At 45.1% G+C, this 144179-nt stretch overlaps 1 long non-coding RNA gene across 1 annotated transcript; it reads left to right on the forward strand.

Moving 5' to 3' along the window:
* Positions 1-15866: 15866 nt before the first annotated feature.
* LOC142469077 (uncharacterized) lies at positions 15867-74525 on the forward strand. The gene is made up of 3 exons (XR_012788955.1): positions 15867-16393; positions 72173-72291; positions 72812-74525. It is a non-coding gene; the product is annotated as an uncharacterized LOC142469077 (long non-coding RNA).
* The last annotated feature ends 69654 nt before the right edge of the window (positions 74526-144179 follow it).

Below are 144179 nucleotides of genomic sequence, written 5' to 3' on the forward strand. Positions count from 1 at the left end.
CAGGGATGCCTCCTTGCTTCACACTACGCATTTCGAAGCACTGTGTTTCTTCCTCGGGGGTATTTGTTGTGCGTGATTAAGAATATCCTTGGCCCCAAATATGGACTAATGAGGCTCATCAGGTAACACTAATCAGTTTGATTGTCTATGGCTTTCTAAAGTTTTTAGTTTATATGTTGTTGTTATATGTACATTTTTATCGTGCATCATTATATTATGTACTTTTTTGTCATGTATATGTTACCAATTATTTTTATATGTTATATAATTATTCTGTTTGGTGATAAGTGTAAATGGCCGTGAAGAGGTTAACTAAGAACACACTATATATAGTACCCTAGATAGCCCATGCACCAAAATGTCCTGAGGAAGAAACAGTGTTTTGAAAGCGTAGAGTGAAAGTCCATTTTTTATTGTAAAGTAGAAATTTTGCTTTGCTTTCCAATATTTATACTTATATTAAATAAACTTAATACACTGAGGCGTATGTGCTCTGTTTCTTTACAGACAATTTTAAGAAGGTGGATGGACCTTTATCACGTGACGCCGCGTTGCCATGGTCATGCGTGCTGAAGCCGGCAGAATCCCAGTAAGTAGAGGTTGCAGTGGCCTCACACGGTCCCCTAGCATTTAATTTTAATCCCTTGGGGAAGACGCAAGACCTCTGCAACCGCCCAGGCCCCCCCAAAAAAATCTCGCACCCGCGCCCACAGTTTGCACCGCTGCTCTAGAGTGTGGACTAAAGACTTTGTATTTAACACGCACACATTGTTGCAGGTACGAGACTATATTTTCGTGTGTTTGTATACATTTACATATTGTGACACTCGCACCCGTACTTGACATTTATATTGATCTATATACCATATGCTATGGGGTTTTGATTTGATCGCGTTGGCATTATTCTCTATATCAACGTGGGGGGATTTGGGGCACACACCAACTATGTAAAACCAGAGTGCTGGAATGTGTGCGATCAAAGTACCACACAACTACTGTATATAAAAAAATAAAGATAGGCACACCAAAAAGATATACAAAAAAGTGTCTTATTGACGTTTCGGCTACCCTCTCCCCTCTCTCCTCTTTCTCTCATCTCCTCTGTCTCTCTCCTCTCTCTCCTCTCACCCCTGTCTCATTTATCGCTCCTCTCTCTTAATCTATCTATCTATATCCACTTGAGCTGCTAAGGTATTAATATTTTAAAAAGTTAAAAGTTAGCCCTAAGACAATTTAGGATGAAATTGCCTATCCATTTCCTTTATTAGTATACAAAGCTCAGTAGGGGCTCTAAATGTGCCGCCATGATAGAGTTTATAAGACAGGAAATGACAATGGGAAGTTGTAAAAGCTTCAAAAATCCCCCAACAAATCTGCATATACTGTATAATTGATGCCATCACATGTTGATGCATAAGCGTCATTCCAGTACTATGCATAGCATTACTAACATTCATTTGTGAAATGACTTGCCACATGTACAACCTAGAATGTTTTCATGCAGCTTATTAATGTCATCTGCAAGACTTACTGTATACATTCATATTTGTGATGATGTAAAATGTTCTTTTAAATGTTTTTGCCACTTAATCAAAAGTCCAGGGAGGTCATGTATGAACATATGGTATTTGGTATAAATCTCGAGAGTTTCTGTGTACTAAAAAGGGCACCAGATGTATTAAAGAAAAACCAATACGCTGAAAGCGATCTTATTGTGTTCTTTGATAAATCTGATGGACCCACAGTAAGGCACCTTTATTTCAGAAAAGAAACATTGACATTACATGACCTCCAACTGCAAATGAGCAACATTAGTAGTGAAACAAATTAATAATAATTCAAGAATGTAAGCGACACCGTATGAACATACGGAAAAACACAAGCTTTTAATGAAATGTACCCAACCTTTACAGTAATGCAAAAATAACAAGGATCTATTAAATCCAATAATTATATGGATTTGTATTTGGCAAGATAATGCCAGAATCGGTGTAACATAGTGTAAACAATATTGATACTGTACATAACATTAGTGTATCTTGTGTATACTGTATGTTAAAAAGCATGACTACAAAAATGAAATGGTGATCGTTAAAATGCCGAACAGATAAGAAATTCATCATGATCTTAGACATTTGTTTTACGTGCAAGAAATATAAGAAATTAAATTCTACTTACTGTTCAACAAGGCCTACAACCATGAAAACAACACTGACAAAACAGGTTATCTGGTATTTTAACCAGTTTTCAGCAATTTGTTTGTTAGTGTGTTGATCCGTGAATTTTTTTTATATTATTTTCCATTTGTACACCATCCTTAGCAAACTGAAATCAAAAATAGTGGTTCTACATTAAATATGAACTGAAAGACATACAGCTCAACCCCCTTATAACGCTGTGCTTGGAGTCCAAAGAATCACATCACGTTATAAGCGGATCGCGTTAGAAATAATGTACAAATGTATGCATTGTATTATAAAGTATTTAAGATACCAATAATCGTGTTGTAAAGTATTCATAAATACGAAAATTGGGAGCCACGATCGCATTGCGGTATAAGTGGATTCGCGTTATAACGGGGTTGAGCTGTATGTTGTCCAAAGTATACAATATAACCATTTATGGAATGTGCCGCTAAAATTCACATAAACCCATTCATAGTGGTCTAGTGCTATTTACTCTATGTAGAAAAAAGCTGTATGGTGCTCTAGAACAGAGATCAAAAGGCTAATGCGAGCCTGAAATAAATAACTTCTTCACTGTGTAAATCCTTGGAGTATCACAGAATTGAACAGACCAATGATCACATATAGATCAACACCTAAGTCCACTATAAATCGATGTCCTGGATAGAGTTCCACTAAGATAAGTAACAACTCCCACTAGCTAGTGTCCAGTCAGATATATCGATGTGGAGCAGTGAAAAGGTGTATAAGAGTAAATTACTCACATCTGTGTGGTCTTCAGTGAAATTCCTCCTCTGGTGTGTGCCTCCGTTTTTCCATTGATTCCAGCAAGACTGGCGAGGGAAAGTTGGAGCACAACTGTGCACAGGGAAAAAGAAAAAACTGCAAGAGATTGTGTGTCCCAAAAAACAATATATTTAATGGATCAAGACATCAAAATACAAGCGAGCCCACGGGCCCCCACCAATGTGTTTCGAGCGGACAGCTCTTTATCAAGCACCTTTGCATACAATGCATACAATGTTTCATCATACAAATGTAACAGTGTTTCCCCCACCCGGTGGGAGATTTGGCCATTACTGGTCGTGTGGTGCATGATACCTGCTGGTAACACTGTGAGTATACAGTAGAGACTACGATTATTCTAACAAAAACCAGTGGCATTCACCATAAAGACCCAGGAATTGCCAGAATACATGCCTTAAACGTGCCTTAAACTAGCCCCAGCATTTCTGCATTGATTAATGGCCTATCAGATTAACAGTGGAGGTCCTAGCAGTCCCATTCAAACTGAATTGGACTGCCAGGGACCCCTGCTGTGTTAAACCTATGGGTCGTTAGTCAATGCAGAAATGCCTTAAACGTGCCTCAAACTAGCCCAGAACATACTCTGAATGTAACCCGGCTAGTTTAAAGCAAGCGTTAGGATAAATGTGGCCTCTACTGTACCATTGTTATTTTGTTCAGAAAATAAACCACTCCACTGGTTTTACACTAGGAGCGGGCGCTTTTTCTTTCTTTTTTTCCCCTTATGTTTCGTTTGAGGAGGTGGCTGTATCTATGGATTAAGTAGCCAAGTCTCCAGAACATCCTCCTACTGTCTCTGTATATTCTTCCTACCAACCAATTAGATTGTAAGCTCTTCAGAGCAGGGACTCCTTTTCCTAAATGTTACATTTATGTCTGAAGCACTTCTCCCCTTTATGTGTTATTTATATTATTTGTTATTTATGTAACCCATCGACCCCCACCCAATCGCAGATCAGGTGTTCTGTGGTCTGGCTACATGTCTTGGTGTGGTGCATACCTGATGGCAACAGGAGGTTCTGAGTCTCCCGCAATGACATGGGGGACAACAGGACAGGTTTCTGGGGTGTATACCTTCGTTCTTCTTCTAATGGTGCAGCGCCTCCATCTCTAGTAGGCCCCAGGGATACGGGGTGGAATCCCTACTGCAGAATCCCCTCCCAGGGATGAGAAATTCCAGTCTCACACAATAGGTATTTTTCTATAGCAGCAGCTCTTTATTTCTCTCTCTTAGCAGCAGCAGACAGGTACAATCAGTATACACAGCCAGCTAGCTGTTCTCCTTTAGAATGTCCCTGCCTCCACTCTGGACCTAGGGCCATCCAGAGTGGGGCTAGCTCTTCCCTTACCCCCTAAGCAGGGTAAGAGGTATTTGGTCCACCTCACTATCAGCTCTACTCATAGGCTGCTCACTCTTCTCTTCTCTCTAGCTAACTCTACACTTATGTGTCTCTAAATAGGAAGCGACACTGCTCTTTGTAGCTTCCAGTAGGCACCGCCCCTGTGTCTTTTGATTGGACACAGGGTCAGGTGACCTACCTTCACTGACTCAGTACAGTGTTAGAAGTAGGGAAAATCCGTGATTACTCCTGGCACCTGCCTTAACAGGGATTACGCACAGGAGGAGGAGGATAGAAATATAGCCCCTAAATCTTACCAGGGCTACATTTATATGATTGTCACGTATATTACTGCTGTGATGCGCTATGTACATTAATGGCACTATATAAATAAAGACATACATACACGCCCAGGATGGCAGCAGAATGTAATTAGAGACACTGAGCACCAGTGTATATAAAACACCTCAATGTACTGTAGCACTCTTTTTGAGCTGGGAAAAGAGGGGTTACACAAACAAAATATGTATAATACATACTGCTTTGCAAATAATCAAGAAAATCATCAATAATCAAAATTATTTGTACATGAGATTGCTTACACAGGGCCGGCTTTACTAAATGCGGGGGACCTGTGCAATATCCGTGTATTAGTACCCGCCCCCTGTAAGAGAGATCTAAGTGTTCTTAATAATTACTGTACGGTAGAGGGTTTTCGTAATTTTGTTACTCACCATAAGTAAGTTGTGTCCCTGGTTTTTATCTTGGTAGTAGAAATTACCATTTTACCTTGTAGAGTAACTTCACAATAGATGCTCAGTAATGCTGATTCTCCTTTTTTAACTACTCAACTGCCTGTCTGTTATTATCAAAGGCATATACCATTATCATGCTCTCACCAAAAAAATCTCGAGATTCCTCCTACAGTTAGTATTTAAAGAGAAATCTATTTTCAAATAAAAAAAAAATCAACTTATTGAAATCAAAATATTAATGAATTAGATAGCGGTTTATTTTAAACCCACCCAATTTAACATCCAGACATACTGGCAGAAACCAAAATAGCTGCATCAAAGAACAAACCTCAAAAAAAACCTTTTTTTTTTCTTCTAAAGAAGCCCGTGATGCATCTTCCTAATATTCTTATACTGTACCTCCTTCTGTCTCTACCACAAGGCTTATATTGACCAACTATAAAACTTCAATACCACCCGTCTGTTACCCCAACATAGCTTGTATTAACACTTTCCCTACTACAGCTCAACCCCGCTATAACGCTGTGCTTGGGGTCCAAAGAATCACATCGCGCTATAAGCGGATCGCGTTAGAAATAATATACAATTGTATGCATTGTACAATAAAGTATTTAAGATACCAATAATTGTGTTGTAAAGTATTCATAAATACGAAAATTGGGAGCCACGCTTGCATCGAGTTATAAGCGGATTCGCGTTGTAACGGATCGCGTTATAACGGGGTTGTGCTGCATTTGTATATCATTAGAATTTCTCTTACAAAATGTGCCCTTTTTGCGTTTCGCATAAAGCCGCAGCAGATGGATAGCCATCAAGGAGGGGTTTGCAGACACACACAGACTGCCATATGTGTTACTTGTGGCTGCACACGTTTGTTTTCCTTATATGCAATGGTCATTGTAGTTTTGGGCTGTCATGTAACCACAGTAGCTTAATGGTGTTGCTGCTACAGTACCTGTGCGGAAATTCATTTGGCTTTTATTTCCAGGATATTGATTCTGATTTGATCAAGATTGTGCCGTTAATGTTTTTCCCTAGTACTACGAAGGTATAGAGCGGTACTCCCAAGGTCAATATGAGTTCAAAGAAATATGAGAAAAAACCTTGGGGCAAACTAACCCATCAATGCCCCTATGTTTCAAATAGAGCCCGATAGTAGAATAATCCAGAAAAAAGATAGCGGCACACAAGTAATTCTGCAAAATTAATAATGTTTACTGCATAGTAATGGGCAGAACTAAACTAACGTTTCATGGACATAGCCCCTTCCTAACACGGGTGGCTTTTGTCTAAGGAAGGGGCTGTGTCCCTGAAAAGAATATACACACAAACCTTTAGGGTACTTAGATTCAAAAGTATAAATCCAATATTGTTCCCTTTTTAATAAAAGAAGGTCTCTATTCCCCTGTTTTGAATTACGTAACCCACGCTGTTGCGAAATGCATTGAGGTCACGAGAGTCCACTCAACGTGCTCATTGATTGGCTGAAGCAGGGAAACCAGAAAGCTCGGGCAGAGTAACGATCTCTGTTGCTGGTGCCGTCCGGACATATTAGCGGTAGCAAGATGAAGGTAGTCCGTGGAATCCGGAAGCGGAGCACAGCAACGGTGAAACAAAAAGGAGCTGCAATCTACTATGAAGATTAAAAACCTTTTATTGTGAGGAGGTGGGGGGGTCAGAACCAACTCTGACGCGTTTCGGGACGAATCCCTTTGTCAAAGAGTTGGTTCATGTTCGTTCACAGTGCCCGTTATGTATCCATAGCTCCGCCCCCAACCGTGACGTCATTCAGTGTATTTTTTTGGCGCAAAGGTTTCTTGCAGCGCTATTATTGGTTCCTATCCTCAGCCAATGTTATGCTGAGAAGGTGAATAAATTATAGGCAGCAATTGGATGGTTGCGGAGCAATAATGGAACTAAACTGGCAACTGTGTAAAACATATACAGTACAAGGGATTATAGTGCAACATAAAAACAACAATTACTAACAGTATCATTAAAATGTCACAATGAATAAAAATAGAGATACGAACAATACATATAACCTATTCATCAGAGGAAACAGATAATGTTAATGTGGTATATAGCAATGTCACAGATATTCAGCATAATCCATAGTTAGTATATAAAAAGCTGAATATAATGGGTTGTACAAAAAAGTGCAAAAAAGCCGATTCACAGTTATAGTGTATCAAAGTACTTATCATAGTGGGCAGAAACATAATGGTAATATAATGGGTAGAAAGATAATACTAAATATGCAATTATAGTGTCTCGTGAAATTTTTACATCAAGGTATCATTTTATAATAAATCTACTCATGACAAATATATGTGGTTAAGGAAAATAGTTCCGAACGAATTCATAAATAACCATAATATATAAAATATTAATTCATGTACTGTAAATCAGATATACAAAATTCTCACTTTTGAAGCAAAATAATGCAGACAAGAAAGAGATGAGGGAGGATGAAAAGGATGGGATGGGAAGGGGGGGGGAAGGAAGGATAGCGGTAGCAAGCGGTCATCTGGTCGCGATTTTTTGGTTAGTACCTATTTCCCTCAATGCAGTTCTACTGCCTAGTCTTTGCTTTACACTACATTTGGGTGTTTATCTGCTAGTCTGTTGGTGTTTGAGACGTTTTAGTTTCAATATATGTGTATTATGTTTGTTTAAATGTGTATGTGTTATGAAGTAGGAGTGTATACTGTACCTCACTGTGTTAGCGGTATTGATACCATGCTTTTGCTGTGTTTTATAATATATGGTCTAGTAAGACCTTGTATTAAAGTGTTTTATTGTCCAAGCGTTACTGATTGGATTAAATTCATATACTGTATTCTATTTTGAGTACATATATTAATCTCTTGTGCGCTTTGTGTGTATATTCTTGTCATTTTTGAGGTTTCCCTTTTGGGAAGCCTCACTTTTAGGAACGTTTTTGGGGAGGTGCTCCACACACACAGCTGCAAGGGGATTTATGGTTAAACGAAGATATCTGACAGGACGAACGTGGAACCCTTCCTGTATTTGGCTGTGTCCCTGAAACGTTACTTTAGTTCTGCCCATTACTATGCAGTAGACCTTAGCAATTTTGCATAATTACATGTGTGCCGCCATCTTTTTTCTACATTACATGTTTTTATTTTGGTGATTTTACAACCCCATTAGTGATTTCAGTACCTTTTTATTGTCACAAATATTGTATTTACATGATTGTTGTCACTACCTCGTTTTATTGCAATTTCACATTTACTGCTGCTGCTTCATGGAGTTGAAAGCAGGTTACAGGCCTACATGCAACAGTTCGGAGGTACACTCCATCCCACTATCAGCAGCCACTTGCCTTCTTGTTTAAATATTGTCCTTCATTTCCTTTGGATTGTAAGCTCTCACAAGCAGGTCCCTTATTACCTTCTGTATCTGTTTGAGCATGTTTATCCTTAATTGTAACTGTTTATGTTTTAATAATATACAAAACTCTGTACCGCGTTGCGGAAAATTTTGGCGCTCCACAAATAAACAATAATAACACTAATAATGAAGTAACTTTAGGTGAAGTCTGTTATACTGCTTCGGTTCTCTCTATTCAATCAAGTCATTCGTAGCCCCAGTGCTGGGAACATTAAGCAAAACCACACCACCTGGAGATAACTAAACTGCAGTTTCAAAGCGTCCTAATATATGGAGTGTAGCAGAGTCCCCCTCCTTACCTCTGGTGAGGGGGAACTGCCAGGTTGCCCGCCGGAGCTCTGCGCAGTATCAAGAGTGTGGGGGCAGCCATCTTGCGAGTTGCGCATGCGCAGTGCAGCTAGGCGTGCATGCACAATCAGGAGTGTGGTGGCCATTTTAGCTTTGGCTCTGCAAATGCAGAGTGGGACTACAAGTCCCAGGATCCTCTGGGGGGAGGGGAAATCACATGGGGCAGTCCTAGCCAATAGGGCTCGAGCAGCAGAAGGGACAGGATATCCTTCGCGGCCAGAGAGCCCGCAAATTTGTCAGATGGAGGGCAGCAAGACAGCAGGTAGTGTCCAGGGAGCAGTGTCTCCTGGACTAGGCCTAGTCTTTGCCCTTTAGTCCCCAGTTAGGCCCTGAGTCAACCTGATAAGTGTTGTAGGGACGGCCCCGGAGAGGGACGCTTCCCTTATACCAGATCAGAGTACTGCGTTGGTGACTGGACAGCCACCTTGCACCCTGTGGCATGGGACCAGGCCACAGGACCCCATAGACATACAGGTGAGACACTCTAGCTGAAGCTCACTCCATGAGGCGGACCAGGATCCTAAGGATTGAGGGGATTGGTGTCGGAGGCCCTGCGGCGTGGGACCTGACTGATCTTTGATCCGCCTGCAGCACCTGCATACAAGAGTGCCCAAGAAGGTATACACGTGCTCCAACGTTTCACACGGGGGTAGCACCACCTCACACTTTGGGTGGGTTTGCTCGTGCGGACATTGAGTCTAGGTGCCCAGGGCACCCTCAGTACTTTGGGGTAACCACCACGTGTTTGGGCATTTGGTGTACTCTGTGGGTACAGTTATTATTGTTATTGTATTTGTGTTCAGTAAACATTAGTTATATACCTGGTGTGTGCATTATTCAATACTGTAATTTGTTCCTGTGAGGGGTTATCCTGCCAACACTGGGATCCCTCATAGGTGGAGGTGATGCACACAAGGAGTAAGAGCTCACCCCGGGCTCCCAGAGGCAGATGCTTATGTGAGCAACTGGTATAGCAGCACACATAGTTGTCCGCGTAGTTCCCATAGGCATAGGGAAAGGGGGCTACAGGAGGAAAATACGTTTTGGCACAGGCATTTTCAAACACATCCCAACAGAAACAACTGAGGTTTTATTCATCGCTTTTATGGAAAACAAATACACAAATCCTGCTCTTCTTCTTGCAATTTATTTGTGAAATTCTATAATTTGATCCCAAATCTGATATTTGGGAGGACTGCTGGATTTGTTCATTACTTGCAATAATATTAGTATAGAACGCTTTCTTTTAAAGGGCCGGCAAAAGACCCTGCAGCCAGACTTGAAGGGTGGTACCATGGATCAGGCCCTACACTTTAGGGTTGCTAGCAGCCGGTATGGGGGCAGGAGTTATGGGCCCTGGGGCATATGGGCCTTGGGAGGGGTGGAGGATTAGGTTATAGGCCCATTGTAGCAGGGAGGCAAAGTGAGACGGGTCTACTTAGACCCAGAATGCTAGGACATTTGCAGAATGTAGGCCTGACTTCCTCTTTAGGCCTGGTACCTTAGAGCCCGAAACACCTGTCCCAGCAGCAGCTCTGGCAACACTGCTCAACTTCTGACAGACTGTACTTCACTATACCACAGACACAGACCCTCCAACTATACCGATTTGACGGGTAGAGCACTGTTTTTCTACTGGGTGTACCGACCTCCAAGTAGTATACCTGCTTTTATCAGGTTCCCAGCTATGCTGGGCCATTTACATTTTCTGCTGTTTATTTTTCTTCTCCCCTTGTTGTGATTGGCTGTGCCGCTCCTCCATGCCCCCTGCAGTAATACACAAGTCTCTGTCTCTGCACTTCACCTGTGCAGCACCCCACAGACAGAAGGTACAGTAGTGATCCCATTCAGGAGAGGAGATTACACAAGCGCTCCTCAAATTAAAACTAAGAAGCCAATGTGGACCTGACTTACTGCAATCCATGTTGCTTCCATAGTCAACTCTATCCTGTCTGCAGGCCATATCCCTAAGACCTGGAAAACGGCCAGAGTTCTCCCAATCTTCAAAAGTGGGGACAAAAACACTGACTCACTACAGGCCAATCTCCCTTCTCCCAATACTATCCAAAGTCATGGAAAAATGTGTCCACTCCCAATTAAGCGATTACTATACCAAGACAAATTTCCCTAGCCAATTCCAATCTGGCTTTCTCCCCCAAAAACTCCTTGGTAACTACCCTGCTAAAAGTTTGCAATGAAATCCAGTGTGGAGTGGAACGGGGACAACTCACTCGTGCAATATTCCTAGATTGTGCAAAGGCTTTTGATACTGTTGATCATGTTATCTTGCTTAACAAACTCCAGGGCTCTGGAATAGGGAAGCATGTTTTAAACTGGTTTCATTCCTACCTATTAGGTAGATCCCAACATGTGTCCATCTCAGGCTCTAACTCCAACCCCTTAGATATCACCTGTGGTGTCCCGCAAGGCTCTGTTCTGGTTCCCCTACTCTTCTCAGTGTTCATCAATGATCTTCCTACAACTTGTAAGGGAGTCTCAATACATATGTATGCAGATGATACAATCCTATATGCACAGAGCCCTAGCCTCTCCGACCTTGAACCCATACTTCAATTTGACTTTTTGAGACTTGAAAATTGGATTTCCCAAAACAAACTGTTTTTAAACACCGACAAAACTGTAACAATGGTATTTGGGACCAAGACTAAATTTCTAAAGCTTCCAATGACTGAGCTCCAGTTCAGAATCAACACTAAAACCACCCTAATTCCTGTAACTAGTTTTAAATACTTGGGCATATGGTTTCACTCCCATGTAACATTTGGGATGCACATTGATACCCTGACATCCAAATCCTATGCCAAACTAGTTGTACTTTACAAGAACAATCCTCCCTAAGTCTGCTGGTCAGAAAGCGTATCGCACAGCAGATGCTAATGCCAATTATCGACTATGGGTACATAGTATACGGCTCGGTAGCCCAACCCCACCTTAGCAAACTTTACACCTTCTACAATTCAATATGCTGTTTTGTTCTCCAATGCAACTACAACACACATCACTGCAAAATGCTCAAAGAACTAGATTGGTTATCCCTTGAGTCTAGGCGCATAGTTCATCTTTCCTGTCTTGCCTTCAAATACTTTCTGGGCAAGCTACCCATCTATCTGAACAAGCTCCTCAACCCCACCACATGCAGCACTTATCATCTGAGATCTGATTCCAAAAGACTGTTCATAGTCCCAAGGTTCAACAAAGTATCCGGCCGTTCCTCCTCTTACCGGGCACACCAAAACTGGAACAATCTACCGGAGACTCTCACAGCCATCCACCAGTCTAAGTTCTTTCAAAACTAAAGCGTTCTCACATTTTAATCTGGTCTTTAACTGGGTGGTCCTAGGCCTGGAGTGGAGTCAGGGACATCCTAAAGGAGGACAGCCTGCTGTGCAAATGTCTGCTGTGACTGTGAAGAGCCAAATAAAGAGCTTGCACTTTTATACAATCTCCTGCCTGAGAGTGGAGTGTATCAGGAGGAGGGGGAGACAATTCTTCTGTAGGTACTCCACCCCATACTGCTGGGGGCTGCAGGAGATGGAGGTGCTGCACCAGTGAAGAGAACGGAGGCACAACCCCAGAAACCTGTCCTGTTCTCCCAGATGTCATCGCGGGAGACTCAGGGCCCCCTGTTGCCAGCAGGTACGCACCACACAGAGACATGTAGCTTGAGCTTTAGACACCATAGGACACCCTATGTGAGATTGGGTGGGGGAAAAAGGGTTACATATATATATCTCCACAGTATATAAATATACTCAGTTTTAACGCAACTGATGCCACATGTAATTAACTTGATCTAAATAAATTACTCTTTCTACTGTTGGTATAGTTTTTTTTATTACAAGTCTTTACATTTGTTTTTACAGTAATCAGTTTATTTCATTTCTATACTACTTAATAAGCGTACAGGCTTTTCTAAACGTTAACATTGTTGTCTTATTCCCTTTTGACAATTAGTAAGGATGGAGCTGGTGTGATCAAGTTATTATTTTATAATGAAAATTGGCCACATTGTTATTGCTTTAGTGTTAAATGGCAGCCAATTTTTTTTTCTGGTCCAGAGATAATAAAAAATAAATTAAAAAAAAAAAAAAAGTTTTTTATGCTGCAACAGGAGAACATTTTCTAACCTTATAGAGAAGTGTAAAAAAAAAAAAAAGGACCAGATATAAAGTTGTAGCATAAAAAGATATTGTGTACTCTGAGGGAACAGCTTCTTTAATGTCCCATTATAAGTAGTGCGTGTTACTTAATTGGCGCGTGTGTACCTGCAGTATTTGCATCTATGAAATGTTGGAAGGTATAGGGATATGTAGCAAGATGACATACTGCAGTTGAACATGTCTTCTGGGATTAATATTGTTTGGTAATTTGCCCAACTTGCTTGAGAGATTTTGAGGATTCATATGGAGCGATAGGGAGGATTTACCTTTTTTTGGACTTCCACGTTCTAGTTATTTGATCTTCATCTCATTGTATTTGATATTTCCCACCAGTGTCTTCTCCAATCACCTTGGCATGCTCTGTCATTTCTGCTGACCTCTCTTCTATCAGGCCTGATTGATCTTCCTTGAAACCACAAAGTGGAGTGGGAAACGTCGGACAAATGTTTACTTTAATTACAAACAATTTCACTCTTGCTTCAACATTGCTTTATCTTTCATGTCAGATATGTCCTAGTATACCCCAAAACTTATGTAACATCTGTGACGTAAAGCCAGATTTCTTTTCACCAATAACAGACATACGAAAGAATCAACCATTTTCCGAACCGTTGCATTATCCTGCTATTCTGAAAAGTTTTTTTTTTCTTGTCCTTATTTGATTCCGATGGGAACATGCAAGTGGTAAATATTACTAAAAGTTACTAACTAAACTTAGATACTGCTCTTAGAGTAAGCGCTTTAGGAAAAGTATTCATTTCTTACTTTCTCTCTAATGCCTGTGGCTCGAATTTTTATACATACAGTATAGATGCAAGAGCATCACCTCACTATTTCCATGTTAAACATTTACCTGTCCCAATTGTGCAGTTATCCACAACTTGGTTGCGACTAGAACAATTATCTAGCAAACATGTAACCGACTATCATCATCTTGCTGAGGAAGTTTCGTCCCGTTCGTGTTTTCCGAGCTTCTTACATGTGACATTTCTTTTATTAGATACTGTATAAATAGCTAATGCAATCTACAAATTAAATTATAGCACAAAACTCATTTAGCCAAACCATTGTGATTTATGTCAGTCCTAAGGATAACATTTCTCTGTATGGTGAAAAGATCACAAGTGCATGATGAGTTAAGTTGTAATGAGATTCTCCGGAGAGCAGATTCTAGTTATTACTGGATATGTTTCATGTTTGCCACCCAGCATTTATGTAGCTTTATGGACCGATGTGACTCAACTGAGCCACTAGAGAGCAGTCACCACATAGTCTTATGGTAACTAAATGATGTATCCCAATGCCACTACATTCGCTCATCTGATATGAAAGGCAAGACTTTCAGTACAGGTAATGGGGGGGAGGACATCTTATTGCTTTATTTCTACATAAAGTCACACATATGCACGGTTCTTATACACAAATCATACTGTGACAATTAAGGGAACAGTGATAAAATAAAATGGTACATACACCAGATGCACATGTAAAAAGTCATGCAAGCAGTGGGGTGGAAAAATAGGCAGTCGGAGTAGACGTTCTTACATTAGGCATGTGTGTGACTAGCAAGGGTATTAAGGAAATGTGACTGGTGAACATGTAATGCATTGCTAGCATTAATATCTCAATGCTTTTGTAATGCTCCAGAAGATGTCATACATTAAAGCATTGGCTTGGGGATGCTTGGTGTAAACTGATCAGTAAAGCACAGTAGGGATAAGGGGAAGGAAAACATAGAAACTTAAACATTGATGACAGATAAGAACCACTTGTCCCACTTTGTCTGCCCATTTTCCTGACTGCGGTAAAACCTCAGACCCTGTTTGATCCTTGGCCTTCTTCTGTATTTAGAAGAACCTCATGTCTATCCCAAGCATTTCTTTTTATTCCCTTCAATTATTAGCCCCTTACCACCACTCTTGAGCCGCTATTCCATGAATCCACCACCTTTTCAGTGAAGAACGACTTCCTCACACTTCCCCTGAGCCGGCCACCCTCCAGCTTCAGAACAGTAACTCCTGCTCTAGCGCTGCTCTTCCTCTGAGCAGCTTCAGGCATAACGTAGAGATGCAAGTCATGTTCTGGAGCACAGATTAAAAGGACAGCCAAGAGAAGGTAAATATTTTTTCACCGTCACTTGTTGCATGGATTTGATCTGTTGTCAGCGTGCACCTGTTTCTTTGCTTGTCTGTGAAACTCTATTGTGATTTCATTAACAGCAGTGAAGAGACCAAAGATGCAGAGGTATTTTATTGATTTCTAAACTAATTGCATCATTTCTTTTTTTACCTGAAACCTTTGGTGCACTGTAGTGTACAGTGAATGTATATATAGTTGCCCTGTGTTCTGACCTCATTATACACTAGTCTGACGTTCTTTACCTCAGGGATTTTAGTCACAGGGTATAGGGAAGTACCAGTACTGGGAACGGACCTGAAGGGGTTTCATACCCCGAAACGTTCGTTGCCCCCCTTGCCCTGGACTTTCATTCCTCACCTCACCCCCCCCCCCCCCCTTTTACAATCCATCCCTCCCTTCCCTGTGTCTCTCCCTGTTTTAGTTTTTTCAGATCTCATTGTCTTTTACTGTGCATCTTTTTGCTTATAGACATCAGCAGTCATCATTCAGCTTGTATTGTGTATTTGTTCTTTTACATATGTAGCCCCGGTATCCCTCAGGGGATTGTCACATGCTGCAGCTTAGCCAATAGGGTGGCGGCAATTAGATAGATAGGAGTATAGCAGCTTCAGAGGCTGCAGTTCACATGTTGCTAGGCAACCAGTGAAACTGTGAGATGAAGACAGTTTTGAAGAGTGACAGTTGACGCTGGGAGCTGGGTAAGTGAGGGTGCAGGGGAGCAGTAGCCTCTTGCACTAGGCTAGTCACCCCCCATAGGCCCCAGATAACTATTATCTTTGCCCCAGCTTGTGGTTACTTCAGTGAAAGGCCTTAAGTAAGGAGATCTGCCCCTTTAGCTGTTTGATTAGCCCAAGGAACCACTCCTCGGCACGCAGCCTGATCACTGGGTCTGGGCTCAGACCCCCTCTAGATAGAGACTATCTTCACGGAGGACCCCGCCACGCAGTGACTGCGGCCTGCGGGCTGGAGACGGACCAGCCCCAAGGTATAGACTGTACGGTGTACGGTGATAATATCCACACCGGAATTCACCCCACGCGTAGGCGGACGGCACGTCGGATCAGGCGGATCCAATTCTGTTATCTTGCTGTACCCGGGTGCCGGAGCCCCGGGCAGGTACCTATAGTAGTGCACTAACACTCCACTGGATAGCGCTATCTCCAACACATTGTGTGGGCTTGGACATAAGGGACATCAGGGAATTGGTGCCCAGCACTCAGGTACTTTGGGGGACACCTATGTTGATGTGTGGGGTGGTGAACTTCTATATGTATATTTATATGCATATTACTGTGTGGTACAGAGAACCAAGGTATACTGTGTGCGTGCATTATTATTATTGTTCCTGTAAGAGGACCGTCCCACCCTGTTGGGACAAAAATACTCAATGCTACATCCAATTTGACAAAATACATAGTTTAATACTTCAATGTTAGTACTCTCATGATTAGGGATCATTTAGTTATAACGCTAAATTAAATAACTAAATTAGGCTTATTACGCTTTGGCCAAAGGGTTTAACTAAATGACCCTTATTCATAAGAATAATAACATTGAAGTATTTATGTATGTATTTTGTCACATTGGATGTAGCATTAAGTATTTTTGTCTTTTTTTGTTTACATAAGAGGTGGAGGCAGATACTGCACCGACACACTTTATTCGAGCAAATACCCAGTATGTACCTGGCAGATACCTGGAATGCGCCGCTCCTCACCTCTGACAAGCCCCGTTGCATTTGCCTTCCCAGCCTGGGTTCATGCCTGACTGACGGGCGGCTGATCTGTTAAATGATAATGATTAGGATTTAATAGGCTGCAATGCTTCGCGTGTCTACCAGATGGCATAAATTCATGAATTGTAATGCAGTATATATATATATATATATATATATATACTGTGCAGTATTGCAGCCAGCGGGAATAAAATGCTTCAATCCCTGCCTGGAAAATACCTCAATGCACTCGGGCAGAAAACAGTCACAAACCTCAATACACCCGGGTATACCCGAATTCGTGGGACTAGCCGAGCTCGAATAAAGTGTGTCGCCAGTGTAATGCTAAAAAAAAAAAAAAGTGAAGTTCGTAATGAATGCAAGTTATAGCTCAGGGGTGGGCAACCTATTTTTCAATGTAGCCACAGGTGTTGCGAATTAGAAGTGAAAATAGCCACACCATGTAAAAATTGAGGTATTATGTTGCGCATGCGAAAAATTTTAAACAACACACACTGTTTGAACAAGTTTATAAATTCTCCCACCGCAACCCCCCCTCCACCTCTCACCCTTCTCTTCATTCTCCTCTCACGCCACCACCACTATCCTCCTCATCATCACCTCACCCCCTCATCACCATCTCATTTAACCCCCATCATCATCACCATCTCCCCCCAGCACCCTATATCTCCCCCAGTCCCTTTCAGCAGTCCCCCTCATCATCAAGCACCCCCCCCCGTGCTATGTGTAGGGCACATAGGAGGGTGCATAACGCGCGGGGCATAGGGCAGGGGATCTGTGGCGGCAGGAGGGGGTAACTCCGCAGCAGCAGCGGGGGCAGGGTGGGTGCCGGTGTGGGCAGGCTTGGTGCAGATGTGGGGGAGAGGGAGTGGTCTTGGCAGCATGGGAGGGGATGCTGAGGGCAGCATGGGAGGGGATGATGAGGACAGCATGGGAGGTGATGATGAGGGCAGCGTGAGAGGGGACGATGAGGGCAGCGCGAGAGGGGACGATGAGGGCAGCGCGAGAGGGGACGATGAGGGCAGCGTGAGAGGGGACGATGAGGGCAGCGCAAGAGGGGACGATGAGGGCAGCGCAAGAGGGGATGGTCAGGGCAGTCTGGGGGGTGCTTATGCAGACTGTGGGGGTTTAAAGAGGCTGTGCTTGGGGCTGCTCTCCGGCTCATGGTGGAGCGGATCAGTACAGCCAAAGTCACTCTCAACCCCCTGACAGTGGCTGGGGCCGGCTGGCTTCTCCCTCCCTGCACAGCTGAGGAGCAGGCACCGGAATGAGGCTGGAGAGCTTCCTCTCTATGCTGCTGCAGCTTCTCCTGTCCCTGTGGCTGCCGGTGCAGTAAGAAGCAGAGGGGAAGGGGGGGGGGGAGGAGACAGAGCTTCCTCTACGTGCTGCTGCTCCTTCTCTGTCCCTGTGGCTGCCGGTGCAGTAAGAAGCAGGAAAGGGGGGGAGAGGCTCTATTCGCCACAGTTTCACTGCCAATTCGCCACAAGTGGCGAATGGCGCCAGGGTTGCCCACCCTGGTTATAGCTGCATAGTGAAATGAGGTTAAAAAGTCAGGACCTGATTTTAAAGACGTAGTCGTAAAAATAGCTTTTCCATAAAGTACTACTGTAGTAGTGCAGCACCATCCTGTTTCAGAAAAAAGACCCCAATTTAGAGCTTGGCGTAACAGTCGCAATCAATTTTTCTTAAATGACTATAATGAGGTCTTAGATTAGTGGATCTGGCTATGTGTAATTTTAACGTATTGCACAATCATACGTCTGTGTGTAAACATCGAGTCTGTACGCAATAATTATGTCTGCGTAACTTTACTGCTCCCGTATACGGCCTATAAAATGTTACTTTTGGGGACCTCCTTTCAGTCTGGAACAACTCTACATTGCAAAAGAAAGCTCTGCAACATCATGATAGAGGAAAGAAGCAAATGTAATGTATTGGAAATCAGAGCAGTCTAGGCAGAAAGAACAGAATCCATAAAACGCATACAGGGACTTATTCATGTGTTGTAGTACCTGTAAAGTTTTTTTTTAATAGAAAATAATTTGTTTGTTGTTTTGGGAGACGAAATAAATATTATGCAATGTATCATGTGTAGTGTATGTATGTACATCTTTATTTATATAGCGCCATTAATTTACATAGCGTTTCTCAGTAGTAATACACGTGACAATCATATTCATAACAAATACAAACAACACAATCAGAAGAAGGGCTTCAGACATAAAAGTAACAGTTAGGAAAAGGAGTTCCTGCCTGCCCCGAAGAGCTTACAATCTAATTGGAAAGTAGGAAGAACATAAAGAGACAGTAGGAAGGTGTTCCGGTAAGTGCGTCTGAAAGGGGCCAAGGTCGATGTATGAGGTCTATAGTATCAGTCACGGAGCTACTCATATGCTTCGTTAAGCAGGTAGGTTTTAAGATGGGTCCTAAAGGTGGATAGAGAGGGTGCTAGTCAGGTATTGTGGGGAAGAGCATTCCAGAGATGTACTGCACTGACACACTTTATTCGAGCAAATACCCAGTATGTACCTGGCAGATACCTGGAATGCGCCGCTCCTCACCTCTGACAAGCCCCGTTGCGTTTGCCTTCCCAGCCTGGGTTCATGCCTGGCTGACGGGCGGCTGATCTGTTAAATGATCATGATTAGGATTTAATAGGCTGCAATGCTTCGCGTGTCTACCAGATGGTATAAATTCATGAATTGTAATGCAGTATATATATATATATATATATATATATATATATATATATATATATATACTGTGCAGTATTGCAGCCAGCGGGAATAAAATGCTTCAATCCCTGCCTGGAAAATAACCCAATGCACTCGGGCAGAAAACAGTCACAAACCTCAATACACCCGGGTATACCCGAATTCGTGGGACTAGCCGAGCTCGAATAAAGTGTGTCGCCAGTGTAGTAGTAAAAGGTAAAGATGATAGAAATTATTTAAAACCACTGAAGGTTTATTATATCTGCTCATCATTAAAGTTCAAACTAGGCCCAACAATTAAGATAATTCATAAAATCCTATACTACATGTAGCCCTTTTACTGACGCTCCCAAAGAGACTACGGGAAACTGCACACACCTGTGGCTCCAGGAGATCTGAGCCTCCGCTAGCTGGGAGCCAGGGGTAATACTTATAGCGCAGCGCCTCCACTTACCCAGGACCCCCGTGATGTGAGGTTCCCCTGGGCAAGAAACATATTCACACATATGATTGATACCAGTTTTACTGTAATGCAACCATAACCTTATCACTTTATCATAGCAATAACACCTAACACATAACATATATCCTTATACTATAACGCTAGTGGCTCGGCCACTCTTATCAGGAGTAACGTCTCCGTCCCCTCACCGCGTGCCCCACACACCGTGTCCATGTATGGTACTATATTTGTATAGGCTCAGTCCTTTGGCCACTTCACTAGTGTCCCCAAAGAGCTACGCCTAAGGCGGGATCAGCGCCTGTTGACCGGTGTTGGTGCACTTGATGTAAATAATACCTTCCGGTCACGGCGGTGACCGGTAACAGCTTCGAAATGGATCAGATGCATCTGACTCGTGGCCTCCAGATATCACGGTGTCCAGCCGTCTGGTCCCAGATGACTGCAACCGCCGCAACTCTGTGCTTTGTCCCTAACCAGTACTCAATATGGGGTTGACGTTCCTATCACTATAGGGCTTCCCTGCAGCACTGCAACCTACGGTGACTTCAGGAATTCTCCTAGGGGCCTGTGGGGAAGAACTGTCCTATGCAGGCGGGACACTGATGGGACTCACTGTTAGCATCCCATGCTGCAGGAGCCTCCATTTTGATCACAGTCCTGTTAACTATACAGTCCCTTCTAGTCCCTACCTTAGGGACCTACCCACTACCCTAGTGGGATTGGGGCCTACCTGGGACCTGGGGATTACCTGACCTGGTGTAGGAGCCACTTGCTCCCTACACCCTTCCTCCCCCTTCCTGCTCCCAGCTCCAACTGCCGTTCTCCTTAGCCCGCGAAAATGTATCAATCTCCCCTCTCTGCAATCCGGGAGCCTTATTGGCTGCTATTAGGCACCTGGTGCCTGCCTTCCTATGCCTCATGGGAACTGTAGTCCCATGGAGGCTGCTATAACATTGGGGCCGCGTGCGCACGCGTACTGCGCGATCCCTGCGCATGCGCGCGCATCTGTAATGGCGGCCCCCGCTAGCCGGGTGCGCCGCAGAGCCTTGGAGTGCTCCCTGCTCTGGCCCCCACCTTCTCGGCATGCCGGCGGGTCCGTCGCTGCCTCCGACGGCACCCACGACCACTCAGCGCCCAGGGAAGGGGGTCTCTGGAGCAGAAAAGAGACCGGGGCTACATACATTTAAATTCAGAATCAAAATTTGCACAGTCATTGGCCAATCTGGAAGAAATTGGAGAGGCAGATGTTGAGGATGACGGTTCTGAAAAAAATGTAACTGTTCGTGCTCCAACAGAGAAAAAGGGTCTAAATTCTGTACCGAGTATATTCCCAGTATAACACATTATCACATAAAAGAAATGGGTATAAGCAGAGTATTGTAAAACCTTTCAACTGGTGCGTAGTTATAGAGCAAATTCAAATGTACTGAGAAACAAACATCTATTTTTGAATTAAAAATAACTGACAGGGAGGATAGATTGTTTCAGCGCATCCCAGAAGCGATCTTGGAAACTACAAAGATTTAAGTGGCTTATCCAATAAAGTGAGAGTTCCCATTCTGCCCTTCTACACGGAAACTCCCATTGACTTGAATGGGGACTTTCATATGGTTGTGCCGAATCAACACTATCATTGAGTTATTACCCCCGTAAGTGTCGGACGCTCTGACACCACCAATAAATGTAGGCCTAAAGGCACTAAGCTATGTTAAATGGGGGTACCTAATGTGAACACTGCAGATGTTATGTTCCCTGAGTTAACGTCCCATCCCCAAAGCTAGTTATATGCAAAAACAACGTCCGTACTCCGTATTCATTATAATAGGGTTAATGCCACGGTATTGTAAGATAGCGTTGCCTTATCGAAAAATAATGTAGCGTTGTGCCAGTCTTGGCGTTATTCCTATCGAGAGTGTGGAGAGCGTGTGGAAGGAAATAATGTTCCACTATCTAATTTGTGCCTAATTTTGATGTTCTACCCATCCAGATACTGCAGTCGCAGTGTTTACCTTAACGGACATGAGTGGATAGGTGATTAAATGAAAGTGCCTCATTTGCATCTCATTATCACTAGCATCCATTCTACTTCTCTCTATACTCGTTACAGGAGAAAACATTGCTCATCATTATATGACTGTCCTAAGTGGATACAGCATTACTTTTACCGTGCAGTTAAATTAGCTCAGTGCATCTAGGCCAACGAGTTTACAACAGCTAAGTAGATGTAGAAATTAATAAAAAGGAATTATGGAGAATATTGTGTGGATGGCAATTACAACCCTAAAAATAAATTAAGTAAAATCATCAAAAACTAGATTAATGGAACATAATAGTGAGTCAATTTTAAACGTGGCATAAATGTGTAATAGCAGATTATTGGTCTCTTACCTAAAACTCTGAACTCTTGGCATTATTAAATTACAATTCCTGTGAAATATAGCTATATTAACCTGTGCCAGCTGGACTTTCTTAAAATTGTAAAAGTGTAAATATTTGCATAGGATTTCACTCTTTGGGATATAACTGTTGATTTAATCATTAAGATGAGGGGGTAGGTTTATGGGTCAGTGACCCATAGCTCTGCATTTCCATATGTTTGAAATGTTATTTTCTTGTTGTGTTAACATTTTGGATTTACCTTAAAGGGGCATCAGTTTTAGTGCTAGGTAGAGATTCTGATATATTTGCAATGTTAGTTACAGTTTTCAAAGGTTCTATATATACGGTGCGTATGGATAAAATATGCTGTATCACGCATAGCCACTCACCCAATGGACACGTAGTCACAGTATCTCTCTTGTACTTAGCGCTTTGACGGTTATACTCAGGACCTGGCTGAACATACTAAAGGAGGTACACGTAGGAGGTTGGTAGTCCTTTCTGATACCATATTATGGTCAAGAGCGGTCTCTGCGAGTATCTGTATTTTACTTTTTAAAACCAGCTACGCTATCAAGTCATACTAGTTTCAATGGAGCTTGATTGTGGCACAATATCCAATGCATTCTGACTTTCAACAACTGTATAACAGAATAGAATGCTTTATATTACCGACATGTCAAAATGGTCCATCACATTTTAGAAAATGCACCTGAAAAACAAACAGACTGACAATTTCATGGAGGAACCCAGTGAGTATAGATTCTATTATAGAATCTATTACATGATTAGAGCATGCAAAATATGTTGCATCAATATTCCTTGGTTTGTTCAACTCCAGAAAATCTCACTGAATAATGGATTTGAAAAAACCTGATTGAGACATTGAAGAGCAGATTAGATCCAAACGATATTATTAAAGCCTATTCAGCAGTTAAGTTTAAAAAGTACAAATCTTCACTAACACTCTGGTTAAACTGAGAAAGGCTAAACAGAAGAGGTTAGGGAGTTTAACTACCGTACCCATAAACTATCTCAAATTTCAGCATAATATGTGGCAAAAACTATTATAGTACTATAACAGATTCTATCCATGCTGTGATATATGGACTGAAAGGATGATTCCATGACTGGGACTTTGTGTTAGAACTATATGAGCTGTGAAAGATTTTATTTTTATCCAGAGTTCAGGATTTTAAGTACCATTAGTCTACCTGCTAAAATAAATCAGTCCAAGGGATTGTAATGTACCCAGAACTGTGGGAGACATGCATTGTTAAGGGCAGGCAAAAGTTGACATGTATATAAACCCCACAAAACGTTTCTCAGAACGGAGGGGAAAAAATAGCAGAAAGCATCCAAGACATGCTGCTTAATTTAAGTTCAGCCTCTTCAAAGGCTTTGGTGGGTCGCCTGGGCTCCAGTTCTCAGGGAAGAAGGTCTCCCCTGAGAGTAGAGGCATGTCAATGCAGGACACACATTCATTTTCAGCTATTTATTATTTATTTATTTATAAAATATTTTACCAGGAAGTAATACATTGAGAGTTACCTCTCATTTTCAAGTATGTCCTGGGCACAGAGTAAAACAAATAATACATGGTTACAAGTACAGTTACATAAATGAACAGGGCATACATTATATACAAGACATTGCGTGCACAGTTAAAGAAAATATATATTATGAGCGTATGAAACATTTACAGAACTGGTTAAAATGTGAGACAGCCTTAGATTTGAAAGAACTTAAACTGGTGGTGGATGTGAGAGTCTCTGGTAGGTTGTTCCAGTTTTCGGGTGCACGGTAAGAGAAGGAGGAACGTCCGGATACTTTGTTGAGCCTTGGGACCATGAATAGTCTTTTGGAGTCTGATCTCAGGTGATAAGTGCTGCAAGTGGTAGGGGTGAGGAGCTTGTTCAGGTAGCTGGGTAGCTTGCCCATGAAGAATTTAAAGGCAAGACAGGAAAGGTGAACTGTGCGCCTAGACTCTAGTGATGACCAATCTAGTTCTTTGAGCATTTCGCAGTGATGTGTGTTGTAGTTGCATTGGAGAACAAAACGACAAATTGAATTGTAGAGGGTGTCAAGTTTGCTGAGGTGGGTTTGAGGTGCCGAGCCATATACTATGTCTCCATAGTCAATAATTGGCATTAGCATCTGCTGTGCGATACGCTTTCTGACCAGGAGACTTAGGGAGGATTTGTTCCTGTAAAGTACCCCTAGTTTGGCATAGGTCTTGGTTGTCAGGGTATCAATGTGCATCCTGAATGTTAAGTGGGAGTCAAACCATAAGCCCAGGTATTTAAAACTAGTGACAGGTGTTAGGGTGGTGTTAGCGTTGGTTCTAATCAGGAGCTCAGTCACTGGAAGCTTTACAAATTTAGTCTTGGTCCCAAATACCATTGTTACAGTCTTGTCAGTGTTTAAAAACAGTTTGTTTTGGGAAATCCAGTTTTCAAGTCTCAAAAAGTCAGACTGAAGTATGTGTTGAAGGTCAGAGAGGCAATGGCTGTGTGCATATAGGATTGTGTCATCTGCATACATGTGTATTGAGGCTTCCTTACAAGCTGCAACACATTACCTTTGTTTTTAAGACCTCTAGGGACTTATTTTTTTCCTATGGTACCAGAAACTGAGATTGAATTCCTATTCCCAATTTAGCAAATGCACAGAATCTGTCTGCTCGACAAACTGGCTTATGTTATGTAGCCAGGTCCCCTCTGGTTCCCAGGTCGTTCCGGTCCCCCTTCCTTACCTCTGCCAGGGTGGGGGCTGCTGCGGGGGTGAGTGTGTTGCCGGGGGCTCCCGGTGGCGTCGAAGGCAGGGCGCCGCCATCTTTGTTGTGCTCGCGCATGCGCAGAAGAGACACAGTGGTCATCTTGAGGTTGGCGATAGGCTCACATAGACGCAATGCAGCGGCCATTACAGTGAGGCAAAAGTGGCAGCAGAGGCGCTCCGTAGCGCAGGGCTATCACCAGCTCACACATGCGCAGTTAGCAGTTGCGGCGGCCATTATAAGATCGTGCATGCGCAGTACAGATCGCGCACGCAGCCCCAATACTAAAGAGGCCCATGGGGAATTACAACTCCCAGCAGCCCCAGGGGCTGGAGCACATGTGATGCCACAGCAGCCAATAGGGCTTACAGCTTCCCCTGAAGGGAAAGATACATTGTTGTGCGCTGAGTCAGTGAGTCAGTAGGAGCTGGGACACAGATAGGGGAGGGTGTGTAGGTGCAGGGAGCAAGTGGCCCCTGAATTGGGCCAGAAAAACCCATAGGCCCCAACTAGGCCCCTACTCATCCTAGTTTGTGGCTGCTTTAGGGAAGGCCCCTGCAGTTAGGGACTTTGCCCTTTAGCAGTTAGTTAAGTCAGGGACACAGCGGGTGAGCTGCGCGGCTCTGACAAGGTGACCAGTGTAACAAGTGCGGTCTGGGATCAGATCTACCTCACCACAGATAAGAGACTGTTTGTGTGGTGAGATAACCAGAGGGAGACCCTCCTATTTGAAAGAGGACGCCATCACTGCGACTTCGGCGTTGGACGCAGACGGGTCCTCTTCAGTTGTTCTGCTGTACCCGGGTGCAGGAGTCCCGGGCAGGTACAGTCACCAAGTGCACCAACATTACCGGTACCACATAGGCGCTGATCACGCCTAAGGGGTGGGTTGCGGGACTCTTGGGACTCTTGAGACAAATGAGTATAGGGTGTGGGTCTATGGCCCTAGGAGGTCAGAGTTATAGAGGGACACTGTCATATGGTTGATGCATATTGAGGTAGTGTGTTTATCTGCCCCTATAGTAAACTATTTATTTATATATATATATAGATATATTATATATATATATATATATAGATATATATATATATCTATATATATATACACACACACCTTTGGTGTATGTGGTTATTATATGTGGGTCCTGTGTTAGGGATCATTCTACCCTTAGAACCCTACACAGGTGGAGGCGTTGTATATATGAGTATCGTTCAGGGGGTACACCCCAGACTCTCACTGGCAGAGGTTCAGGCCTCCTGTGAGCCTGACAGGTAAAGCACCACACACCTGGTAATACATAGATTCCCCTCACATGCACTCTATCTGTGATGGGGGGGGGGGACTGTATTACAGTTATACTGTATATAGAATGACCTTACCAATTGTATTTTTTTAGGGCACGCACTCACCAGTATGCTTTATGTTCTATCAACTGGAAGGGCAATGTTATTTCTACATTTTCTTACAATAATTGGCCAAATCACAGGTTCTAATTGCAACAAAGTCAACTTTCCATCAAAAAACTAAATATTCACCAAATTAAAACAAGAAATATGGACATGTATTTAATGTTCTTAAACTGTTTGAAAACAGCCTCAAAATGTAGTTGTAGCCTCTTTGCCCCCACCCTGGTCTGCTACTACTATATATTTTGTGCGATGTGCTGCGTACTGTACGAGGCAACAGGAGGGCTGAGTACTTCCGCGATGATATGGGGATTATCAGGACAGATTTACTTTTGTTCATTGGCAGCGCCTCCAGTCAGCGAGGATCCTCTGTGATAGTACGATGGTCCATGCTGACACCTTTCCATATCCCAAGACAGTGAATCACACTTGCATTTATTGCATTGGCTTGTAACCCTGCCCCATAACAGGGCAGGTCTGATACTGTCAGGCGTCACATCTGCATATGTCACCCAGCCAGAACCTCCCCCAGGCTGACACGCTCTAGTTGTTGCTAGGCCCGTCCTTGGATACACTAAAGGTATCCAAGGCTGCAATAGCACACTAGGCCTTCTGGAGGAATTAACCCACCCACTGCCTCTACCTAACAGGACTAACACTGGTAGGTCCCAGGGAAATAGTAGCGGTCGGAGGCTATGCTACATAGAATATAAATGCAAAGATGTTGTTGCATGATCTCAATATCTATTCACCAGGCCAAAAACAACAAATAAGAATCTATGAGTATCTTCTAGTGAATTAGAGTATTGTGAAAATAAAGAATAATTCTAAGATGTGGGACAAGAAGACTGCTTCAAAAAGTTGTTTTGGACTCTGTTAAGGAGCTTGCAGCATACTTGTTTTCAGTGATACTTGATGAAAGAAATGTGTACTTTCCAATTAAACTGACACAGGGCTCAACATTATGTCCCCTAGGATCCCCATTTGACTACCTGGAAATCATTTGAGAGGGGTTTTCTTTCAAATACATAGCCTTGATGGTTAATGAGACACCCAAGTAGGGATTATATAAAATAAAAAAATTCAGATGTGATTTCTGACAGCATCAATTGCAACATTTGATTTAATGATTCAGTCTTTGAGTATTGGGTACACTGTGCTATTTTATTAGGGAATCTCATAACCCTCATTTTTGACCTTTAGTCTGTTTTGCATAGACGATGGTATGCAGCTAAAAAAAATAATCTCTTCACTTGGACTCTAAAAGCAATGGCTTTGCACCTTACATATCTGTTACTTATTTACTTATAAGCATAACCAAAGAAGAACATAAAGTGTTAATTACAAGTATAAAAATAGGTCATTTTCTCATATCATGACACGTATTGTATGTTTATAATGTTTTAAGGTTTAAATTAATAATCTAAGTCAGCATAATCAAAACTCAGTCTTCATTGGCCTCAACAAGCCAGGTTTTCAAGATTTCTCTAATGCATACTGTAGTTTTCCAATTAACATACAGTAGCTCTAATTACTACTAGAGCTTTACTTACAAAAATAAACACACTCCCACTTTCTTGATTCTAAATAAGATGTTTTAAACTTCCCCCACAATGCAGTTTTTTGTATTGGTGTTTGGTGGGAGACTTTGTGTGTGCAGGATGGAGAGAGAGAGTAAAACCCATAGAGATAACAATAGAAACAGATGAGGCATACAGTAATACAAATACAGTATTTGAAAAAGTGGTGACTTGGCACTAATATACAGAGGTGGACAACTGTTCTCTCCTGATAGCCCAGGAAAATCTTTGGATATCTCACAGAAAAGCTGCAACATTTCTGTGTTATTTCTGCAGCCAGACTATTGGTCCATGGATTAACACAGCATGGGGCCCTGCTATTTGAAAGCAGGGACCCCTGCTGTGTTAATATTACTCTGGCTGCAGAAAACACAGAGATGTTGCAGAGTTTCTGTGAGATAGCCACAAATCTTCCTAGTCAGGCAGGAGAATACAGTGGGCCACCTCTGTATCTTACCACAACATACATATGGTGACTTTAGTGCATAATACAAACTGATATACAGTGAATAATACAATGGGAAATGAATATTTAAATGTGGCCAGGTCTCCCTCTGGAGTTCCCTTTAGCTCCGGTAGCTGCGAAGGGCTGCGGGGACGCTCGGTAAGTGCCAGGGCGAGCGGGAGCATGGCGGGCGTTCAGGATGGCGAGCGGTTCGCAGGAGTTCCGCGGCAGCTCCCATAGTAGGGCGTCACCATCTTGTGCGTGCTGGCACATGCGCAGAATGGAGTGCGGTGGCCATTACAGATGCGCGCATACGCAGTGTAGTTGGAGAGTGGCGACCATGTTAGTTGTAGATCTGCAGGTTAACTACAATCCCCAGAAGCCCCAGCGGCTGCTAGTCAGATGGGGAGATATAGCCAATAGGGCTGCAGGATTCATGGAAGACTGTAGTTGATACATTTGGCACGCTGAGGAGCACGTCAGTCGGCGCTGGGACACGGTAGGGAGAGGGTGTATGTGCATGGTGTCTGTGGCCCCTGCACTAGGCCAGAGACCCCCTATTAGGCCCCAGTTAGAACCAACACCCCTGAAGGTTGTGGATGCTACAGGGACATGCCCCTTAGCTAGGGACACTGCCCCTTATCTGATTAAATGTCAGGGACACCGCAGAGGATGCCACGCAGCAGATGCGGCCTTTGGTCTGGGACCAGAACACCACTGCATAAAGAGACTGTTAAGGTGGGACCCTCCAGCTGGATACCACCCACCGTGGAGGCGGACAATGTCGCTGGATCAGTGGATCCCTGTTACCCTTCTTTTGGCGCTACCGGGTGTTGGAGCACCCGTCAGGTATTACACCCATCTACAAGTGCTCCAACTGTAACACTTATTGCGGGCAGCGCTGTCCCACAGGGCACCTCTGTACATTGGGGGACATTCTCACCGGGGTGTGGACTAGGCGGATGGACAGTGGAATAGGGTGTGTGGGTCAGGACGTGCGAGGCCCGAGTTCTGTGTGTATTGTGTTGACCATTGCATGTTAATAAACTTGTTATTATATACACGGTGTGATCTTATTGCATTGGGTCCTGTGAAGGGGTTATCTAGCGCAGTCAGGATCCCTCACAGGTGGAGGCGCTGTCACCAGATGATCCAGGTACACCCCAGGCTTCCAGCAACGGAGGTTCAGGCCTCCTGTGAGCCACAGGTGAAACACCACACACGTAGTAGTTGCCATGTCTCCCATAGGGTGGGGGAAACAGCACTACATAAACATATATTCTCAGACGAGGTAGTTTAATCAGGTTGCAGCCACAAGATCCTAAGAATCTCACAGGAATCCCAAATGAAGAATCACGAAGAACAGGAATGGACTTCTTGGGGCACAGTGGATTAAGAGGTTTTTTTTTTCCAAACATGTTTGTCTCTCTTAGTATTTTGATTTTTTTTCTTCTTTCCAGAAGTTTAATTAGACCCATAGTGGGTTTCCACAGTAGGATCACCACTTCTCTGGTCTTCCAACACACAAAATAGATCAAGGGAGAGTCTAATAATGTGTTAATGTAATATAATATAAAATGAACATGCATGAAATACGCTCACAAACATAAATTAATACCAGCTTTTAGGCATTTACTCAAATAAAAACGAGATTTTTATTTGTATTTGTTGTGAATAATTGTTTTTGTTTTTGCTCCAGATAAATGATGAAGTTAACCAAAAAATGTTGGCCTCATCCATTATAAATGAAGATGCTACATTGTGTAGTAATATTTAATGTCCATATAATTCAAATGTCTTGCACTTAGAGAATATATACAGAATCATGCCAAATTTGCCAAGACAGTTATCGCTAATGGCATAGCTTTTAAACCCCTATTAATAATTGCCAGAGAAGTTCTTCACTGTAAAACTATGTTTAAATGTAAGGGATTTACAGGAGATTAGGAAAAGATCATTAAGAAGGAATCCACCACTTTAATGTTTTCTTGGAGTCAATGGTGTTTTAGGTTCTACATTCTGCAAAAGATGGAAGTGAATGATCAGATTCCCAATCTTGAACTTCTATTGGTAAACAGAACCCAGTTGTTTGTAAACAGGGGATAAAGATTATCAAACCGTGTGTATCTACTAAAGATGTGTGAACTTGCGTAGACACTGTTTCACTCAAACTTTATCAAAAGTTCTAAAATTCGCAAAGTGTTCTCTCAAACTTTCTTGGAAAATCAAGTTCTGAACATTTTGCTGAAATGTGTCTAAGTAATAGCGTAATTGGTTCAAACGTGTCCAACTGCTAGTAAAATTGGCGAATTTCCCAAGTGAATCTATATTAAGACAGCATCCAGGCCCTAAAATAGGGAACTCTTGCAAAATACATCAGGTTAAGGAATTGAATTTGTCTTTTACTGGACAAACTACTTGCCAAGCTTTCAACCTGTCCAGATTTGGTTTTGGTGGAAAAAAAGGCAATTTTTTCCATGGATCTACATAAATAAATGTTGCCCTCTAGTTGAAGGAGAAGTTCTACAAGTCCATATTCTTTGACACATAGTAATCCATACTGTATAATGAACAGAATTTAGGCGTCTGAAATTCTTAGGGGATGATTCACTAAGGTCTGTTGTAATATAATGCACCCAATCCGGTTTTACCTGCCAAGTCAATAGTAGTTAACACAGGATAGGGCAAGTTATCCCGCAACAGACCTACAGTAAGTAAATCACCCCCTTAGAGCCAGGGAATGTGAGATTGAGCTCTGAGGTATAACCCAGGGCAGTAAGAAGTACAGCTGCTCAAAGCAGCAGGGGACTAGTCAGAGCCAGTTGCAAGCTTGTTGTACTCAGCGTTGTAATATAAGTGGGGTGGCTGAGATGTCGAAGAAGAACATACCGTACAGCACCTGGTTTTGCAGAAATGACACATATAAGGGAACAAAATTACAAATAAAATTCAAAACAATAATGTATAGTGTGTAAGCACTGTATTAGAAATGTACGAAATTGTAATTTCATCCTAAAAAATTGCCAAGCATTAAAAGATAATGTGCATGTTCACATGACCCCTTCATATAGTGCACATTTCACTAAATACTGCTACAAATTGGGACATTTCTGAGCCATGTGAACTTTTGCAAACAGTTTGCAAAAACATAATCTTTAAGAGAAATCCACTAAAAATGTCAAGAAGCAAATCTGAAGACATGGGCCCTATCTCGATTTATTACCTATGAATACCTAATACTATCACAACGTTCAAACCAATTGTGTGCTCAGGCTTTAAGGGTGCAATGTTCAACAAATCACGAGAAGTTCACTGTATTAAAGCAGCTCTGCATGATTGTAAATCTATGAATCCATGCCCCAAAAAGTTCAAATTCCAAATTTTAGTACCTGATATAAAGAAAGATGATTTGCCATAGGTCAAAAGATATTGAACATAGCTACACACCATTAGCCTACTGGTTCTCTTAAGGAACATAAAACTGTCCACTTTTTATTTTAAGTACTGCTAATATTAACTTTAATGTTGCTTTAGAACCTGTCAAATAGATAAGGTTATCCTTCACTGATACTGCATCTTGTATCATATGCCTGTCATTTCATCCAAACCATTCCCCCGCCGTGAAAGATACACCATCACTTTTGTAACACACCTTCCCTACCCCTAAGGGAAACTGCAGGCGTTATGCGCTACGGTGCTACCTTTTGGCTTACAGGGGGCTAAGCCTCTGCTAGTGGGGAGCCTGGGGTGAATGGGTGCAGCGTAAGTCGTCTAGGTCGGACACCGGCATGACCTTCTTGGAGATCAGGGTCTATAGTGCCAATTGAAGCCATCAAAGGAACGCAGATAAATCTTTCCCCTCATCCTGTTTGAGGGAGTGGAACTGGGCCATTAAGGCAACGGCATCACCCTTTGCGCTGTAAGCTTTAGTTAAGGCCAGGATCAGAGCTTGGGTATCGGCCTCCACATGACACTCACGGTACAACCAAACTATATTGGCGGCTGGGGGCCGCAGGCATTCCACAATCCGCTACCTCTTGACTGCCTCAGAGCAGGACCATTCTTGCAGCACTTGCACCTCATGGTCTGGGGTGAATGGGTGCAGTGCCTTCACCTGTGAGGATCCCAGCATTGGCGGGATAGCGCCTCACGGGAACTGTTATACCTATACTGTATACCACAGAAATCCCACTCACACAGGTTAGGTAATACGTACTTCTTTACTATGATCCCACTGTATGGAAAAAAGAATAATATGCAACACAGCAACAACAATAACACAGTAACAGTACAATAATATGGGTGCTTGCCTTTTCCCAATACTTAGGGTACCCTGGGCACCTGGAACCTTGTGTCCATCAGAGCCTCCCTTGTCCCAAGTGTATATGTGAGGGCAGCGCTACCCTCGTGGTGCACATCTACCTTCCTGGTAAGGGCCTGTAACCCGGGGATACTTCCAGTATAGGGGTGGACAGGTCCCACGCCGTGGGGTCCCTGAGACCAAGGCCCTCACGCCTCACGTCTGGGCCGCCACGCGGTGCTGCCTCCAGCCGGAGTAACTCACGCACAGTCTGATTCCTGTTCCACTGAGGTATCTTGCTACAGTGTAATCCCTATGCTGATGGCGATCCCTCACACACTTATCTACTGTGAGGGGACTGCCTGGGGCCTAGGGGGTAAAGTCTGGCCTAGTCCAGGAAGCTGACTGCTCACTGGACACTACTTCCTCCTCCCACGACTCCGTCAGGACTGCCTCCAGTCCCGCGGAAAAAATCCTGGACTCTAGGACCTCCCCTTCCAGCGGCGCAAACCACAACATGGCCGCCGCACTACACACTGTCCATCATAACAGGCGGTGCCAACCGCAATATGGCCACCGGAAGTTTTCCCGATCCTCCCGAGCCACGGAACCGTCTGCCTACGGAGGTACGGGGAAGTAGCCTGCTACACTCTCCCCCTGGTAAAGACCTCATCGTCCCCGCATGAGAAACATGTAGCCCACACATTTTATATAATTGTAAATACATTGCATATACCACATAACCATATTCACATATACACAGTTTAAATGGTATGAAGTATCTCTGTCAGCACTGACATAATCGAGGCGAACCTGTCCCTAGATGTCTGCTGAGACTCATAGTGGGGTTCCCCTATTGAGTCATACGCTATTCTAATTGGGGACCGAGTGACTCTTTGACTCCTCCTAAATTTGGAAGCAGGCCTGTTCGTTGACCCTGAGACAAAATCGTTTTCTTGGTTGGAGAGGTTTCCAGCAGCTTGAGGCCTTGGCCTTCTCAGACGGCAAATATTGTACTCAGGGTTTAGAGGCTGGGCAGCAGCACCAGACGGAGTAGGCAGGTGGTCGCTAGGACCGACGGTAGGCTCTTCTTCATCTTCCGCTGGCACATCCAAGGAAGACTCATCAATTTGTGGAATGGGCAGTAGATGGTTCCTATGCCAAACTTTTAACCATCCTTCTGGGTCCTTTAGTCGGTATGCAGGAATCCCAGGTAGCTGGGAATCCACCTTGAAAGGGCTATCTTACCATCGGTCAGCCAATTTCTGTTTCCCTGGCACTCCCAGATTTCTCAGAAGGACCTTGTCTCCTGGACGAAGCTCCCGGTAGCGTACCTTGCAGTCGTACTGCCTTTATTATTTTCATTCAGCTTAGCTGTGGTCCCTTAAGCTAACTTATATGCTCTTTGGAGATTGGCTTTCAGTCTTTTTATGTACTGGTAGTGAGCCACATTGGGCACTCCATCAGTAGAGATCCCCAGACGGATGTTCACCGGTAGCCTGGCTTCTCTAACGAACATCATAAAGTATTGGGAGAAACCGGTGGACTCATGTCGGTTGCAGTTGTAGGCATGCACTAGATGTTCTACATGCTTGCTCCAACTGACCTTTTCTGTAGCTCGTAGGGTCCCCAACATGTTGAGCAGAGTACGGTTGAACCATGCCGGTAAGGCATCATCTTCAAAGTGGTATTGAGTGGAACGGGACTTCTCGATATCAAGCAGCTTCAACAGCTCTTTTATAAGTTTGTTCTCGAAATCGCGCCCCTGGTCCAAATGCATTCGGTTGGGCAATCCATAGTAGACAAAATATCTTTCCCACAGTACATTACAGAAGGGAAAGGAGAAAACGGAGCACTAAATCCACTGCTTACTTGTAAAAAACACAGAGGTGCGTTCCCACGATAAAAAATAAAGTTTAATGGATCAAAAACAACAAACAAACAGTACACCTACGCGTTTCAGGCTTGTAGCCCTATATCAAGGTGAATTATTACCGTTACACCACAGTACATTATTACCGTTATAGCCTTTTGATCTTTAGTGGGGAAAGCCTGCGCATACCAAGTTTAGTGGTCAGTTACCACAAACACGTTCCCTACGCCTCTGGAATATGGCTCTATACATAGAAATTCCATGCACACTAGGTCCATGGCACCCAAACTCTTCAGATGATCCATTGGGGCTGCTCGTGTAGGCAGTGTTTTCCTCTGGATTCAAAGCAAGCATCTTCGACAATGATACTCCACAGACTCTGTCATTTTCGACCAGTAGAACCTGTCTCTTATGAGCCCGAACGTTTTATCCACACTCAAGTGTCCATGGTCATTATAGATAGAGAAGATTCTTCTCTGCCAGTGCTCAAAGTGGAACTAATTGCTTCTCTTGGGAAATAATTGGATATTGCACTTTTTAATGTTGGGAAAACCAGGAAATGTATGTTGAGTAAAGCTGTATAATGGTCAAGATATGCTCAGAATAAGGGTGTGGGTAACATATAGAAAAGGGATGTCAAGGGAACCTGAGTGAACTAGGGACCCCGACCCCTATCTAAATAATAACTCCAACAGCCCTCAGAGCTAGACCATAAAAATAAAATTACAGTGTCTATGACAGATTACTCACGACCCTTGGGCATGCGGTCCTTCTGGTTGTTGCGTGCTCTCGGCCCGATATGTGCAGAGGTAGGGGATCACCCTGGATAGGGAGAATAATTTTGATGCATTATCTGACAATTAATTTATTTGATTTGTCTGAATTGCAAATTAATTTCATATATTCCATAGACAAGTATAAGTTAACTGTTCCCCCTTTTTGTGGATACTTACTCATACATATACTATCTTTATTATGGTCTATTATTGTACTATATATAGAGTTATTAGAACATTATTATCACTGATGAAATGTATTTCCATTGAATGGGAGATCGATTTGATATGTCCATAGATATATATGCTTTAAAATAAACATCATCTTTTTTTATGGTTTTTAACTACTCTCAAGCAGATCCTTGTTCCTCTTGACATACATAGTTATTTATAGTATACATTGTCTTGAACATAAATTTTAAACTTACATCTATATTCATTTCTATGTGTGCTGAGATGATAAACGATCTGTCTGATTAATTGTTTGTCTTTGTTTGATAAAGTTTTTTTTGTTTGATAAAGTTTTTTTCTTGATAAAGTTCTTTTAATGTTTTTTTCAATGTTTGCATTTGTAACTTTAAGGTGTAGTGACAACAGAAGAGCTTCATTCACCGCTAGCACTGCCATTCATCTCACTATGCTCCTCGGTTGGTCATTATACCATCACAGAGGAACCAATGAGTGAGAGATAGGCGGGACTTCCGGTAGAGGATCTCCTTCAAAGGTCAGCACCCGAGAAGGGTTATTTACTCTTTGACAAAGTGCAGTGGATGCACGAAACGCGTCAGAGTCCTTTCTCAAAGATGGTTTTTTCTTTTTAAACTTCTTGTCTTTGCTGTTCACTGCTGTGCATTAAACTTTTTTGTATGAATATTGACAACCAGCTTCCGGTATTCTTCCTTCTTCCGGAACGCACGAGGCACTTGTTGGCACGCTGTGCATCGCCATTCTTTTCCCTATCCAGGGTGATCCCCTACCTACATGGTCATTATATAGCGACCTCAGCACCACGTATTGTTGCCTTCGGGGGAGCACTAGCTGTCTCCTATCAGATGATCAAGGTTGGGGACCACTCGGTTTAGCAACCCATTGTCCAGTTGGAATTTGTCCCATTCCTTCATGAGAAGGCCGACTGTATTGCCGGCTGCACACTTAATTAGGACATGGTTCTTTTTCTGTATGACCCGGTGCAGAGGCCTGCACACTGGATCAGCCATCTGGGCTTTTATGATATCCTTCCAGCGTATTTTGGAATGCTCTTGATTGACATTCCAGGCAATCCACCACACTCAGCTCAGAGAAGGCAACTTTCCCTTCCAAAATGGCTGTGGTAGAACACATGGCTCGAATTCCGGGGCCCGGTATTACTTCCCATTCTTTGTCCTCGGACACAGGACTTAATCTCGGCTTTCTGGACAGGGTTTCAGCCCCAATGTTCTTGGGCCTAGGCTTGTATTTTAAGGTGAAGCTAAAGCCAGTGGCATCCAATTTGACAGAGGTCAGTATATAGGTAAGTGGATTATTATTTGTCCTTATTTTGAAGGATATCCCGTAGTCGTTGAGCTTGCCCACAATGGCCCACTTCAGTGTCAAAAATTCAAATTTATGTACGGGATAGTTATTTTCGCTCAGTCAAGCTACAACTCACGTAGGTGACAGGCCACAACCCGGTAGGATATTTCTGGTGAAGTTCCGCTTCTACAGTAGTCCATCGAAGCTGGCATCCCCGTGCAACACGTAAGGTTGGTCGTGATCGGCGTAGCCAGAACAGGGGCTTCGTTGAGACTCTTCTTCAATTTCTCACAGTCGGGGGTCTATTTGGCATCGAATGGAGTTTTGGGATTCGCGACTTTCTGACGAGGGTCCTCAGGTATCTTCAATAGATTGTTCAGGGCCTTGGAGATTCAGGCATATCCTTCCACAAATCTCCTGTAGTATCTGCAGAACCCTAAGAAGGCGCGGAGCTCCACCATGTTCCCAGGACTATGCCAGTTCATCACCGCTTCTACCTTGGTGGCGTCAGTCGGTGGACACAATATGGCCCATATAGGTGATGGAGGTCCGGCAGAATTTACACTTGTCTAGGGACAACATCAAGCCTTCCTTCTGCAATTAGCCCCGAACCTTTTGGAGGCATTCCTCATATTCCTCCAGCATCCGTCCAAAAAGACGATATCGTCTAAATAGACCAGGCACTCTCGAGTGTTCATATCACTGATCTTCTCCTTCAAGCGTTGGAATGTTGTGGGGGCTTCAGAAATGCCTTGGGGCATCAGAGTGAACTGGTAGAACCCCAACGGGCAGATAAACGCTGTATTTTCCTGATCTTCGGGACTCATGGGCTCCTGATAGTACCCGACCGTAGGTCCAGTACGCTGAACCAACTACAGGACAATGCACCCAGGATCTCTTCAATTCGAGGTAGAGTATATTGATCGGGGATGATCTGGAGGTTGAGGGTCCAGTAGACCGCACAAACGTACAGAGCCATTCTTCTTCCACACCACCACAATGGGAGAGGCATAGGGGCTGCGGGATTCTGCTATAATGCTGGCACCCTCCATATCGTTCAGGATATCCTGGAAATTCTCCACGTCCCTGGGAGCTATTTGCCTAGATCACTCCTGAAGGGGATGGTATCACTCAGGCGCATTGTGTGCTGGGCGCTCTGGGTGCAACCCACATCCATGTCACTGGTGGAGAACACTTCTTTCCACTCAAAGCCTAGCATGGAAGCGTTTCTTCCATTTGACCGGTAGGGACTAATCTCCAATATTGAACTGTAGTGTCAACTCAATCTTTTTTGCAGAAGCCGCATTCACACAGGCCAAGGGCTTCACGTCCATCAGGGGGTATATTTTACCCTGTTCTCGATTGAAATCTAGCTGTACAGGGTGCATACAGATGTTGTGGATAGACATGACAAACCATCGAGGAAACTTAGACTTCCACTCCTTTACCTCCGATACCACCTTCCATCCTCTCTTTTCATCTTCTTTGGGTCCATCTTCCGCCATCACATGCCATACTCCCCCTGGTAGAATCTCAGTCACTCCATTTTCCAGATTTAAGAACCGCCCGCATCGCTCTAGAGCAGAAATTTGGTGGCATTCTTCCTTCAAAGCCGGTGAATCCTCATGGAGGACATCTCTCCCGCTTCTTTGAGAAATGCCTAGATCAATGATCGCACCATGTCAGTGTTGGTTCCCAGAATAATGTGTGTACTCGGGTGTTCCCCGGTTTCTGGGCATATCAGTGCTTCCACTTCCATGGGAGGGATCATGTTGGTATTGAGTTGGGGTATGTCCATCTGCACCTTGATCACCCCGTCGATTGGGTGACTCTCACTACTGAGGCCCCATAGGGTCCTGTTCTCAGCCGACTCCAGCAGTAGATGCTGGGGATGACAGTCGTAGAAGGATTGGTATACAATGGTCACAAGAGACCAGGTGTCCAATAGGGCCGAAGCGTAGATTAACTTCAATTAGCACTCAGACCAGTACTGTTGGGCCAATTCGACTGGAGAGGTCAGCTTGGGGCTCCTTCTCCGGACTGGGAGGGCGCGCATTCTATCAGTAACTATCAGTTCAATTTCAAATACAAGCCGGGACCCTTAAACGTCAGAGCCGATGCTCTGTCCTGAAGACCTGGACTAAGCACTACGTCAGATGCTGCCGTGGTGGAGGACAGGATTGCGTTTTCCGAGTTGAGGGTAGCAGATTCTCTGAGCTGCCGACCCCAGGTGCTCCCGGCGGCCTACTGCCACCCAGACAGCCTGGAAATCCTTCCAAATACACTCCTGAAGTGGAAGGCAATCATACAGGCTCAGATACGTGACCCAGTGGCTAACGCCATTCACCATGCTCTACATTAGAATAATCTCTCCTTGGTGAAACGGGCTCCCACTGACACTGTCGTAATCTTCATTAGACAATGGGATGAATTCCAAATAGAGCATGGCCTTCTCTACCGGGTCGTCCCCTACCACAATCATCCCGACCGACGACAGCTGGTCCTGCCCCAAAGAATGCAGTACCATGTGCTACGATCCCTGCACGATGACCACGGACATCTGGGGGTAGATATGACCTTCAGGTTAGTGAGGGACCGATTCTTCTGGCCCAGAATGCGGGAGTCGGTGGAACAGCATTGCCGGAAATGTCGGAGGTGTATCCGGAGGAAGACACTGCCCACCCGTGCAGCCCACCCGTGCAGCCCCAATGGGTCACCTAAAAAGCTCTGGGCCCCTGGATCTAGTCTGTATGGAATTTTTGTGCATCAAGCCCGATTCAAGAGGGATCGGGAATGTGCTGGAGGTGACCGACCACTATACGCGGTACGCCCAGGCATTCCCTACCAAAGATTAAAAGGCAATAACGGTGGCTAAAGTGCTGTGGGAGAAATACTTCATCCACTACGGCCTCCCGAATCGGATGCACTCTGACCATGGCAAAGACTTTGAGAGCAAGCTTATCAAGGAGCTGCTTAAATTGCTCAATATCCAGAAGTCTAGGACCACTCCGTATCATCCCGAAGGAGATGCTCTACTGGAGAGGTTCAACAGAATGCTGCTCGACAGTTTAGGCACTCTCAAGGGATCGCAAAAGACCGAATGGAGTAAGCATGTTGAAGCTCTGGTACATGCATATAATTGTACACGACATGAATCCACGGGATATACTGTGTACTTCATGATGTTCGGGCGGGAGGCACGACTGCCCATGGACATCTTCCTACAGGTATCTACCGATGGGGTACCCAATACTGCTCATTTCAGATATGTACAGCGACTTGACAGCCTGCAACGCGCTTATGAGCAAGCAGAGAAAGCTTCAGCCCAGTTGAACGCCGGCAACAAATGCAGGTATGACCACAAGATCCGTTATCGGGAACGAAAGCCTGGAGATGCTGTTCTTCTACGCAATCTAGGGATACCTGGTAAACACAAGCTGTCCGACTGCTGGTGCAACAGAGTCTTCAAGGTAGCATCCCAAATGCCAGGCCTCCCGGTATATCGCATACGGGACAATGATGGCTGGGTAAATGCTTGGCACCAAAATAATTTGTTGCCCATTCCTCAAGTGGGAGAGAGTGACTTTGATACAGAGACTACAGTAACTGCTCCTGAGCCAGAAGAGTCTGCAGAGACTCCAGTTGCTGTCCCAGATCCTGTTCAATATCCTTTTGAGGGAACTTCCACAAACTTTAAGGGAGACTGGTAAGCACCTCCCATAGGAGCACCGGGAAATGGGCCTGCCCCTAATGTACCTACACCAGTGGCTTCAACAAGCCGTCCCTTGAATCCAAGAAGACCAAGTTTTGTGCCAAGTAGAGACTTTAACGAGACCGAATGGCCACTTACAGATGGGTCAAGGCCCCAGGATTATTCACTCAGGAGAAAATCAGCGCAGCTCCTAGAAATAAAAACAGAAAAAAGGGCAAAAAATGGTGAAGTACGTTTTGATGAATCAAAAAAGAAATGGTGAGATATGCACTTCTAAGTGCCTTGTCACCAGGCACATAAAGGTTTCTTTCCACAGCTTCACTTGAACATAGATGATTCAAGCCCTTGAGGAAGGAGTTTCCTTCGAAACTAGTCGGGTTGCCGTGGGACTGAGTTGCAGGAACCCAGAGACCAAACCAGAAGCGACGCAAGACGCCAACAGGAACGGCGAGGGTCGCGGTCTGGGGAGAGGACTTGTGGGTGCAACATCAATATCACTGCTCCATTCTTGGTGTATACCATGTTTTATCTTTTATAAAGTTGGTTCTACACTTACCAGAAAGGCTCCAGCTCATCTATGTTCAAGTGAAGCTGTGGAAAGAAACCTTTATGTGCCTGGTGACAAGGCACTTAGAAGTAAGTGCATATCTCACCATTTCTTTTTTGTTTGATTCATCAAAATGTACTTCACCATTTTTTGCCCTTTTTTCTGTTTTTATTTCTTGGAGGTGCGCTGATTTTCTCCTGAGTAAATCTTCAATCAAAAGAACTAGGAACAGATCTTTTTTCTTCAAGCAGCACCACATTTATTATGTTTTAGTTTAGACACCATTAGAATTTTGAGCGCTACTTTTTTGTATGGCGTCAGGACTATGACAGACTCTCCCCAGTGGGAACCACCAAAGAAGATCCTCGCAGAAGTCAGCGAGAAAGACACCCTCCATCTAGAGTGGCATATGCTCCGTATGGGGCACCCCATTACGAGTCTCAGCAGTGTTCTCGGAGCAGGCTGGTGTCTGTGATAGCTATGCTCACTGAACTCTGTAATATTGTTTAAGGCAGATTCAATGTGTTAAGTGATGTAACATGTACAGCATTTTTATTATATAACTGGTGTAAGTTTATACGTTGTTCCCAAGCGGGGCAGTTGGAGTCTCCACCAGGGGGAGGATGTAGCCAGGTCCCCCTCTTACCTCCAGGCTGTGTGAGGGGGACGGCTGCAGGGAGAGCAGAGGGGCGACGGAGCCGGAGCTCCTTGTTGGGACGCTGGTTAGGGAGCCACCATTGTTTATGTGCCGCGCATGCACAGAAGCAGTTGCGCATGCGCAGTAGGATCCCACATTGTGAATGCCATCTTGCTACTTCTCGCGCATGCAAAGGAGGCATTGCAAGTGGTGGCCATTACACCCATAGCTCTGTAGGGGCACTACAACTCCCATGAGTCTCTGGGAGCAGACACATGCACGGCAGGAGCCAATAGGGCTGCAGGTTTCTCTGGCTGGCAAGAAGATACATTTGGCGTGCTCAAGAGACCAGCCAGTTGGAAGAGGGACCTCAACGGTGCAGGTAGTGTCCAGAGAGCAGTGCTCTCCTGGACTAGGCCAGATCTCCCCCCATAGGCCCTCGACTCACAACATGTTGTGGCTGCTACAGGGAAAGCCCATAGCTAGGGACCTTTCCCCAGTAATAATTATAGTCAGTGATAGCACCGGTGAGACGCCACGTAGTGATTGTGGCCTGTGGTCTGGGACCAGACCACCTTCATTATAAAAGACTGTTTATGGTGATACCATCCAACGGGAGTTCACGCCACATGGAGGCAGACGCCATCGCGATCGACAACAACGTTGGATCAGACGGATCCCCTTTGTAAATCTGCAGTACCCGGGTGCTGGAGTCCCGGGCAGGTACCTCAACAAGTGCACCAACATTCCACTGGATAGCGCTATCTCCTACACTTTTGGGTGAGCGCTGACATTGGGGGAAAAGGACATCCGTGTATTGGTGCCAAGCACCCTATGTACTTTGGGGACACTCACTGGTGGTACTAGGTTGGGCATAGTATACTATACTGTGTGGTACAGGGTACTGTTTCTTGTGTGTTCAGTAAAGGTTGTTATTATATACCTCAGTGTGTGTGTTATTGGTATTGTTCCTGTGAGGGCTTATCCCACCACGTTGGGAGCCCTCGCAGGTGGAGGCAATGCACCGAGACGAACGAGATATCACCCCAGGCTCCCAGTGGCGTAGGCTCAGGCCCCTGGTAGCCAATAGGTAATAGCAGTACTGGTAGGTCCTCCCCAGACACGGGGAAAGGGGGCTACAGCTATATTAAATGTTTTCAATGTTAGGTATACCTGCAAATTATATCACCTTACCCCAGCACTAAAGAGGACCAAATGCTATATTTTAACACCCAAATTATTATTTTTTACAAATTAATGCACTAAACCAGGGGTTCTCCACTCCATTCCTCAAGACACCCCAACAGATCAGGCTTTCAGGATATCCCTGTTTCAACACAGGTGACTCAACCAGTGTGAGCCATCTGTGCTGAGGATGGGAGATTATTGAAACATGACCTGTTGGGGGGTCTTCAGGACTGGAGTGGAGAACCTCTGGACTAAGTGGTTCAATTTTGTGAACTGAACACAGTTGCATACTGTCCCGGCTAAGCTCATTCTAAAGCTTGCCCGGCCGGAGACAGCCCGCGTGCCGCCCGCGCTATTTTTAAACTGCGGGGGCGGCCGCATTAGAGTCAGCCCGGCCGCTAGTGTATGTCCACTTTGTTGTTGGTGGTTACTTGTCATGTTTCTTCATGATGGTATATCCAATGTACATATCATAAATAACATGTCCTTTTTTGAATTGTGATTTATTGTACACAATGGCATACATATTTTCACCCTCTAACTTATTAAAGGGGAACAGTAACACAGTAATATGCTGCTGATTATTCTAGCACTGAATATTTTGTGCAATATATTGAACAAAATGCTGAAATATGTCTTGGGAAATTCTTAAGGGATTGTAAGTACATCAATGGATCAATTTAACTATTTTGCAGATATCAAATATGGCTAAAAAGTTAAATTTTTATAGAATAGCTATAGGATCGGAAATTTTACATCATCTGTAAAACCGTTAAAACACAAAGAGATAGGGGTTCACAAATGGTTTTAGCAGAGGGGGAAACAGTAGACCGACACTCTTAACAACTCGTTTGAAGGAGATGCAACCTGGCAGCATTGAAACGCTTGCAGATTAATGGAGAAAAGGCAGCATCTGACAGCTTTCCCCTGATTTCAGTACTCCTGGGTGGCCAAGTGGTCTTGAATGTCACTTGCTACCTAATCTTGTGTATCTGAAACAGACTGATGTGTTTGGGGATCCCCGCTTTCTCTGTATAGACATCAAATGGAAAGACAGATAAAAGGAAACTGCACTGAATTACTCCTTTACGCCTTTTATAGAGCACTTTCAAACTACAAAATAATTAGTGGCCCCATCAAACAGAAGCATCACAATTTTGATGCTTTTGAAGACACGGCAGTGATGAGTATTGCATGCCTGCAGCTCTCAGGCTCCTGTTTCTAAGCTCAAGTGGAGACACTTCTACCAACCAAATGTCTGGTCATTGTTGGCTTATTTCTGACCATATTTTCTGCATCCTTTAGAACTTTTGGCAATTGTGTTTCCTTCATTGTGTGTTATAAGTGCAAACTGGTGGGATAAGAGCAAAGGAACCTGATAATGCTTGAACCCATTTGATGTGATATTTCAAAGAAAAGGTTCATGCTTAGTTGAAATGCAAAGCAATTTGTTGCTTTGACCAAAAACAAAATCTCGGTGTTAAAGAATATCAACCAATTGTATATTATTAGGTTTTTCTATGTGCAGTTAACTTTAACAACAGTATTAAAAAGACATAATAGTCAAGTCCTAAAAGCTATAATGTGATATTTTCTCATGTTCACCCCTACGGTGGACTTCTAGAAAGACACTATAAAGCCGGAAATTCCTTTATGTGAAACGGTAATAGCTCATAATAAGTCACCGAGGCACCTGCCACTTACAGCAGTGTTTATACTTCAGCAGTCTAAGTCTTGTGTCATTCTGCACAGCATAGAAAATATAAAATGAATGATGAATCATTGTATTGTGTCACAGTCCTGCATTATTGTTTCAAATAGAGGGATTCCCAGACATATTACTATTTTTAAATGAGCAGCTGTTCTGTTCTGGCTGAGTATGTCTGTTTTAAAGCTGCAGTCACGCCTTGATGTTTTCATATAACAAAGGGTCTGGACTTACATTACCTCATAATTAAGCTGGTAGGTTTATAGCGGTGTGAAAAAGTAGATGGTAAAAGTGAGACACCTCTTGCCTAAACCATAGAATAAAAGGAAATGTACTAATATCGTTTGAATGTGAAATATGACCAAGCAGAGAAGTTGAAGTGCATTGAGGTTGGTAAAAGGCATTGCACAAGAAAACAATTCTTATACTGTGAAAATGAAAATGAATAGCTACAGTTGTGCATAATTATTTACAAATCACCTTATACTGCCACACCCTTGAGCTATTCTTTACCGTAATTATTACAATCCAAGGTCATTTGCATAAGAAATGTGTAACGAGTATTCCCCCTACCCCAGTCGCCGTTAGAGTAAATGTGAGGGGGAACCTATATGTTACCAGGTGTGGTGCGTATACCTGCAGGTTCACAGGAGGCCTACAGTAAGCCTCCGCTGATGGGAACCTGGGGTGAATCCTCTGAAATGATCTTCCTTACAGCGCCTCCACCTATGTAGGATTCTAGGAGTGTAGAATGTACCCCACACAGGACCCACATATATTAACCACATACACAAAAAGTAAATATAAATCAGGTTTACTATATGCAGATAACATCACACAATACACATGCATCAACCTCAATGTCACCTTGTGACACTACTTCCCAGGGGTGATAACCCCACACCGTGTCCACAGTCCCCAATGTCATCCACTCCCACTTAGGAGTCCCAGGCCCACCACCATGTACCCCCACACCGTGTCCACAGTATACCCTTGTCCCGTGGTCAGCGCTGCCACTATGTGTGAGTACTCTGTTGGTGCACTTATAACGATACCTGCCCAGTGCGACGGCACCTGGGCTTTAAAAGATCTTCACAAAGGGTCCTCCGATCTCCTGCACGACATCCTGATTTCCCCCAGCGCGGGGATCCGTCAGGGGCGATCCCACCCTGGAGATAGTCCTGCTCTCTCAATGGAGTAGGCTTGAACCCAAGCCTCTTTGCGAGAAGCGCAGTGTCCGCTGTGTCCCTAACTGCCAATATCACTAATGGGGCAGGATCCCTAACCTAGGGCCTGTCCCTGAAGAACAACAAGCTATAGTGGTGACTCAGGACCTCACTGGGACCTAGGGGGCTGCTGGCCTAATGCAGCGGGTCACAGACCCCTGCACTCACCTCCTACCCCAAGCTCTTCCTGGTCTTGACTGCCTAGCGTGGGCTGAGCGCGCAAAATGTATCCATCTCCTAGAGCAGGGAGATACTGCAGCCCTATTGGCTCCCTGGCATCAGGTGGGGCGCTCCTGAGGCTCATGGGACTTGTAGTCCCTGCTATAGCCTCCTTGCGATTGGCTGCCCTTATGCGCGCATGTACTGCGCATGCGCGAACTAACAGGGGCCTCCCGTCGCATCTTTACCCTGCGCATGTGCAAGGAATTAACATGGCGGCACTCTGTGCTGTCGGGCTGCCGCGGAGCCTCCGGAGTACCGGAGTGCTCCCTGCTCGACCCCCACCCTCTAGAAACTCCGGCGGGTCTGCCGCTTGGCTCCGGCAGCACTCACCATCGCTCCCGGCAGCGGAGGTAACGAGGGGGGTCGCAGAGCAGAAAAGAGCCCAGGGCTACAAATGTAAATCGTGTGAAGTTTGTTATATGCTACTTGACACTTTCTCCTTTAACCTTCAGTTTTACTGCACAAATATTTTCGCTATGATGGAGCTCATTGATTTATTGGACTTAAACCAAGATTCATTTTAGTCTGACTCTAGAAACAAGAGGATTGTGCACATCACTACTTCAAGGTACACATTCTTTAACTGGTAACATTTACCAATGTTCATTCATTTCCCATAGCATCTCATCACCACCACCTTCTTCCTGCATTATACCCAACAAAAACAGTTCAGAATAGCAGGTACAATCTTAAGGTTTATCTCCTCCTCATGCCCACCAAGGATGAAGGGAAGGTAATCTCTCTCTCCTCCCCCAGACAAACATACTCACTCTTTACTTCAATGTTTTCTTCTCTTGCTGCATGACCTGACCTCTAGCCTTCCTTCCTTTTGTTCTTGAGTCTTCCTCCCTTGATACCACGGATACTCTCTAAAATGTTACCAATTCAAAGAACCCGAAGCTTTGTGATGTTTTGATTTCACTCTGAAAACAAGGCCCACAAACAAGTCATCGTCACTCTGACCCAGACTTGTAAAACAAAACTGCTGTTGAAGGAAATGTCTACTTAAACAGTTTGGTCTAGCACTTAACAGTGTTTTTTATACATATTTTAAGTGACACTTTACATGTTTTGGCTGCCCTATTTAGTTTTGTTAGCTGTACTCGCATAGAATTCTCAAACTCATTTAACCAGCGCTCATATCTTTATATACAGTACTGTGTCTATCATCCCAATGTTATCTAAAATTTTAATTTTCTCATTCAAACTCAAATTATATATGTACCTAGATGGGAAAAATTGGGATGCGGTAACTAGTCACTGGGCTCCCAGCACTGGAGCGATCTAGTAGTACTGGCATGCAGTCACTAATAGGCTGGCAGTACCATTGGGAATGGACAGGGGATCGTGAGGAAGGACTGCTGGAGGATGTCAGAGACTTCTATAAAAATAGTATTTTATTCAGTAATGCAACAACTACTACTGATAGAGGGGCTCTTAGGTTTTTCTGACATGGGCACTAACTTGGGCTTTTGGAAGGAATAAGTGAAGGATTACAGTATGCTCAGGTTGGGGGGGCAGTGGATGTTCTTTAAAGCGAGGGAGAAGAGGCCTCTCCTTTCAGGTCACCTCTGTGTTCACAGGTCTGGTGACTTTGGTTCTTCTTTGTGGCGAGCCACTCCTAACTGGGCCTTTAGCCTAGCTACCCCTTTGGGAGGGAAACATAACCCTGAGCTGCTTTCCTTTCCTAACTACATTCAGGGAGACCTTACTTTTATAATCCAGCACAGAATCACACCCAACAGAACCTGCCTATGGTGTGGGGAACTACACTAATATTGGGGTATTAAGGGCTTAAACCTTTGATGGTTACCTTTTCCCCTTAGGTAAACAAATGTTGTTCCATCAACATAAAAAAAAAAAAAACAATAAATATGTACCGCACATTCACAATAAATCAATGCTTATAAGGCCAGCCTCCCAAGCCACATAGGCTGCTGTCATCCCCACTGCTGGTGTTGACCATAGCACTTGTGGCACCAGCTACTAGTGTCCTCTTCTCCTCATCTCTTCCTTCAGGTGTTCTATCCAGGCATCTGCTCCTGGTGCAGGTCGCTGATCTGCTGCTAACGTCTATGGAACGCCCACCTCCATGCTGGCTACCATGCTTCTCCTTCACCTCCATTAATGTGTGTAATGTTTTTATTATCCTTGTTTACTTTTGGCATTATTTAGTTTAGATTTAGCTATTAATTTAAACCGGCAGTAGGACAGTGGCCCGCGAAAATATTTGTGCCCATTTATTGGTACTGTATACCTGGAAAAAAAAAAAAAGGATGGCCAACCCTGGTCTAAAATATGCGCACACACGCACACACACACACACACACACACACACACACACACACACACACACACACACACACATATATATATGGGGTGCCAAATGTAGCCAGATGGGAGACCAAGGATAGCAAACCAGAAAGAGCGCAGGCATGCAATAACTAAAAGGCCACAGTACTGTGGGCTTCTAGGAGGATGGCACAAGGAAAGACTGCTGGAGGATGCCAGGGACTTCTATAAAAATAGTCTTTAAATAGTCAGTAACAGCAACAACAATAACTTTTACTGACTGGGGGACTCCCAGTGTTCCCACTTGACAGGGGCACTGACTTGGGATGTTGGAAGGAATGGGCAAAGGGCTATACTTAGGGGGTTGTGAACGTCCTCAATGGTGTGGGAGCAGAGGCCTCTGCTTTTGGGTCTCCTGTATGCTTACTGGTCCGGTGACTCCAGTTCTCACTTAACGTCAACTACTCCTGATTGGCTATTGGGCCCATAGTCTTGTTACCCCTTTTAGTGGGAGATATAGCCAAATAACTGCAGGCAAGTTACCCTTCTTGTGACTCCCAAGTACACCAAGGGGAACACACTCATAACCCAGCACAAAACCGCCCTGTAGGGTGTGGCACTACAGTAAGACAGGGGGGGATAAATAAATATATATGTGAATATATATTTATATATGTGTGGGGGGTGTATACAGGCATACCCCGGTTTAAGGACACTCACTTTAAGTACACTCGCGAGTAAGTACATATCGTTCAATAGGCAAACGGCAGCTCGCGCATGCGTCTGTCAGCACGTCCTGAACAGCAATACCGGCTCCCTACCTGTACCGAAGTTGTGCGCAACCGGGGAGACTATAGAGCTTGTTACACATGCGTTATTTACATCAGTTATGCACGTATATGACGATTGCAGTACAGAACATGCATCGATAAGTGGGAAAAAGGGAGTGCTTCACTTTAAGTACATTTTCGCTTTACATACATGCTCCGGTCCCATTGCGTACGTTAATGCGGGGTATGCCTGTATATACTCAATATAAAGTTATAAATGTGTATAAACCACAAAAAGTTATACAGACACACATACTGTATGTGTATATTATTGACTTGCTTTGCTAGTCACATGCTGTGCTTAAAAGCTGTGTGAACAGCAATACATTTGCTTAAATGGGCTCCATGTAAACAGACATTCCAGGCAAAAGGTGACACATTGTGTGCTCATTTGCATGTCATTTCCCAGAATCCCTTGCTGCAGTGGGAGCACTGTATGCTAGGTGATAATGGTTGAAAGGCAGGGTTGCAGACCGGTCTAAGACATGTGAATGTGCTCACAAGTGATATTCTTTATATATGTATGTATATGTGTGTGTGTATATATATATATATATATATATATATATATATATATATATATATATATATCAGTGTAGAAATACATTTTACTGGACACAGAATTGTTCAAAAAGCTGAAAAACAACTTTACATTCTCATTTCCAGGCGTAAGTTCTCATACAATAATAATGACATTCAATTTAATTACTTCAAGCACATGTTGGGTAATATCCAGTTTTCTGATCTTTGTAATCCTAATGGAGTTATTAAATAAAAAAAATGGTATTACTCTAAATTAATAACATACTAATGTACTTTTGAATGTGACCATTTTGAAGGGCCCAGATGTGCAAAGGAAACATCCAATGTAACAATGTCTTTTTTCTGCCTTTCTCTTTATTCCCTTCCTTGTGCTCGTAGCTGTTAATTATTGAAATTTCATCCCCCTGATTTGCACCTCTAATCCCTGCCAGGGCATGGAACTGGGAAATGTTTTGCTTCCACTCAGGTGTCTTGTTCTCGGAGTTGAGGTGGAGCTGGGAGGTAAAGTCCAAAAGGCTGAAACAACAGACCAAACAGTGTGATTGTTTTGCCCTAGCCTATTAATCGTTTGCAGATAGTGCTGACAAGTTATGGCTGGCAGGGTTGGCGAAAGTCAAATTACTGTTGGCGGCAAGTTTGTCCCAGTTTTAAGGTTAACCAGATGTAATGCACTGAGGGGATATTCTAGTTTTCATTTAGTGCAGAGATCCTGAACCTTGCAGAAGACGCTTTCTTTTTTTTTGTATTTAGCAAAATCAACATTAAAGACTATTGATTTTTTTCTGGGTCATTTACATTTCAGTATTCGATCTCCTGGGTGAATATGACTGATTTACCAATAATTAATTTACAGTATGCATAATTAACTAAAATACCATATTTTTGTGTGTTTAAGGCGTATCAAGAATGCATTCATTTTTAGTAACTGAATTTCAAAAATTCTCAGCTACAAATCCATTTCTCTGTCAAGAGTTACAATAATAGTTTTTAAATAAACAGCATGCCTTGTGCATAGTTTTGATGCACATGATACTGTTGAGTTGCCTTGTTCCTGAACTTTGAGAAATTAATAATTTACTCAATATGTGCTGCGATACCTCTGCCTCCCTCGGCGGTTTAAAGCTGGAATCTACATATTACCCAGTATGCATGATATTGAATACTTGCTATTGAAACTAATTGTAATCAAAAGAAGTGGGCACAATGATTTGATCTATTGTTTCTTTTCACTGGTATCTCATGTTCGAGGCAGCTCTGGGGAAATGCTGTATAAGTATATCCTCCAAAACGTCTGTCCTGCACACCTCCATAGAAACTGGAACTCCACCCAATGCTAGCGTTCCACAGCAGGGTGCAACAAAACCCACAATATGATAGTCATTGTGGAGTAATAACAGTTAGACCGCACATATAACTTTCCATTATTCCAAGAGCTAGTTTATGAAAAGTCCATCTTTAATTCAAAAAAGCCTGAAGAAGGATAAACAACTCCCTAGTTCTGTGTGGTAACAGGCAATAATGAAGCAGAATGCGGGCAGAAAAGGCCTCTTCTATAATTAGGGAACAATGCCAGGTCAAAAGAAGCAATGACATTCGTATAAAGAGAGAGTTTCCTGAGCCCTAGCACAGGATAATTATATTAGGGGAACGCGGTTCCTGTACCTTTTTTCATAGGCCACGTGGTAAATTTTATAGCAATATTGTGATAATCTATAAAAAATTAAAAAGTTTTTTTATTTGTTTTATAAATCAATTAGAATGTAATAATTCTTATTTACAAAACTAGATTCAAAACCATTTTGAAATGTGAATAAAAGTGTATATTATTGGGCACATCCAAGAATTATTTTCTCCCCGGTCCCATCCTTATGTCCAGTGTTCCCTCGCCTTTTTTTCTAGAAAAAAAATACCGCCAATTATTATAAAAAAAAAATTGAGAGAATCTGTGTCCTATCATACCATAAAAAAATAAGAATAAAAGGAGCACAAAACCTTCATACCAAACAAAAGATTATAGGCTTGAGTGTGCTGCGTTATCCATTGTATTTTTGTGTAGCGGCTTATTGAGTAAAGACACTGAAACAATGTGAATCAGGGGAACCTAGTTCCATTCCCGGGGTAAGGTCCGTGTGACCAAAATCATAGATTGTAAGCTCATCTAGGCAGAGACTGTGTCTGTAAAAATTCATACGGTATGTGCTGGAATACCATACTGTAATTGTGAATCACTTAGACTCATTGGGAGAAAAGCGCTTTATGAAATAATACTAACTTTATTACCACTACAGTTACTAGAGATGGGGATTCTAATCCATATGGGAGACACACAAGCTCTCTCTTTCTAGCACTTCGCTCTCTTTTCTCGGACTGGAAGCTAACCACTTCCTTTACTTTATGGACATATGGAAAAGAGTGTCATAGGAGACTATGTAGCGTCTACTGTAATCATCTACATAGATGATTTTTGTGATTTTAGCTTATTTACTTATTAGTGGTATAATATTGCTGTTTAGGTTGCTTGTGTAGCCCTCTTTCCCCCTATGTCAAGGGTGAACTTCGTGTGGTGCGTTAACTGCAGGGAGCCTGGGGTGTACCTGATTGTTTCTGGCGCCTCCACCTGTGAGGGATCCTAGCACCGCTGGATAACCCCTTCACAGGACCCCATGCATTGAAATACACACAGTATATAATGGTTTTACTGAACATGAAACTTATAACTACAGTACTATTACAGGGCTCGCATGGCCGTACCCACACAGTATCCTACTGTCCAACCACCTTGTCCTCACCCTGGCACGGTTTTCCCCAAAGTACTAACCGCAGTCTCCCCGGCCGCAGCGGAGGTAAGCGGGGACCAAGTGGGACATGGCTATACTCTCCCCCTGGTGAAGAAACTAACGTCCCCGCTTGGGAATGACATACACACTCATATTTATACAATAAAAATGCAGTGTTACATATACAACTTAACACAGTCCATGACTTTAAACAAGGTTACACAACTCTGTGAGCATGGCTATTATAGAAACCAGCCTGCTCCGAGACCACTGCTGAGACTCGTAGTGGGGTGCCCCAAATGAATCATAAGCCACCCGATTGGGAGGGCAACTTACTCTTTGGCTTCTGCGAAGCTCTTCCTCCACCTCTCCCTATAGGGAGTAATGGTTGTGAGTTTGATGCTCTGACTCTCTCATAGGGGGTGCCACAGACTCTGTAAAGTCTCTTAAAGGTACGAAACTTGGACTCATGGGGTCCAGAGGATGGCTTGTTGGACCCACTGAGATGGGTACATGCGGCCTGGGTCCATTACCCGTTTCTCCTTAGGGAGGTGCCCCTTGATTTCTGGTTGAGCTAGAATAGGGTCCTTCTATAGGATCCTCTTGGTTTCCATCACAGATTCGGAGTTCTCTTCAGATCCCTCTGGCTCACCGGCCAGTAGTACAGTCTCTATCTCGGGATCATTATCTCCCACTTGTGGGATAGGCAGTAGATGGTTTACCCTACTATCTGCGTCTCGTATGCGGTAGAGAAGGGAGGTCTGGCATCTGAGATTCCACTTCAAAAACTCTGTCGCGCCAATGGTCGGCCACCTTGTGTTTGCTGGGAATCCCTAGATTGCTTAGGGGAACAACATTTCCAGGATGATGCTCCCGATGGCGGACCTCGTGGTTGTAGCACCGTTTGTTGCAGGCATTCAGATGGGCTGATGCTTTCTCTGTTAGTTGGTAGCCGCATTGCAAGCTTTCTTGGAGCCGTTGAAAATACTTAGAGTGCGTCCTGTTGGGTGCCCCGTCGGTATATACCCTCAGACGGATGTCCACAGGCAGCCATGCCTCTCGCCCGAACATTAGGAAATAGGGAGTGAATCCTGTGGATTCATGTCTGGTGCAAATATAAGTGTGCACTAATGACTCCACGTGTTTGCTCCACTCGCTCTTCTGAGAACCCTTTAGGGTACTAAGCATGTCGAGTAGGGTCCAATTGAACCTCTCCAGCAGAGCATCTCCTTCCGGATGGTAAGGAGTTATTTGGGGCTTGTCGATATTCAGTAGCTTCAGCAACTCTCGGATGAGCTTGCTTTCAAAATCCTGTCCTTGATCCGAGTGTAGGCGATTTGGTAGCCCGTAGTGTACGAAGTACCATTACCATAACATTTCAGCCACCATAATGGTCTTCTGGTCTTTGGTGGGGAAGGGTTGGGCATAGTGGGTGTAGTGGTCCTTGATCACAAGCACATTCCCGATGCCCCTCAAATCTGGCTCAATACATAGGAATTCTATACATACAAGGTCTAGAGGACCCGAGCTCTTCAGATGGTCCATTGAGCTACTTTGGTAAGGAATGTCTTCCGTTGTATACACCATGAGCATCTGCGGCAATGGTGTTTTACTGACTCTCATCCTAGGCAAGAAGAACCAGTCTCGTATTAAGCCGAAGGTCTTGTCCACTCCCTAATGCCCATGGCCTGACGTATAGCTCCAGCCACTGGATCTCGTATCTGGTACATCACCAATTCTTTCCAAGGAATGATGGTATTTTGGGTGATGTTCATGCCTTCTGGGTGGCAATAGGCAGCAGGGAGTGCCTTGGATTGGTATCCCAGCGAGTCGACAACCCTCAGCTCTTAGAACGCCATTTTGTCCTCCACTATGGTGGCTGTCGAGCACATGGCCCGAATCCCAGGTTCAGGGATTTCTTCCTAGAGGCCGTTGAATGGTGTTGTACTCAGCCCAGGTCTCCTGGACAGAGGATCGGCTCAGATGTTCAAAGGTCCCAGGCTTATACTTCAAATTAAATTGATAGAGAGGGCCACCAGCCACCGGTGTCCCATATCCCTTCTAGTTTCGCGAACGTCAATATGAACGTCAACGCTTTGTTGTTGTCCGTTCATACTTCGAATGCAACTCCATTCAAGTAGTCATGGAGTTTGTCAACAATCGCCCACTTGAAGGCGAGGAATTCCAGTTTGTGGATGGGATAATTTTGCTCGCTGGGGGTCAAGCTACGGCTCACATACACCACAGGGCGAAGTCCCGTAGGGTATTTCTGGTGCAGTACAGCTCCCAACCCATTGAAGCTTTTGTCCACATGGAAGATGTACGGCTGCTCAGGGTCGGCGTAAGCCAAGACGGGTGCTCCGTTTTTAAGATCGTCGAACGCCTTTTTGCTGGAGGAGGTTCACTTGTCTTCGAAGGGTAGCCGCGCAGAGGTGGTCTTCTGGCGAGAATCCTCCAGGTATATTTTCAGAAGCTTGTTGAGGACCTTAGCTTTGCTGGAGTATTTTTCCACGAAGCAGCAGCAGTACCCGCAGAATTCCAGGAAGGAGCATAGCTCCATTACGTTTTCTGGTCTCGGCCAGTTCACCACGGCTTTGACCTTAGCGGTATCTGTGGCCACTCCATCTGTGGATACTATGTGTCCCACGTAGGTTACTGATGTGTGGCAGAACTGGCATTTGTCCTGGGACAACTTCAAGCCTTCTTTACCCAGCCGATCTAGCACTTTCAATAGCCATTCCTTCCATTCGGCTGACAGGGTCGATTCCCCAAAGTCAAATTGCAGCCCGGCCAGTTGATCTTGCACGGCGGCGATGTTCACTTGCGCCATAACCTCGGGGGGGTAGCTGGGTATATCCGACCCAGTCTTTGACCTTGGTTGAATGGCATGGTGTAAGGGGAGATGTTCTAGATGAACACTTTGATCTTAACCAGAATTTATGACTTCCACTCTCGTACCTCTGGCACGATCTTGCACCCTCTACTGATGTCTTTCTCTGGCGTACTTTCTAGAGAGAAGTAATGGACTACCTAATCACGACGCGAGTAGCAGCACAATGCGTTCATGCATTTTACTCCCCCTGGTGGAATCTCGGTCAACCCCGCTGTGTGACTAAATAAGTCACCATATCCTTCCTGGGCCGATACCCGGCAGCACTCTTCCTTCGTTACCAGATGGATCCGTAGAGAAGACAGTGGTAGTTCGTCGGCCTCCTGCAGATAAGCTTGGATCACTGGTCGCACCACATCGGTGTTGGTCCCGAAGTTCATTGGGGAGCTTAGATATTCTCAGGGCATATCAGGGTCTCCACTTCCATGGTGTAAGACCTGCTGGTGTTCAGCTGCAGTATATCCAGCCGTACTTTCACCACACCGTTGATGGGGTAGTCCTCATTGCTGAGACCCCACAGCTTCATCTTCTCTGCCGACTGCATGGTCAGGTGCTTAAGATGTTGGTCGTAGAAGGGTCGGTATATGATAGTCACTTGTGACCTGGTATCCAGCAAAGCCGATGAGTAGATACCTTCCACGAGGACTCTTATAATAGCAGCCGGTACCACGCGACTGTAGGTGAATGGTTGCGATGCTTCGTCGGGGTTAGGCACTGGGGCACTCTCCGATGACTTGGAGGGTGTTTCTGTCGGTTGCACCTTGCAGGTCAAAACCTTAGGGTTGGACTTATTGGGCTTTGGACAGTCCCGAGAGTAGTGACCCTCCTGTCCACAGTTGCAGCAGACATTATATTGGCTCGCTCTAGTCCTGGAGATAGGAGTCTCTCTCCAGGGCATCCTGGGCTGGGTGCAGAGGCAGGCATCCTCCAAGAGGAATTGTACTCGGTACTTTCTGACTCCTTGGGCTTCGGGGCCACCACCCCCTTGGGTTCCTCCTTGCGGGACTCTTTAACCTTCTTGGGGTGTGGAAGTGTTGTTGAACTTCCTGCTTCCTTATGTGGCTCATCAATGCCATATAGCAGGGGGGTGTGGCAGCATGAGGGGCGCCTTGCATCAGGAGGGCTACTGGTGTAAGGGTAGGGATCCCTTCAAGAGTTCTGTAAATCGGTACTGATCCACCACGGCAGCCGGAATAATTCTCTTGGAGAGTAGCGTCCATAGAGATAGCTGCAACCCGACCTTTTTGTTGGACAGCAAGGAACTGTGCCAGGAGTTCATCCTCGTCATCTTTTTCAACATAGGAATGAGTTAGGAGTTCGACCAACTCATGAGCGGTGACATCCCGCGGTTTCACAATGCATGCGCACCAGTTGCACGCCGGAGGAAGATTCAACTAGTCGCTGCCTCTTGACGGCTTCGGAGCAGGACCACTCATCGAGCACTTGAAGGGCACGTTCCTTCTAGGCCTTGAATCCTTCCATCCCCAGAGGGGTGGGGTTATCCAGGAGAATGCCTTGAGCTTTCGATAGTTCTGAGACTGAGAAGACATGGTTAGGGCTACTACTAGTTGAGGTAGACTTACTCTCAAGTCGGTGCCGCCGGTTGACAGGCGACTGTGATATTCGAGCCTTGGGCTAGGGGCCAGTGCAGAACTACTCTCATACCGGCTGGGGGTAGATGACGGTTGTGGAGTTTTGGCTTGGCGGGATGCCTCTAGCATGGCTCTTGGAGTGACAGTTACCCTGGGTATGGGTAAGTCTACCCTGGCTGGTGTACTCGAGGCCGGGGCTATAGTCCTCCCCTCCCATGGAATATAGGAAGAGGTTAAGGCTTCAGCCTGATAGGGGACCTCTGCGGAGAGTCCCGAGGTGGATGCTGCCCAGGGAGCTGGAATATGAGTGGGAAACCCGTGGGTGGAGTCTCCATAGATGTACGGCCTGAGGAGCATCTTCCTCACATATTTCTTGGCCTTTGGCTAGTTTAGGGCACTCCAATGAAATGTGGGGTCATATCTGCGGCCTAGGACCCATGCTAAGCTGGGGAGCTTTCTCGTGATCACGGATGGCACCCGGTGTCCACAGGAACCACAACCCACCCCAAAGTGTGCGGTAGCGCTACCCACAGAATGTGTGTGAATCGTTGGTGCACTTAGGTGGTACCTGCCCGGCGCTCCAACACCCGGGTACTGTCGGCTGATGATAGGATCAGCGTGGTCCCACGTTGTCGTCGTCAGCGATGGCGTCCGCCTCTGCATGGGGTGGACTCCCGTTGGAGTGTCCCACCTGAAGAGAGTCTCTATCTTGCTTTGGTGGTCTGGTCCCAGACCACAAGCTACAAATACAGTGCGGCGTCTTCACGGTGTCCCTGACACTATAAGGCTAATGTGGAAAGGGTCCCCATCTAAGGGGCCATTCCCTACAACACCCACAAGCTGGTGAGGACTCAGGGGGCAAACTAGGCCTAGTCCAGGGAAGCACAGCTCCCTGGACACTCACTACCTGCTCTGTCTCTGCTCCCCTTCCGACTGGCGGGGCTCGCAGCACCAAATGTATCCTTTCTCGGAGCAGGGGATTGCTGCAGCCCTATTGGCTCTTTGTCAGCACCTGACTAGCAGCCCCTGGGCTGCTGGGAATTGTAGTTCCCCTGTGGAGCTTCTACCTAACATGGCCGCAGCATCTATGCCACTATGCGCATGCGCCAAATCTCGCACATGCGCAAAGCACACAAAATTGCGGCACCCTTACCGGCGTCCCACTGCGGAGCCACCGAATCGCTCCCTGCACTGCTCGCACTCCCCCCACCCCCCGCAACCTCTCTGACTAACTGCAGTCTCCCCGGCAACAGCGGATGTAAGCAGGGACCAAGGGGGGCCCAGGGAAACCTGGCTATACTTGAAACACCAAGCGACATGTACCACGCTCAATAGCTATCATTTGTGACACTTATATACATATATTTTGTGGGGGCTCAGGGGTTCCTAAAATGAGCTGTCTGAGTTCTGTGTGTTGTTTGAATACTTGAAACACTTAAGGTTACAGTGATTTACTTAATAGAATCCGTTGTTTCACTCATGGGATTTCCACAGGCGGACGTCGTTTTAATTCTGAATCCTCTTTACATTGTTAGACAAAAAAAAAAAAAGAACATAGAATGTGTAAAAAATGAAAAAAAATTGTAATGAAAATTAGTAGAATAATGTCAGTCAAAAGAAGACATTTTAACTGAAATCATGGTTTCTAAATGTAATGACTGAAGGCATTGCTTTTTTTTTATTATTTAATTTAATTTCAAACGGAGACTTAAAGCAGCTTCATTTAATCCATCTAGTTACAAGTGCTGGAATGAGCACAGTTTACATAAAGTGCCCAATCCAATTAGCATTTTCTAAACATGCACTGTGTGGGGTTGTGTGTTAGCCTTTCTTTTATTCACAAGAAAAAAAAAATCTGAACAAAATAACATTTTTTTTATGGCAGAAAACTTGCGTCATATGTTTAAGATTTACAGCAAAACATTCTTCCTGGCAAAGATATTTAGACAACTTGCCTGGGTTTATGTCCTTAGTAAGACAGATTACTGGTAGAATGTTTACAATGTGTTGCATTTAAACACTTAATCAACCAGCCATTATATTTTGGATTTGAAACCTGTGAAAGATAATAAGCATTTACGAGTCCTGGCTATACAATAATCAACTTGAGTAGGAAGGAAGGCTCATGTCCAGACTTATTTCTATGCTATTCAACTTCACACGCTTGGGTCTATTTAGTAAAAGTCTCCCAGCTCCAAAACTGGAGAAGAAACAGGACAAAAAAATAGCATCCTATTTAAGAAAGAAAATGCATCCCATGGAAAGTTATTGGAGTCTTTCCTGATGCGATTCTTATGAGCTGGTATTGCCGTAGCTCTGTAGCCATGAGATTTGAATAAATAATCCCCCAGTGTAGGTGGAAGTGTCACTACAGTTCACCAACCAGGCGAAATGCACCTATTTATTGCGCTGAATATTGCCTTCTAATCCTACTCAGCCTCTCTGCTGCTTTTGATACTGCTAATCACTCTCTTCTCCTGCATATTCTGACCTCTTTTGATATCCGCAACAAAGCCCTATCCTGGTTCTCATCATACCTCTCCCATCGCACATTCTCTGTCTCTGTTACTAACAAGTCTTCGTCTTATATTGGTCGCTCTGTACTGGGACCTCTCCTTTTCTCTATCTACACATTATCACTTGGTGACATAATCACCTCTTTTGGCCTTGGGTATCATCTCTATGTAAATGATACACAGATATAGATATCTATCCTGACCCTCATCCTGCAATCAGTCCCAAGTCTCAGATTGCCTCTTGACTATATCTTTGTAGATGGTGCTCTGCTGCCGTAAATGTAAAATGTCTAAAACTGAGCTTCTCATATTTCCCCCTAAATCTGGCCTAATAACCCTTTTTTCATCACAGTAAACGGTACCATCATCTATCCCAGTGATTCTCAACCAGGGGTCCGCGGAACCCTGGGGTTCCATGGAGCAGTCTCAGGGGTTCCATCGCACTGCACTCATTTCGGCCCGCGACGGCTCTCCCCCTAGCTCTCCTCCTCTGTAGGTGCACGCTCTAGCAGTCCAGCACTTCCGATGCCTGCTGCTAGCTAGAGCTCCTCCCACCCGCCACCTCGAGCCACCCGCCTCGAGCCTCCTGCCTTTCGCTTTCTTCCACCACCGCCTGAGGTAGATATATGGGATGGGGGAGGGAGATCCGTATGGGGGATCGGTAGCACCGTAGCATTACCAGCATAGCATGCAGGGAGTGGGGAGGGGGGGGGCGGAATACAGCCTGCTGTAGTAGGGTGCTGGGATGGGGGATCAGTATGAGGTGTGAGGGGTGACCGCAGAGGGTTGAGATCTGTGGTGGCTTGTGAGCTACAGGAGGAGGGATATGCAGTGTTACGCTTGTGCTCCTACACACAAGCGCAGGGGAAGGAAAGGACCCATTAGCGAGGTGGGGAGGCCGCAGGGGATACGAAGGAAGTTAGTTGCCGCATAGCTGGGGATCGGCGCACGTAGTTACGTGACCGCGCCGTGCGCATGAGAAAGCGCGACGCGTCCGGAAGTGCGGTGCCTGGCTCAGAGACACGACTGATCCAGCTGCATGTGCGCGCATGCTCTGACAGCAGAGCAGGAGTACGCGCATTCTCAGGCACCAACGCGGGGTTGTGGGAAGCCAACGCTTCAGCACGGGAGTCTGGAACGAGAACTAGAAACATGAACATGGAACTGGGAACATGGAACAGGAATATGGAACAGGAACATGGAAGGAGTTGGGGAGGATAGAGTCCAGAGCACAAGGTAACATCCACAAGAGAATTGCTTCTTGGAGGACGTCCAGCCTCCTTAAAGGCATAGTGCCAGAAACAGCAAGGTGCAGCGAAACTAAATATAACATAAGGGTTCTTAGTCTAATCCATTGGCCAAGGAATTATAAGCCTGCTACCGCGTCAAGGTGAACCCTACTAAGTAGGTACCTACACTACCCGACGGTAAACTAACCTCAGTAGTAAATGAGTGACTGTCCCAGTCTTCCGGAATCCAAAGGAGATGAGTAAAGGTCCCAAGGAGGTCCAGGCAGGAACAGCATGCGATAGTAGTACTAGCAAGCACCAGGGCAGGCAGCAAGTGACTAATAGCAATGAGAAAGTCAAAGAGAGGCTTCTTTCCTGTCAGGAGAAAGAGGGCAGGATTTGCCAGGAAGCAAGATGGCGTAGTTTGCTTCAGAATCCTTAAAGACACAGGATCTTGACTCGCAGCTAGAGGGCGGCGATCAGAAGAAAACAGGAACGGAAGGAACACGCCGCAGGGGGCGTGTTCCGCGCATCGTTACATGCAGGGGGAGAGTGATGTGAAATGCAGGGGGTGATGTAAGATACAGGGGGTGGGTATATGAGGAGGATGATAATGAGGGGTGCTTGGGGAGATATGATGATGAAGGGTGCTGGGGAGATATATGAGGATGATGATGAAGGGTGCTGGAGGAGAGATATGAGGAATGATGATTATGAGGGTGCTATGGGAGATATGATGATGATTTTACCCATGCGGCCCAATTTAAAATAAAAATGTATTGAGAGGGTGGGGGTCCTTTTTAAAAATGTATTGGGGTGGTGGGGCTCTTTTTAAATTTATTGAGGTCTTAGGGGTCTTTTTATAATGTATTGGGGTGGCGGGAGTCTTTTTAATATGTATTGGCAGGGACATTTTTAATATGTATTGGTGGGGTGGGTATTTTTATTATGTATTGCGTGGTGGGGTTAAATGTATTTAGGGGGGGTGGGGTTTTTTGGTATGTATTTTGTGGGGGGGATTGAGTGGGAGTGGGGTAATTGACAGAAGGTAGGGGCAAGAGAGAGGAGATAGGGGGGAGTGAGTGAGGAAAAGAGGGAGTAAGAGTAAGACGCAGGGGAGATAAATACGTGAGGCAGGAGGGGGGAGAGTGAGTGAGATGGAGGGGAGAGAAATACATGGGTAGAGGGTGGGAAATAAAGGGGGCTCATAAGGTGTGAAATTAACCTAATGGTTGTCAGCCAGATAGGGGTTCCCTGAGATTTTTCAAAAAAACTTCAAGGGTTCCTCCAAACAAAAAAGATTGGGAATCACTGATCTATTCGTTCACCAAAACACATTGCCTAGGAGTGACTTTTCCCTTTCCTTCTCCATTCACATTCATGGCATGACCAAAATATGTCGCCATTTGCCTTTTCCTATGTCAATCTACTGCTAAAACTCAAATGTATGCCCTTATCCTCCCCCGTCTGGATTATTGTAACATACTGCACCGACACACTTTATTCGAGCAAATACCCGGTATGTACCTGGCAGATACCTGGAATGCGCCGCTCCTCACCTCTGACAAGCCCCGTTGCATTTGCCTTCCCAGCCTGGGTTCATGCCTGGCTGACGGGCGGCTGATCTGTTAAATGATAATGATTAGGATTTAATAGGCTGCAATGCTTCGCGTGTCTACCAGATGGCATAAATTCATGAATTGTAATGCAGTATATATATATGTACTGTGCAGTATTGCAGCCAGCGGGAATAAAATGCTTCAATCCCTGCCGGAAAATAACTCAATGCACCCGGGCAGAAAACAGTCACAAACCTCAATACACCCGGGTATACCCGAATTCGTGGGACTAGCCGAGCTCGAATAAAGTGTGTCGCCAGTGTATTGCTAACAGGCCTCCCGGCCTGACAACTTTCTCCTTTGCAATCTATCCAAATTTCTGCTGCTAGAATAATTTCATTTGCTCCCAAAAATGTATCCGCTCATCTCCTCCTTAGACCCATCTCCTGGCTTCCCACCAAATTTTAGATCACCTACAAAGTTCACCTCCTTACCTTTAAGGCCCCCCACTCATCTGCTCCTTACTACATCTCAGCTTTCATCTTTCGCTATGCCCCTGCTCGTCTCCTGCACTCTCCAAATAACTGTTTCCTTTTCACCCCTTTCATCTCTACTGCTATCTCTCGCCTTAGACCCTTTCCCCTCACTTCACTTTACGTCTTGAACTCCCTAACACTCTGTAAACTCCAAGCACCTTCTCTCCCCACCTTTAAAACAAACTTGAAAACTGACCTTTTGGTTATTGTTCCACAGTTGCGTCTACAAACCATTGTGGCCAAGCACTACCATCTACTACACTTCCTCCCTCACCTGCTGTCTCTGTAAGTCTCCGAACATACCACTTAGGCTGTGGCCCTAGTGTTGGCTGCTGCACACGCACCTGGCGGCGCATGGACAGCTTAAAACCGCGATCTGCGGTCTGCAGGGAGTGATGGGAGGCCCGCGGGGCCAAAACCGAGGGGGGCGCAGCTATGATGGGGGCGGGGGGGGGGGGGGGAGTGGCGTCCATGACGTCAAGCACAACACAAAGCACAGCCCAGCAGCTCAAAGCACTGCACCAAGCACCACAAAGTGGAATAACAAAAGCTATAGCAAAAACTTTAACAGATCAATATTTTTGCCCTCAAAAGAAACTTACCCAAGATAATAATAACCTGTTCCATGAAGGTGCTATTTCAACCCCTACTTAATAAAGATACATGTCTTATTCATGATGCACACAGGGTTTATTTCTATTCCTTTTTTTAAATTGTAACATGCCACGGATAAATGCTTACGTTTTATTTTTGCTTGTTAGAGGAATATAAATAAATCCAAATAAAAAATTACCACTTTCTGTTTATTAAGTGTTTCCTTAATGTAAACTGACCATAAAGAATTGCATCTTTAACCTGCGCTAAAAGGACTTAGAACGTCAGATGTCTAAATCCCTGGCTTCATTCGCCTCCTTAAACTGCTATTGGGTCCCAGCACACCACGTGACCACGTCGCTGACAAGGGAGACAAAGTTCTCGTCTCCCCTGCTGGCGGACGCGCCACCGCGCTTCGTGAGTCAACACGAGAGAACACACTGGGGCCTGCTTGATTGAGGTTAGTGTCGCCGTCACCACCGGGGACTTAGCCTTAGGCTGGGGCCATGGTACTGCATCCGCACGCTGAGCAAACAGACTGCCTTAAGGCAGTGTTAATGTCCATGCAGCGTGCGGGTGGAAGCGGGAGGGGGTGCGTGTTGCAAAAGAAATCAGTTCAAACTGATTTCTTGGCACGACAGGCCGGTCACGTGAGCGGTTTCGCCCAATGAGGGCGAACCAGCTCCATGACGTCACTGGCACGCCCCTAGACACGCCCACGGATGCCGCGCATACCATGGCCAAAAAATGCACCCGCTTCAAGCGGGTGACGTCACGGCCGCGCACACCTCCACACGGGCGAAGGCACTATGGACCAGGCCCCTCTCCGTGTAACCTCTCCGGGGCAGGGATTTCCTTTCCTATTGTCTGACTTTGTTGTGCTTCTTGTATTATAAATCCCTGTACGGTATTGTGTAAAGCGTTGGCTACACTGTGGGCACTATATAAATAAAGATACATATACATACATATCTAGCAGTTCATTATTTATTGAGAAGTTTCACCTCAACACAAATCTTTTGCCAGCTGCAAATGTCTAACATTAGCAATCAGGTGTGAACGTTTTGTCTATTTCTACTGTGGCGGTAATTTCCTTAAAAGGTTTTGCAGTCAGAATTTAACATGGCCGATTCGCCCATACTGCATTAAGCAGGTTGGGGGGTCTCCATGGTATCCTTTTTTGAAAGTGAAATTAAATTATGCAGAATACTACAACTCTGATACAACAGTATTCAGAGTAAGTTATTATCTTAGTTCCTTTTTAATGCATTTCTGCTTTAATCAAATCAAACAATTATTAATTGGAAAAGTACCATCCTTCACTGCAAACGTTTCCAAAATAATACACAGCAAATAACAATATCAATTAAAATAATACAGTTATTCTACAGGATAACTATTGTGATCAGATTTAATTTAAAAGTGTTGGTTGTAATAAGTACATAGAAAACAACTGTCCAAGGGAAATAGTCACATTACAATGCGGCTTGCACATTTCACACACGTGGTTCTAATTAGGACAAAAAAGCAAACAGATAAACATTATGCACATTGTGTTTTAATAAGAGAGAAAGGCTGGATAATCTGACTCTCCCATATTGTCGTTTTCAGGTTAAATTCTTCATATGAAAATACAATGATTTAAAAAGGAATACATTTACTAATTGATACGTGCCATCCCTGCCTTAATGTTGGCAATGATCAAAGCGACTTCTGGGATCACAACCAGGGGATCATTTTTGGGGAAGCAATCACATGGTTGCGTGTAGGCATCTGATTACACATATGGCAGTGAAGTATCATAGATTGTGGTTTTAATAACGGTTGCATCTTCCCCATTTGCTTTTCAGAGGATTGCAATGCATTTTAAATCTATGTAGAAGTTCATTCACTTCACTCTGAAGCGAGCAAAAAGGATGTGCTGGCTTTTCATGCGAGATCACTTGTTGCTGTGGGTCCTAGAAGCCCAACTGAGACTTCCACGTTGGCGTTGATGGTATTTTGAATTCTATGCAAGGACAGTATGTATTTAAAGCCATAAAGATGTAGCTACAAATATAAATTCACTTATCTGTAATGGTGTTTCCCCCACCCAATCGCAGATAGGGGCCATAACAGGGTGTGTGGTGCATATACCTGCTGGCAACAGGAGGGCTGATTCATGGTAGTGGGGACACAGGAACAGGCTTCTGGGGGTTCATACCCCACATACAGCTCAACCCCGTTATAACGCGATCCGTTACAACGCAAATCCGCTTATAACGCGATGCAAGCGTGGCTCCCAAATTTCGTATTTATGAATACTTTACAACACGATTATTGGTATCTTAAATACTTAATGTACAATTGTATGCATTGTACAATAATTTCTAACGCGATCTGCTTATAGCGCAATGGGATCCTTCGGACCCCAAGCGCAGCGTTATAAGGGGGTTTATCTGTATCACCTAGCAGTACAGCGCCTCCATCTGCAGTGGACTCCAGGCACTGAAGGTGGTCTTCCACGGTAAACTTATTACCTCTCCCTCCAGTAAGGTCACACACCAGGCAGGAGGTATATTGCAAACAGGAAAAGGTTTATTACTATACTCTGTAGTAACAGGAACAAGGCAGGATCTGCCTAATACAGTCTCTCAGGATTCACCGGATGATGGTCCCTGGACCGTCACTACAGGCCAAGGGTACCCGCAGCTGTCCTAGCTCTTCCCTACCTCCCTAGCAGAGGTATGGTCCACACTTGCTCTCCCCCGGAGGGAAGAGCACATGGGAAGGCCCCAATCTCAGGCTCCTAGTTGTGTGACCTGTCTTCCTCAGAGGGGAAGGAACACAGTAACTTTGGGGCAGTCCTGCCCTTAAGCACAGCCAGAAGGTGGGCTCCCTGTTGTCCCAGCTACAACAGGATGTACCACCCCCTGCTGTCACTCAAGTGCAGTACCAAAAGAAGGGAGAAAACCCTATACAAACTACTGGCAACCTGATAGTACCAGGGTTTACTGCCAGCCCTAGGGCAGAATAGTAACCATACCCAGCCATGACTACAATCTCCCTCTGGTGGATTCCAAACGACCTCGCTTGGGTCCTACATTTTCAGGTACCATTGTCAAATGAAACCTGCTGAACAAACAAGATAACATTTCACATAAATATCACATTAGTATGCATGATATATAGTTCTCTGTGAGCCCAGCACGTCAATGTATTTGAATATACACATACAAAACGGTTGTCATAATAGCATAGGTTCCTCCAACTTGGAGAACCTTCTAATCAATAGTAATTATCTGGATCAGGTCTCCTCACTAGTGCTCCTGATGCGTCAGTGACTCTAATAGAATACACTCATTTTGGGTTTCTTTCTGAGGTACTCCACCCTATCCATGTACACTGATCGGTCTATTTTCCAGACCCCCACTAAATATTCTTTTGTGCATATTATGAAAAGTGTTCCTACTGTGCTCGAGCACGTAAGCCGTTACAGCTTAAATTAACCACTGTTCCCCATTGGTGTCAATTTCCCACATTAACGGCTCGGGGACATACTGTATGGATACTCGAACCCATGAGAGTTCCGGTACTTCTGTACAACATGCTGCTCATCTCGGCTAATCGTAGTGAGCCGGCGGCCCTCAGCCTGACCTGGCTGAACCCAGTACAATGGTTCTTCAACCGGGGGCACATAACTTTCAAAGACATTACCCGTAGGCTGTATATTACCTACCCTAATGTCTGCTTCTCTTCTCATTTGTCGAGCAACCTCATCAGAACCAAACACTCCTATAGCCCACCAATCATCCACTATGGTCTCGGTTTCGAGTTAGAACCTCTTGCTATCCATAAAGGGTAGATATCCCTGAAACCTAGGGTGCCTCCATGGTAAAGACCCAGCTGGCCCTGTGACGGCATACCCTGTGTGTGAGGTAGGGTTTGTGGATGTGGACACATCTGACATGGCATAATGACTAACACCACTATTTACACTGCACACATCTTCTACACATTTAACATCGATCAGCATCTCTTTCCCATAAGACTAGTCCTTCCAGTCTAAAGATGGGACAAGAGTCTTAGGGGCCTCTTTTTAAAGTATCATTCTCTTGCGGCTCTATCAGCTTCCCCAGGCGGTAACCCACCCTGAAACACTCGGGTAGCAAGGGTTCCCTGGTTAGAAGTCCCAGTGAAAGAAGTCCGGCAAGACACCTGAAGACCAGCCGAAATGGTCGTAGGTAAATGGGCCTTGAATGCATCAGAGTCCCGAACAGTTACATCCCCGGGACCAGACACTAGAGTTATGCTAACTATCGGCTGGGCAGCAAATCGGTTTTGGCTTAGGTGTCTGACCTTGCAAATAGTCTCGGTACTGAGCCAGAAAAGCTGGGGTGGGAACATCCAGACACACCGGAGGTCTATTGTCCTTGATGGCCATCTCGGTTGCATTCTGTTGAGCCCTGCGCTCATACATGGAGTGGATAAAGGCAGTTCTCAGTACACAAGGGGAAGCGGTACTCACCGGAGAGGGAATTGAACCCATCTCACCCGCCCCAGCGGTCGTTATCAGCAGGATATCGTGTCCAGTAAGTTGCATAGGATCCTGGTGCTTGTCCAGATCCTTCCCCAAAAGGGCGTCGACTTCCTGTTGTGGCGTAGAGGTAGAATCCATATCTTGGCTGGATGGTACCCCCATCGGTAACGGAGAGTCATCAGGGCCGGATGGTACCCCCATCGGTAACGGAGAGTCTCTGGATAGGCCTCGGGACACATCCACGAATGGTGGGCTAACCCACCTCTCAGGTCTCAGTCATCGGCAAGGGACTCCGCGGTGGTGCAGAGTCGTTGGCACCATTCGGTTCATCTCCGGTGTTAGCTGGCAGGATCAACAGTGGCCGAAACACCAGCGAAGATCAGCGGCTACTGGTGCAGGAAGAGGGTAGGGACACATCCGAAGGGGAAATGCACCGGATCATTTCCGAGTTATCATCGGCAATCAGCAAGGTCGGTCCCGATTCTTGTGCCTCTGAGAACAATGGTGCCTCATCACCCCAGGCAGTCACCTTACCTGACATCTCGTGGGCTGGCTCCGTTTCACCGACCGTCTCTGGTTCCTCTGCGGGGACCGGGTCTGGTTCCGTCTCAGCCTGCTCTGTGGTCATCGGGACACTTGGATCCCCTTGGGCCTCATCTAGGGCACATGGTCCCTCTGAAGCCTCCATCATCGAGGTAGTTGGGTTAGCAGCTGTATCGACCGCCCAAGTAATGGGGTCAGTCACATCTATCTGGGCAAACTCCGTAGGCCTCAACAGCGTGGGCCTCAGAAAGTGTGCTCCGCAGCAAGCACACTGGGCTCCCCAGACCAGGTCGCCAATTGGAAAGTCGCACTTGGGACAGAGGCATCACAGGTACCTCTTCCCTTCCACAGTGACCACCAAGAGTCCTCCTGGTAGTCGGTAATGGTCGAAATCCATATCAGCCATTTGTTTCTGAACACACGGCACAAGAGCAAAGGGTAGTTCACTCCTTTCACTCATCAGGCTCCGAAGAACTGAGGGTGCGGTCCGCTGCATCCGGTACCTCCCTTATTCTCCAAAGTCTTTAGGCATTGGCTGATGCCGTGTCCCTTTTCTCGGGTGGAGATTAGAGGAGGGACACTCGGTGACGTAGAGAGGGCGACTGACTCCTGGCTGAGCCAGTCACATTGCTTGGGTGGGGTTCTGGCTTTCGCGCCAAACCCTTGCAGGACTCTGCAAAAAGTTCACATACAGCCTGTTTGTAAGCAGCACGTGCGCTCTCCAGCCTTGGCGGGAGATGCCAGTTTAGCGCATGTAACTCACGTGGCGGATTCCCGGGCAAGGGAACCTCCATTTTAGACATAATTCCTTCACAGACCAGGCAATGACCGTGATTCCGGCAGGAATCTGTTCCTTGTGGTTCCTCACAGCACATAGATTAGCAATCTACCAAGAGTAGGTTGTACCCCAGGCTAGCAAAGCTCCATTTCGATACGCTGTACATGATTTCAGTCCATTACAAGCACTCTGTTGTTCTTTAGTCTGGCTACTGGCTAGTAGTACTCTGGGCTTCTTCCCTATGTCGTACCCTTACACCGCCCCTCTAGGCTGCCAGTATCGCAGACCCTTCAGTGGCTCCTGGAGCTCCCTGGTACACCCCCTTCTAGGCACCTCGACTACCTGCCTCAGGGCAACTTAGAACAGCAATAGCCTTGTGTATCCAGACAATTCACCCGATAGGGCAGTCTAAGTCATAGTTCCATAGCGGGGAAAGTGGTCCCTGGATATGGTATGCCGGGGTCCCCTGGACTCTATACCTAGCCACCCTCCTTTCAGTACTTGTTCTGGAAGCGTACCTTGTTACTTCCAGCTGTGTTTCGCTGAAAGCCTGTCCTGTTACAGCTCTCAGAAGTGCCTCCAAATGTAACAGTGTTTCCCCCACCCAATCACAGATAGGGGCCATTACAGGGTATGTGGTGCATATCAAAGTATGATGTAAATAACTGTAGTGGTTGGGGTATACAATAACCCACTATAGGAGTAAATAGGTCTCCTCAAAATCGACACATCAAGGTGAGTATTGTTGCTGGGGTTCTAGCATTAACTTTAGGTTAACTTTTGTCTCATATATATGTATTCAATCCACTGCACCTAAGTTCACAACTTGTTATAATAGGAGAGCGGTGATTCAATATCTATAGGTGGTTACATGTGTGGTGCATATACCTGCTGGCAACAGGAGGACTGAGTCATCCGCCGATGGTAGTGGGGATACAGGAACAGGCTTCTGAGGTTCGTACCCCACATATCTCCTTAGCAGTGCAGCGCCTTCATCTGCCGTGGACTCCAGGAACTGAAGGTGATCTTCCACGGTAGAACTTATTACCTCTCCCCCCAGTAAGGTCACGCACCAGGCAGAAGGTATATTGCAAACAGGAAAGGGTTTATTACTGTACTCTGAAGTAACTGAAGGATCTGCCTAATACGGTCTCTCAGGATTCACCGGATGATGGTCCTTGGACCGCCACTGCAGGCCAAGGGTACCCGCAGCCGTCCTAGCTGTTCCCCACCTCCCTAGCAGAGGCAGAGATATGGTCAACACTCACTCTCCCCCGGAGGGAAGAGCACATGGGAAGGCCCCAATCTCAGGCTCCCAGTTATGTGACCTGCCTTCCTCAGAGGGGAAGGAACACACTAACTTAAAGCTGCAGTTCAGGCTCCCGTTTTTTTTTTTTTTACTTCAATAGTTTCAGTTGTGCAATCTCTACTTACCTAAAGAACTGCATAGCTGCTGGTCAATTCGTTCTCCGTCTATTGATTGGCAAAGTTTGGCGACATCTTTAAATATGGGGAATGTAAATCGTTGCTATAGGAACACGCATGCTTGTTAAAATAGAATACAAGAAAATTGGTCTTTCAAAGTTGTTGTTTTTTAAAACAGAAAATGCTAAAAGTATTTTTTCTTACTACAGAACTGATTTGTTAAAAAAAACACACATGCAGGATATTGCATGAACTGCAGCTTTAAGGGCGGTCCTGCCCTTAAGTAGAGCCAGAAGGCGGGCACTCTGTTGTCCCAGCTACAACAGGATGTACCATACCCTGCTGTCAATCAAGTGCAGTACCAAAAGAAGGGGGAAACCCCCATACCAACTACTGGCAAACTCATAGTACCAGGGTAAACTGCCAGCCCTAGGGCAGAAGAGTAGCCATACCCAGCCATGGCTACATATCTATTCAACAGATATATATTGATATATTCATTCTGAAAAACACTGTATCCCTCGTAGGTACCATTCTTTGAGACATATTAAGGTGATGAGTATAATTTCTGAAAAATTTGCAAAAGTGAGATTGTATTGAACATGCTGTGAAGCCATCTTCCCCCAGTGCTTGGGAAGACATAAGCCTCGTCGTATGAGTGGGGCTCCAATCTTACTGAGCAAAGGGAAGGCGATGCAGCATATTAAATAATGGCCTTTGGAGTTGAAAGATATGTTACTGAGAGCAATGAGTGGCAGAACCCAACCCTTAACCTCGGACAGGGGCGCTCAACTCCAGTCCTCAAGCCCCCCTCCCCAAACAGGTCTGGTTTTACGGATATCCTATCTTCAGTACAGGTGGCTGAATTAGAGGCTCAGTCGAACACTGAGCCTCTGTTTCAGTCACCTGTGCTGAAGCAGGGATGATTGAGCAATTTATGCTGAAGCTGGGATATCCTGAAAACCTGATCTGTTGAGGAGGGGGGGGGGGACTTCAGGATTGCAGTCGAGCACCCCCTTACCTAGGGCCTCAAACTATGTTAACAAAGGAAATGGCAACATGTGGGCTGACATTCTTTTTCTTTTATTAATCTTGTCTGATTCTTTTTGATTTTCCAATTCATTTTTTTCTGAGGGTTATCAGGTTTCTTACCATTTCGTTCTTACTGCATTGTAGATATATCAATGAGAATGTCCTGGTACGAGGGAGCTGATTAAAGACAAACATACAATAATCTTTACTTGACTCATGTTTGCAGAAAACCTGGAGTTCGTCTGATATTGATTCAACAATAGGTAAAATATGCTGCAAAACCTGAAAAAGATCCCACGCATATCATATCGTGATCAAATGGGACGTTCTTTGTAATCATGATCTTTCGAAAATTATTTGAATATTTTTTTTTTTACCCATTGAAAAAAATGAAAAAACTCAGCTTTCTTTCTACAATTGAAAATACAATACAACAAAATGTCTGTCTGCGACATTCTAAAACGCGCTAAATAAATGTGCTACAATCCTTTGAATATTGAAGCACTAATTCTTATCACCCATTTAAATGTACAGTAGTGTTTCTATAGATTACTGTTAAATTGGAAGACTAATTATTACAACATATGCTTGGCACTTATACGGCTGCCTTTTTTTGTTTTTTTTTACCCGGTGGGTTAATAAGCAATAGTACATTTTTAATTACACAACTGGAATTTGTTTAACATGAAAATGAAGCCACGCATAGCAAATTAAATCAAAAATTGCTTAACCCATTTGTTTCTACTATATTACTGTCCCCCCCCCCCCCCTCCTGCGTTGCAGAGATTACGTAGTTTGCATCAACGCAGAGAAGACCTCAATTGAAAAAAAAACGTAAAAGTAGAAGATATAAATCAAGCAAATGTGGCATCTATGGCTCTTTGTTCTAAATTGCAAACAGATACCTTCACCATATTCCAGTTGGGATTGATTTTACAGCATTCATAAACAACTTATGACTATGTTTCACAGCAGAAAACAGATTTGAAGCAGAAAATGTACTTAACTCCTAACAAGAATAGGATGTTGCTGTACTGTTATTAGATGTTCCTGTGGATGGGCGACTTTATTTGAATGCCGATTTTCAAGCAGTTTCAAGACTTGTGGAAGGTCTCATCGAAGTTGTATTCCTGCAATTAAACCGGTATCACGTTTTTCCAACAAAATCAAAATCATTGTAAAAAGCAGGTGCAAATCAGATGAGCAGTAATTGAAACAAGAAAGGCCTACAGCATTCAAGTTTATCTTCATGTTTTGGAAGGATTTTTACGTTTTGTTGGCTTAAAAAAAAGGATATTTTTGATTTTGCATAATATATTATTTTCTGCTATTTGGTGATGATTGATTTTCCAAAAATTGATATTACTGAGGTTGAAACAAGTGCTGCATTCACATATATTTATTTGGTTTATTTCTTCAGTTGTTAGTCTTATTCTACAGAAAACAATGGTCAGACTGAGCTGTGTGACTGAATTGCAGTGTGGTTCAAATGCATTTTGGATTAAGTGTGGAGTCACAGTATAACCAGAAGGAAATAAGGGGAAGAGTGTGTGTACTTGGAGAGTGTACAGAGGGTTAATTTAATTTGATTGTGTGGGAATTTTTACTGTGGTTTGAGCCTGCGAGCACTGAACTGGGACTGAATTGTGTGGTTCAAATGCAGTTCGATTAAGTGGGGAATTATAACCAGGAGTTTACACCGATAAGTTGTGAAACAAGGTATACAGAAGTACAGTAAATTGTTAGCACTTACTACTCCATAGTTACAACAATGAGCAGGTTTGAGAATGCCACTCAATGCACATCTTGCCACATATATGTGCACTTGGAGCATCTGTTCCAGGGAGCATGTAGCTGTGGGAAGTGTGAGCAGGTGGTCTCTCTTGAGTCTCCAATTGCTAATATGAAGAGACAACTTGCAATATTGAGAGACCTTAACCATCTTGAAAGGAGTTTATTGCTCATCAAGCAAGCCCTGGCTGAAACTAGTGGTGCAGAGAGTGGAGCTCTAACTGAGGACCAAGAAGATGTAGGTAGCTGGGTAATGGTTATAATAGGAAGCAGGGGGAAGAGGCAGGCCAGTTCTGAGCTGACCCACCCCCAATAGATATGCTAAATGAGTGAAGATCATGGGGATCAGGGCAGGGGTGGCAAGGCTGGGGAAACGGATTCCTCTAGCCGCCAGGGGAATAGTCCATCCAGCATAGAAAGGACTCGACAGGTTGTGGTGGTAGTGGACTCCATTATTAGAAGGGTAGAGAGGGGAATCTCTTGCGGTGACTATATGAACTAAACAGTGAGCCTGCTCCCGGGTGTTCGGGTTTGGCACACTCCGGAATGGTTAGACAGATTGTTAGGCAGAGCTGGGAATGACCCAGTGTCTTTGTCATTGGTGCCAATGTATACCAAGTTAAATAAAGATGGAGGGCCCTAAAAATTTCAGGAATCTAGCTTAAGGCAAGGAACTCCAATGTAGTGTTTTCAGAAATGCTACCAGTGCGATCTTAGGGAGGTTAAAGCATTGCTAAAAAAAAGTGGTGTAGGAAGGATGGTTTGCGGATTTTAGAGCACTGGGAATTCTTCCCTGAGAGGTGCTATCTTTATAGTAGGGATGGATTGCACCTCAAAGAACATGAATCTTCTGTCCTAGGGGAGGGGGGGGCAGAGAATGATAAAAAGGTTGAGGAGGATTTTAAACTAGGAGACAGGAGGGGAGGGTCCAATAAGAGGTAATGGATTAGACAGAATCGATAGGAATGGGAAAATAGCAATGGGTAATCAAAGTGGGGGGAAGGAGGAATTTGGCAAGTAGGGAGACTTCACCATTCCTCTGAACATTTATGGAGGAAATCTCACACACTGGCTGATTTTCAGCACCATAAGGTTATCCTGTCCTGCTTTAACTCTGCTCTCTCCAAGGCCAAACAACACTACTACTTTTCCTCACTAAATCAACACTCACAAATCCAATCCATGCGGTCTTCTCTGTATTTGACTCCCTCCTCCAACCTTCTCCTCCCACTCCTCATCCTTCCTTCACTTCTCCTCAAGTCTTTGCCATCTACCTTAAAGTCAAGGAGATTGTGATGGTTGGGGTATAAGGGACTGCTTTTAAGAAAGGTCAAGCCTGCCATTACCCCTACCTGTCAATAACACATTTGGATTATGTATAGATATCTATGTTCTGTGTAGCCTGGTTCCAGCCATTCAGAAACCAGGGGTTAATTTTTTTTGTTCAGCTGGGAATGTTGCAAGTTGTCTGTGACATTTCCAACTAACTCTTTTTATGTTACTCTTTTAATGTTGCAGTTAAACCCACCAATCATGGGCTGGGTCATATTGGAAGCACCTGCCAATGTCCCTCACTAAATGTAGCCATGTTGTGCCATGGGGCTATAAAAGGTGGGGAGGGAAGCCCCTGTTTCAGGCTGCGTTGTTCTATGTCAGTGTCAATTCCAGTGCTAGTGCCACGCCTGGAATCCTGTTCCAGAGGACACTGCATGGAAGAACAACAGGGGAAATCTCTTTAGTTCTATAGGGTATTCTCTCTAGTTCTATAGGGCAACTCTAGTTTCCCCAGTTGGGAGTGTGTGTTATTTATCTGTTCACAGTTGTGGATACCTTTTTTCCAATAAATTCAACTTTACTAACTCTGTTGTTCTGTCTGGCAAATTGATCCCTGGTGTGATAGTCCTGGTCTCCCGTGACAGAGATTTCTTCTGTTGCTTCCCCTTTCCCTCCTTCTTCCACTTTTTACTCATTTTCTCCAGCTACAGAGTTGGAGGTTTCTAAGTTTATCTTCTCTTCTCCCTCTACGACATGCCCTCTCGATCCTATCCTCCCACACATTATCAGAATTCTTACTCCAGTCTTAGTCCCTATTATCACCCACATCTTTAATTCCTCCCTATCCTCTGACACTTTCCCCTCTTCCTTTAAGCATGCAGTAGTCACATCTATGCTCAAAAATAACCTAGGACCTACGTGCCTTTACTAACTACCGCCCTGTATCCCTCTGGGCCGTTTGCCTCCAAATTGCTAGAACATTTCATGTTCTTCCGTGTGATCACATTTCTTAATTCCCATGCCCTCTTGAACCCTTTACATTATGGTTTTCGTACAGGTCACTTAACATAGACTGTGCTTACTAAAGTAGCTAATAATATACATGAAGCAAAATCCCAAGGTCACATTTCCCTACTAATCCAACTCGATCTCCTTGCTGCTTTTGATACTGCTGATCACTCTCTTCTCGTTCATATTCTAAACTCTCTTGGTATCCGCAACAAAGCTTGATCCTGGTTCTCATTATACCTCTCCCATCACACATTCTCTGTCTCTGTTGCTAACAAATCCCAGTCTTCTGTTGATCTGTCTGCTGGTGTACCTCAGGGCTCTGTTCTGGGACCTCTCATTTTCTCTTTACACACGATCACTTGTGAACTCAGCAACTCTTTTAGCCTTAGGTATTATCTCTATGCTGGTGATACGCAGATATATCCATCCACCCATACGCTCACTCCTGCAATACAAACCCAAATCTCAGATTGCCTCCTGGCTATATCCTCACGAATGACATTCCACTGTCTTAAACATTATGTCTACAACTGAGTTCCTCATACTTCACCCTAAATATGGTCTGTTATCCCCTTTCCCCATCACAGTAAATGGTACTACCATCTATTCTGTCACCAAAGCATGTTGCCTAGGAGTAACATTTGACTCTTTCCTTTTATTTCATGCCATGACTAAAATGTGTTGCTTCTGCCTCTGTAATATTGCCAAAATCCACCCTTTCCTCTGTCAATCTACTACTAAAACTCTAACCCATGCCCTTTTCCTCTGCAGACTGGATTATTGTAACATATTGGTAACAGGCCTCCCTGCCTCCCAACTTTCTCCTTTGCATTGTATCAAAAATTCTGCTGCTTGAATAATTTCACTTCCTCCCAAAACAGTTTCTACTCATCTCCTCCTTAAAGCCCTCTTCTGGCTCCTCATGACATTTTGGATCACCTACCCTGTATAAAGTTCGCCTTACCTTTAATGCTCTCCATTCATCTGCTCCTTCCTACATATCCGCTTTAATCTCTCGTTATGCCCCTGCTCGTCTCCTGCACTCTACCCATAACTGTCGCCTCTCCACCCCTTTCACTTATACTGCTCTCTCGCCTTCAACCCTTTCCCCTCACTGTACCTTACTTGTGGAACTTCCTCACACTCCGTATACGCCAAGCACCCTCTTATCCCCACCTTCAAGACAAACCTTAAAACTCACATCTTAAGTGAAGCATTTCAAAACCTGTACTCATGGTTACTGTTCCACACTCACAGTAGCTTCTACCAACCATTGTGACCAAGAACTGCCATCTACTGCACTTATTCCCTAACCTGCTGTCTTTGTAGATCTCCCAGGCATTCCACTTAGATTGTAAACTCTCTGGGGCAGGGATTTCCTTTCCTGTTTAACTTTGTCGCACTTATTGTATTCACTGTACTGTATTGTCTCTTTTGTAAAGTGCTGATTACACTGTGGGCGCTATATAAATAAAAACATATATATAGAAATACACACAGAAAAGAACCCCAATAAGAAGCACTCAGATATTGTAAAGAATACAGCAAATATGTAATAAAGATTATCATATACACACGTTTTCATAATGGGTGATTTTAATTACCCAGACAGACTGGAACAATGAGATTAGCAGAACACTAAAGGAAACAGGTTTGGGGGGGAGGGGGTGTCTAAAAGACCAAATTATTGAGGAACCAACCAAGAGAGGGGCAATACTAGATTTGGTAATATCAAACAATGTAGATGTAATAACATATGTTCAAGCCGGCAAACATTTGGGAAACAGTGATCATACAGTAACATGGTCTCATTTGAAATAAATGATCAAAAACCATACCATATGGGTTTAACAAAGACCTTACATTTTAGAAAGTCAGATTTTAATATAGTAAGCAATCATTTACAAGGAATAAATTGGGATGACAGTTTTGCCTGAAAAACATTTGAAGATAAATGGGCAGTCTTATCAGTGTATATCCTTGGATAATAAATATAAAAGAAACAAGTTTAAACCAATGTGGCTAAATAAACAGGTAGGAGCGGAAATGGAAAAGAAGAGGCAGCGGTTTAAATTCTTAAAGTCTGAAGGGACAGAGGCATCATACCAGAATTATAAGGAGTATAACAAAAGTTGCAAAGGGGCAATCAAATGAGCAAAAAATCTTTCTTTAAGTACCTTAACAAAGAGATTAGAAAAGAGAATATAGGACCCTTTCAGTCTGAGATGAGTAGGCAATTTATTGGAGATAGGGAAAAGGTAGAGGTATTAAATACAGTAGTTATCTCTGTTTTTTACCACGGAGGAGTCAATTGCAAAAATATTGCAACAGAAGGAAGTCACAATCTCTAGAACAGTGGTTTTCAACCTTTTTTCTCTCGAGGCACCCCCAACCACAGTGCTCCATTGCTAGGGCACCCCCAAACAGGACTGGGTCACAGAAAACACAGGACAGAGAGAGACTGTCACAGGAGAAAGAGACAGAGAGTCATAGGAGACAGTCAGACAAGGCAGGGAGTCACAGGATTCAGAGGCGGCAGGGAGTCAAAGGAATGAGAGGGGCCGAAAGTCACAGAAAACACCCCTGCCCCCACCGCACAAATACACACACAAAATAAATACACACAGGACAGAGACACACCGCCTCACTTCTCTTCTGCCCATGCTGCTTTCTCCTCCTCTGCTTGACCACACCCGCAGGCGCCTGAGACCACCTCGTGATTGGCTGCATTACCCAGAAGCAGCCAATCAGGACAGAGGAAACTGTCCAGCTCTCGGAAATTGGAGAAATCCTGCGGCACCCTTTTGATCATCTCATGGAACCCAAGGGGGCAACGGAGCCCCGGTTGAGAAACACTGCTCTATATTAATGAACAATTGATTAACTGGAATAGAAGTTCATATGCAATTTTATAAGATGCCTGCCTTGCCTGCATCTGCCCCAATGGCATACATTCAATTGTTGTTAAGGAGCTAAGTTCAGTAATAGCCAAACCATTATATTTAATATTCAGGAACACCATTTCCACAGGCTCAGTACCATAAAATTGACGTAAAGCAGACGTGGTGAATACTGTATATTTAAAAAGGGAGCTAGATCACAACCAGGGAATTACAGTTCTGTAAGCCTGAAATCAATAGTGAGGAAGCTACTTAATTTGATACAGGATAACATTCCAAAACGATAACAAAATTGAGAGTAATAGTCAGCATTGATTTATGAAGAATAGATTGTGCCAACTAACATTATTAGTTTCTTTGAGGCGGTAAGTAGGCATTAAGACCAGGGAAGTGCAGTAAATGTGGTCTACTTAGATTTTGCAAAGGCTTTTGATAAAGTGTCACACACTAGGTTAGTGTATAAAACAAAGGAAATTGTCTGGGTAAAATGTTTTGCACTTGGATTGAAGGACAGACAACAGAGATGTTATAAATGGAACCTTGTACAAAAGAATATAAAGGTGGCGCCAAAGTGCAGGCGAAATAACAGTAAATATAATCAATATTAAAATAAAACACTCTAGTGCACAGAATTATGCACAATGTCAAAATAGTGACAGAGTAGTGCAAAAAAAAAATATGTGATATATACCAGTGGTAATAATTATTGTGCAAGTGACAAGTGATGCAGTGTTTAAATAACATAGTAATAAATACTCCTCCACTTAGACCCTGAACTCGGATATGAACCAAATATCCACACAACGTGATTCCACACAGCAGGGGAGCGGGGGATATGTACCACGGAGAAGGAAAAAGAGAACAACATGGGCAGTATCGTAGGAACAGATATATCTGACGTATCTGCAAATTTTATACTCACAAACCAGCAGTCATTAAAGCGTGTCCAAATCTATGGCAGGTGTAGGTGAACATGTAAATACTCGTTCCGGTGACCCAAAAAGTGGAAAGAAAGATAATAGTGCAGATGGTACTGAATAATATGAATATACAGTATTTAGCACAGAGGATGTCCCTCCAAATCGAGGCTTACATCAAACACATAAAATCAAGCGTGTACAGTAGATGTGTATGACATCTCCCATATGTGAGGCGAGTCACGATCTCACCAGACCAATGGGACTGCATCCCCTGGAGACGTTACTTCCGGATCCGGTCTCAATCACCAGGAAACCTGGATGATGCCTTCCTCTGCACAGAACCTCCTCCCTGGGTCTCCGATGGCGCTTGAACACACTCAACACATTTCTCTGTCAAGCAGCTTCCTCAGGAGCCTCTCACCCTGAGAAACCTATGTGTTTGATGTAAGCCTCGAAAAATAAAAATATTGAATGGATCCTTGGACCAATATAAAATAAAGGGGGACACTTACACATAATACAGAGCCTCCTTATGACACAGTGTATAATATCAACAGGAGGTTTTTGAGTAGCGAGACCTCCCTGTGACACTGTGTACAAAAGTAAATCGAGGTATGTTAAAATATACCCTTACCCAAAGAAATTACAGTGATGAAATAGACCACTAAAGGAAAATATGTAGCTACTGCAATAATAAACGGGGAGAGGGTTCTCACAGTAACAATGCTGCAAATATAAACACTACAGATATAGACGGGTAAGGGAAAAAGGAGCCACAGACAGCCTGTCCAAAATAACTCCATTAGGATGAATAAACGGGCACTATTTACCCTTTGTATAATAATAGGTTTGCATGAAATAGGTGCTTAAAATACTGATCACTCTGTACCTAACGCTGATATAGCAACGAAAGATAAAATACTAATGACCTAATGATCCCTATTTTCTATGGCCACGGGGGAAAGGACAGGCAGGTAGGTGATTATAGCTAGTACACCCTAAAGTAGAATTAGACTGATTGGAGTAGTGTAAGGTGACTATACTCAACTGCAGCTAATTCCTATAAAATGGGTGTATAATGTGCCTAATTTTAAAGGAGATAACAAATGGTAGAGATCTCCCTACAACTACCTATACCAGAGGCACAATAGGTAGTAAATAGTATAAAATAATGTGTGACTCTACTCAGTATGTCCTCACGTAAAAGGATATAGTGCAATACCATTCAGTTATTTTAGTGGCACAGCAACCTTCATAAACAAAAGGCTATGTCAAGCACAATAGCATTGCAGAGGGTTTTAACCGCAAATATACTTAGCTAGTGCTGGTGGCAATAGTGTCCCGGTCTGGACTGAGAGCAAAGACTGCAAAAGCATCGTTTGTACATGTCATCATGCAATGTATTCGTTTTTTCCCATTTATAGTACTGTATATAGTACTGTATATAGTTTGTTTCACAAATGATGTTTCATACTTCTCAATTACAATAATATTATATAGGAGAGATATACAAAAATACATAATAGAAGGATACCAATAAATCTTAGAAGAGATCGTGAATTATAGGATTACATTAATGTATACTTCCTTTGTATTTATACAGGATTTCGAACCTTTGAGTGACTGTATTTACAAATATTATGGTGAATAAGTTATTCTTTTACCTTGTTACAATTTAGCTGTTCATTACGCTTTTTGTAAATACAGTATGCATTCTAGGCAGTGTAATTATCCGCTGCCTTTTTTTTGTAATGAAGCACCTGTATTCACACAACCACGATTAACCTATTGGTTACTTTACCTCTCACCTATGCGAGAGCACATTGATTTTTTCAGTGGGTGGGATATCAGGTCCGGAAGTACTACAAAAGGGGTGACGGGTATTAGGAGTCCTCTACTCTTTGATAAAACGCCATCGGGCGCAAAACGCGCAAGAGTGTTTTTTATCCTATTCTAATGTGCCAACACATTTTTTGAATTGCTTATACCAACCCGTGGTGAATTTTTCGGCTGTGCACCACCATCCTCTTCTTCTACCTAAATTGTGTATGGTAGTAAAATCAAGACAAGGTGTAATTTCTCTGTAGAAGCTAAATGGCAGATTTAGTTTAATAGATAAATGTAAGGTTATGCATTTGGAAAGCAAGAATAAACAGACTACTTACAAATTAAATGGGGCAAAATCAGGTGAAATCTTGTTGAACAAAGATTTAGGAGTGCTTTTAGACAGCAGACTTGGCAATAGTGCTCAATGCCAGAAAGTACCAGCAAAGGCAAATAAGATCTCGTCTTGCATTAAACAGGATATGGATTGAAGTACGCATAATTATGCCACTGTATAAATCATTAGTAAGACCACATCTTGAATATAGAGGGAAGTTTTGGCCACGACTCCATAAAAAAGACATTATGGAACTAGAATAAATCTAGAGAAGTTACTTAATAGATGAGGTTGAAAAAATGCATAAGTCCATCAAGTTCAACCTACAGTATGCTAAATTTAGACGACAGATACTTGACAGATTTGTATTTACAGTATTTTAATCCAGAGGAAGGCAAACAAACAAACAAACCACAGTGACACATTATCCAATGCTGTCTCACAAGAGGAAAATTAAATTCCTTCCTGACTCCAAATAATGGTAATCAGATTTCTCACTGGATCAACACCCTTCACATACTGTATTTACTCATTTAGTATATCCATGTATACCTATCCTTTCTAAAATAAAAGATGTCCAACCTTTTTTGAAGATAGATATTGTATCTCCAAACACAGTTTCCATGGGTAATGAATTTCACATTTTAACTGTCCTTACTGTAAAGAACCCTTTCCTTTGTTGCTGGTGAAATCTCCTTTCCTCCAACCTTAAGGGGTGACCCCGTGTCATTTGTCCCGCCCTTGGGATTAATAGTTCTATTGAAAGCTCCTTGTATTGTCCCAGAATATATTTGTATATAGTTATCATATCCCCTCTTACGTGCATCTTTAATAATGTAAACAAATGTAAATTAGCTAGCCTCTCCTCATAAATCAGATTTTCCATCCCCTTTATTAATTTGGTGGCTCTTCTCTGCACTTTTTCTAGTTCCATAATATCTTTTGTATGGAGTAGTGCCCAAAACTGTACTCCATATTGAAGGTGTTGTCTCACAAATGCTTTATAGAGGGGCATAATTATGCTTACTTCCCTTCCATCAATTCCCTGTTTAATGCAAAAGGAAATCTTATTTGCCTTTGCAGCTACTGCATGACTTTGGGCACTATTGCTAAGCCTGCTGTCTAAAGCACTACTAAATCCTTCTCCATCAAGGATTCACCTAATTTTTCCCAATTTAATTTGTAAGTCACTCATTTCCCATTTACCTGCCAAAGTTACCAGTCTATCCTTCTGGCGAGAAATTGCATCCTGCTCTGATTCTACTACCTTACCCAAGTTAGTGTCATCAGCAAAGATGGAGACTTTACTCTGTATGCCAACATCAAGGTAATTAATAAACAAGTTAAAAAGCAGGGGTCCCAGTACCAATACTTGAGGTACTCCACTCACAACTTTAGCCCAACCTGAAAAGGTTCCATTTATGATTGCTCTCTGTTGTCTATCGAAACTAATAAAGGGGATAGAAAATCTGACTTATGAGGAGAGGCTACCTAAATTAGATTTGTTTATTTAACTACACTACCGACACACTTTATTAAAGTGTGGCCGGTTCCGCAAGCCGGGAGATTTCCCGGCTTGCTAGTGGCCGCCCCTCGACGCGCGGTCACGCGTCATCGGGAGCCTGCGCCCCCTGCACGCGCGTCCAGGGCTCCCCGAGGGAGCCCTGGTGTCCCGCGATGTGGGGGACGGCGGCAGGGGGTTCCGGGGGAACCCGGCGGACCCGGCAGCGGGAGGGAGAGCGCCCCAATCGGAGGGCGCTCTTCCGCTGCTTCGGCGCGCGCCCGGCACCCTCCGGCGCGCGCCAGTTTACTGCTGCGGCCGAGAACGGGCAAATGCTCGAATAAACTCGGCCGCAGCAGTAGGTCCCCGGTTCCTCAGTTTCCCCCCCTTCTTTTACTGTCCCGGCAAGCTTTAGAATAAAGCTTGCCGGGTGCATAGCGGGCTAGCCGCGGGTCTGTTCTCCCTTTAAAAATGGAGTTTCCTGTGCGGCGGCCGCTTCAATAGATAAGCGCTAATGGCGCTTACTATTGAAAGCGCCCGAGGCGCGGAAAAACCGTCCGGTTTTCGGCCGAAGACAGCCGCGCGCCGCCCGCGCTATTTTTAACCTGCGGGGGCAGCCGCATTAGATTCCCTGGTGAGCCCTGCCATATTGGGAATGCCGCGCATGCAGAGTGCTGAGTGCCGGAGACTTGGCTGCCATTCCAAAGAAGGGTGAGCATGCGCAGGGAGCACGGGATAGCGGCGGCCATTACATTAGCATCCGCAGAGGAACTACAAGTTGTTATTGTTCCTGTAAGGGGCCTATCCCACCACGTTGGAATACCTTACAGGTGGAGGCACTGCCCAGAGATTAACCAGAATAACTCCAGGCTCCCAGGGTGGAGGCTCAGGACTCCTGGTTGCCAAGAGGTAATAGCAGCATTGGTAGTTCCTTCCCTGGTATGGGGAAACAAGGGCTACATTTGGAGGCGCTGCTGAGATCTCAGACCTGGGGTGCCCTACACAGCAGTTAGTCAGCCAAAATCCACAGCATTTTCTCCCCATCCTAGAAACAGGTCCGTGACTGGGTGCTGCAACTTGACAAGTCTCCCCGACATGTGGTCGGGGTGGGAAATATTCCCTCTAGCATCACCCCTGGAGAAGTCATTGACCGACTCCGGCCCCTCACAGGTTTTGCCCATGTCCGACATATAGGGCGAAAATGGGATCCCACTATCCGCTGGTATATCCTCATGATGGCAACCAGCTGTGAGGTGAAGGAGGACGACACTCCCAGGGCCCTACACTTTCCGGGAGCCTTGATCCCTGGCTGCCTGATAATCTTTCCAGAGTTGTTCATGCCCGTGGCGACATCCAGTCCCCTACTCTCGTCCAAGGTAGAGTGTTGCAAGGTGTTGGCATAAGATGGGCATGGGATCATCTATAACCTCCAAGAAGGGGTAACAGAGATTCCACCAGGGGAAGTGAAGCGCATGGCCGCAATGTGCTGTTACCTGGGCCGAGACGAGGCCGACCATCTCTTTTCGCTAGAGAGTACACCTGAGGAAGATCCCTGTACAAGCTACAAGCTCATGCCCGAAGTGTGGGAATGGACATACAAGCTGCCAGGAAGGGTCAAGGTATTCATCCAGAACATCTCCCCTTGCAACATTGGCTTAGATCACGGTAAAATATTGGGGCGAATATATCCTGTTACCCCCATTGAGACGATGGCAGTGCAAGCGACAACCGCCGCAGTACAAGATCCGCCGGCCGGGCTGGCCTTTTATTTTCGGGGACTCAACCCTATCCTCCGAGTGGAGGGGAATGGCTGAATGGCTGACAAAGAGAAGTAATCTCCACTAGCGAGATGGATAGAGAACGTCCCTTCCAAGAACGATCTCGTTGTATCACTCCCTGAGATGTGGAGGATGTGAGAGACTTCTATAGGAGATGGAGACTGCAGGGATTGTGATAGAATCCCGTAGCCCATACGCGTCACCAATCGTGGTGGTGAGAAAGAAGAATGGTCGGTCCGCCTGTGTGTGTATTATCGAACACTGAATAATTGCACCATACCTGACCAATATACTCTTCCGAGGATTGAAGAACTTCTGAACGTGCTGTCAAGGAGCCAATGGTTCAGCGTACTGGACATAAGATCTGGGTACTACCAAGTACAGATGAGTGCAGAAGACCAGGAAAAGACAGCGTTCGTGTGTCCTCTGGGCTTCTACCAATTTACGCGTATGCCCAAGGCATTTGTGGAGCTGCAGCAATGTTCCAGCGGCTGATGGAGAAAACCATCGGGGACATGAATCCACGGGAATGCTTGTTCTACCTGGATAATATCGTCTTCGGAAAGACCCTGGGGGCGCGTTTGGAAGGCTTGCTGAGGGTGCTGGATCGGCTGGGCCAGGAAGGCCAGAAGTTGTCCTTGGATAAAAATGCTGATTCTTTCGTACGTCTGTGACCTATGTGGGACACACCGTATTCGCGGATGGAATCGCCACCGATCCCGCCAAAATAGAAGCCGTGGTGAACTGGCCCAGACCAGAGAACGTTGGGGAACTACGCTCATTCCTAGGCTTCTGCGGCTACAATCGCCGCTTTGTGGAAGGGTTTTTCAGCCGAACAAAGGTCCTTAACAACCTGCTCCAATATACCCAGAGGATACTGGGCGAAAAGCCACCACCGCGCAAGCACCGTTTGGCATTCAACAGCCTGAAAAGTAGCATAACGGAAGCGCCTGTTCTGGCGTACGCCGACCCCGAGCAGCCCTACATTTTTCATGTAGATGCTAGCCTTGATGGCGTAGGTGCAGTCCTGCACCAGAAGTACCTGGCTGGCCTTTGACCAGTAGCCTACGTCAGCCGCAGTTTGACTCCCAGCGAGCAAAATTATCCTGTCCACAAGTTGGCGTTCCTTGCTCCTAAGTGGGCAATCGTGGACAAACTCCACGATTACCTGCACGGTGTCGCCTTCGAAGTGCAGACGGACCACAACCCGTTGACGTACATACTAACGTTTGCCAAACTGGACACCACCGGCAACAGATGGCTGGTGGCCCTGTCAAACTACTGGTTCACCCTGTAGTACAAACCGGGGCCCCTGAACATTGGAGCTGATGCTTTAGCTGGAAGACCGGGACTGGGTACCACCCCGGACGATAACCTCTGGAAGGATATCCCTGGACCAGGGATGCAAGCTATGTGCAACACGGTGGCTATCGTAGAATATAAAGTGGCCTTCTCAGAACTGAGGGTCGCGGATTCCTTGGCATGCCAATCCAAGGCCATTCCCACCACCTACGTGACCCAAAGGGGATGAACATCACCCCAGATAAGATCAACGCGTGGAAGGATATGGTACAATATCAAATACAGAGACCAGTGGCTGGCATCATCCGCAAGGCTGTTCAGCAAAACAAGGCTGAAATTCTGAAGCGTGCCCCTAGCGACATGGTCGCAATACTCATGCGAGAAGTGGAGAAATTTGAAATGGAAAATATAGTCTACTCTATCGGGTGGCGCAGTACCATAACCACCCAGATAAAAGGCAACTGGTCCTGCCCAGGAGCCTGCAACATATGGTCATGAGATCACTGCATGATGACCATGGCCATCTCGGCATAGAAAAGACCTTTGGATTGATACGAGACCGGTTCTTTTGGCCACGGATGAGAGAGTCAGTAGAACAGGCCAGAGTCTGAGAGAGAAAGGAGACAGGCCAGATTGAGACAGAGTGACAGAGATTAATTTAGTGGAGTACTCAATTTATTTATTGCCCAAAACACATGAAGAAATACCTGTGAACACACCCGAGATAGCTGGGAATTACGCTAATTTAAACATGCAAATTAGCTATTTAGACTATCCAAACGAGCTTCTTTTCCAGGTATCTTGTGTGTTCACAGGTATCTCTCCACGTATTGTATAAATGAGCATTTTAGGAGGCATATACTGTAAATCAAGGAGTACAAATAGAACACAGGCACCCATTCATTCTCACCCTCACTTATCTATATATTTCAGCGTATATTCTTCCCTGGTGGAATTCAAAGGGGGAAAAAAAACATTTATGCAAAGGTTAAAACTTTTTCGAAAGTTTGGTTCAGGCGAATCATAGGAGAAGCGAATTTGAACAAGTTTTCACATCTCTACTACAGAAACGTGCTATACTAAGCTAATACATTGTGTTTTTAAAATTCAAGTAGTTATAGCAATATATGGAAGTCTGCCTTTTTTTCTGAGCTCTATTGAAAGATCATGCAAAAGCTTTTTCTCTCCAATATCACATTCAGACCATCTTGGATATTACCAAATGTTGTGATTATTACAGATGCAGCGGCCGTTATTCGAACATTTCACGTGTTGAAACGTGTTATGCCGCATGGTGTTGCGAGATGTTCCGTTTCAGACATAATGGCCATCGGATTAACACATCAGGGGTCCCTGCTGTGTGAGTCCTACCGGGCTCTGCCTGTCTGTAAGAGACGCGCAGAAAGAGAGAGGCTGAATCAGTCACTGTAACGGCGCGCCTCTCACAGGCGATCACGGGGGTTTTATTAAAATTCTAACACCACAGTATTGTAGCAGGGGGTCTCCGGAGCTGTACCGCATTGATTTCATGACCCGGTGTAATATGTCATGTGGTGTTGTTCATCTGAGGTTATATTTTCCTAATTTTAAGACCTGCTAAGGAACAGATGCTTGTTATTATGTCCTTATATGTAAAACCATAGAATTCAAAAAGGGTGTACTTTTCACACAACTGTATATGGTGAAGAAGACTATCAAATGTTTTTCTTTAAATGCCATAATTTTCCTCATCTACATGTAAGGAGAAAAAGAAGACCTCAAGAACTACAGACCAATCAGTATTCTTCCAATCAATTACAGTATTTTTACAAAGAAACTCACCAATCGGCTGCAATAGACTCTGGACTTCGCCCAGCCATGAGAACAAGCAGGATTTCGCAGTAGATACAAGGGATTTGCCGGAGTAATGAATACTGTCTACCACTAGGTTTAATATTCATGAATTCCAAAAATCATTTGATCCTGCGTATGCTTCACCAGTTTTAAAGGCATGAAGAGGACAAAGTGTTGAAGAAGTGTGCATTGTAATTATAAGGAACATTTAAGAGAGTGCCATATCAACCATAAGGCTAAGGCCCTGCTGCATGCGCTGGCGCAACCGCCTTGTGTCCTTGCGGCGCATGCACAGCGCTTCACCGTGATCTGCAGTCAGCTTTTTTAGGCGTGGGGGGCATGGACAAAACGGGTCGGGTGGGCGTGGCTATGTCACACATTTTCCGTGTGTGTCTATGTCCCCTCCACACACCGTGGCCAACGTATCACCTCTCCCTTCCCACTCCAGATACCTGCTGTACCCACAAGCCTAGTAAAATGACATAGGTTATAGGTCCACTTTGTAATTACCTTCGTTTTATTTACTAACGCCTGCGATTTGCGTGCTCAAGAATAGATATTCTTTAAGGGCTTAGACTAGGACTGCAGCCGATCTGTGACTGTCGTTTGTCTAGCAGGTCAGGAATACATTTTTCTGCAGGCTTAAAAAACCACAACACTCCCCTGTTCATGCCAGGCTGACCATCTCCCTTCTTGATAGGCTCACCAGTGCACCATTTGATGCGTTACCGCACGGAAACACAATCCTCTTGTATCCCCTGCTGGCTGACGCGTCACAGCGTGCAGTGAGCCTGCAGGCGAAAACGCACCGGGGACTCATAGGAAAAAGGTAACGGGCTGGTGGGAGGCGCGCACATGGTCGCGCGCACCGTCGACTGCAGCTGGAACCTAGCCTTAGACTATATGAAGATAAAAGCAAGATAACGTTCAACAAGGGAATGCCACAAGGAGACACCATGTCACCAAAGCGTTTCACAGCAACACAAAGAATTGTTCAGGAGATTAAATTGAGAAGAAAAGGAAATAAAAACCAAGGGTGAATACTTATCACCTACGAGTTGAAGATGACATTGTTATTTTGGCCGTAAGTCCAGAAGACCTTTAGCAACAAATCAGAGGACTCGCCGAAGAAAGAAGGTGGGCCTCCATATGAATCTCAGCAACACCAGAGGGATGTTCAAAAATGTGTCAACTCTACAAAGATCGAAATAAATTAAATAGAACAAGATGTTGAATAATATGTCTATCTTAGCCAGTCAGTATCAATAAATGGGAACCTTTCAAATTAAACCAATAGACAAATGAAGATAGAATGGAGTGTACTTGGAAGAAACAAGACAATGTTATAAGGGAACCTTCCACCTTCCATTTCGCCTACCAGGAAAGTGTTTGACAAGTGTATCCAGCCGGTGCTAATATATGGACGTGGCCCTAAATGCAAAGACAACTCCGAAGCTTCAGACATCCAAAAGAGGTATGTAAAAATGTATGCTGGGTATTGCCAAAAGAGACAGGAAAATAAATGAATGGGTTCGAAAGCAAATCCAAGTCTGTGACATCATCACAAGGGGGAAGAAATTAAAATGGCAGTGGGCTGGATATATCGCAAGAAGAAATTACCGTTGTTGGACAAAGATGGCACTCAATTGTGTTCCAAAGGATATCAAGATGATGACCAAAAGTAAGATGGGAGGATGACATTAAAAATTTGTTTGAGCACTGTAGAGAAGAGAGCCTTGCCACTACAGTACCTGATAGATCATTGGGGAAGCTTTCATCCAGCATTGGATCGACAAGGGCACTATATTATTTTAAGCTCTTATCATGGATAATCGGTGACATATATTCCTGAACAAAATATCTCGTGAGGCCGTGGTGAGGTCCAGAAAGCCTGGCAGTTGGCTATAATGTTTGGGAGTACAATCCAATAGGAACCCTGGAACAGGTGTAAACCTCTTGAGTATATCTGCTGGGCAAATCCCTGAACAAGAGGGGGGAAAGTGGGATGCTATAGCAGTACAAAACAGAGGTATCACCCTGCATCTCTCATGGCTGAGAGTAATTCCAGTGTAGATAAATAAATGCATATCTTGTTGAAAGACTTAGAGATGTTATTCTTCTAAATTCTTCATCTTACTGCTCAGTACAGATGATAATGTAAATGTCCAGGTCCCACCAAAAACTCAGTTCCATTCATACCTTAAACCATCAAGGACACTTGCTTTGTTTGCAATTAAATGTATATGCTTAAATTGCAGTATACCCAAGCAGCTTCTCTTATCATAAAGAGAAAATTCCGTGCTCTACTTAAAGTCCTCCTAGAAAAACATAATTCATCAAATATAGAAAAAAAGGTCAGTGCTGTGTCATCTTAAAGCCGGGTTCCTCTGCTCTTCTAGGTCCTACCTGGGGACCTCCAATGACATAGAAAGAAGACAAGCAAGACCCGGTTTCAGAAACTGTACAAATGAATGTATTTGGGCCAGAAGCCTCAATTCTTACTTACACATAAGATAACAGTAGTGCAGCATCAGAGGGTACATAGAGTTGGAGCTCTAGTTCACCGCAAGGCAGTAGAAGTGAACCACAGTGTCCCGTTGTGTAGAAAGCCTTTGGAGTGCTGCCGGCAACAGCAGGGCTTCCGGCATTCTTGTGTGCCTCGCACTTCCGGGTTCCTCCATTGGCGTCTAGCATCTGACGTCACGAGCCAAAGATGGCATATTGCTAAAAATAATTCCAGTCTCCTCCTATCTCATCTGCTATAGTGAAGCAGCGCCACCTAGCAAACCCTACGCATTTCGCTTGTCACAAAATCTTTGTCTGGGGAAGCTGTATGGGCCCCAGTTCTCCACCATCTAAATATTGACCCCATTGGGGATTGCGTTCAGTATTGGAGTAGGAGGGGAATATATAATGTTTCAAAGGTTTATTATTGTGTGCTGTTTATTAATCTATCGAAACAGTCTTTATACATGCTCTATGAGTTACCACTCATCAGTTGACAGAAATTAGCGTTTCTGTGCGATAGTGCCCCGATCTACATTATCGTAGTTTAATGAATAGCCCCTGTAACAGGGACTTAACCTGTGTAAATTAGGCTTCAATAGAAAGCCTCTAGTGGTCTGAAGAATCCAGCATGGAGCTAGTTAATTGCAGCCAAAGTAAATTAACCAGTCTCCACCTGGCTAATCAGACAGGTTGACAGGTTCTCCTGCTGGGAACTGACAGAGCGTCTGCTGAGCACAATCATAACTGTGCAGCTAAAGGAGATGAAGTCTTGAGCACACAGGACTGTGTACTGCCAACAAGACTACAGGGGCCAGACCTCTATCCCAGGGTGCAGCGACCCCCTCAACGGACACCAATGCAAACCCAGAGACTGACATGAAGGGCCACCCGCTTTGAGGTACCGCTTTTGAACTTTGGGGTCTTAGGTTGGTAAGAGGCTTATCCTCCCGGCCCTGCAGATAAGGACTGGGGATGTGAGTTAGCCCTTACAAAGGGATAGGCTAATATAAATATATATATATATATATATATATATATATATATATATATATATATAAAGCAGAAAATAGCCGTGTTAGTCCAGTTGCGAAAGTGCAGAATAAATGAGTTCTTCCGTATTAGGTGATACCTTTTATATATATATATATATATATATATATATATATATATATATATATATATATATATATATATAAATATCCTTAAGACTGTATCACTTAAAGTGACAGGTTGTATAAAAGCCATTGTTTAATTTCCCCAAATCTGTTTCCCTGGTCGTACCTCTCCCCATGCTTCTTACAGCCCCATAAGAGTTAACTGCTTTTGCTGTTGATATATTGTATAGACAGATGGGGGAGGAATTGTGAGTGAGGGGGCGAGGAGGAATTGTGTGTGCCCCGATTTTCACTATTGCAATTTAATAAATATTCCCCTAAGAGTTAACTGCTATAGCAGTCCAGTTGATATATTGTACATAGCGATGTATGCAAGACTTACTTTCCCGTTCTGTTGGGGAACAATGCAGAAACAGGACCGCAGCATTTCTCAGCAGCAGGGAGAAAAGCTGAGGGCAGCTCATAAGCAAACATGGACCACCCATGGCAGCCAACGGCTCTCGATTTCTTTTTATTGCTGCGGCTCCTAGGAACGTTAGTCTGGCTACATCTGTACATCTGCATACAAGTGTCTGCTGAAATCTGACATCTCAGTGATAGAGAGGGTTTTATTTGCCTTCTTTAACTTTTTCTGTTCTAGTAATTAAAGGTTTACACCTATTTTCTTTGTGTTGTCATTGATTCCCTTAAAACTGGATTTGTTTTATTGGGATTGCTCTTTTCAAGGGTGGCCAACCCGTTGCCTGCGATGGCATTTGCAGTGGCCCAAATGATACTTCGAAGATCAGCCTCGTCACGACAGCGCGCACCAGAAGGCCAAGGAGCAATTGTGAGTGAGGGGAGGGGGAATTATGAGTGAATGGGGAGGTGGACTTGGGAGTGAAGGGGGAAAGAGTAATGGTGAGTGGGGGGAGGATTGTGAGTGAGGGGGGAGGGTGGCCAATCTATTCGCCAGCCTGAGAAAATAGTTGGGCCACCCCTAGCTTATGTCGTGTTACGTTGTCTCCAACAACTGGATAATACAACATTTTCAATTATCCTGATTATAAATGTGGGGAAGGTTTCTCTCATGATATAAAATAAATATGTCCATAACAAAAGATTTTCAGATTCTGTTAATAAATACAAAGAAAATAACCTTTTTTATATACCTTTTACACTGGCAGCTACGCACTTAGAAAAAATTATGAAAAAGAACAGGCATATTCTGAAGAGCGATGAGACAATAGGATAATAGATCAAAAATAAACCTAGAACAACTTGTAAAAGATCAACAAATTTAAAGAATCTGTTAAGAGAGTTCATTTTCAGAAGACAAAAGCCAGAAGAGGGAAAAAAAAACATTAAACAAATGACTGATCTAAAATTATGGAACAAATTAAAAGGCAACTTAAAATGTGGTAAAAAGTACAATTAATACATTAACATCACACAATAAAATCAATAACAAATTAATCCAAGCACCTTATTGCCTTGGTATGTAGCAACAATACCTATGTAGGAATGACTAAAGAAAAACTAAAATGAACAATACTGTAGCAGACCATAAGATTTTAAATATTCGATAGCAGCCCATTTTCATTAAAAAAAAGGCATCATAGCATCTTAACGGGCTTTCTGTGCGACAGCGCTGCATCAGCACTATAAAAACTTACAGACTAAGGGCCGATGCCTTAGAAAAAATAAATAAGTTGAATAGAGGAGGTAACTTTCTAGTAAAACTGGCAAATAGAAGTGTTTTGTATAACAGAAGTACATACTATGGAGTCTAGTTATCAATAAAGCATTACGTTATAATTTTTTTGTTTTATAGAATTGATATTTAGCTTCAAGGTGGTTTATTTATTTAGATACATTTAAAAACTGTAAATCAGATGGGAATATTTTCCTATTATTTTAGTCCATAGCACTATTTAGGAATTATAGTTAATATTGAATGCATTTTTTAATAGGGATATGATTGTTCGATCTAATACATAATTTATCATATTTTAGATGATTATCTATTTAAATGTTAAATGTATATATTGAATTTTAATTATTAGGCTATCACTAATACAAATCATACTAACTTTGATATGACTATAAATTGGTCAGACAGCGCCATATAAATCGTTGAAAGAAAATCTGTGTGATACAGTATGATCTGGTGCACCGACAACAAAAAGGAACCCCCTAAACTCCCTACAGTATATCACAATTATCCATATCTGAAGTGAGTTCCCTGCACTCCAAAAAATAAAATATCTCTTTAATACACAACATTATAAGATAATACAAAGAGATATAAAGGACGGACTAATGAAGTAGCTCCATAAACAGATAATCAAAACAGAATACTCATCCGTCCGCAGGCGTCCACCACCGAAGAACAGATGATTCTTTGCACAGAGAGAGAAAACAGACTAGTGCCTTTAACATGTATAACTATACACATGTGCTGCAGCCCCAAAAGGAAAGTACCAGGTTCCCCTTTTGGAACGGTGAGAACGAGCTGGAAAGAAGGGGTCCTCCCCAAAATGTTGCCCCCCTTGTGTGTACATTTTGGAACTTTATCCTTCAGGCTGCAGTAATTTCCCTTTTTTGGGCTGCAGCACATGTGTATTTATACATGTTAAAGGCACTAGTCTGTTTTTTCTCTCTGTGCAAAGAAAATCATCTGTTCTTCGGTGGTGGACGCCTGCGGACGGATGAGTATTCTGTTTTGATTATCTGTTTATGGAGCTATCTCATTAGTCCGTCCTTTATACTCTATCTGTTGATATTATCTTATAATGTTGCGTATTAAAGAGATATTTTTGCTATATCATTTTTTTTTTTTTTTTGAGTGCTGGGAACTCACTTTAGATATTGAATACTAACTATGTACATATAGTATTTCAGTAAAGGGGCTTAAGGCCTTAATGGATTAACTGGGTGAGCTCACTCAGGTTACTCTACTCCTTATTATACAATATACAGTAGGCTGACTATGCAGAAAGGATTGCCACTCTCTTGTATGTCTTGTGAGCAGTAATGTCACTATGGGCATATAGAAGGGTGTATACTGTAGCTCCACCAAATGTTCTACAAACAGGTGCTTCAGAGTTCAGACTGGGGCTTCACTGTGAGTCCTGTAAATAGGTTTGTGTTTGTATACATTAATGTATTAAGATGTGTCCTGTCAGCCTTTGTTGTTTTCAGTTAAAGAAACGTGCCCCTTTAAGTACGAGCCAGTAGTATGGATCCAAGATTGTTCTCACTATTGAATCAGAGGAAGCATGCTATCACAGTGTTAGTAACTCCAAAGTGTGTTTGGATCACCCCAACTGGAAGGTCCCTAGTGCAATCCTGAGCAGGTAGGTATGGCAGAAAAATGCGGTACACAGTAGTGGTAGGGTGACCAGATTTTCAAAATGAAAAACCGGGACATTTAAAAAAATTATTTATAAAACAATGTACATCACGTCACGCCCCCTGTTGCCATGACAACAAAAACACTAACGTCAGGCGGTGACATGTTGCCATGACAATGTGGCATCACGTGATGCCTAGTCACCAGAATGCATCCCGTTGTCATATCAACTTGATACCGCGTGACGTCACGGAGCGTCTCGTTGTTATGGCAATGTGCATTACGTGACGTCGCGCAGCCATGTTGACAGAATTTGGAGGGGAGGATACAGCCAAAGGCAAGATAAATATATAATAAAAAGATCTAAAAAAAAAATTATCTCCGGGTTAACCTTCAATAGAAGGTGGCAACCCTGGCTGCAGTGTGTGTTTCTGTGTACAGAGGTGGGCCCTGAAGTGTGTGTTTCTGTATACAGAGGTGGGCCCTGAAGTGTGTGTTTCTGTATACAGAGGTGGGCTCTGCAGTGTGTGTTTCTGTATACAGAGGTGGGCCCTGCAGTGTGTGTTTCTGTATACAGAGGTGGGCCCTGAAGTGTGTGTTTCTGTATACAGAGGTGGGCCCTGAAGTGTGTGTTTCTGTATACAGAGGTGGTGTCACGACCTGGGAGTCACGTGGCCCTCGGAGTGCTCCTCACTTACCCGTGGCTCCTCCGGACTCTCCCGCGCCTCGCAGCGATCCTTCTTCCAGGACGCCGGTCGCCATCTTGCCTAGACGCGCGCGCGCACGCCAGCACTCCCCTTCTACTGTTGGGTCTGGGCGTGTGTCCGGTCACGCGCTCGCAGGAACGGCCACACGGAGGCGCGCCCACATAGAGGAGCGTCAGCCTCTTAAAGGCATATCGCCCATTTGTAATGCTGCAATCAAATACATCCGTTCGTCTACTCCCTCTCCCAGGAGTTCCTCTGGACCTATCCATGACTCAGTCTGGCCCATTCACACACCTCCACCTTGCTACTCAGCCATTGGACCCTCTTGCCTATATATACCCTGCAGCTTCATTAACTCATCGGCTGAGCATAGAACCAGTTGTTCTCATCACTCTCTGCCTCCCTAGTCCTGTCTTGTCCTGTCTTGTTTTGCAGTCTTCCTCGTGTACCGAACCGGCTTCCGCTACGTCTACCCGCACCTCTGGCATCCTGAACTCGGCATACGGCAACACGACTCTCCGCACCTCTGGCATCCCGATCTCGGCAAACGGTAAACGATTACGTCCCTCTCTCTAACCCCGGATTTAGCAAACAGCACCCTCTACCATCCGAACCTCTCCTGCCCCGATCCGGACTCCCAGACCACTCTACTCTCAAGACGTGCCCTCGTGGCTGTGGGTGGCGTTATATCCTATCCCACCTCAGCACCGCGGTCCCGTCTCGTTTGTGGTGAGCACATCCTGACATTATGCTCAGCCCTACAAACATGGACCCCGCTGAGGTGGAGCGCACTTTAAATGCCCATACTAATCTCTTCACCAGGCTAGAGACTTATCTGGAACAAGCTGATAGGCGAATGGATACCTTACAGCAAAGCGTTCATTCGCTTACCGTTCAAGTCCGAGCTCTCAGTCGGCCACCTTCACCCGTGGCTTCCACAGTCTCCGCAACCGCCTTTCCAGCACCTCCGTTTGCTTTGGAACCTCGTATTCCGGCTCCCAAACACTATGCTGGGGATCCCCAAGGATGTAGGGGCTTCCTTAACCAATGCCTCATTCAATTTCGACTCTCGCCCTCTCGTTTTGTCTCTCCTGTCTCCAGGGTCGGCTACATCGTGGCTCTTCTCATCGACGAGGCGCTGGCATGGGCTTCTCCCATCTGGGAACAACAAGGTCTCCTCACACAGGATATCGATCTCTTCTTCGAGGAGTTCCGAAGAGTCTTCGACACCCCTGCACGGCAAATAACGGCAGCATCTTCTCTTCATCACATAACCCAGGGAGATCGACCCGTCGCCCGGTACGCGGTGGAGTTCCGCACACTTGCTGCTGAGACGGGATGGAATAATGAAGCACTATCTTCTTCGTTTTGGTAAGGTCTGTCCGAATCCCTAAAGGATGAGCTCGCAGCGCGGGAACGTCCCACTGACCTAGAGGATTTGATCAGTCTGTGTGTTCGAGTGGACCAGCGTCTGCAGGAGCGGAGAAATGAACGTTCTCGTTACCGTCAACGGGTTTCAAGGCATCTGGCCCCATCATTCATGGCTCCTACACCTCCTTCCGGTGACGTCCCGGAGCCAATGCAGTTGGGAGGTAACAAGCTGTCTGCTGCCGAGAAACAACGTCGGCGCAATGCTGGTCTCTCCATGTATTGTGGCAATTCCGGTCACATATTACCTCAGTGTCCCCACAAGCCGGGAAACGCCAACTCCCAATGAAATCCCGGAGAGTTTCGTTGGGAATATTGACACTTTCTCCCATCATCAAAGACGTTCTTCCCACCAGGATAATGTTGCCTATAACACTGTGTGGAGAGGGGTTTCACACTCAAGCATGGGCGTTCATTGATTCCAGTTCCGTAGGCAATTTCATCGATGAGACTTTTGCGAGACGGAACAATATTCCATTTATCAGTAAGAAGACGCCAGTAGGTCTGGAAGCCATTGACGGTCGACCTCTACAGCCGGCATTCATGACGCTACAGACGGTGCCTCTCCTACTGCAGTACATCGACGTTCATATGGAGATCATTACCCTCGATGTTATCCACACTCCCTCTGTTGAGCTGATTTTGGGTCATCCTTGGCTTCAACTCCATAATCCTCGCATCGACTGGACGGATCGGGAACCCATCCAGTGGGGTGCTCCTTGTGCCAAGACATGTACCAGGATTTTCCAGAAGATTGGTGGGTTATCTACCCTGCCAGAGAAGGTTGACTCCCTTCCTTCTGTGTACTGGGAATTCCGTGACGTGTTCGACAAAGCACATTCAGAGGTTCTACCTCCGCACCGTCCTTTCGACTGTCCTATTGATCTAATACCCGGGGCACTTCTTCCCAGAGGACAATCCTATCCTCTCTCTCTCCCAGAGACTAAAGCCATGAACACTTACATTGCAGAGAATTTAGAGAGGGGTTTCATCCCTAAGTCTTCCTCTCCAGTCGGAGCAGGCTTCTTTTTTGTCAAAAAGAAGGACGATTCTCTTCGTCCATGCATAGACTACCGGGGGGTTGAATAACATCACACGCAAGAACCGCTACCCACTGCCCTTGATACCGGAACTTTTCGACTGTCTTCAGGGAGCAACTATCTTTTCTAAATTGGACTTAAGAGGTGCTTACAATTTAGTAAGGATACGTGAGGGGGACGAATGGAAGACTGCTTTTAACACCCATGACTGCCACTATGAATATCTGGTCATGCTGTTCGGTCTGTGCAACGCACCAGCAGTTTTCCAGGATTTCGTCAATGAGATTTTTCGGGACATTCTTAATACATTTCTTATCGTCTACCTGGATGACATCCTAATCTTTTCTAAATCCCCTCAAGAACACATCAAACACGTTCAACAAGTGCTGTTACGCCTCCGGGAGAACCATCTCTTTGCGAAATTGGAGAAATGTCAGTTCCATCTCAAGTCTGTGGCATTTTTGGGATACGTTATCTCTGACTCCGGATTCAATATGGATCCAGAAAAACTTAAGGCTATCTTGGACTGGCCCCGTCTGACCACTCTCAAAGCCGTGCAACGCTTTCTAGGTTTTGCAAACTATTATCGACGCTTCATTCGCAATTTTTCTTCAACGGTATCTCCCATAACGGCTCTCACGAAGAAAGGTGCAGATCCTTCATCATGGTCTGAGACCACCATACGGGCATTTAATCTTCTGAAAAAGGCTTTTGTGTCTGCCCCTATCCTCACCCACCCAGATCCTAAACTTCCATTTACCTTGGAGGTAGATGCTTCTGACATCGGGGCTGGTGCTGTCTTATCCCAAAGGATCTCTCCCTTAGCCAGACTACACCCATGTGCCTTCTTCTCGAAGAAATTCTCGTCTGCAGAACGGAATTACGATGTCGGGAACCGGGAGCTTTTGGCTATCAAGTTGGCATTAGAAGAGTGGAGACACTTCTTAGAGGGTACGGAGACACCTATAACCATACTCACAGACTCATCGTTTGAGCTCTCGACAAGCCCGCTGGGCACTTTTTTTTTCACGATTCAATTTTCTCATCTCCTTTATTCCTGGCTCCAAGAATCTTAAGGCGGACGCTCTGTCTCGACAGTTCCTGGCAGAGGACAAGTCTGAAGAACAGCTAGAGATGATTATCCCCTCTAGATGTATTCTGTCCGCCAACTCCTTTGATATTATGGACAAAATTCGATCCGAGCAATCACAAGCTCCAATGGGTCTCAAGGTCCCGGAGGGAAGACTCTACACGGCACCCCAACACCGCAAGAGGGTTCTCGAGTGGTGCCATTCCTCTAAATCGGCAGGACATCCAGGGATACAGAAAACCAACGACCTTGTTCAACGTACCTTCTGGTGGCCAGAGAGGGCTAAGGATGTGGAGGAGTTTGTAAAAGCGTGTGGCACATGCGCTCGCAACAAAGTACCCCGGGTCAAACCAGCAGGCCTTCTCCTTCCTTTACCCATTCCAGACCGGCCCTGGAACCATATTTCTATGGATTTCATCGTAGAGCTCCCAAACTCCAAAGGGATGAATACGATTCTTGTGGTAATTGATCGTTTTTCCAAACAGACGCACCTTGTTCCCTTGAGGGGTCTTCCGAATTCCTCCAGGCTTGCGGATGTTTTCATTCAGGAAATTTTTCGTCTTCACGGAGTGCCTGCAACCATAGTCTCTGATCGGGGGTCCCAATTTGTGTCAAGATTTTGGCAAGCTTTTTCCCGAAAATTGGGTATTTCACTACAATTCTCCTCGGGATACCACCCACAGACCAATGGGCAGACGGAGAGGGCCAACCAAAACCTGGAACAATACCTCTGATGTTTTATAACCGATACACAGGATGACTGGGTGGATCTGCTTCCTTGGGCCGAGTTTGCTCTTAACTCCCTTCGCAATGACTCCACTCAGGAATCTCCCTTCTTCATAAATTGTGGCTTTCATCCTTCCCGTTTACCGTTCTCCTCGCTATCCTCAGGAGTACCAGCGGTTGACAAGCGTATTTCCCGGCTGAAAGACTTATGGACTAGGATCCAGGAGAACTTAAAGGTGGCCACAGGGAGACAGAAACTCCAGGCAGATCGCCTTCGACGCCAGGTTCCAGAGTACGTCCCAGGAGACAGGGTTTGGCTTTCTTCCAGGAATATCTGACTAAAGGTTCCCACCATGAAGCTAGCACCCAAGTTCCTTGATCCCTTCCCCGTGGTCAGGAGGATTAATCCTGTGGCTTATCACCTGCGTCTTCCACCCTCGATGAAGATACCTTCAGTCTTCCATGTATCTTTGCTTAAACCAGCATTTCAGAGTCCTCGCTTTTCTAAGACGACCTCTCCTCCACTTCCTCTTCTGATCTAAAGTCAACAGGAGTACGAGGTTCAGTATGTCCTGGATTCTAGGATTTCCAGAGGTGGAGTACAGTACCTGATCCACTGGAGGGGGTTTGGACCAGAAGAACGTTCATGGTTTCCCCACCGGGAACTTCACGCACCTCGACTCGTCCAGGCTTTCCATCGTAAGAATCCCTCCAAGCCATGTCATGGACGCCCGGAGGTCGCCCCTGAAGGGGGGGGTACTGTCACGACCTGGGAGTCATGCCACCCTCGGCGGGCTCCTCACTTACCCGCGGCTCCTCCGGACTCTTCCGCGCCTCGCAGCGATCCTTCTTCCAGGACGCCGGTCGCCATCTTGCCTAGATGCGCGCACGCCAGCACTCCCCTTCTACTGTCGGGTCTGGGCGTGTGTCCGGTCACGCACTCGCAGGAACGGCCACACGGGGGCGCGCCCACATAGAGGAGCGTCAGCCTCTTAAAGGCATATCGCCCATTTGTGATGTTGCAATCAAATACATCCGTTCGTCTACTCCCTCTCCCAGGAGTTCCTCTGGACCTATCCCTGACTCAGTCTGGCCCATTCACACACCTCCACCTTGCTACTCAGCCATTGGACCCTCTTGCCTATATATACCCTGCAGCTTCATTAACTCATCGGCTGAGCATAGAACCAGTTGTTCTCATCACTCTCTGCCTCCCTAGTCCTGTCTTGTCCTGTCTTGTTTTGCAGTCTTCCTCGTGTACCGAACCGGCTTCCGCTACGTCTACCCGCACCTCTGGCATCCCGAACTCGGCAAACAGCAACACGACTCACCGCACCTCTGGCATCCCGATCTCGGCAAACGGTAAACGATTACGTCCCTCTCTCTAACCCCGGATTTAGCAAACAGCACCCTCTACCATCCGTACCTTTCCTGCCCCGATCCGGACTCCCAGACCACTCTACTCTCAAGACGTGCCCTCGTGGCTGTGGGTGGCGTTATATCCTATCCCACCTCAGCACCGCGGTCCCGTCTCGTTTGTGGTGAGCACGTCCTGACAGGTGGGCCCTGCAGTGTGTGTTTCTGTAAACAGAGGTGGGCCCTGCAGTGTGTGTGTGTTTCTGTATACAGAGGTGGGCCCTGCAGTGTGTGTTTCTGTATACAGAGGTGGGCCCTAAAGTGTGTGTTTCTGTATACAGAGGTGGGCCCTGAAGTATGTGTTTCTGTATACAGAGATGGGCCCTGAAGTGTGTGTTTCTGTATATAGAGGTGGGCCCTGCAGTGTGTTTCTGTATACAGAGGTGGCCCCTGCAGTGTGTGTTTCTGTATACAGAGATGGGGGCTGCATTGTGTTTGTGTGTGTATAGAGGTGGGGGCTGCAGTGTGTGTTTGTGTGTATAGAGCAGCGGTGCGCAAACTGGGGGTCGCGAGACTGCCTGCGGGGGGTCGCGGGGTTTACAGAGGCCGCGCGCGCTTCCCGACGGCACTTAAATTAAGTGCCAGGGGAGCAACAGGGCCTCTGTAAACCTTTACTTACCTTGGCTCCGGCGGCTTCCTACACGCAAATGACGCTGCAAGGTCATGTGATGTCACGTTGCTATGGCAACGGGCCGTCATGATGCCGAGGTAAGTAGGGGTGAGGATGGGGCGGCGGGGGTGAGTGGACCGCTGGCAGAGGGGCGCAGGTAAAAAAAAGTTTGCGCCCCCCGGTATAGAGGATAGTGAAATCCTCTATCGGAAATAAATAAAACAAACCACTTTGCAGCCTGAAATCTGAAATGTACTTTCTAATCTCTACTGTACTTAATAAAAAATTAATACATTAATTAAAATTACATAAATAACGAAGACATTAAAATTAAATAAAAAATGAAGGCATTAATTCAAATTAAGACATTTAATTTTTTTTTTAATATATTACAATTTGCAAACTAAATAGGGGAAATCGGGTTGTGTATTATAAATATATGTTGCTACTTACGGTACTTAGCTCTGCTAGGAGGTGGATTAAGAAGATAGACTAGACCAGGGGGGGCGCAACCTTTTTTGTTTGGAGGAACCCTTGAAGTATTTAGAAAAATCTCGGGGAACCCCTATCTGGCTGACACATATTAGGCCGCGCTAATAGTGCTGGCGACGTTGCGTCAAAACAAATGTATTGACACTGTCGCGTGCACTTATAGTTGGAGCGGCAGGACGGCACAACGGCTCAGTCGCAATCGCTGGAAGTCACTTGAATTTGATTTTTCCAGCGACCACAGCATGACGTCAGCGTCACCGGCACTATAAGCGCGGCCTCAGGTTAATTTCACACCTCACGAGCCCCCACTATTTCCCACCCTCTACCCATGAATTTCTGTCTCCCCTCTCTCAATCACTCTCCTCCCTTCCCGCCTCGCATGTATTTATCTCCCCTTTGTCTTACTCCCTCTTTTCCTCACTCACCCCTACCTTCCGTCAATTACCCCACTCACTCAATCCCCCCACAAAATACATAACAAAAAACCCCATCCCGCAATACATAATTAAAATACCCGCCCCTGCCAATACATATTAAAAAGACCCGCGCCGCACTAATACATTTTTTAAAGACCCACCCCATACATATTTTAAAAAATTGTGCAGCAAAGATAAAATCAACATTGTCATCATCATCCTCATATACACTCCCCCCGCATCTCCCATCTCTCCCCCCCTGCATCTCCCATCTCTCTCCCCCCTGCATATCCCATCTCTCCCCCCCTGCATCTCCCATCTCTCCCCCCTGCATCTCCCATCTCTCTCCCCCCTGCATATCCCATCTCTCCCCCCTGCATCTCCCATCTCTCCCCCCTGCATCTCCCATCTCTCCCCCCCTGCATCTCCCATCTCTCTCCCCCCTGCATCTCCCATCTCTCTCCCCCCTGCATATCCCATCTCTCCCCGCCCTGCATCTCTGCCCCTCTGCATCTCCCATCTCTCCTCCCCTGCATCTCCCATATCTCCCCCCCTGCATCTCTCCCCCCTGCATCTCCCATCTCTCTCCCCCCTGCATCTCTCATCTCTCTCCCTCCTGCATATCCCATCTCTCCCCGCCCTGCATCTCTGCCCCTCTGCATCTCCCCCCCCTGCATCTCCCATCTCTCCTCCCCTGCATCTCCCATATCTCCCCCCCTGCATCTCTCCCCCCTGCATCTCCCATCTCTTCTCCCGCATCTCCCATTTCTCCCCCCCCCTGCATATCCCATCTCTCCCCGCCCTGCATCTCTGACCCTCTGCATCCCCCCCCCTGCATCTGCCATCTCTCCTCCCCTGCATCTCCCATATCTCCCCCCCTGCATCTCCTATCTCTTCTCCCGCATCTCCCATTTCTCCCTCCCCCCCCTCCTGCATCTCCCATCTCCGCCTCTCCATACCCTATGCCTACCTCAGGCGGCTGCGGGTTCGGCGGAGGCGGCAGACTGGGGCACGTGCTCACAGGAAGTGGCGCGAGAAGCTGGGAGCGGGCTCAGGGAGGAAGAGCGTGCTAGGGACTGCAGGGGGGAGAGTTAGCTAGGGACTGCAGGGGGGAGAGCGAGCCAGGGTGCAGGGGGAGAGCGAGCCGGGTACCGGAGGGAGGGGAGCTGGGGAGCCTGGGTGCCGAGGAGCCAGAGGGAGGGCCAGAGTGCCAGGGGAGGGAAAGCCAGAGAGTGCTAAAGCCCCGCCCCCCAGCATCCTCCACCAATCCTCTGCAGGCCCGGCATGTTCAGCCCTGGTATGCTGAAAATACTTACCGGCCGGGCTACCACATCCTCCGCCACCGCACACCACCCCCGCAAGCCGCTGCCCCCACGTACCGCCACAGAGTGCAGACACACATCTTAAAAAACGGGCCAGGAGAAAATCCAAGACAGGACCGAAAAAACCGGGACAGGACCGAAAAAAACGGGACTGTCCCAGCAATACCGGGACTTATGGTCACCCTAAGTAGTGGGCTCCTAATCCAGCAACCTCAAGAGTATTCCAGAGGGGTCCATTTAACATGGGGCATCACTAACTCCTGGGGTCAGCTCCTTGTGACCTTGGGCAAGTTACCTTATCTCCCTGTGCCTCAGGCACCAAAATCATAGATTGTAAGCTCATCTGGGTGTAAGCTCATCTGGGCAGGGACTGTGTCTGTACAAAATCCTATGTGCTATGTACATGCCTGTGTGCTCATGTAATGCCTCAACAACTTCTTTTACTCTCACACTAAATTGGAAGCTGGTGAACACGGGGGAAAATAAGAGACACATATTTCTCCTCCCTGGTGAGGTCAGTGATGCACTGTTCTTATTGGCTCTGCATGCTTATCACATTCTCTCCATTCTGTGTAACCTCCCTGGCTTGGGGTAATGGACAGGCTTCCTGGCCTTTTTATGGTCTTTAGAGCACTCCCTGCTATCCTTCCGGCCTGCCACTGGGCCTCTTGCAGCATACAGGCTACCTGGGAGTCCACACCTCTTACAGGCATTGGAGCTCTCCCAGCTTTTCAGTTTCTCAGTAGCAGAACCCTGTCCGTTCTGGAAGCTTACTGTATATGCTCCCCTTAGGCTTTTTATTATTGACCAAACTTCCTGATGTCAACACTGTTCTCATGGTCTCTTAAGGCCATCTCATATCATTTGCTTTTCCTGGTCTGCTATGGACAAGCTTTGCCCCCTGTTGAGACAAACTCTCTTGGGATTAGCTTGTTTACCAGACATAGCAATGTCTGCTTCAGTATTTTAGATCATGTTAATAATATAATTCATAAATATAAAGATATGAGAACTCAGAAATGATGATCATAACAAGCATTTTTATCGTCAACGTCAATCAAACCAAAAGGGAAGGATGAGGCTTACATTATTTTTTTTACTTCAAACAGATGTCTTGCAAATTACCAACAGAGCAAGAGAAAAGGAAGACAGAGCGCATCAAGATCAGTATTCCAAAAGTTTTATACACTGGCGACACACTTTATTCGAGCTCGGCTAGTCCCACGAATTCGGGTATAGCCGGGTGTATTGAGGTTTGTGACTGTTTTCTGCCCGAGTGCATTGAGGTATTTTCCAGGCAGGGATTGAAGCATTTTATTCCCGCTGGCTGCAATACTGCACAGTATATATATATATATACTGCATTACAATTCATGAATTTATGCCATCTGGTAGACACGCGAAGCATTGCAGCCTATTAAATCCTAATCATTATCATTTAACAGATCAGCCGCCCGTCAGCCAGGCATGAACCCAGGCTGGGAAGGCAAACGCAACGGGGCTTGTCAGAGGTGAGGAGCGGCGCATTCCAGGTATCTGCCAGGTACATACTGGGTATTTGCTCGAATAAAGTGTGTCGGTGCAGTACATTGATAAAAGCAATATCCAAACTTAGAATTCAGTATAAAAGCTTTAGCAGGCCAAGAAAACCAGGAGACCACAGAATATAATGGCGTTTCTGCTTGGACCGCGTCACCACCTGAAGACAAACAGCCTTCATATACACATACACACACAATCTCAAATGATCAAAAAGGTGCATCTATTATGCAATTATACAAATCAATACACCAATATAAACAATACCGCAATACAACATATGAAATAAATGTCATGACAAACTCTGCAAAACTATTGATTAAATACTAGTGCGGTATAAAACACTATTTAAATACATGTAACTCTTTAAACCTCACCATCTTGTGTAAATAAAAAATCTATATCAAATGAAAAAATGAAATTCATTACATAAATAAATAATGTGTAAATGAATCCATTTTATAATAATAATTTAAATAATGTTAGTGCAATACATCTAAAACATAAATATGTTACTTGTGCAAAAAGATTTATTATAATAACTTTATTTCATATAGCGCGTTTCTCCCAAATGGGACTCCAAGTACTTCACAATTACAGGATAGTGTGCGGTACATAACACGGTACATAACGATTTTACAGACAGTCTATATAAATTGTTCTACTGTAATACCTAAAGAGCACATATATTGATACGTGAATTAATGATATATAAATGTAATTAATATATAAATGTGCTCTACATATATGTAGCCCTGGCTGGTTTAGGGCTACCAGTTTGCCCTTCTCCTGGCAGTAAGCCCTAGTAAGAGCAGGCCTGCCAGGACTAATCATGGGGTTTTCCCACCCCCTGCAGCTTCAGTGAGTCACAGGGGAGGCGGTGTAACTAGGCCTTGTGTCCAATCAGGGACTCAGACCAACTTCCTGCTTTTCCTGTACTTAAGGGGCTGCACTACCAAATTCAGCAGTGTTGCCTCTACCTTTGAGAGAGGCTGGTCTACCCATAACAGTTGTGAAGGGCTCTGCCAATCTGTGTTCCCTCCCTTAAGGGAGTGGAGGGAGACTATACCTCTTACTCCACCAGGGAATAAGAGAAGAGCAAGGACAGCTGTAGGGGCCCTGTACCTGCAGTGAGTGTCCAGGGAAACATCCAGAGGGCAAAGGCCCGAATATCCGGTTGTTGCTGTGTATTCTGTGAAGTCTACAGTGTGAAATAAAGTTTTCCGGTTTTACTATACCTTCCTGCCTGAGACTGCAATCTATCAGGGAGAAGGCTGAAGAAACTCTCCTACAAAGGATTGCTCCCCACATCCCTGGGGCCAAATGCCCCTAGCTATAACCTTCTACTGGCCTCAACACTATAAGTCCTGATAGGAACAGGCAGTGTTGGAGTTAAACTCCTGCAGTTGCAGCCTGGAATGGGTACTATGTTGCCTTATCCAGGGGTAGATGCAATAGAAGAGAGAAAGGGCAGAGCACAACCGGAAATATCCAAAAAAGTTAGGAGAAACGTGCGTTATCCATAAAAATATTTAATGGTCAAAATAGAAAAATTGCAAGGCATTACCCTACCAACATGTTTCGTGCTACACAGAGCACTTTATCAAGGCAGTCTTTAGCACCACGCATTAATATATTTGCTTATCCAGGGGTAGGCATAAACCGGCAGTTCGAGTATCATACCTTGGAGGGTACTGACTGGATCACATGTATATGGTGTAATGCCTGTCAGTACCTGGACTAGACCTGTTATGGGGCAGGGTTACAAGACCTTCCCCCGGGTATAAAAGCTGACATGTCACCAAATTGAGTGTGCTCTGAGGTGTTGATTATGGGACAGTGTGATACCCTTTTCCCTACCAGAGGGTTAAGGAGATTGGGAGGGGCCCTTGGGGCATCAAACCCCAGGGGTCTGCTCCAGGTCTGGAGGACGATCGTGCTGTTGTACAATAAAGCTGCCGTTGTACTAACTATGATGTGTGATTATTAGAACAGAGTACTGCCTGTGGGGACCATCCTGCATCCAGCATGGGATGGAGGCGTTGCACAGTAAAAACTACAAGAAAGCCTGCCCTGTTGCTGCTCCCAAACTCCAACCGTGGAGCAACTCAGACCTCCTGAACCCGCAGATGAGCTACGGTACCCAGGGAAACACATGTAGTAGCCAGATCTTCTGTGGCAAGGGGGAACAGGTGCTACATAAATATAAAACATACCCATTCAAAACATACCTAAATATTCACACATTGGGGCTTATTCATTAAATGCCGCTAGCGCTGTACCGTATGATCTGCACGGAAAGCTTCATTGGCTTGAATGGGGCTTTCCATGCAGATGCACGGTACAGCGCTAGCGGAGTTTAATAAGCCCCACAGATACAAACAACCATTTGCAAATAGTCTATAGAATAATGCATATATCAACTTTCAAACTACATCCAAATATAAATACACATTCATCCATTAAACAAGTAAAAATAACAATTTGTTTGTTCAATACCAAAAGGAAATGTAGTTCACACAAGAAAAAACATGTAGCCATTAAAAAAGGCAACATTTGTTCCTTCAATCCCAACAGATATTTAGTTCCCAATTTGAAAATCCAAAATGATTATTGTTGTGTGTGTGTGTTAAGCCTCTATTACCCAATCTGATCATTTTTGTTTGTGTTCAATTCCGATCAACCTTAAGCATTTAAAATCTATATTAGGAACAGAGTAAAAATCAGAAACTAAACGACTCAATGGCCTATTTTGAGACATACATTTGGGAATATACAGTACTTAATATAATGAATATGCTCCCTTACTTTCTTTTTGTTTTCCTGATATATTGGTGCATGTAAATAATAAATTGTGTATTGCAATTTATGAATCCCTCAATATTATTTTTCTGTTTGTTAGTACAGTATATGAAAGAAAAGTACACAAGTTATTCATAAATTAACATGTTTTACAACAACCATTGGGAACTGATGCAGCAATGACAGATGTAGTAGAAAGTCTAGCCCTTTTTAAGAGACTACTGTAGGTGCGGCTGTATTTTAAGATTTTGCTATCTCCTAAAGATCAATCATGGTTTATGTGGTAGTAGAACCTTTAAAGCAGGACCTAGCTTCAAAAGTTTCTAATATTTGCATAAAATCGCATGTATCTGAATACTCTGATGCGCATCATTTGTAATAAAGGCTGGAAAGTGGTCAATAACTTTGGAACCCCTAGTCTTTCTATCATTCCTACATCTCAAAAAGGAATTTCTATGTTTTTCACCTTTGTGCACGCCCTCTAAATCAGACCCTTGTTAGCTTGATTTTCAAATTCAATAGCATTTGAGCAATTTCTTCTCAAATGTCAGAACTGCCCATATGGGATGTTAAAAAAAAAAAAAAACACCTAGTATGGTGGTTACTCTTCGGGTCTAAATAAGTCTAAATAAGTGTTCGCATTAACTTCCTTGAACAAAGTATCTTTCCATCTTTAGATCAAGAAAATCAATAGATGATGTACTATTAGAACCAGTGCGTTTCACATTGACCTTATTACAATATAGGGAATCTATAAAAGATAATAAAGATGACTCATCCCTTTCCCAAATTAAAATATATCATCGATGTATCTCCGCCACATAATTATCTGTGGTGGAGAAACATTGAGATCCCAAATTCGACTTAATTCAAAGTAACCCATACATTAGCCAAACTGGGAGCAAAACAAGTGCCCATCGTTGTTCCATATTAATTCTAAATAAAATTGTGTATGTGTTATTGGGTAAAGAAACATCTTCATATAGAAAGTAACTAGCCACCTCAAGACCATCTGAATGTCTAATTGAAAGGTACAGAGACTGTATATCTAAAGTAACCAATCTGAAATTCTGTTTCCAATTTATACCATTAAGTAGACTTAAAATAGCCATAGTATCTTTGAAAAAAGCAGGTAACATAATAACTAATTGTTGTAAATATGACTCCATATAAGAGATGTTTGAATTAATCGAATCAATATCAGCACACTGTGGTGAATGAAGATCTTATGGATTTGAAGTAGGTGCTACTGTACATTATTGGTATAATTGGACATTGAGGCAATACAATTTAAAAAAAAATCTAATTCCTGTTTTTGTACTAATCACCACAAGATAGAACTCATCCAAAAGTTTTTTTTATATTCAATTGAAATTTCACTGTGTGATCTTTTGTAAGAAGCAAATATGAATTTGTATTAGACAGGATACGCTGTGAGTTAGAAATATAATCCATTTTATCCTGAAGCACGACTCTTCTACCTATATCTGCCGCACGGATAATAAACTGATTATTAGTCTTCAATTCTTCGAGGGCTTTGTTTCCCATATCATCATATTTTGTCAATTCTACATCTTCAATTGTGGGATGAAAGGAACAACAAACTGACAACCATCTTACCAGTTGGAATTTCCATTTCTCACGCATGGACGGTTCTGGAAACAGATAAGCTGCCGTTCCAAAACATTTCCATTCATAGTTCAACTGCTTCACAGTTAGAAAACTGTAGGGGGGGTGGTGTGAATGGCCATGAGGTGTCTTCCAATGCTGGATGTTGTCTTATAGAATACCTCTGCTTGGAGAAGTTACGTCACAGTATATTAAATAGGGGACTGGGCCCATCTTTAGATGGACCCAGTCCCCTATTTAATATTCTGTGAAGTCACTTCTCCATGCCTGGGAAGCTATGAGCTACATTCAAATTAAGTACTGCAACAGCATATAGAGGCCTAAGTAAAGCACTGCAGGTCTGGCTCACAAGAGAGCTCAGTGTAGAGCTTAGTACAGAGGTTCATTAATTCCCCTTCCATCAAATACATATTGACACTAATGACGTCCTGGGAGTGAGACATTGGCTTACATGAGTGTCTTGCTTATGTCTAAATGAGAAAGCCTCCTTTAATATAGCCAGGTTACAATATGGACAATTTAAAAAGAGATTCAAAATACTACTGCATTATAAAGGAAGAAGGATTTACATTTTTTATTAGAAATTACATCATTTTAGGGCCGACATGGAAAATATACTAGTCAAATTAGTTTATTTGAAGAAATAACCAAGATTCAAAACCAGCCAACTTGATTGTATGGATTAAAAAAAAAAAAACATTTCCCACCAATTCTTTTTCCAAATACGTCAAAAAAACTTCATTGGATTGTAAACATTTCTGAATAGTTACAAGATTAACGGACATGAATACTTGAGGGGAACACATTAACCGTGGAGCAGTTGTGCTATTGGGTCACACGCCCATTGGTATGTGATAATCGTCTGCAACCATATATTAAAGATGTGCAAAACCTTGACAAAGTTTGCACAAAACTGGTGACATTTGGATATTTTCTGCTTTCGAAATGTTTCCAAAATAGTCAATACCACCAAATAAGTATACATGGAAAGGATGTTGATCCAGGGAGAAATGTGATTGCCATTATTGGAATCATGAAGGAATTAAGTTTTCCCCTCATGAGACATCATTGGATGATGTTAAACTAGGGTTTTCTGTTTGCCTTCCTCTGGATCAAAATACTGTAAATACAAATATAGCATAAGCATCAGTTGTCTAAATGTAACTTAGTTTGAACTTGATGGATGTATGTCTTTTTTCAACCTCATCTACTATGTAACTATGCAACAATTGCAAAAATTCTCCATGATATAGCAACTAAGTATGCACTGTCAATTTTGGCGATAAAAGTGCTATCCTCAGCCTATGTGCTTTACATTCTTTACTGTAAATATAATACACATGGCTCAGATACAAAGAAGTACATTAGCCTGTTGGAGGTCGCATTGGTAGTGAGTGATACTGTGATGGGGTGTCTATGGGAATTAGAGTCTGCTGGGCTGCCTAAGGAAAACTGTTTGCAGGCAGCTAGTGCTCATCATTGCCATGCTAAGCATCAATTAAACCAGGTGACTGTCTGTCATCAGTATATCATCAAGATAAAGGCTGTGGAAGTGTACTCTATGGATTATAAGCAATACCTATACATTTCCCACCTTAGTAGCCAGCATGGGAAGGTCAATTACTGTCTGAAATAACATACTGCCAATGAGGTTAAGGATCCTGAATAACAGGCCTCAGCCTCTGGATGTCCAAGCCACCTCTCCACAAGCCTATTCATGCTTTGACTACTTCTACCCAATCTCCTACACCACTATACAGTGTGAGGTGGGGGATGTTGAACAACAGACCCTTAATACTTCTGAGTGCGCAAGGGCACCCAGTATAACCTGTTACAGTGCCTGTGGTTATAACCTGTTTCAGTACCCGTGAGTATAACCTTTTACAGTGCCTATGAGAGAACGAACCAATTCATCCAACATTTCAAACAGAGATGGAAGCTGAACTAGATCTAGCAGATCTAACTATATCTGCTCATATCTTTTTATGTTTGGTGAAAATCCTAAACTTCTGCAGGAACATTTTTGTATGTACATTTTTTCAATTTATGCACAATTTCTTTTAAAAAAAAAATTCTCACAATAATGTTCTCGTAAACTACTGTACCGGACATTTGGACACGGTTTCTACAATATATACGTACAGATTATCGAGACAATGGGTTGAAATGCGATTTTTAGACTGCACCAAGAAATGTAAAAGGTCAAATGCAGGGGATTCTGTAGATAAACACATAGGGGTTCAATGTAGATTGGGGTTCAATGTAGATTAAATCCTGCTCGTCTCCAATCCCTTTGTAGCTAGAGGAATGTACACAGTAACTGCTCTTGATTATGTTACCATAACCATAAGAAGCAAAGAAGATTGTTTGGAGTGGAACAAACTTCACATGCGCGCTCTCAGACACCAACGCGGGGGTTGCGGGAAGCCAACACTTCAACACAGGAGTCTGGAACGGAAACATGGAACTAGGAACATGAACATGGAAGGAGCCAAGGAAGTAGAGTCCAGAGCACAAGGTAACATCCACAAGGGAATTGCTTCTTGGAGGACGTCCAGCCTCCTTAAAGGCATAGTGCCAGAAACAGCAAGGTGCATCGAAACTAAATATAACATAAGGGTTCTTGTCTAATCCATTGGCCAAGGAATTATAAGCCTGCTACCACGTCAAGGTAGACCCTACTAAGCATGTACCTACACTACCCGACGGTAAACTAACCTCAGTAGTAAATGAGTGAGTGTCCCAGTCTTCCGGAATCCAAAAGGAGATGAGTAAAGATCCCAAGGAGGTCCAGGCAGGAACAGCATGCGATGGTAATACTTGCAGGAACCCAGATAGATAGCCACTGAGTGCTATTTAAAGGAAGCAGCAGCTGTAAGCAATGAGAAAGTCAGTGAGAGGCTTACTTCCTGTCAGGAGGAGGGCAGGATTTGCCAGGAAGCAAGATGACGTAGTTTGCTTCAGAATCCTTAAAGACACAGGATCTCGACTCGCAGCTGGAGGGCGGCGATCAGAAGTAAACAGGTAAGGAAGGAACACGCCGCAGGGGGCGTGTTCCGCACATCATTACAGGAAGAGAGAAACAGGTGCTTTGCTGTACCAGGTTCTGCAAAACACAGCCGCATCACATCAAAGGGAGTAGATAGGAGAACTCAATACCTTCCCAAGATTTAGCTCATCATGTTTGCCAACAAACTTAAATTCTATTTTTAAAACACTTATTGGGGGATGAATATTGCCAAAAGTCTATCCAGATTTTACCCCTTAAAAGTGTCACGGCCATCGTTTCAGTTTTACTTGTAGGAAGTACAGTAGTGCACCTTTTGCGTAAAAGTAAATAAGCTCGAATTGTTACAGCTAAAAAGGATATTGTTTTTCCTCTGACTCCTTATTCAGGTAGCTAGGCCTGTCTATACAGATGCTAGTATGCAGAACAGCTAGAGGGTAGCTCAACGTGTCTAATTGTACTTTAAATGGTTTCTGTCAGTGGTAGAGAATGACTGCAGCTAAACTGTTATGAAAGGTGTGGGAAGGATCTTATGGGCTTCCGGAGACATTGACAGAAAGAAGAAGAGTTCTAGTTTCACTAAATTGGTTTATTAGTCTTGTACTAATTTGGTAATCAGATTAGGTCAGCCCCCTGCAAAAAGATGACAATCAAGTGTTTGGTGACAGCAGATAATACATGTGGGGACACAAAAACTGTCAATCAATTGTTTGTGGAAGGCCGTCTTTTTTCTAATTTTTTTGTTTTTTTACTTAAGACCCAAGAATTCTGTCATCCTTACAAAAGGCAGAGGCAGACTTTCAGTCAGAGAAGACAGCGTTTCTACATTTTTGGGATGGCGGAATAATATTAATAGCATTTTATTACATTATAAACAGGTGCATGTTCTCAAACTTTTCTCAAGACTGCTTTAATCCCAGTTATTCGTGGGTATGTAAGGACGCCGTGGTTTGCTGGGAAAGATGAACAAGGTCCTGAAGAACGTTAAAGGGGCTAGATGTTTAACTAATCAGTTCTTCTGCCTTTCTGTCACAGTGATCTCCTTATGGCAGTCCAGACACTCATCTATACTTTGGTTCCAAAAGAGATGAAAGAATAGTCAGGCAGCAAAAGGGTGTTAGAAGAAGCTCTAATAAACAGCTTCTTTTCTTCCATGCACTTCTGGACTGGTCAAGAAATGGGGACGAGGGAGACGTGGCAGAAACAAAATGATTAACCACTCTGTTGTCCTTGAGAGACAAATATGACGTGCAGCTCTTTCACTGCAACAGATCTGTAATAGATCAATAACATTTATCTGCGAAGTTGACCATTGTTTTGCAAAGACATCTGTGACAACAAAAAATTGCAAAAATGTAACATTGTGTGTCACTATCTTATCCACTAGTTAATTTATCCATCAAATAGGGGTTTAGCAAAGTTTGATGGTTCTTACAAAGCCATTGATAAAGTTCAACAAGGATATAACAGTTCACTGTCGTTGAAAAAGAAAAACTGAGAACTCATTTCCTTAAAAAGGGGCAAAACTTTTTGATGTCTTGTGAATTTCTTAGTAAATATGAGTAAACGTTCAGCAAATAAACATATCACTTGTGAGCACATTCACATTTCTCAGACAGCTCTATAAACCTGATTTTACCCTTATCTCTTAGCAAACTACAAACTAGCTTCCACTGCAGCCAGGGATTCTGGTGTCATCTTGTGCTTCTAATCCATCTCAACATGGAGCCCTATAAGTTCATGCCGGCCGTATTACATTGCTTTTCAGCCCAGCCTCGGTTAAAGAAGTGCAGCGCCAGTAAACCTATTCACAGGCAGCTGTTTCAACCTTTTGGATCTCATCAGATGGTTATACTGGCTTTGCAATGTGAAGTTGGGAAAGGTTTCAAACACATAAAAATTTTTATGGTGGGTGTGACAGGGTGAAGTCACTTGCTGATGAATATGCCTGGGAAACCTGTGGCTGCAGAAACCAACAGTCAGAAGGTTAACCCAGTTAGAGCTACCTGAGCAATCAGGGCTGAATTAACGCAGCTGTAAGGCAGCTTGATAAGAAGGCTTCTGTTGGTAGTAGTTGGGTTCTCGCATACACCAGAGCTGTCCTGTCCAGGCTGCTGGATCCTGAAAGATTGCCTGAACTCTCTCTTAGGACAGGAGTCCCCACCAAACAGATAAGAAATTGTTCTTCTTTCTATAAACAAGAATCTGTTATTTAAATTTGGTAACCAGTTTTGTCAGCCAACTCGCAGATAGCTTTATACTGTATAGTTAGCCTCCCTACCGTGGAGTAGATGTTCTTTTTATGTTTTGCGTTTGCCTTAAAGGGACAGTTAGCCTAATGCAGGCCTGCACAACTTGTAAAGTGAGACGGGTCAAAATGCGCCAAGGAAAACAGATTTGGGACACGCGGGTAAAACAGCATTTATTATTCAAAATTATACATTTATTTTTTTATTAAAAGCCTGTCACAGAAGACCAGCACTTTTACACCTTTATACCTTCTTGGATCAAACCATTAGGCAGGACAGCATTGTTGAATAAAATGGGGTTTATTTGGTGAGTCCGCAGACATACAAAAAAATGCACAAAACAATATATCTCCCACAGCACCCTTCATCATCTCCCCCAGCACCCTTCATCATCTAACCCAGCACCCTTCATCATCTAACCCAGTCCCTCTCAGCAGTCCTCCTCATCATCAACCCCCCCTCCATGCCTACCTGATCACGGCAGCGGAAGAAGTGGCGGCGACAGAAGAAGCGACGGCAGTAGGCCTAGCCAGGGGGTGGGAGGAGGTGGAGCGCATCAGTGCGTTAGCACGGCAACTGCTGGTGCTGGAGTGGGCTTGGGGGGAGGGAGTGCATCATACCTGTGCTGAAGCGGGCTGGGGGGGGAGCGCGTCACACAGCTGGAGCGCACTACTTCCCTACCAAGGAAGGGAAGGAGGTGGTTGAGGGACCATCACGGGCTGCAGAGGGAGTCCCGGCGGGCCGCATGCAGCCCACGGGCCGTATGTTGTGCAGGCCTGGCCTAATGTTTATTTACTGTAGAAAATAAAACCACTTTAGTTAAAAGTCTTACCCACTGTTTGGGACTTTTACTGAACACATCGCAAGGCTGTCCTGCCACAGTGGGTAAAATAAGTAGTGACAAAAAACATTCACAAACTTCAGGACAACTCTGCACATATATCCATAAAGCCCCACCAAAAAACTCTGGGCATTACAAAAAAGAGACAACACATTATAATTCAGTAGGTGCAGCATACAGTACATACAATCGGACCAAAGTAAAGTAAATTCCTGCCTCTGAGAGTTTATAATCTAAGTGACATGTTAGGAGAATTACAGTGAAAGTGGCTGAATGAGTAAGTGGAGTATATGGCAGCGCCTGGCCACGATAGTTGCTGTGTGTCTGTGGGTGTGGGGTAGTAGCGATGAGGAAAGTAGAAGACTTGGGTCTTATCACTGGATGTTCCATCCAAGCAGTGGCAGCAGCTGTAGCATACATACTGTATACAATTGAAGGAGGAGAGCACACCAGACTTCTGAAAAATAAAGATAACATTGTATTCTAATTTATCAACATTTCAGTGTAATTACACCTTCCTCGAGACAATAGCGATGTGTCCAGGTTATTGAAATGCTTCCACAGTGTCCCAGAACAACAGAGTCCAGAGTCAGTGCTCAGAAAAAATCATCACAAACGTGGGTCCACAATTCTATTGTATGGTATACCCAGGCAGATATTACTGCACCAAGAATCACAGTAAATAGTACCAGGTGCGTGTGGTTAGGTCTTGACATGCATTGAAAAAACTCCTATTGTGAGTTGAACACAAGCCACATGGCATAGTTCTGTGGATTTGCCAATTGAATCACAGCCGTGAGACAAGGACAGACACCCACTGGACTTGAGGGCCTGTGTCACCTGGAGTATAAAGCAGTCCAAAAGATATATGTATAACTTTAACGATTTGATCGAGTACTCACCCACGATGCATCTCTGGATAGCGTACACACGGCTGAAGAGAATGAGTAACCGGATGTATTCCCACGGGGGAAGATAAAGATGAAGTGCTGAATATCACGAAACGCGTTAAGATTTTCTCTACCATTCCCCGATTTTTATTGTGTCAATATGATGGAATAAATTACCTTTTTTGCGATCCAGCTTCCATCATCTTTAGCAGTGCACTGCCTTGCTCTCCGTGGGAATACATCCAGATATTGAAATGCTTCATTAAGACGGTTTCACTTTTTAGGTTTAACAAAAGTGGGGAGAGAAGGCTTGATGTATACAGAGTGCATGAAAGAAATAGGTGATGGAAAAACATTTTAAAACAAGAGAGAGCAGTGCTAGGCCTCGGCCATGTTAAGTGCTTGCTGGCGAAAGCGCCCTGAGGCGCGCTCCCGCTCAGCACTGAGCCCCTACAGTCGCAATTAGAGCGGCTTTAGTAGGGGCTCACCTGCGCTTCCGCACGCTTGCGGAAGCGCAGGTCTTAGGGGAATTTAAAATTCCCCCACTTGCCGGCGAGACAGGCCGGTCACGTGAGCGGTTCGCCCAATGAGGGCGAACCAGCTCCGTGACGTCACTGGCCCGCCCCCGGCCAGTGACGCACCCGGCCCGCCCCCTGAAGGCCCGCTGACGGCGCGTGCGGTAATCAACCGCAAGGCCAGGGAAAGCACCTGCTTTCCCTGCTCCTCAGCACGCCAGCAGGCAGCATGGACTCAGCCTTACACAGGAAGAAGTGATGAGAATGAGAGATTGAGTATAATATCACACAAAAGCAACGTGCTGTAGAAACAGGATGGAGGTTGTGTTTACAGTGATGGAAAATACACATCGTATGGGCCCAGGTTTAGAAGGAAATATGAGGAGCTCAGATTTAGACATATTTTGCTTGGGGCAGAGGAGAAACATCTAGGAAGATATGGCCAAGTAGCAATCAGAGACTTGGGACTGGATTGCTGGTGTAAGGTTGGATAGATACAGTATATCTGTGTATCATCTGCATAGCGGAGTGTCACAGGACTATAGGAGTGCTCACTACAAACCGGACTGGACCGCGAGGCCGAGGTGGCCGCGTGAGCGGGTCCGGTAAGCAGAGTAGTGTGGATAGCCTGGTTCGGGGCAGGAGAGTGTAGAATCGTAGAGGTACTTGCCAGATTCGGGGTCGGAGAGATCAAGAGTAGTCGGAGTCCAAAGCCAAAGTCGAGGAGAGTAGAAGGTAGAAGTCCGTAGGGTGAGCCGGGGTTCGAGGGTGCCAGAGGTCGGGAGTCCAGATTCAAGCAAGGGTCTGTAACGGAAGACAAGAGCAGACTGCGAAGTAGCTTGTAGCAAGCAAAACCAGAGACTGACTATGCTCAGCCAGAGACTCACTCTGCCCCTTCCATTGTGCACGTCGCGCGCGCCACTATGTCCATCTCCACTGCCGCCAATGTACTTGTTCCTCCCACACCTGCCCTGCATCCTGCCTCAGCCTATCAGCGCTGTACCTTCATCTGACATCACCGCTGAGGGTTCTCATTGGCTCCTATCAGTATTTGTGCTACTAAATGGGAAGGGGTTGCAGGAGTCCTGGAGGTTTATTCCGTGGTATCTTGTTTTGTGTGCAGGTGGAACATGCAGAGACGAAATGTTGAATGTCCTTGCCACCAAAAGGTTCGTTGCAAGAGGTCGATAGTCCTTTTGATCCCTGGGTGACCTGCCGTTTTGGCGGCGTGCCCCCATTGCATTACCTTCTGGCGGAAGGTAGGGAGTGTGAAGAGTCGTCCAACTGGCACCCTGAGACCCTGAGGGATTTGATCTTGAACCTTGATGATCTCCGTCAGTGCGTCAAAGGTATTGGCAGACAGGACACATTTAGGAGGAAAGATAGTCTCTTGAGGGTCTTCGGTTTTATCTTCTACAGAGAATTGACGAGACAGTGCATCAGCTTTAATATTTTTAGAACCAGGGAGGTATGAAATAAGGAAGTTGAACCGGGTGAAGAAGAGGGACCAACGTGCCTGCCGGGCACTCAGACGGCGGGCAGTCTCAATATATAAGAGGATTTTATGGTCCGTAAGTATGGTGACGGGGTACTCAGCGCCTCCAGCACGTGACTCCACTCCTCCAAGGCCATCTTGATTGCGAGGAGCTCACGGTTACCCACGTCATAATTCCGTTCTGCTGCAGAGAATTTTTTAGAAAAGAATGCACAGGGATGCAATCTGGCCTGTGGGTTCTTCCTTTGGGATAAGATCGCCCCTGCCCCTATGTCCAAAGCATCCACCTCGAGAGTGAAGGGTTGTGCTCGATCAGGATGCACCAAGATAGGTGCTGTGACAAAGGCTTCCTTGAGAGCCTGAAAAGCCATGATGGCCTCAGGGGACCACAGTGCGGGATTGGCGCTCTTCTGAGTGAAGGCTATAATGGGTGCGACCAACGTGGAAAAGTTCTTTATGAACCTACAGTAATAATTGGCAAAGCCTAAGAACCTCTGTACCGCTTTCAGAGAGAGGGGTCGGGGCCAATCTAAGACAGCTTCCACCTTGGTAGGGTCCATCGCGAATCCAGTGTCTGAGATTATGTAACCCAAAAATGACGTGGATGACTGGTGGAACTGGCATTTTTCAAGTTTGGCGAACAGACGGTTCTCCCACAACCTCTGAAGAACTTGTTTGACGTGCCGAGTATGTTCCAGGGGATTCTGGGAGAATATAAGGATGTCGTCTAGGTAGACCACCACGTGTTGATCCAGAAGATCTCTGAAGACGTCGTTAATGAAATCCTGGAAGACGGCTGGCGCGTTACAGAGACCGAAGGGCATCACGAGGTACTCATAGTGCCCATCACGCGTGTTGAAGGCCGTCTTCCACTCATCTCCCTTACGAATCTGAACCAGATTGTAGGCTCCCTGGAGATCCAGCTTGGAGAAGATAGTGGCGCCTTGTAACCTGTCGAAAAGTTTGGCAATCAAGGGAAGTGGATACCGATTCATGACAGTCACCTTGTTGAGGCCACGATAATCAATGCATGTAATCTTTACAAAAAAGAAGCCAGCTCCTGCCGGAGAGGAAGACTTACGAATGAAGCCTCTCTGGAGGTTCTCCTGTATGTAAAGTTTCATTGCCTTGGTCTCGGGTGGGGAAAGCAGGTAGGTACAACCTCTGGGTGGAATCGCGCAAGGAAGAAGGTCGATCGGGCAATCGTAGGCGCGATGGGGTGGTAATTCCTCCGCCTGAATTTTGTTGAAGACATCTCTGAACTCCAAGTAGGCGTCCGGAAGGAGGGGATTCTTGGATTCCGGATGTGTGGCACCTACTAGGGCCTTAGGCGAATCCAGACAAATGTCTTGACACCGGTCTCTCCAGGTGATGGGTTGTGGCTGGAGCCAGTTGATCTGGGGGTTATGGTGCTGGAGCCAGGGAAGACCCAATATCACGTCTACAGCCGGCATGTGGATGGCATCCAACTGAATATGTTCGGAATGGTGACCAGTCATCTTAAGACGGAGGGGAATGGTCTGCTGTGAAATGAATGCAGGCTGCAAAGGCCTACCGTCAATGGCTTCAAGGCCCACGGGCCAATCCTTGGCTACCAGAGGAATCTGGTTCTTCTCCGCAAAAGCCTGATCAACAAAGTTCACACCAGAACCGTAGTCTAGGAAGGCCTTCGTGGTGATGTCCCCAAAGCCTCCTGATAGGGTTATAGGAAGGAGTATCTTGGATGGTAGTTTGGGAGAGGAAGGAGAGGTTACCATGCCCAGTTTAGTTCTCCCAGTACTCACTGGGAGCTGGCGTTTCCCGACTTGGAAGGACAGGTACTCACCAGGTGTCCACTATTTCCGTAGTAAAGGCAGAGGCCCGCCCAACGCCAGCGTAGTCTGTCAACGAAAGACGAGTCCCACCCAGCTGCATGGGTTCTTCGGAAGATACGGCGACGGACTCCCCTGGAGCTGTATGTGAGAAGGAAGTGGGTTGGGTACCTTTTTGACGCTTCCCATTCTCTGCTCTTTGCTCCTGGAGCCGCTGGTCCATACGGATACAAAGCACGATGAGTTCCTCCAATGATGTAGGACGCTCCAGGGCTGCCAGTTCGTCTTTGAGGGAGTCATTTAAACCCTGCCAGAACACTGCAGCGAGTGCTTCGTCATTCCACCTTGTTTCTGCCGCAATAGTGCGAAATTCAAGTGCGTAGCAAGCCACAGAGCGATTTCCCTGCATTACATTGAGGAGAGAAGATGCGGCTGTTACCCTCTTACCTGGTGTATCGAGTACCCTCCGGAATTCAACACAGAATCGGTCCAGGTTGGAAGTCAGATCCGGCCGTTGCGCCCATATGGGTGTAGGCCAGGCCAAGGCATCATCGGTCAACAGCGAGATAATGTACGCGACCTTGGAACGGGGAGTAGGAAAATGAGAGGATAGAAGCTCAAATTGGATGGAACACTGCCCCAGGAAGCCCCGACATGCTGAAGGCTCTTCCGCATAGCGATTGGGAGTAGGTAGGCGAGGTTCAGGAGGGTGAGTTGGGGGTACTGGTAGGGAGAATATAGGAGCAGGAGGAGCGGCAGCAGTCTCGGGAGAGGACTGAAGGGATTTCAGTTGTTCCGAAATGGTACCCAAGGAGTTTTGGAGCAGTTCCATACGCTGGTTATTTTGAGAGAGACAAGTCTCTACTTCCTTGAACAAGCCATCGTGTTCGCTTAAGCGTCGACCTACCTCGGCGGAGTCCAGGTCTCTTGGGCTGAGCATAATGTCACGGGACTATAGGAGTGCTCACCACAAACCGGACTGGACCGCGAGGCCGAGGTGGGGATACAGGAAAACCACCACCCTACAGCCGCGTAAGTGTGGATAGCCTGGTTCGGGGCAGGAGAGTGTAGAATCGTAGAGGTACTTGCCAGATTCGGGGTCGGAGAGATCAAAAGTAGTCGGAGTCCAAAGCCAAAGTCGAGGAGAAGGTAGAAGTCCATAGGGCGAGCCGGGGTTTGAGGGTGCCAGAGGTCAGGAGTCCAGATTCAAGCAAGGGTCTATAACGGAAGACAAGAGCAGACTGAGAAGTAGCTTGTAGCAAGCACAACCAGAGACTGACTATGCTCAGCAGTCAGCTTAGGGCTGGTAGCACTAATACTGATAGGAGCCAATGAGAACCCCCAGCGGTGATGTCAGATGAAGGTAGAGCGCTGATAGGCTGAGGCAGGATGCAGGGCAGGTGTGGGAGGAACAAGTACATTGGCGGCAGTGGAGATGGACATAGTGGCGCGTGCGCGCGACGGAAGGGGCGGAGTGAGTCTAACGGAAAGGAAAGCCGGAACTGTAGACGCGCACGGGGGTCTGCCCCGGCAGCGCGCATGGGCAGCAGGGCCTGCAGGGAGAGAGGAGAGTCCACGGGACCGGACGCTGCGCGCCCCGACGGCAGAGGTAAGACAAAGGGATTTGATGAGGTCCCAAAGTGACAGTGTGTAGAGAGAGAAAAGGAGAGAACAGAACCCTAAGGCAGACCAACAGGTGATGTAATCATGTTGGCAAAATAGAGAGGCAATTAGTGGTGAAAGAGGTATGAGGAGAACCAGGCTAGAATTATGTCGAATTTGAATGAGAAGAGAGTAGTCAGCAGTGTCAAAAGCAGCAGAGAGATCAAGTAGGAGTTGAGGAAGCTGTACAAAGCCACATTTCAGTAGGTCCAAGGGGGAATGGACATAAGCAAGTTAAACATGTGGGACAAGACCAGATGTTCCAGCATGAGAGAGATATGGCAGTTTTTCAAAATAGGTGTGACAGCTGCATCCATACAGGATAGGGGAGAGAGCCAAAGGATAGGGAGGAGTTGAAGATCTGGGTGAGAATGGGTACTAGGATAAGAGCAAGAGGTCTGATACAAAAATGTGGAAGGAAATATGATCAAGAGGGCAAGGAGCAGAGGAAGAAGAGGAGAGCAGCTGAGAAACTTACAACTCTAATAGGAGGGAAAGAATCAATAGTGGAAGAAGGAAGTTTGGGTAGAAGCAGTGACAAGGTGGAAGTGATTGAAGGAATCTCCCTGAGGGTGACATCCACCTTTGCTCTTAAGATGCCAGCAAAGGCTTGAGGAGAAGTGAAGGAAAGGAAGTGGGACAAAAAGGTGGGAGGCGGGAGTCAAATATAATCAAGCACATCCATAATTACTGTCAAGTACAGACCTGTGCTACACGTACTACAACTCATTTGCGTCAGTCCTCATCTGCTAGGGGTTGCATATTTCATGCAATGAGCTATGTGTGTCGGAAGCACTTTGGGATCTTGCTGAAGACTAGAAGTATAGCAGTCTTAATGTAAGTAATTGTGGTCCTTTGAAACCACATATGATTTTTTTGTATATGATATGGAAAAAAATTAATTTGGGCCCTACATATATGACCCCCAACATGTTCTGAAGTACTAGATTAAATAGTTAAGTGCTAGAGGCATGAATATTTAGTGATAAAATGGCTCACCTGGGGGGGGAGGGGGGGCAAATTGTGGCTGAGATTTTAGCCTGCTGCTCTTGGCACATTGCCTAGGTTTATAATTACACGTAAACCTTTTATTTCCTGAGGCAGGAATAAGCCTAAATGTTTGGGGTTTACATCAGAGATGATCATTCTCTGTCTGGCACTTAAAAAAAAAAAAAAAATTAAATCTAAATAAAATGCTTAGCTTTAAAAATGAATAAATAAATAATAATAATAATAATAAAATTAGGCCTCTTCCCTTTCTTTACATATATGTAGAGACCTGGGCTTTTTTCCATAGGCATTAAAAAGAGGAATAAAATATATTGGTGTCCTTTAATTATTAATCTCTGCACCACCTGACTATACATAAAGCCTGTCTGTCTACTTTAGTACCAATTACTTTTTATAAATGTATTTCCTGGTCACAACTACACAAGTCATTGTCCCATTTCGAAGCACGAGAAAGTGTACTTTGCTGTACACTTTGCCCATCCGTAGAACTTGACACCATATACTAATTATGCCATATAAAGGTTACATACTCCTATGATGTAACTTGTGCCATAATTACTACAAAATAGCCTTCCAATTGTATTAAGATTCCTTCTCAGTCAAATGTTTTTTTAATTTTTGCTGAGAATAATGCTGGCATTCAGAAGATAGAAGCATGTGTCAAAGTATAAGGGGATTTATTTATTTTCCTAAATCAGTGCCGGGCATCATGCGTGTGTCTGTTGGCGCAGGATAATCACAGTATCGTTTGAAAGAAAACAGACAATTGAAAATTCAATTCACGTCATTATTAGCTTCATGGAATATGGATAAAATGTGGAATTAAATGTATTCGTAATGCCTTAGAAATACATACATTAAATGTATTCTCTTTGTGGTCAAGTGGCGTCACTGAATTCTCTCTTATAAATGTAATAAGAAGAGGTAATGCTCTCTACATGGACAACTCTCTAGCTTGTAATCGCCACGTGTATTCATCTACAGGCCATTAGTTGTACTGTAATGCTGACGAGTATTCTAAAACCAATCTGGGGAAATCACCAACAAGACCCAGGTACTGTACATGCTGGGTACATGCTGCAACATTTCAGGTACATTTCTGCAGACAGACTAATGGCCCATCGGATTAACAGCAGGGGTCCCTGGCAGTCCCATTCAAACTGTGTTGGCTGAAAGCGGGTGTCCCGGGAGACCAGTACTTTTTTTTTTTTATAACTTTGGTTTTATTGGGTTTTACAGTGCATACATGGTAACACATTCCATAGGCCAATGCTTATCTAACCCTTTAAGTAAATGCTAGGACAAACAAACAGACAGACAGGACCGATGACATGAGTGAAAACAAATCACGACTAACGGGACAAACAAGACAAATAGGATCAATTGGCAAGGGGGTTTGGGACGGGATGGGACCTGAAGGGATGGGGGGCGTTAGGGGGAAGTGGCGGCTGGGCTGCTGGCTGCGTTGTTTCTCGTATCAGCTTCCTGATTGGCTTTGGATGCTTATTGTTCGTATTCTAGCTCACTTTTTAATTTGGCTCCGCATGGTCGTTGTGTCCCCAGTCTCCCTACCTGTTCAGTTGCTATGTGGTCGTGGGCCCTGCCTGGTTACCGGAGAACGCATTTCCTGCTATCATTGCAAAATTGTGGTAACCTCCACCCCTGGGATATCTGTCTGGTCCAGCCAAGGCGACCAGACTTTTAGGAAGTTTGGGCCGGAGTCATTGACCAGACTCGTCAACTGCTCCATCTGGCACACGTGCCAAATTCTGTTCCTGATTTTGGGAATGGTTGGTAAATCGGGCTGTTTCCACAATGCTGCGATCTCGCACCGTGTGGCGGTTGCAAAATGTGCAACCAATTTTTGTGTCACGTTCGACACACCCCGGACCCGCCTGCCCAGGAAGAACAGCCACGGGTCCAGAGGGATTTCCAACTCGAGAATCTTTTGCAACCACTTAGGGCAAAGCGGTGAGTATCCTGTGACAAATTTAGATAATTTTACTGGGGTATGGTACTAACGCATAAGGACCTTATATGCGTTCTCATTTAACGTGGTGCAGATGGAACTCTTGGCTGCCATCTGTAAAATCCTGCCCCAATCTTTGTCCTCTAAGGTCTCCCCTATGTCTGTTTCCCATTGTCTGATATAGCTAAGTCTGGGTTCGTCTGCTGTCCCAGAACAGATCACCTCCTGTAGATCCTAGAAGTTAGTCCCCTTATGTCCGTTCCTCTAGAACACAGCTGCTCAAAATTTGTTCTGACTGGCCGGATTGGGAGTTTATTATAAAATGCTCTGATCTGGAGGTATCTAAACAATTCCGCATTTGGCAGTCCTTTTTCTGATTTGATGTGATCGAATGTTTTAATGTGTTTTCTACCCTCCAGATCTTTCAGTCTTAAATATCCCGACTGAGACCATAGTGTGAAGTTAGTGCTATTCGTTCCTGGAGCAAAGTCTGGGTTGCCCAACAGTGAGGTCATCAAGGTATACTTAGTGGTGAGAGAACAGCTACATTTAGAAGCCTCACACCGCCAAGGAGTTGTAAACAGCCTGCAGCGGCATTCCTAATGAACTCTTGCATTTTTTGGGTTACCAAATTAAATTGTGCAGCTCAACTGGTGCACAGCACTCTCTTTCCAGTGCCACCCATCTCCAGAGACCCGGATCTGTGTGCCACTGTATAATTTGACATAATTGGGCCGCCTTGTAGTATGCCAACAAGCAAGGTACCATTAACCCCCCTCTCGAGGTAGGCCTCCTCAAGATATTTTTCTTAATTCTCGGACTCTTTTTATTCCAGATAAACGTCATTATCCTCGACTGTAGAGAGAGGATGACTTCTCTTAGCAGGAGAATTGGGAGGGCTTGGAAAAGGTATAACACCCTTGGAAGCAGATTCATCTTCACGCTGTGTATCCTCCCGATCCAAGAGATGCCACACTCCGCCCATCTCCTGAGATCCTCTCCCAAAGTCTTGAACAACCTGGGATAATTAGCCTTATATAATGCTTTGTAGTCCTTGGTGATATTAACCCCTAAATATTTGATCGCGTAGGTTTGCCACTTAAAATTGAAGTTTAAATCAATCAGTTTTTCTACTGGTTTGGGTCAATTTATGTTGAGGGCTTCTGATTTGGTCTGATTAATTTTGAACCCCGAGATTTGGTTAAATCTTCCCAATATCACAAAAACATTGGGCAGAGAGGTAAGCTGTCTTGACAACGTTAGGATCACGTCATCTGCGTACAGCGCCACTTTATGTGGCTGCTCCTTTAACGATATCCCTGTTACATCTGGGTTTAGTCTCACATGCGCTGCCAGGGGTTCTACACAGAGGGCAAACAGCAACAGGGACAGAGGGCAACCCTGCCTCGTTCTGCTGCGGATGTGAAATTGTTCTGAAGGGAAGCCCTGGTGCTACACCCTCGCCGTTGGGCCCTCGTATAGTGCCAAGATGGGCCCAGGAGGCGTCCCTCAAAGCCAAATACTTTCAGCATCTCTTTTAGATACGGCCAATCAATTCTATCGAAGGCTCTTTCTGCATCCAGACTTAATAGCATTGACAGAATATTTTGCTTCTGGGCCAGATCGATCAAGTCTATTATGCGTCTGGTATTGTCTGCCGCTTGCCTACCCCCAATAAACCCTACCTGATCCGGGTGGATCAACCTGGGAAGGACGCTACCCACCCTGTTTGCTAAAAGTTTGGAAAAATGGGCCAGTAGCTCTTACAGTTTGCCGGGTCCTTTCCAGGTTTATGGATCAGGGAGATGGACGCCTGGAGCATTTGTGCTGGGAACGAGGACCCCATCAAAATGGAATTGAAACATTTTAAAAGTTGTGGGGCTAGAATTTTCAAATATTTTTTATAATACAGGTTTGAGAAACCATCTGGGCCTGGCGCCTTTGCTGGTTTAAGTGACTTTATTACCTCCTCTAACTCCTCCAATGAGAAGTCTTTCTGTAACGTCTCCTGCTCCTCTCTACTCAATGCCGGTAGATGTGCCTCTTTTAGAAACCCCATTAGATTGTCCCTCGTTTTCTGATTGTGGTCAACCTTATCTCCATCGTAGAGCTTTTCGTAGTAGGCTTTGAATTCCTCCACAATTTGCCTAGGATTGGAGGTAAGGTCCTCCCCTGCGTTCGAATGGATTGAATATGGTAATTTGGCAACCTATTCCCAATCTTACCCTCGTTCTCCCTAAAGTATTCTTTGATCTTCTCCTCCACCTCCTTTTCAATGTCTGGGATTTTCAGCAGTATTTCGTTAAGCTTCCAGTTTGCTCCAGGCCTGTCTAGAGAATTCAGGGTGCACCGCAGCTCGATTGGTACGTGGTCAGACCATGAAATGTCATGTATCCCTGTATGGGAGACCACTGGAACCATTCTATTTGATACTAGGAAATAATCTATCCTGCTGTATCTGTTGTGTGGGTGGGAAAAGAAAGTGAATTCCTTGACCCCGTGATGTTGTTCCCTCCAAATATCCACTAGTTGGCAGTCTCTTAGGCCCTGTGTGATAGTATGTCCTGTCTGTGAGAAAGGTTAGTCACCGTGCATCAGTCTAAGTCTGGATTGAGAGTCCTGTTGAGGTCCCCTGCCACTATTATGTGTCCTTCTGCTGCTTTGTGCAGCTTCTGAAAAAAGAGGGTGAAGAACTCCTGCGCCTTTTCATATGGAGCTTATATTGAGGCTAGAGTGAGAGGCTGGCCCTGTTGGGTCCCTACCAAGATTATGTACCTCCCCTCTTTGTCTACTATTTTCTTGCCTACTTGGATCGGCACTTTATTATGGATCGCAATGGCCACCCCCCCTCTTCTTTACCTGAGCCGAGGCCATGTGTACTGAACTAAAGTCCTTGTCTAGGAACTTGGGGAAACTGTCGGATGAGAAGTGAGTCTCCTGCATGAAGACAATGTCCGTGTTGTGCCGTTTATAGTCTCTAAAAGCCAACTTACATTTTGCCGGACCGTTAAACCCTTTTACATTATGCGATAAGCATCTCACTTCTCTACTCATCTTGGATCGAAGCCACCGTACTTCTGGCGTTGCAAGCTAAGGATACGATACTTCCTGTTGTCAAGGAGTCCCTTATTCGCCACTTTTGCTGCCGCCGTTCTCACCTGCCACGAGTGGGGGGGGGGGGGGGAGAGGCAAGACACAAAGGAAGAGTGTAGGGTTGGGTAACACAAAATTAAAACACGAAACTCATAAACTTTGTTGTCAGCCTCAGGGCCCACCCGCCCTAACGCCAAGTCCAGCGCCTTTGGGTTTAGGCCTGAAGAGGTGGCTCCTCTCTTCTCCCCGCCCCCTAACTCCGCCGACCCTCCCCCCCTCCCCCAAAGGACTTTGCTGGTGGCCTGAGGAACCTCTTTCCCTAGCCCCAGCCGTAGACCCATGCAGACTCCGGAGCAGGAACCCCTCCCTGTCTCCGGCCCCGCTCCCCTAATATCTAACTAATGTAACCTTTTTATCTAAATAACTTCTACAACTTAGTTGCTTTCACCGTTTTTATGCTAAACTTGCCACCTTCACCCCTCTACTCCCGTAGTGTCTATCTTACTCCCCTCCCTCCTCCTAATATATCTTGTACCCTCTCCTCTCTTACTTCTCTCTCTTCCCCCACACCTTAACTATATACCCATATATCCTCCCTATCCCAGCGGCTCTCCCTGTTGAGGCTTCCTGAATAGCTGCCTGGCTCCTTTGCTGCACTGTTCTCCTCCTTTGTGTCCCCGGGTCTCAGCCCTTCTTTTGTCCCTACACCCATTTTCCCTGTGCGTCCCCCCGTGACCCTTATCCTTCCCTTCTGCTCCTTTAACTCCGTCGCCCAGCGCCTTAGATTCTGCTTCGGCACTCTTCTGCGCTCCCACTACTCTATTTCTTCACCTCCCCTCTCACCCTCCTCTTTCTGCCTCCAGATCCCTCCCCTCTTCTCCCCTTCCTTCCCCCCTCCTCCCCCCACCTCCTTCTCTCTCCTCTCCCTACACCCCCCCTATCCCTTCTTTGATTCCCCGTTCTGTTCTCCGCGTGTTGCGGCTACCCTCCTTTCTCTCTGCCCTCCGGAGCCTGTCTTCCTCCTTGTCTCTGTGGTTGGGCTTGTGCCTCTGTTGCACATCACCCCCCTCTGGCGTGTCTCTCCATTGCCGGATCCGGTGTTACCCCCTCTAAGATGGCGTCCTTCCACCCGGCCACCAGCTATGACTTATAACTGCTTACGGTTTCCGACTTCCGCTATTCGGGGTCTGACTTTACGCCAGGAAGGAGGTGCGTGCGCCTCTCCCTCCTGCCAACTTGGCTCTTCCTGGTCCTGCGTGTCACGTTGGGCCGGGGGTGCCTCCATCACCTCCGCCATCTTCCAAGTCCACGCCAGCCGGTAAGTCACTGCTTTTTTCCAGGTGCATCCACGGGAGTCAGCTGCATCTCACGGATTTGTAGAGGGGGATTTCTTCATTGCATTGTCCAGGCTTCTCCCGTCGCAACTTTTCATTTTCCTTTCTCCTCTAAGCCCTTAAACAGCAGGAAACTTGTAAACGTAACAACTTTTGAAACTTTTATTTATTTTTGGACAGAATCGTGTCGATTACGCCTCCTCAGCTCTTATCCCCTCTAGGCTTGGGGGCTCTTGAGTTCCCCGACCACGGGATTCCAGGGGCTCCTCTGTCCCCTCTCCCCCGATGAGAGGTCCTTTAAGGCCCAGCCTAGCCAGGAAGGCCAGACCCTCCGCCGGGTCTCTCATCATGATGGCCCTCCCGTTCCGCACGACCACCAATCCGAACGGGAAGGTCTATCTAAACCGAATGTCCTGGTCCCGCAGAGCTTTAGTGATGGGTAGTAGGCCCCGTCTCCTGGCTAGCGTAGCCAGGGACAAATCTTGAAAAATAAGCATCTTCACCCCCTCGAACTCCACCATCGGCAGGGCCTTCGTCTTCCGCAGCACCGCCTCTCTGGTAGAGTAGTAGTGCAGCCGCACTATAATGTCCCTGGGTTGTTCAGACTGCATTGATCTAGAGCGTAACGCTCTGTGGTATCTATCCATGGCCAATGTCTCCTTGGGGTTATCTGGTAGTATAACATCGAGCCATCTCCCGGTGAATTCCTCCCAGAGCAAGACACAGTAGTGGAATAAAATGGGGTTTACTCTGGTAAAACCAGCAGGCAAACAGTGGAACACAAAATACAGGAATACACACTTAACTGGGTCTGGGGGGAGTCTCTAGCCTCACTAGGTGCAGGGTGCCTGCTTCAAGAAGGTGTACCCTGTCCTCTCCACGTCCAGGAACATGATGGCACTATCAACCGGATAGATACTGTACCTGGCTTACCCCGCTGACCGAGTCTGTATTCGTATCAGCACTTGTCCTCAGCTTGGCTAGGTTTCTCCGGCACCTCAATGCCTATAAACTATCCCCCCTTGAAAATATGCTCCATTAGACCGTCGGATATGCCAGAGCAGGAAAGCGCATATGCTCCTGTGTGGAGTCTCAGTGCTGCGGTACCAGTGGTAAGCTCTGCACGTGCACATATTCAGGTGTGCCTCATAGAGATGAATACACCGTTTAAACACATTTATTTCTCTAACCTGGGCACGGGTATTTGGATGATAAAACTTGGTTTTGCTGGCGCTGAAAACAATAGTTCATAGGGGAAATATAGTGGTATTAAGGTGCATACACGGACCCACAAATCAGACGCGATTTGCGGGTAAAATTATGGGACAACCGGTAATGTTGCCCCAAAACATTTTACACACATTTAAATACTTTTTGCGCCCCCAGTATCCACTATTAAAGACCCATTCCCGAAGTCCCAGTTCTGTACCTATGATGGATAAGGGGTACAAAACACCCACGGTTTTATGGGGTAACCAGCCGGGCTTCAACTTTATTATGAAGGTTGGCCACCCCTACCATCACAGTGGGTATGAAACACACCCTGTCGGCAGTTGCATGATGCAGGAGGCACCTGTTAAACACAACTCAGGTTGTGTAGCCAAGGTGGACCCTTTAGTAGTTACACAGTACAGTATGTGCTTTTTGGCATAGTACTTTTTATTAAATCTGTGCGTTTGGGGCTTTTCCTCTCATTGGTATGTTCTCCTCTACTGATTATTTTCCATTTGATAATTACAAGTTCTCTCATCTGTTTAGTTTTGATTTGGTTGATATTTTTAAATAAAAAATCATCATTTTCATTGTACAGTTTTATTGGTCTATTACATTTTTTACTCGCCCTTCTTTGATATTGTGTATGGTCTTGCTGGGACTAGAGTTTTTTGGTCTAGCATAGGATAAAGATTAGTTATAATTATACTTATTGTATATTATGTGTATTATGTACGTTTAATTATTTATGTGTATTATGTACGTTTAATTATTTTTCGACTTTTGATTGTTGGTATTTTCAACTGTTAGTGTTTGTTTGTATTTATTTGCATAAGGGTGGCATTATATGATTTCATTTTTTCATTGTATCCATGACACAGATAGATGTGGTGTATTATTGGGGGTGGCATTTCATCACTGGGGGGCTTCTCCGTGCATGTTTGGTGCTCAATAAAGTAATCCGGCACGCCATGGCTGTGCGAGACTGAGCGTGGGTGCCGTGTGGGAGGGGAAAAAATGTTCCCTAGTCAATGGATTGAAAGCCACTTTGGAGACTGGTCCCTCAGGTGGCATCTAACAAAGGGGTTGGTACACCGAAATATCATGTTACCACCTCACGCCCTTGTGGAGGTTGACACTGTGTCTGTGTAACGCTTGCGCTGCCCATGAGCAAGACAGGACCCCGGTACTGAGGTGGGGAAGTAGTAAACCATGCACCCACAGTGCCTGGCAGGCAGATTGTCAAAGCGTAGCCGGGTCTGGGTCAGAGAGAGTGGGGTTAGTTGATACTTGCCAAGTTCTTGGAATGGAGAGTTCAGAATAGTCAAGTCCGTTAGTCGTGGTCTGGGGTTGGAGAGGTTAGAATCGTGGAGGTCCGTATAGCCACGGTTTGGGTTGGAGATATCCGCAGAGTCGAGGGTAAGCCGGGGTCAGTATCCAGAGGGGTTCCAAAGTCAAGCCGGGTCGGTACACAAAGAGTTAACTGCAAGATAACACAGGACAGGGAGCAAGGCACAACGAACGCAGGAGCTCAGGGCTACAACAAGTTATGCTCAGCAATGTGAGAAAGGAACTGCAGGGTATTTAACAGGAACAGGAGCCAGTAGCAAGGGAGGTGGAGCGGAGGCGCGGCCTCCGCGGAGGCAAGGATTGGCTGCAGGAGACAAGTGGGCTAAACGAGTACTTGCCACGCAGCTGGGGAGCGGTGCACATCGTCACATGCGCGCCGCACGTGAGAGAAGCGCAGCGCATCCGAGGGGGCGGAGCCAAGCTCCGTGGCACATTAGAAGAGCTGCTCGGGCGCGCTTTGTAAACAGAGCGGGGTTGCGCGCACCCGCTGGTGCCGGAGCGGAGGTCTTAGATATGACAGTTAAGGAGGGAACACGTCGTAAAGGACGTGTTCCCCGATTCCTTACAGTCTGATGTTTTGTATTTGTTATTTCTTTAACTTTCAATATAAAATAATTTATTTAACCCACAACATTTGTTTATTTGATGAATTTTGAGTGCGCAGTGTCTTCCTTGTTTTTTTTTTGTTTTTTTGCACTGCTAGTTAATAAAACACATCCTGTACTTGTTCTTGGCTTTGAACTGAGTAGGTGTTATACCGTATGCTGCGTATGCATTTTATTACACTTCTTATTAATAGATTCTTGTCTTAACAGGAGAGCTAAACATATTTGTCATTTTGTTTCACTAATTGATGCTTTCTAAATTAAGCTTCTTCATAGCGTGAATACAAGTAAGAGAAATCTTCCAAGACATTGTCTTTCACTTACTTAGAGGTGTAAAATGATGTGACATGCTGCCTCCTTAATGCTTTTGTGGTTTACAGTTTTGTCAATTTGTGCTACTTCAAAAATCCTTTACATTTGTTATTCATTCTATTGTGCACTGTGTATAGTATCAAATACTTAATATCTTTAAGCTCATAAAGCAAGTAACATATTTCCTTTCTGGCCATGATGATGCAAACCCATATTTACTATACAGAGCTATTCCATAAGACAGCTTACGACCCATTGAAGTTTAATAATATATATGGCACTAATGCGTCAGTTTGTGTTTCTGGCTGTTTGCCCTGTATTTATAGTCCCATTTTATGGTAGAGAAGTAACCATTATACTCCCTTATTTACTCCTTGCTATTTTCCTTACATTGTTTAAACATTTCTGCAATCTATTTCTCCCATTTTTTTTACTTTCCCCGTTCTGTTTTTATTTTATTATTTAAGGAATGCAAAGGTAAAAGTCTATGTTGGATGTTTGTTTCATCTATATACAGTATGCTACTATTACAGAATTCATATCTTGTGGAGAACACATGGGTACAATTCATTGGACTAATAACATTCAAGAATGTAGTATCCGATATCCAACTTCGTGGCTTCCAAAGTTGCTCCACATTTTTAGAAGGGTAAATGCTTTCCTGGAAACAAAACATTTAGACTTCATGGAAACAGTAGGAAGGGCTGTTTGGAATATCCTGAAGCCAGAGTCCCTTGAGGATAGAAAACAAAGTAGTAAATAGCTTTGCAGAGACGCAGCTAATATATTAAGTGTGCTAGAACGTAATCAAATTAATCTGGGCTAACCAAACTCATTTAAAGGTGAACACTCTCCATTTTTCACTGGAGGAATAGAAAAATAAAAGCACTCTAAAAAATAAATAAATAAAACACACATTTTGTTATAATACTAATTTTCATTATAAATACTAACTTAAGCATGAAATAGCAAACATATAATTCTTATTACCTCTAAGTAGATTACCCACTAACCTCCTTCAAGTCAAATGGGAACTGACTGCTTTAACTCCGGAAGTTAGTGAGTGAGCCCCTATGGGGGGAAACCGCACGCATCAGTACTTATCATAAGACTGACTTAACAAGCACATACCTCTGGCTTTATACCACATAATAATAAAAGGAAAGAAACATTGTAGAAAGCACAACAAGGTTTATTAGAAGGCAACTTGTTTATTTGTAAGTTATGTAGAGCAGGGATGCGCAAACTGGAGTGTGCAAGATTTTCCTGCAACTAACCTACCTTGGCTTCCAATGACGCGTCGTCATGGTAACCCGGTGTCAAACAACGCAGTGGGGCCACGCAACGCCATGGTAAAGCGATGCCACATGGCCTCGCGGCACCACCCGATGCCAGAGTCGAGCCACTTCATCTTCCAAGTGCACAAGCACATGAAAGTTTTTTTTATATTGCATTATACAATGTTTGGTTCAATTGTTTTATAAATAATTGTTTTATATTAAATTGCTCTCTTTATAATTTTGTCCCTGGGTAATGCACTATTGCAGTGTTTTCTGTACGTCTTGTCTTCCTTTCTTGAGGAATTAGCCTAAGAGAAGAACTTTATCCACAACCATATCCCTATTCTTACCTCAGCGCCATAGGAGGTTCTCCTTCCACATTTCTATATCTGGTTGGGAGATACCAGAACAACCTTTTGGGCAGCTCCAGGACTACCTTTTGGACTTTGTATCACAGGTTTTTTTATATTGTAAATTGTATGAATTTGTTTGCACGAGCGCTATATTGCACTTATATTTTCACCATTATTGGAATGTAATGAATTCTGTATTAAAGAGTTACCAATAGTGCAGTACTTTGTCAGTAACGTGGTACCATTTCTCAATAACCAATGAGCAAATATAAAATGCAATGCATGACAGATGAAAAGAAATCATTAATTTAACTGGTGGATAAATCCAAAAGATCTACGGTGGTAGATGATTGAAACAGCTGCTATCCCTTTTTCTGAATAAGGGAGTAATTAATATAAAAAGATCATATCACTAAATTAGTAACATAACACATACTTTTGCTCTCCTTAATGGCCAAACAAAGGTTTGTTCCTCCCTTGCTCCTTACTAACCACTTATTTTGTGGCAGAAGGCTATTTATTATGAGAAGCCTTTATGTGAAAAACACAGGCCCAGGTTCACTAACCTAACCTATCACGTTAAAACTAACTGTGTATCTTCAAAGGACAATAGCAATGTTAAGCCATGTTTTTTTCCGTCAAGCCTGGTTTATAACGTTAATTATAAGAGACATGAAGCATAAGGATATACAAATGAGGCAGTATCATAACATCGCATATTTTCTTAAGTCCGTTAAGGTTAACGCAGAAACTGGATGCCAAGTCATACCTAAACTTGACATTACTCCCATCCAGACCCTGAAGTAAGGCTTTTACAGGGTCTAGATAGTGAAATCATGCCTAAATGTTTTGTTACCAACAATGTTATTTACCTCTCCTCTCATTCTCAACTTGAGCTTAAAACCTATTTTGGTTCTGAATAGAAGGAACGCTAAGACATACCTAATGTCACTTAACTGGAAGACAACACAACATCAAGCTATAATAACGTCACATTAAGCCTATAGAGAAACCTAACCCTATACAACTCAATAGGCCGCTTTGTCCTACAAGGTAACAACAACACACACCCCTGCGAAATGCTACAAGAACTAGATTGGCTAACACTTGAGTTCAGACACAAAGTACATATTTCCTGTCTTGCTTTCAAATACCTTCTGGGGAAGCTACTCGCCTGTCTGAACAAGCTCCTCACTGCTACCACATGCAGCACTTATCCCGTGAGATATGACAACAAAAGACTGTTCATGGTTCAACAAAGAATCCGGTTGCTCCTCCTCTTACCATGCACCTCAGAACTGGAACAATCTACCAGAGACTCACAAAGCCGCCACCAGTCTAAGTTCTTTCAAGACTTCAGCTGTCTCACATTTTAATCTGGTCTGTAACTGTTACATATGCCTATAACATATAATCAGTGGTCGACAAATCACCCAAGAATCTACTCGCCGAACAAAAAAATCTACTCGCCACCTAGTCCCGCCCTCAAACCCGCCCCCCAGTCCCGCCCTCAACCCCGCCCCCAGTCCCACCCTTAAATTTTTTTGAATAAATTCCTAGTAAGAACAACATTAGTTTTTGACATGTTTATTAATTGTATTACATTATACAACAATTAGTCCTTGTTACGTGTGTGTGTGTGTGTGTGTGTGTGTGTATATGTGTGTGTGTGTGTATGTGTGTGTGTGTGTGTGTGTGTGTGTGTGTGTGTGTGTGTGTGTGTGTGTGTGTGTGTGTGTGTGTGTGTGTGTGTGTGTTTTAGAAAAAAAAGCCAGATGTGAATGACTAGTTTCCTGCACCTTTTAACCAGTGTCTGGACGCCCCCGCTTCACAATATCTAAAGCAGCAATCCCACCTGGGATCTTACCTGATCCGCAGTCCCTCAATGTCCAGGTACCTCATTCCCGCAATGTTATACATTGGAGGGGATGTGTTCCCTACCTGTCTTCTGGGTTAGGGGGGATTCCGATGTCTCCCGTGTGAAGCTTGAGAGTCAGATCTGGAAGAAAGCAGAATAGGTTATTTCTGTGTAGGTATAGGGCCGTTAAGATATATAGGGTAAATAAGATATCCAGAGACAGAGAGAGTGCGACAGAGAGAGTGTGAGAGAGAGTGAGACAGAGAGAGTGTGAGAGAGAGTGAGACAGAGAGCGTGAGAGAGAGCGAGACAGAGAGAGCATGAGAGAGAGCGAGACAGAGAGAGCGTGAGAGAGAGCGAGACAGAGAGAGCGTGAGAGAGAGCGAGACAGAGAGGGCGTGAGACAGAGAGAGCGTGAGACAGAGAGAGCGTGAGAGAGAGCGAGACAGAGAGAGCGTGAGAGAGAGCGAGACAGAGAGAGCGTGAGACAGAGAGAGCGTGAGACAGAGAGAGCGTGAGACAGAGAGAGGGCGTGAGAGAGAGAGAGCATGAGAGAGAGAGAGCGTGAGAGAGAGAGTGAGAGAGAGCATGAGAGAGAGAGCGTGAGAGAGAGAGCGTGAGAGAGAGAGCGTGTGAGAGAGCGTGAGAGAGAGAGAGCGTGAGAGAGCGGGCGTGAGAGAGAGCGTGAGATAGCGCATGAGAGAGCGTGCGAGAGAGAGCGCGTGAGAGAAACAGAGAGAGCGAGGCAGAGGTGGGGGGGTGACTTTGTGTGACTGGATGTGGGGGGGTGGGAGTGTGACGGGGTTGGGGGGGTGGGAGGGTGACTGGGTGGGGGGGGGGTGGGAGGGTGACTGGGTGGGGGGGGTGGGAGGGTGACTGGTGGGGGGGGGGGTGGGAGGGTGACTGGTGGGGGGGGGTGGGAGGGTGACTTGGTGGGGGGGGGTTGGGAGGGTGACTCAGGGTGACTGGGTGGGGGGGTGGGAGGGTGACTGGGTGGGGGGGTGGGAGGGTGACTGGGTGGGGGGGTGGGAGGGTGACTGGGGGTGGGGGTGGGAGGGTGACTTAGGGTGACTGGGTGGGTGGGGGGGGGGGTGACTGTGTGGGTGGGGTGACTGGGTGGGGGGGTTAACTTGGTGACAGCGGGTGGGTTATTGGGTGACTGACTGGGTGATTGGGTGGGGGGGTACTTCTGCTGTCATGCATGCACACTTACACACACACACTTTCTCTCCCATACACACACACACACACACACACACACACACTCTCTCAGACACACACACACACTCAGCCAAGGTAGTGCCAGGGACCGGGGGGAAGGAACACCCCTGCACCACAACCATCGGCCCGCTTCCACCCCACTCCAATCTCCCGTGCCAATCTCCTGCCCCGCGCGAGCAGCCAAGGGAGCACCGGAGAAGGAATACCTCCGCTACCACCAGGGCCAGGAGGCAGAAACACCGCGCGCGAGCAAAACACACACACTTACTTACCCGTGCTCAGTGCTGGCAGCTCCACCCCGCGTCACGGCCAATCAGCTAGAGATTTTTATTTTTTTTGAGCAGGGTTTTTTTTTTTTTTTTTTGCAGAGCAGGGGAAATCTAACTGGCCACACGCCAATTTCCACTCACCAGGTGTGAGTGGGCGACCGGGTTTGTCGAACATTGCATATAATCTTTAACTGTTCATGAAATGTCTGTTAACATGACTTTTAACCACTGTTGGTTTAACTCAACTATGTATTGTCAACATAACTCCGTGCCCAGGACATACTTGAAAATGAGAGGCAACTCTCAATGCATTATTTCCTGGTAAAATATTTTAGAAATAAAAATGCTAAGGAAATGTAGTACTGACATTGTTTTTACATGTGTTTAGCTTTCATGATACCATATTAACTCAGGGAATGTTACAATATGAGCTTTACTGATGTAGGTGTAGCAGGGTACTTCCCTTTACCTTAGTAGGGAGCCGGTTCCATGACTCGGGAGGATCTGGGAAAGTTGTGACTGCCATTTTGCGGTTTACGCCGCATGTTATTAGGGGACTATGTCTAACGCGGCGGCCACTGGTGGTTGGAGCCGCTGAAAGGGGAGATCCTGCAGACCAGGATTTCCTCCGCTGGACTGGAGGCAACGAGGCAGTTTCATGGAGCCGTGGAGGGAGGAGGTAGTGTTCAGGGAACAGTCAAGCTTCCTGGACTAGGCCAGAACCTTACCCCTTAGGCCCCAGGCCGTCCAGTCATTGTAGTTACGAATTGTAAGGATGGCCAACCGCATAGGGATTACCCTGTAGTAATATACTTCAGCGGAGCAGGAAGCAGACTGTTAGTGAGTTACTCCGGCTGGAGTCAGCAGCGCGTGGTGGCCCGGACGTAAGGCGTGAGAGGATGGGTGTCAGAGACCCCGTGGCGTGTGACCCGATCCCCATCTCTCTTGGAAGCATTCCCTGGTTACAGGCCTGTACCAGGAAGGTAGACGTGCACCAACGATACACAAGGGAGGGTAGTGCTGCCCTCACATATACACTTGGGATAAAGGAGGCTCTGACAGACACCGGGTTCTAGGTGCCCATGGCACCCTAAGTATTGTGGGGGGACAAGCACCTACAGTATATTGTATGGTATTGTACTGTTACTGTATTATCATTATTGTTATGGCTGTGTTGCATATTATCCTCTTTGGGCATTCTGTGGGGCCACACTAAAGACCCTTACATACCCTGTTGTGAGTGTGATTATTTGCGGTATCCAGTATAGCAGCGGTTCGCAAACTGGGGGGTGCGCAAGATTATGTAAGGGGGCGCAGGCTGCGTGCGGGGAAACCTGGGGGCGGGCAGAGCTGTGCACGGGCAGCCAGAAGCTCCGTGCTGAGGCTGCTTCCAGTTCTCTGCTGTGTCTGCCTGCAGAGGGGGCGGGGCCTTGCTGCGGGGCCTTCCCTGCACACAGACAAGCCCTCCTCCTCCTGTCTGTTACCCGCCCATTTTCAGCAGCACATGGGGGGACCTGAGCAGGCTTAGTTACTCCCTCCCCCCACCCACCAGGTGTGTGTGTGTATATATATGTATATTTGTGTGTGTGTGTGTGTGTGTGTGTGTATAGATCTATATTTGTGTGTGTGTATATATCTATATTTGTGTATATATGTATATTTGTGTGTGTGTGTGTGTGTGTGTGTGTGTGTGTATATGTATATTTGTGTGTGTGTGTGTGTATATATGTGTAGCCCTTTTTCTGAACACCTTCCTAAGGGACTACTGGTCGCTGTCTAACACCTGCGGCTCCAGGAGATCTGAGCCTCCGCTAGCTGGGAGCCTGGGGTAATACTCACACATTTACATAGCGCAGCGCCTCCACCTGCGATGGCTCCCACCGAAGGGGAAGTGGTTCCTCGCAGGACACTTAATAAACACATACACAGTATAGATAATAACTAATACTTTACTAACGCACATAGAAAACATAACACAACATAACCTTATACTATAACTGTATAACCCACACAATATCGGTGTTCCCACCCAGTGTCCGATAACCCCCCACCCAATGTCCCGAACTCCTACGGAGATTGTGGGTGACTGCGTAGACTCAGTTAAGCTAAGGGCCCGGTGGTGCACTTATAATTCAGAGTTACCTGCTGAGCACTCCAGTGCTCGGGCCTGCAAAGATCTTCACAAAGGGTCAGACGTGCGATGCCTCCGTCTGATTCTATCCTGGTGATATTCTCCGTGGACCCCAACGTGGGTCCGAACTCCGTCACGGGAACAGCAGCAGCCGCTGAGTCCCTAACTATCTGAGTGACGCACGCTATACTATAGGCCGTCCCTATAGCACAGCAACCTGTGGTGTCTTTGGGGAAACTCCTAGGGGCATACAGGGGTGAATGACCTGTCCCACTCCCCTAACTAACTAAGTCCCAATCCTAACTGTAACTAGCCTCGCAGGAACAACCTGCAGCAACAACATGCGCACTAACACACCGCACACGCAGTCAACCTGCAGACAGCAACACACGCAGTCAACCTGCAGACAGCAACACACTGTGCTTACTTATCAGCGCTCACAGCAACACCCGCCGGATCCACTGACAAGCCAGAACCCTCTCACACCTAAGGGCAAGCTCCCTATCTCGGGCCGTCCCTTATCAATTACCCCCTACCCTAACAGGGATTTGGGGCCTGCCTGAGACTTGGGGATCCTTACCTGGTGCAGGAGCCACTCGCTCCCTGCACCCTTCCTTCCCCTTCCTGCTCCTCAGCCTGACTGACGTGACACCAAGCCCGCGAAAAGTATCCTTTCTCCTGTGTGGGAATCCTCCAGCCCTATTGGCTCCTATCAGGCACCTGGTGCCTGCCTGTCTATGCCTCCTGGGAGTTGTAGTTCCCAGGGAGCTGTCTGTGCATTGGGGCCGCGTGCGCACTTGCCCTGCGCATGCGCGAATTCCTAATGGCCGCCTCAACCTTTCCCTCTGCTTCCCTGCCTTCGCGCGACTTCTCCCTAGCCGCCGAGTCCCTCCTGCGCATGCGCGATCCTGCGCACGCTCGCGCAATGTGTCATGGCGGCCCCCGCTAGCCGTGTGCGCCGCCGGAGCTCCAGGGATGCCGAGCGCTTCCTGCACTGGGCCCCACCCTTGCGAAGTGCCGGCGGGTCCGTCGCTGCCTCCGGCGGCACCCGCGACCACACGGCACTCGCGGAGGGGGGTCAGTGAGTGAAAAATAACCCCGGGGCTACATATGTATATTTGTGTGTGTGTGTGTGTGTGTATATGTATATTTGTGTGTGTGTGTGTATATGTATATTTGTGTGTGTGTGTGTATATATATATATGTATATTTGTGTGTGTATATGTGTGTGTGTGTGTGTGTGTGTGTGTGTGTGTGTGTGTGTGTGTATATGTATATTTGTGTGTGTGTGTATATATGTATATTTGTGTGTGTGTGTATATATATGTATATTTGTGTGTGTGTGCGTATATATATATATATATATATATATATATATATATATATATTTGTGTGTGTATGTATATTTGTGTGTGTGTGTGTGTGTGTGTGTGTGTGTGTGTGTGTGTGTGTGTGTGTGTGTGTGTGTGTGTGTGTGTGTGTGTGTGTGTGTGTGTGTCTGTTGGTTGTCTTTGAGTGTGTGTGGGTGTTGTGATTGAGTGTTGTGTGTGTTGGTTGTGATTATGTATGTGTGTGTATGTATATGTATGTATGTATGTGTATATATGTATATATATATATATATATATATATATATATATATATATATATATATATATATATATATATACTGCAGTGTGTGTGTTTGCAAGAGCGAGCTGTTGAAGTATGTAAGTATTTATGCTGCGCTTATAGTGCCGACGTCGTCTGAAAACAAATGCATTGTCGCCACCGCCTCGTGACGCAATTTTTTGAAGCCGGCAATATTTGATTTTTCAGTGGCTGTCGCCTCATGTGACAGCCCCTGAACCAATCAATGGCCTGGACGCCCACGCCGTCGCCGCAAAGCAAAATACAACTTTCGCTAGCGTCGCCGTCGCGGGCACTATATGCGCGGCCTTAGACATATTTGAATTTACATTGTATACCGTTTAATAAAGTTTTTTTTTTTATGTGATTTTGATTACATCAGGCAGGGGGGGCCCTAGAAATTTCATGGATAAAAAGGGGGGCTCGGCATAAAAAGTTTGCTCACCCCTGCAGTATAGTATACCGGTTCAAGTGAGGAGATATCCCGTCAATGTTGGGATCCTCACGGTGGAGGAGCTGCACCCATTCACCCCAGGCTCCCGAGGAGTGGAGGCATAGCCTCCTGTGAGTCAAACAGGTAGCATCATAGCACATAACGCCTGCAGTTTCCCTTAAGGGTAGGTGTGTTACATTTGGTGGCGCTGCTGAGATGTTAGACCTGGGGTGCCCTAAACCAAATTAAACCTAAAGAATACCATGTTTGTACCGTCAAGACGGAATATCTACCAGTGGGCCATGCAGTTCCTGGTACCTCCCTGCCACGTGGTGGCCGTCTGCCATGTCCGGGCCAATATCCCTGCACACACTGTGTGCCTAGCCCTGAGGGGGTTGCCAGGTTTTGCCACAGCTCAGCCGATAGGCTGAACGTGGGACCTCATCTCTACCTAGAGCAAGGTACTAGTTAATGTCCGTTGTGATCTAAGCGAGGATGATGGGCCTCATATGCCCTATTCCTGCTGGGTGGCCTACCCAGTGTCTGTCCTATTATCTACCCTGTGCCAAAAGTTAAAATGAAGGACCCCCTGCCCCCATCCTGGACATAGGAGCTGACCCTCTCCCTTCCCCAGGGAGCCCCTGTAAAAGTGAGGCTAGCATAACGTCCCGGCGAAGCAGACGATCTGGTCGCTTTGGCTCTGGCTCCAAGGGAGAACCTGCATTCACAGAGGCACTGCAGCTACTGGCTGACAACCTTGCATCATCACAAGCCCACCACTACCACAAGCTAAAAGCTTTCTATGGAGTGCGGCCCACGCCGTTGGGTGAAGAAGAGTTTGAGGAGTGGAGAGACCACGCGGTGCAAGTGCTGCAAGAATGGTCTTGCTCTGAGGCAGTGGATCGTGGAATGCCTGCAGCCCCTGGCCACCAATATAGTTTGGTTGTACCGTAAGTGTCATGAGGAGGCCAATGC

This window comes from Ascaphus truei, chromosome 1, assembly GCF_040206685.1.
Source record: "Ascaphus truei isolate aAscTru1 chromosome 1, aAscTru1.hap1, whole genome shotgun sequence".
In the NCBI taxonomy this organism is placed as follows: Eukaryota; Metazoa; Chordata; class Amphibia; order Anura; family Ascaphidae; genus Ascaphus; species Ascaphus truei.